The sequence below is a fragment of the Clytia hemisphaerica genome, unplaced genomic scaffold (assembly GCF_902728285.1).
Source record: "Clytia hemisphaerica strain Z4C2 unplaced genomic scaffold, Clytia hemisphaerica genome assembly, whole genome shotgun sequence".
Classification (NCBI taxonomy): Eukaryota; Metazoa; Cnidaria; class Hydrozoa; order Leptothecata; family Clytiidae; genus Clytia; species Clytia hemisphaerica.
The window spans coordinates 1,727,966-1,856,052 of NW_027103528.1; the positions used below are offsets into that span (position 1 = coordinate 1,727,966).

The window sequence follows — 128,087 nt, forward strand, 5'->3', positions numbered from 1 at the left end:
AACTTCCTTAATTAACATATACCTATCAAACCATTACAATTCACGCTAATGGTCTTTAATTAGCGTCCAAAATAATGCTAATTATCGAAAGTGGAAGTTTCGAATCACAGTATTTGAATAACCAACCCGGAACTTGTTGCTTCTCGTTTTTTCTCAACGGTGGAGTTTTAAGCCTACCTATATAAAGCATTAATTTGACAACATTGACACTCCACCAGGGCGTCGAGAATTTTACATACCACCCTAGTTTAAATAAGAGGGTTGATACTGCTGATTATCGTGTAATCTTGTCTCCGAAAAACTAATAAACATGCATGATACTTTAATCGTATCAATTTCACTATACTTATCATTATTCTTGTGAAATTAAATTAAATCTTAAAGATGCCTGTTTTTTAATGAAAGAAAATTATTGATTTGCAATTAACGTACACGTTTTTTTATAAGAACAAACTATATAAGAACATAAGGCTTTCATGACCAAAATGCTTACAATCAGGAATCCTTTTAATTTCCAAATTCTGATCGTCAACTGCAAATTCAGTGAAAAGATGAACACAGAAATAGTGACTACATATTAACCTAATATGTACTCGTGATTTTTTTAGCAATTTTCAGCCTAAAATGCTCTTAAACGCGTTCTTAATTTTTCAGACTACTCTAAATCGACAATATCATGCAAAATAAAGACCACTTAAAATTTGGACAATATTTGACACTCGATTTTATAAAAATCCATCCCTAAGTCAGTTAAAACTGCTTGAAAAGAGGAAAAAATTATAGTTTCTTGTCATTTTTTCCCAAACTGAGGCTGGGCATATTCTTACGATGTTCTTAATTTTTAGACGAATTTCAGCCTGAATGTTCTTATAAACTGGGTTCTATTAAGAAAAAACTGTGTAAAATGTTCTCTATAATGCGAATGTTTCTTTAATTCGAAGAAATCTCCTGGTCCTTTAACGATCGAATTAGAGAGAGTTTTATCATCATTATCAATCTTTAATTTACAAAGTTTTTTCCTTTTGACGAGCGAAAGGCGCTAAAATCACCATTTTTTTAGCAAAAAATGAAAACGTAGTGTTAAAAGTTAATATGAATCAGAAAGTTGACTTTTTTAATTGCAAATATCAAGATGGAAAATTTTGGAAACTAATGAAACTTATAGTAACTAACACTGTAAACTTTGATATGGCGCCTATTTTGTTTTTGCTTCGTATATTTATTGCGTTTTATGAATTTTGCTTTAATCAACTGTAACTGTACCTTACTAAGTACAGTAGCGCAGCCAAAGGGGCGCAGAATTTGTGTAGGAGAGCAGAGTTTTATGCCATTATAATTATCTTTTAATACCATGAATAGATAATTACAGTGTCATGAAAATCTGCTCTCCTACACAAATCTTTCGCCCCTCTTGGCTACGCTATTAAAGTATTTCGGGTAAGCATTTTTTTAGTTAACCAGAGAAATACTAAGATATGGTTTCCAATACTGGCTTGCTTGTATTTCATGTATTATTTGGTCATGCTCTGGCCAGCGATGTTCCAGCCGATCTAAATGTGGACCGAAAAACCGATACTGTTTGTAGTCAAGTCCCAGAATTGACATTTGATGATGTCATCAATGACGTCATGGTACTTGAAGATCCAATCAGATTGTTTCATTTGGATAACACGTGGTCTTGTTTGAAAGAATGCATGAAAATGTTTCCACTGTGTAACGCTATCAATTTGAACCCTGAGAGATCTATTTGTAATGTTTTCATGGTTCAAGGAGAACCAGTTTTTAGATACGAAAAGGGTTCAATTTATTATGGTGTAAAGAGACAGAGTGAGGTAAAAATCAAAGAAAATGATACCAGCATCCTCTCACCAACTTTTGCTCGTTCTCCTACACGTCTCCTATTATTATTATACTAAATGCTCGCCTTCCCACAGATTTTTGTGAAACCTGAAGGGCCCAGGGGGGTACTAGGTTTGTGAGGTGACAGGTTATCCGGGCCGAAAATCGAAAATCGACCCTTTGAGAGACAAAATTTTGGTGATTTTGGGACCCTTTGAAAGACTTTTCCTAAATTTTGGTCCATTTTTTCCAAATTTTGGTTTGATTTTCTCCAAATTTTGGTCAAAATCTTTGGAAATCGTGACCCTTTGAGAGAGAAATTTTTGATTTTCGTGATTTTGGGACCCTTTCAGAGACTAACTTTTGAATTTGTACCCCTTTGAGAGACTTTTGAGGAATGAGAAAAGGTACCCTTATGGTTCGCACATACCCGGCACCCATTTTGCCTAAGTACCCCCCCCCCCGACTTTTCCAAGTCAAGCCCTAAAATTATATTGTAATGTCATAAAATACGGCACACTTTTCAACCAAAGCACGACATCTAGCCTTCGGGCTTTATAAATTTGCACGCTTTCCGCTCTTATAAAAGCTCTAAAATTTCAAGTAGGTTCATATATGTTTCAACTTTCTTTCTATTCAGGTCTGTACCACACTAGAGCAATCTCCTTCAACGACAGACCGCACCCATCGTGCATCACGACACACCCACCTGGTAACGCAAGTGCCACCAATCATCAATACTACACAGCCAACACTGAATCACACTACAGAATCGCCAAAAGAACTCAATAAAAACATAACTAACATCGGTGGTATGGATTACATTTTCATATTTGCTTATTATTTGGTTAGTCCAATTTGGGATGTGAGTGAAGGTAGAGATGTCATTCTCTCTCAATCCGGCTGATAATCGAAGTATCGATTGACCTCGCAAATGAGCTTAGTAAAGCTCAAATTGCAGATGTAGAACGATAAACTCGGTATACATCCAAATTGGGAGTTAAAGCCCAATTCAAAATCCCCCCTTTGGATCCGTATCTCATAACACCTCTGCGTCAGAAGACCGGTATGTGGAACCTAGTCTTAATCGCAGACCTCTACAAAACTCCAGATAGTTTTAGTATAGAAGCGCGAATCCTTTAGTGGATGCCAGCACCCTAGGACCCCATGGAAAAGACTAAAAGTTCTTCACAGAAGATACAAATAACCCTGAAATTTCAATATCCCAGTAGCGTTGACAGGGGTGAAGGAACATTTGCTTAGGAGAGCAGATTTAAACGACACAGTAATTATCTTTTTTTACCATGAATAGATACTTAAGTGATGTGTCGTAAAAATATGCGCTCTCCTAGATATCGCAGATTGGTCTTCACCCCTGTATACACTACTGCTTCCTCATGAAAAAATTTTATTGAATTTTTGAGCTGTATTAAAGAACAAAATTTAAACTCCTTACCCATTCAAAGACAGGCTTTACTAGCAAGTAAATCTGCCACCGCAGAGATATAGCTATCTACCCGAAGGTAGAGGGAAGCGCTACACTGTCTCAGTAGGTTACTCCACTTACCCTTGATCCTTATCTTTTAATTGCTGAGCATCAAGCAAAGAGGCATCAAGTACTAACTTTTACTAAGTACGAAGTATGTGGAATGACCTGGCCGGTGATTGAACCTTCAACCATTCGCACCGTAGCCGGACGCTCTACCTTCGCTGCACTACGGTCACTTTACATAAGGCCACAGAGACAGGGGTGTTTCACAGTATTTTTCTCGTTAGTCCTCTAATATACAGAACACCTCACACATAGGGAAAAATACCTGAAAAAGTTACCTGATGAAGTTCTGAAAATAGAACGAAATATCGTAAAAAACAAACTGTGTTGATTTTACTTTTTTGTTCACTCATAGGGAAAAAGAGATAGGGGTGTTTCATAGTACTTTCTCCCTTTAGGGCACCGATGTATTTGGTTCAACGAACCAAAGCGTGTTAAAGATTTGGTCAATCCTTTCAGAGTTTATAGCAGGAAAGAATGCGCGGAGAAGTGTTTCCAAAAAATGACCCAAAAAGTGATAATTTACGGCGCAACACTGACAAATACCATGTATTGTTATTGTAATTACAAGCCTAATTGGCAAAAACCGTATAATATAAACAATTACAGAAGCTGTTACCGTGAAGGATCTGGGAACGACGTTGCTGGTACGGGATAGTTGTGCAAATAAAATTCTTCACAATGCACTTTTTTTTAAGAAACACACTTTTAAGAAACACGAGGCTCAGAATGCCTAAAAACTAAGAAACATAACATCTAAGAAACATGCCGAGGCTGAGAATGAGAAAATAACATTTTCTAATTCGTTTTTTTTTAAACCTTCCAATTAAAGGCTGATTATGTCAAAAAGTTTAGAAACATGGTGTAAGAAACATTTAAGGCTCAAAAGGCCGATTTCTTAAGAAACAGTGAGGCTGCTTGGTAAACTAGTTTCTTAAAAAAAAGGGATGGACTGGAGTTTTTACAAGATACTTCACTAATTGGTCATTTGAAGTGATAGAGATGACGCATTCTTTAGAAAAAGTAACAAAATTGTTTTATTACTGGTTAACGACAAACCAAATCAAATAAGAGCTTGTAAAAACTACAGCTTGTCCCAAAAAAAAAAACGTGTAACGCAAAGTATGTAACCTTGCACATAATGGTAGCTAGACCAAATGAAATAGATTTAAAACACAAAAATTTGGCAACTGGTCATGGTTTTGACAAACTTGTGTAAATTTTATATGTGCAAGTTTCTATTGCTGACGTCAGCAAAATATCGAAAAGTCCAACGGATTCATTTTTGTAAGTTTCAACCAGAGAGTAGCAATTCTAGTTTTGGACAATATTGTGGTGTATATTTGAGGCACCACGCATCTCGATTGCTCATTTCACCTATGACTTGAAAAAAATTCGCTGTTGACTTAAATTTACAAGCAAACTAAAACTAAGAATTGTCGTCATAACTTTTTTTAATTTCGCCTAGCGAAAGTATTACGATAGCCTTTTGCGGCGGTGTCCTTGGAAAAAATTAGAAAACGAAAGTATAATTTTGGCCTACCGTGCACACTCGCGCGATCGATGGAAACAGGCCTTAACACGTAGAAACTTCTAGAATATTCTCGAATAGATTCAAAAAATGAACTCACTTGCTAAGATAAAACCTAGTGTTTTGAAACCGCAAAATGCACAGTTAACGTAACCAAGCATTTGTAAACATTCCTCGTGATTTTTTAGAGTATTTAAAGAGATTTATATTCGTTTCAAGTTGTACTTAGTATTTTATGTTTGTGTAGTTATGCACCAATTAACTATTATAGCTCTAGGGATCTTGAAATAGATTTAAAGAGTGATATATACTTTTCGAACATCTCCACCACATTACACTTCACTACAACAACACAGGTATATGATCTTCTATTTTTTGTGGGAAAGAATATGTAGTCTATCGCAGTAATAGAAAAAACACCTTTTGGCGAACGCGACGGTCTATTGCATGAAACCTGGCTGAAGCTATATTACTGTGGGGTATGTTGTGTTCTTGAGTTTTTCATAATATTAAGACCTTTTGCTAGTTAGGATGTCATGTTGAATAATTAAAAACTCCAGCATTATAAACAATTGACACATTAATGCATAATTATTTTATTAAGTGTACATTTGTGTTTCTTATCAATGTTTTGATGCTGGAATTTTAATTATTCAAGTCAACATGACATCCTAACTAGGTAGTAAAAGGTCTATTCAATATGACAGTGTGGTACTAGGGGAGGGGGGGTTCTCTACATTACTCCAAAAGAAAAAGGACAATGAATGTCGCAAATATGAAAAGACAAACATTTTTTCAACAAAAAGTTCATAATTTAATCACTTAATAGAAGGGGTCTGCAGGTATTATTTGCCACTCTCGTCAACAGTATAACAGAAAGAGTCAGAGCCAGATTCTTTGACTAAAGTAGATCAAGTCTATCGAGTCTACCTGTTCTGAAATAGAACAGAATATTGTTAGAGGTGATTTTATTTACTTTTTGTTAATTAAAAGTAATATTTTGTTGGAAAGATAATTTTGTGTGTATGAATTTTGAGGAAACGGAAATCTTAAGGTTCTAGTATCTCTATTCTAGTATAACTAGTAAGTATAAAAAGATTTGTGTTGATTGTTTTGCTCTCTTTGAACTTTACCAGATATGTCTCTCTAAGGGTAATTTTTTCGTCTATTCGATTCTGACTTGTACCTCGGGCTTTTAATTCTTTATTTTATCTATTTAATAATCGTACAAAAGGCGAAATTTTCGACTATCAGTCGTCTTGTAATTATCTTTATTTTGAAATAATTTTTTTTTTTAATTAAAATATATAGAATAAATATATAGAAAATAGTCGAAAAATGAAAAGTTTATTTTTGATTTTAATTAATCATTTATGAAGGTCTCGTTTTACATCGGTTCCAATATCATAAGGTTATATATTTTATTGGTAAATGACTGTTTTGAAATAGTATTTATTTCCCAATATGCTCAATGCTCAATTTAGACGATTAGATATCTCTTGCTTGCTGTGAAATTCAACCATTTTGTAAATAGAAAAACTCCAAAACAGTAATGATTAGTTATTACATCTCTACATCTACATAAATTTTCTTGAACTGAGAAATAAAGAAAAAGTTAAAGTTTCTCTAACCACTGTTTTCGAATCAAGAAAAACTTTAAAGTAGCGCCATCTGCCTGATGAAACATTTTTTCTCAACAACATGTTTTAGAAGACTGGTACCTAACAAGTTAAGGAGTACTGCATAATTGTCTTCGACTGTCTTAGTTCAAACAGTTAATCGACTGTTTTAGTTAAACGGTTAATTCAAGAGCGCAAAAATTTTATGCAAAACTTTGACGCAATATTTGAATGTTTTTTTACGAAAAATATGTCACCATTACCTCGATTACTACTTTGGATTGCTCTTGTCTTGTTTAACCAGCTATCAAATGATTTCGTTTTGGCTACCGATTCAACTGTCCAAATACCCGAACTGACATTTGATGATGTCATCAATGACGTCATGGTACTTGAAGATCCAATCAGATCGTTTCATTTGGATAACACGTGGTCTTGTTTGAAAGAATGCATGAAAATGTTTCCATTGTGTAACGCTATCAATTTGAACCCTAAGAGATCAATTTGCAAATTGTTTGAATGTGAAGAAAAAAGATCTTTGGCAATGCAGGAGTCACAAGGATGGATTTATTATGGCACCAATAATAACGAGGTTTACACTAATAAATTACACGTTATCAATTGAGTCAGTAAAATTACTCTTAGGTTCCAAATAAACAAGGGGGGGTTCGAAAATTTTCGAGATTTTAATAAACGTGGGGGAACCTAATTGCCAGGGGGGTTGGAAACGCCAAAATAAGGTAAATATAGGCTAAAATCAGGCCATTTAGAGCAAAATGAGGGGCCTTCTCTTTGAAAGCTGAAAATATTCTTAAAAGTTAATAGACGGGGCGGGGGAGGGGGGTCCTAAGGTCCGGGGGTTGGAAAATTTTCGAAAAATTAACAAGCGGGTGGTGGGTGTTTATTTTGAACCTGAGAGCGGTACAAATACAAATAACTTATGAGGGGTTTTGAGATTACTATGAGAAATCTTTATTCAAAATTGAAGATGAAAAAGACAAGAAATCAACTGTTTTTTATTATGTGCTAATTTTGTATGGTTATACAATAATTCTCCGTTTTACACTTTTTAAAAATCCTATCTAAAATTACAAATGCGAATAACTTTTGATAGTTTTCACATCAATTCCTTCTTATAGGCTTGTCAACCGTCTTCTTCAGAATCTACAGAGAAAACAGATACCAAAACATCACCAGTAACAACGAAAAGTCCAACACTCAAACCTCTTAACAACTCTGCTCAGACATTGATGACGACTTCAATAGATACGACGACAACGACAGATGTGACAGAGCCGGGAATTAAAACGACAACGTCAAGAGAAACTCCTACTTATACGACGACAACGAAAGATGTGACAGAGCCGGGAATTGAAACGACAACGTCAAGAGAAACTTCTAGTTATACGACGATAACGACAGACACGTCTGGATCGGGATCGGGATCAGGAACACCGAGCGAAGCACCTACTACGACTGGGACTGTGACAACAACCAAAGATGATATAGTTACTCCTAAGGAAGGTTAGTTTATGGATGTCTCTTTAACGACATTTTTATATTTTTTCAAAAAATATGATATTCTTATAGAAGATATTCTTATTAAAAAAATGTGTGTCAATCGTGTAATCCCTTTAAAGAGAGAAAGGTTGTCTGTACACAGACCCAGTATCTAGGGCTAATTTCAAAATTCATTGCCGTAGAGAGTCTGTTGTCATTGTCTTTTCTTATTTGAGATTTTTCAAACTGATCGCTGCAATGAAGTGTTGGTGAAAGAGGGGAGACGATAAGAGAAGTGTTGCTATTTATAAATCAAACTTAATCGCAGAGGTCTCCGTACGGGAATTTTTTTTATCAAACAGACAATGCGCACAGAGTGTACTACGAAGCGATAAATGTGAGATGAATCTGGTATAGAGTAAGAGAAAGGTGACTCAACCAAAAAACGCACAATTTGACCACGGGCACCGTAAACTGCACATGATCCAAAGCATGCTCCTGAACTAGGCTAGGTAGTAGAGATTCTTCATTCTCATCGGCTTAAAATAAAATCTATCTTCAGTACGTATTCTTTCTTTTTATAGTTGAATGCGATTGGTTCGAAAAGGGGATTAAAACAAATTATTTCCGAGAAGGAACACAAGTTGCATCAACAGAGGAATGTAAAAACCACTGCTATGCTTTGAAAGAAAGAAGTAACAGCAATATTGGTGGAATTACTGTTCTTATTGACCAAAATCAATTGACTATGGAATGCTTTTGCCATACTACATTCTGGGTGTCAACTTCGGATCCAAAATACTTGTCTTGTAAATTTATTTAAAGTTTTTAGCGATTACTAACCCAGCTGACACACAAAGTTGTTTCAACGTTAATCTTACGTTATTTGGACGTTGTGAATATTATATAAACGCTGAAAAAACGTTGTGTGTCAGCCGGGATTAGTTTGAGAGTTATGTGAGCTCTCATCCTATCCGATTATTTGATGGTGTATTGGCAGTCGCACACACTAAAGCTTTATAAGTATTGCGATAATTTTACCATTGTAGAGAGGTCATTGCTTTGAGACACTCACGGATAGAGAAATTTGACGGCGTTCGAATCTGGTGAAGTTTCTCTGGTAGCATCAGGACACACAGATATCTTAAATAAAATACGAGATAGAGCTTTCCTTTCCCTATTTGAAGCAAAATAATGTGGTATCTTAAAGGTTTTATTTTTACATAAGTGTTCCCGTTTCATATCAGACACATATTTCATTTCAAGACAGTGTCAACCTATTGTTCTATTATGCTGATATAAGGTCGAAAATCGTTCATGTGAGAGACTTCGAAAATTTTGTCCCCTTTGTGACACCTTCTTTTCCTAAGTACACCTTCCCCGTCTCCCCGGGGTACTGTACGATCTCGTTGTGGTACCGGCCTTTGGAGAGGTCTTTTATAGTCTTTCCAAACACTGTCATTAGCCGAACAATTTTTAGTTCCTGCTGGCTGATGGATCTTGACCTTTTAAAGCACGTATCATTATTTTTAAGTTTAAAGGTTTTGTTTTTAAATAACAGTGATATCGTTTGCTTACTCATCAAGTTTAATTCACAAGCTTTTTCACATTGGATTGACACGGATGTGGAGCAAGATTGCTCAGAAAGAGGAAAAGAAAAACATTTTTCTGCTTACATCAGCATGATATAACAATAGGCAGACACTGTCCTGATATGACAGAAATATGTGTCTGATATGAAACGGAAACACTTATGTGAAAAAATAAAACCTTTAAGAGAAAGTCATCGCGAGATTTTCACGACTTAAGTCAGTTGACATCACGTTCAGGTCACATGTGTCAAAATGTGATAGTTTGTTTTCTAAGCAAACTTATGGGAAACAATTTTGGCATTATACAGATATACGTCCTGTAAAATAAACTAACGATATCCTATAAGCTTTATGTTACACTCCGAAAGTTTTCTTTTCATCAGTTTTTACAAGAGATGTCGGTGCATATGGTTGCACCTTATGTTTTGGATTTGATGTTGGTCAATTTGGTTTTGTCTTGATACCGATGTCGGTACTAATTAATAATTAGCTCTCTAATTTGTTCTCCAGCGTAGCGTCTCAACTCATTAGTGTTTCGCGTAGTCCCTTGAGACTTTTGATACTGTTTTTCTATTGTAGAATTTATTCTAACCTTTTATATTATAATTAGGCAATTATGACGTAGCATTTTGAAGGCGTTTGACAGTGTTGCCTTTCGTGTCTTTTTTGTGTTCAAACTCTCGTACTGTAGAGAGAGGAGAGAAGAGAATTTTGACGTATTTTAAGAAGACATTTTCGTGCTCGAAACTAAAAGCAATTTCTTGTTTGGAAAGAATTTTGTTACATTGAGGTGAAGTTTTTACCACTGTCACGCGTGTTTTTAGTAAGTATATTTTTTCACCTAGACTTAGCTTTGTTATTGGACTTTAGCCTAGATTTCTTGATGTCTTGTAAGCAAATTTTTAGGCCTTGTCAAACATTTTTCTAAGCAAAACTTTTGTACTTATTTTTTAGCCTGCATATCGAATGAATATATGCTGAGTCAAAACTTCAAACGTGAATCGTTTACAAGAGAGAATGATTGATATATTTTGTCTATTTGTTATGTCACTATGTTATTTTTTTGTTTCAAATTTTTATTGGTTGTATATAGGTTGGATATGAAAATCTTATTTTATGGCACTATGATATTTCTTTTAAGAGACAAAAAATGGCTACTTTAAAGGGATATTCAGATGGTTTGAGATATTTCGATTACAGAAACCTTCTGTGGTCCATAGTAAAACTTCAAAAGTATTCTTGTGTAACAATTTTCTAAAATCGAGATATCAAAATTTGAAATTTTTGAAAATGGGCTCTTAAATATCCCGAATTTGTAAAATAGTTAGGCAAAAATATTTTGAGGTTTTGCTCAGGACTATAGAAGGATCCCACATGCCAAATATTACAAACCATCTGATTATTCCTTTAAGGACACCAAAAGTTTGAAGAATATTTATTAGAGTCAATCTGATTTCTTTTATTTTCTAATATCCTTATGTTCGCTTTTGAAATTTCCAAGGTCCTTGAAGAACTAGATTAGATTACGTTATCAAATTGACAATGGTTTATTTTAGAAAAGAACTTTTAACTTATGTCCCAATGTGTTAAGATTTGAACCGCGGTCGAATTTGAAATCTTTGTATATTAAAATCCGTCAAAAGTGGCGTGAGCCTTTATGAAGTACTGCGAAGAATGCTTTGAATTTGAGAGGTAGGGTTAGCAGCTTGACAAGGGCGATTACGGTCTACGTTAAAGCGACCGTAGTACAGTGGTAGAGCATCCAGCTACGGTGCGCAAGGTTGTGGGTTCAACCCCCAGCCGGGTCATACCATAAGATTCCCAAAATGGTAATTGATGCTTCTCTGCTTGATGTTCGGCAACTAAAGAGACGGATCAAGGGTAAGTGGAGAAATTCAGGGAAAGGAGTGGCGCCCTCCCCTACCTTCGGGTAGACAGCTATACGAAAAGGGAGCCTTCGGGTCGCCCTCGACTGCGGTTGAAAACTTACTTACTTACGGTCTAGCTGTGTAGTAAACATATTATTGCGTTGACGAATTTTTTAGAATAGCATAATGAAAAAACAAAGTAAGTCTTTCATCCTCCTGATCTGCACCTTCATCGAATTGACCAATGCTGGTAATTTTCTGATCTTGGGAGACTGGGGAGGAATCCCAATTCGGCCATACACAACAGATATCGAGGAATCAACAGCCAATCAGATGTCAGTAACTGCAACTCAAAAGAATTCTAAATTTGTTATCGCTTTAGGTACGTTGTTTTTTGTGTACACGCTTTTTTTATAAGAATGTAGACTAGCAAGCGTCTGTCTTTCCTTGGACACAGGAACGCAGGAATAGTGCTTATAATAAAGAGTTCTTATAAAAAATAGAAATTGCCGCGGGAGAGTGGGTTGGAAAGACAGACGCATGTATTCAGTGAACATATAAAAAAAAATAGATCCCATTGAAAGTTTAATCTGCAGCGAAATACAACGACGTGGTTTACTAGTCTAATAAGAATGATGTTTTTTCATTTCATCATGGATATTCTTTTTGGGAAAAATCATCCGAAAATATTCTTACTGTATTCTTAGGTTAGGATCGAAATTCAAACTTAGTTTAACAAGAAATACCTATCTGAAGCATAAAATGACTTTTTGTGAAGGTATTTAAACCTGACTTTGGGATAATTGGTAATTTATAGTTAAAAATTTTTTCTTTAAATACCATTCTTAGGGTTTGTTGCCAAACTCCATGATGATGATATTCTTAGCATATTCTTAATTATTCGGAAATTTTCATCATGAACATTCTTATAAAGTATATTCTTATAAAAAAAGCGCGTAATTTTCTTTTTCAACTCTCGTGTTAGATTTTTGAATGTTGTAACTTTCTGAGGTTATATGAATGCTTCTTTAATTTTTCTTATCCTTATTCTGGGTACCTAAAATCCGTATTGTTTTCTACATTTTGGAGTCTAGAAGTTTTTCCTACCTGAAACTAAAGAGGGGTTCGTTATTTTTCTACTTCCAGGTGATAATTTTTATTTCACGGGTGTGAAGAACGAATATGACCATCGCTTCAATGAAACGTATAACGATGTATTCAACCAACCTTCTCTTCAAGTTCCATGGTATGTAAAGAAATTTGTTAACTACACTCATTTTGTTTTATAAGCATACGGTAAATTTCGGCTGAAGCTCACTATGCTTAAGTAAAGCTCAATTTTGAGCCTCGACTATGCTTAACCCTATGCTTGGTAAAAAAATTATGAAGGGGGGGGGGGTAAGTTTTTCGCGCATTTTCCCCTCTCTTTAATTTTGAGAGAAATTAATACATTCTATTGTTTTCGAATGTTTACCATATTATATATGATATATGACTCTTTCTTCTGTTATTTTCTGAAGTTTTGGAAATTATGATTCTAAAAGTTTCTTTGGCTGAGCCTCAAGGTATGCTTAGCATATGCTTAATTTTTCTGGAAATTTGAGCTTCAGTATGCTTATAAAGAACCAAACCCCCTTTCATTTTGCTTAGAGTTGTGTCTACAATCAGTACTGTAATATTTTGGCAGTAAGCCTCAAAAACAACCCCTAAGCTACGTTTTTTAGTTCTCTAAGCCCCTTTCCCCCCAACTTCAATAATTGATAAGCACCAGAGAGCCCAATCCAACCATTGAAGTTGGGGGGAGGGGTTTGACTTTAAAAAACATGAAAATCACTATTCACTGCCATGTCAAATATTACGGGACTAATTGTAGATAGCCTTATATTTTTTAATTAGCTATAGATTCAATCCCCGATCGCTGTTATAAAAGTTAACGAGAAGCTTGGTAAACTAATCAAATCAAAAACTACACCCGGTAAAATTTTTTCATCCAAAGGGAGTGAAAATAACGAACTGAAACTCGATGAGGATTGATAATCTGATATTTTTTATGGCTGCGGGGATTAAAATTCCATTGTTTTCAAGTCAGAAAATACAGTAGGGATGCGAAAAATAACACAATATAGATTGGTATTATTTATTATTTTCAGTGGGATAAAAATTGGAGTATAATTTTCCACTGAGGACGATATATCGGCCAAATTTTTCCACTGGGAAGCGGTCCCAGTGGGTCTTTGTCACCTTAAAGAGCAGAAAGTGGCAATGAACCCTCCAGCATTTGACCTTCATGACTTGTGCAAATAGTACATAAGATTGGATCCCTCGCTTCCGGCTCTACACTGGACAGATCACTGCAATTAACGGTCGAATATATGGCGAAAAAGAAATTTTCCTCCAAATTTCGAAAACCGAAAGTAGTTTTCAAGTGCCTTAAATTTAGAATTAGAAAATATAATTTTAATTCTGAGCTTTAACATAAGACTTAACACTTGGGATCTGATGATACAAAAGCTTAGAAATGGTCCCACTAGGCTAACAATATTTAGTCAAATTGCATCTGGCATAGATTTGAGAAAATGTTGTTATTATTGATCTAGCCAGGGTTGTATGAAATGAACCCTCTCGGTACCATTCTCTTTAGAAATAGGTTTCAAATACCAATTTAACAATCTTTTGCAGGTACGTGGTTGCTGGCAACCATGATCACTACGGTAATATTACTGGACAACTGGAGTACACAAAACATTCAAACATTTGGACATTCCCAAGTTTATGGTATTCAAAAACATTCCAATTTTCAGGTATATCATTTTTCAATTCAAGACCAGGATGTGTACTGGATGAGGCAGCATTTGAAAACACTTTCAAAATATAGAATTCTAAACTTTACCTAGACTAAATTAGGCAAATCACTATCTAAGAAATAAGCCAAAAGCCGAAGAAAATTTGCAAACGGGTTTTTTTCCGAAAAGAGTTTACAGTCGGTAGAGTTAGTCAGTCTCTCTTCAAAAGTCTCCCGCCGATTTTTTTATACCGCCATATTTTGCCGCCTTTACTATCACCGTAACGGACGATAACATCGTCTAAACTTTACAGTAAAATGAATTCTCAAGAACTTGAAATTTATGACTAGTCACCGCGTTCCAGTTTCTAAGGAACCTCCAAAAATTAAAGGTTGAATCTTTTAAAACTCGACTTGGCCCTATATGGTAGTGTCATTACTCCCTCGTGTTGGCTACTCCAAACCTTAGTATTCTACTTTATCTTTTTAGACACCAGCCGCACAATGAAGCTGATAATGATTGATACAGTGGTGTTATGTGGGAACACTGATTCTGACTTTGATGCTATGCCACCCAACGGTAGACAATTGGTTTCTTTTATTTCATTTTGATAAAGTTTCTTAAATAAGAAACGATTTCGTGTTCATTGTAACAAACTTGCCTCTTTGAAGAGATCTACAAACAAAATGACGATTACCGAAAGAAGAGATCATTTTTAGAAGGTAGGAAGATTTGCAAAATAAAGCATCAAAAGATTTGACTTCAAAATAAAATTTCCCGTATGTTTTTCTTCCAAAACAGGTCCAGAGGGCTGGGTACTAGCCGAAGAACAATGGGCGTGGTTGGAGACTGAACTTAAAGCATCTTCTGACTTCGATTACCTGCTTGTTGGTGGTCATTTTCCTGTCTGGTCGATCGCTGAGCACGGTCCAACATCACAATTGGTTGAACGGTTGAAACCCTTATTAGAGAAATATGCTGTGTCAGCATATATTAATGGACATGACCACAACTTGCAGGTTAGTTTTTTTATAAGCAATTCTAATTTTGAGGATGCTAAGGTATAAATAAGGGATTTAGAGTATGCTATTTTGCCTGCTAAATTGAAATCGGGTATAGAAGCTCCTCTAAAATGACTTTTGATGCCGAAGATGTCAATAGTAGTTAATTGGTTGCTTTCCTGTATAGAGATCAAGAGTTGCTAAGCCAAATTAACTAAGTTATTTAATTTTTAGGGTCATAATGAGATCTGAGCCTTTAGCAACCAGCTTACTTAAAAAATGTCCAATACTAGCTTACATATTGTTTCAACTTTCATTTACAATCAAAGTCGCTATAACATTTGATTAAAAGGGGATTTTAGATTTAAATAATTAAGAAAAATCTTTTATAAGTGTTCCAATTTACTTCAGGAATGTAGAGTTTAACTCTAAGTTTTAGTATTAGATTTAAAACTTAGGGAGACCTAAGGATCTCGTGATCCAAAAGCTCAAACGTGTTCTAATAAGGCTTGGAAGCTACAAAACCCTTCAAGACCTTCAATGAAATAAAGTAGGACAAGCACTTGAACTGCAATTCTCACCCAAATACCCAAAATATATTCAATATATTTTGAACAAATTCTTCGGATTCTACTTCAATTGCAGTGGAAGTAAGAGTTTGTTTTACATGTCATTTTATTTCCTCATAGCATATTAAAGAAGACTCATCAGATGTCCATTATTTTACCATCGGATGCGCCAACTTCATTGAAGATTCCAAAAAACATAAGGATTCCATTCCCAAAGGTTCACTTCAATTTTACTGGGCAGAATCGAGTCGAAAAGGTGGATTTGCATTTGTTGATGTGACCGATACTGAGATGTCACTGACCATGATTGATTCCATGGGCGCACCTATTCATCAACAAAGTATCAAACCAAGAAATCATAGTTTAAAACCAATTTTTCCTTGATTTTTACTATAAGATTTTTTGTGATAACGGTTTTATTTTTAACATGCTTTTCTCAGAATTTTGAAATAAATTTTCGTTTGTGATCCGTTTTTTTCTCCCTTAGAGTACTTTATGATGTGAATATAAAACAGCCTTATCTAAATAATCTTATGGTTTCTCCTCAGTCTTTGATGAGTTTGTATATGCTCGGCAATCTCGTACCCAGAGACACCTGTACAACTTTTTTTTACTTTACTGATGTGATACAATCGTGTGTGCTATCAGAATAATCAAAATAGGATGCGAATTTAAGTGCTCGGGCATTCGCTTTTGAGTAGTAAATACATGACAAGAACCATCGAAATTTGACCCTTTATCACAAAGAAGCTGGTGAACAAGTAGAATTTTTATCGATAGTTTTATGTAAATTTGAATTATTTCAGCCCAAATTTTTAACGACGTTTTAAACATTTTTTTCACAAAATACAATTTTGCATAAGTTTATAGCCTTTGGTCCCCATGCCTACCCTCTCTCATGATTGCTTGGTCGTTGAAAGCTCTAAATATTTATCACCTTGCATCAGGCAATCTTCTGAAATGAAATGAAGTTATCCAACTCCAATCCTCGCTCCAATCACTGGGAGTATTGTCAGCTATTTGATGCTTACTGATAGCGTCAGCTGACCCTGGTATTGTTCTCTTTTCGAATGCAATAGATTACGTATTATGTAGTAAAAAACGTCAGATTTCTATTATGGTTGGTACTGGATTTGAAAGCATTCTTGCCGTTTAATATTTTCAATATCTTAAAAATGACATCGTGACGTGTTGTTTTCAGAAATCTCCACAAAAGGGGAATTCGCATATCAGTCAAAGTTAGCACCAGGATAATCTCTAACGTCCATCAGTGACGTAAAAGCCTGGGATACACGGGGACGATGTTGGTGACAAGGTTGCTAAGTATCTTAGTAATCGTGAGTAAAAAATCAGAGAGAACAGGAAATTGATTAAGACACGAGCTTCGTCGTCCAAAAAAAAAACAAAAAAACATTTGAAGCAGCTTACTACTACATTATTATCAACCCTTTCCTTTTTTGGTTGTACTAGTTTAAGTTTTTTTATATATCAATACTTTACTTTCTAACAATGACAGAAATTACATATCTTTACTATATATAGAGGCTATAGAGGTATAGGATTCAAACCAGCTACACTGTGGTACAGAGTAGTAAACTAAAGAGTAGTAGGATTAGGGCCCATGACCCGTCCATGAGAGAAAATGCTCGCGAAATAAACCACACTGACATTTATTTACAACTTTGCGGCTCTTGTTAAATTCCTACCTAACTTATATTTACTTTTCTTGTTTTAATCACAGCACGCGACTTCAATCAAGTCAAGCTTTACTTTAAAGGAAGCTCGCTGAATGGGCACTGGAAAATCTAATCTTATTTAGGTTTGACCATGCTTTCTCCACATTGAATGGATGGATGGAAAAGAAAAATAGAATTCCAAAATCTTGGAAAATTTATCCAAAAATTGGATTACTTGTGATGTAGAGTTCTCCATTTTTTCTCAACATGAAGAGGGCAAGGTTATGAAAGTTATGAAACCTTTTTATAATTTTCATAACTTTTACCATAGTTACACTTTGTGATATCATAGGGAAAAAATTATATAGTCAGATAGTTTCAATCAGCAATTCCGCCCCTTCTTTTCACTACTGACATGTCTCTTTGCGCTTTGGCTCAAGTGATAAGGCATCGGGTTCAAAAAACATGGTTGCTTGTATTTGGTTGTTCAATATAAACGTCACTTTTACATTTTTCATATACCGCAATTGCAGTATATTCCAGACCCGATCAATCAAACTTGTCGAACCAATCATACAATCGAACTAATCGAACTCCATCGAAGGATTAAAGTTCGATTAAAGAAATTAATCAAACTCTATGTATGATTTTAAAAAAAATTGTGAGTGTTCGATTAAGTTCCATCAATGAATGGGTTGGAGTTCGATCAGTTTGATAACCCAATTTTGTTCAACAAGAGCGTGTCCCTTTGTCACCGTATATTAGCTTCTTTTTAAAGCCAAATTCAGAATGTAAATTGGGAAATTAATTCTATTAAAGGATTTACACATTTTCCTGCATCTTTTTATAAACGCCAGAGGCAGTTTGTTGGGGCGTAATATTCCACTATGGGCCATGGGCGAAATAGCAATAGATGGGATACAGACTTTATTCCGGATAGACCCCAGGGGGGACTCGATTTTGAAAACAACCGTACGTTCGGCCAAAAATCATGTCTCTAAAATCGGACCCTTACAGTCTGGGAAATCCTCTCAATTGCACGCTTATGTTCCGAGGGCGTAAGCGCGCAATTGCATGGTTATAATTTACGCCCGCTCCCGCCCCGGTTGAAATTGCTTAGGGATTTCAAGGGGTTCAGAATTCTCTAATTCGGGCGAAGGCATGGTTTTAAGGAATCCATTTTTACGGAATCTTCTTCTACGATAAATTTTGAGTAAAACTGCCCTAGGCTTTTGAAATTCAACAGAGCTTTCGGAAGGAATTGCGTGTCAAAAATATAGTAAATTTTAAAGCGTGCAATTGCACGCTTACCGCAAAAGCCGTCACCCGTCAATCTTGCTTAACGCTTACCGCTCGTTTCAGAACAATTTCGATAAAAATTCTGCCATTTTGATAACTGTGCAATTGCGCGCTTACGGCCTCGGAACATAAGCGTGCAATTGAGAGGATTTCCCAGAATGCCTTAGGCGTCAATCACATATAAGTTGTGTTCGCGTCATTTCCAGCCCCAAAAAGTGAGTCGGTCGGTCGGTCGGTCGGCACTAAAATCGATGGATAAGTGCGCTCTGGACCTAGGCAGTCGGTCAGCACTAGAATCATCGGAAAAATGCGCCCTGAGCATAGGTTTGTTTGCGCGGCAAGAATTTTCAAGCGCTCTAGCTGTATTATGATCTTTGTTACACATCACAGTTGCAAAAAACAGTCGCATAGCGCTTTTTAACGCAAACAATCTTGGAAAAATTACGGATGGAAAACTTCTTTGAACTAACACTGGATGATCCAATTGGCAACTAACCCTTTAACTGCCGTTCGTATTTTTTAAGGTTCGACCTATTTTGCCACAGGAAAAAAAAAGGTTTGACCTATTTGCCACGGGAAAAAAAGAAGGTTTGACCTATTTGCCAGATGTCGGCATTTGCCGACATGGTCAAAAGGTAGCGATTTTGACTTCATTTTCTGAATAATATATGAAGTATCAGCCAAGGACTATAATTTTGAGTTGAACATAATTGTTGAGTATAGTTATTTTTCAACATAGAAAAGCTTTTAACTAACATATTTTTTCATTTCAAACCATCTAATACAAAATCTTTGTAGAAGTGTTAAATTTTGTGGCAAAGGAATGGAAAGTGCGCATGTCGGCAAATCCCGACATCAGCAAAGAAATGGAAAGTGCCCATGTCGGCAAATTCCGACATCGGCAAACAAATCAAAAATGATCATGTCGGCATATGCCGACATGGGCAGTTAAAGGGCTAACGATGAATGTACAAAATGCTTTGAAAAATATTGGTAAAAAATCCGATAGATTTCTGACTTTCCGACTGAAAAGTGTCGGATTTTTAAGATGAAAGTGAGTCGGTCGGACGACGCGAACACAACTTATTTGTGATCTACGCCTTACAGTGCAGGAAAAATTTGGCTGAAAATCGACCCTTATAGTGCAATACACCTTTCCCGTAATTCAAACTTCTCAGAAATAGCCCGGGAAAATGTGCGCTCCACCGTTGTGTATAAAATTGTTTGGGAGGTAAACGAATGCGTTTTTGCCTGCGAGGGGTTAGGGAAAGGGGGTTTTCAGCTTCTAACTTTTGATAGTGATCTTCTTTTGGCAAAAGATTTTCAGGGTGGTATAATATCATGAATAGATTGAACATACTAAAATTTGAGGGGATTTTGTTTGACAGAACAAAAACTAACTTTCCCTAAGGAATGCAGGCAAAAACGGGTTTGTTTACCTCTAGCTAGCCCAAACGGTGGAGAGCATCAAAATAATGCGCGTGCATTAGTTTTACGAATTACGGGAAAGGTGTATTTTTCGATTTTTTTTTAAATTTCTCAAATTTTACCTCAAAATTTGGTATTTTCTCAAATTTTCCACCCTTACAGGTAGTGCACTTTTTCCCACTTGTACAAATCAACCCTTACTGTGCACTTTTCAAAGTCCAAAAAACCTACCCTTAAGGGCCGCACGTCCGATAGGTCACTTACCTGGAGTGCCCCCCTCTCTCCCGGGATAGACAAATATCCTGGTACGATAAACCTTAATAAGTCTGGAACTGTCGAAATGGCGATCATGTGCCATGATAAAGTTTTTGCAAGTGAGCTAAGATATGAGAATTTAAAATCATAAATTAATTTCTTTAATCAAACTTTAATCGTTCGATGGAGTTCGATTAGTTACTAGCTTGTACGATTGGTTCAATACATAATTGATGATATCTTTTTAACGGGCAGACAAAATAATTTTTCCGTAGATCAGATTCTTTTAATAAAGAAAAGCTTTTTTCTTATACAATTTTTTACAGTCGATGTTTGTTTATCTTTGTCGACCAGCACTATATGTAGCCGTTATAAGCCATTATAAGGGCGTTCTGCAAGCATTCTGCAAGCGCTCTCGGCTCAATCCTCGGACCGTGTCAAAAATGGTAGAATCAGCTGTGACGGATCGTTTCGATGGAAGTTGTTGAATTGTTTACAAGACTCTTGATAGAAAATCCTTTGTTTTATTGTCAATGATGACAGTGCCGTTATTAATTTTGTTAGATCTGACATATTGATGTTTGTAAGCTGTTTGTAAGTGCACTTTATAGTTTTGATTCCCATCAAGAATCACTTTCTGTTTTTTATGTTATTAGATGCTGTTTTAGAGCTTTAGAGCTAGCCTGACAAACGATTCTGGTTTCAATCACCAATTCTTCCCTTCTCCTCTTTTGGACCTACCCTGGTGGGGTGGAGGTCCTATAAATTCACCTCTGTCCGTCCGTCCGTCCGTTCGTTACCAGCTTTTCTCGAGATTGAATCATAGGAATCATTTGATTTTTGGTACAAAGGTGCAAAACAGTGTTGGCCAAAATGTGACGGAGCCCAATTTTCGAAAAAAAAAATTTTTGGGCAAATTTGGGCCAAAAAACGGCTAAAAAACGGGTTTTTTGGACTTTGTGAAAAATTGGATCATTAATTTTTTCTGATTTTTTGCATGAAAGTAGGGTACCGTCATAGGTAAAAGATGGCCCAAGCAGATTTTTGCAGAAAAATTTATTTGGCTTAAAAAACGCATGTTTATCTATAAGAATCACTATTAATAAGCATACATCAATGTTCTTAGTCAAATTACTCAATTTTTTTATGAGATAGATGTTTTTTTTTGCTCACGAGGGCTTACTTTTGAAGCATATGTGTGTTTAGACATGAAATTTTGGTTGCTTGGCGTGTTTTTATAGAAAAACTGGCCAAATTCGATATTTTTTTATAAGCACATTATCAATTACTTAGGTATTAGCTTTTCTCGAGATTGGCTCTTTCATTCTTTATGATTTTTTGCACAAAGATGCATAACTATAAACCCTCGAATGTGACTGTGCCCGATTTTCGAAAAAAAATGTTTTTGGGCAAATTTGGGCCAAAAAACAGCTAAAAAAAGGGTTTTTTGGACATTGTTGTGAAATATTGGATTGTTTTTTTTTTCTGATTTTTTGCATGAAAGTAGATAAAAGATGGGTCAAGCAGATTTTTGTAAAAAAACTTTTCAGCTCAAAAAAGGCATCTTTATCTATAAGAATCACTATTAATAAGCATTCATCAATGTTCTTAGCCAAATTACTAAATTTTTTGATGAGATAGATGTCTTTTTATGCTCACGAAGTCTTGAATATGAAAGAATATTTGAAGAGCATGAAATTTTGGTTTCTAAACATTTTTTTTATAAGATTGTTCTGAATGATTGTTTAACGTTCATGCTCACGTAGATATCAATTATATACGTGTTAAATGCCTAACCAGGTAGGTCCATAAAAGTATCACTTGTTTCTCTATTTTCTATCTCTGACCCTGTCTTTACTGATTTCTGGACTTAGTTTTCTCTGTTTTTGACTAAATATTTGAAGCTATTTTGCTGATTCTGAAATATACTCCCACAGTCAGGGAAATCCCTCAATTGCAGCATACTGCAATTGCAGTAGTTTTCATTCGTGGTTAGGCTACCTGCCTTATGATAGTACAATTTATTATTATTTGTATCCAAAAAACTTTTTAAATTTCTACAGTATATAACTCTTTTTTTTCAAAATAAGATCAAAATGAGACCCTTAACAGAAGAAGAAACAAAGGTTGTCTTTGAAAAATTGACTAAATACATTGGAGAGAATGTGAAATGTCTAATCGACAGACCAGATGGGCTATACTGCTTTCGGTTGCACAAAGATAGAATATATTATGTCAAAGAAGATATTATGAAGAAAGCTACTAATATAGGACGACCAAATTTGATATCTCTTGGTACCTGTTTTGGTAAATACACTAAAGCTGGTAATTTCAAGCTTTTAATCACAGCATTAGACTTTCTTGCTCCCTACGCTAAATATAAGGTATGGGTGAAGCCAAGCTCTGAGCAATCCTATTTATATGGACATAATGTTTTGAAAAGTGGACTTGGTCGTATCACTGATAATACACCACAGTATCAAGGAGTTGTTATATATTCAATGGGTGATATTCCACTTGGGTTTGGGGCAACCGCAAGAAGTACGCAACAATGCCGACATGCAGATGCTTCAGATGTTGTTTGCTTTCACCAAACAGATATTGGAGAATATTTACGTAGTGAAAATACTCTTTTGTAACAATTTCTTCTGTGTACAATGGAATTTCATCTTTACGCAAAAAATAAAAACAAGAAAAAGCCATGATGTGTTTTTTTATTGTCTTTTTCTCATTTTTGATTTGACACATTTAAATTTTCTTCTGAAGATCCAAAATAGAAAAATGATAAAAATTGTATACTTATCAATCTCTCAGCTATTATTACATGGATAATGTGCTTTTTTACCTTGTTCTTGCCCCAAAATTTTCAAATTTGAGGACAGTGCCTTCTTCTGATAAGTGCTTCCCTCTTATGCCCTCTCACTGATGTCCTCTTAATCAGTCTAAATTCATACTTGTTTTAGATCTTTGATTTTTCATTTTTCAGACGTATTTTCATTCTTTATGTGAATGAAAATAGAAATTTTCAATAAAATATCATTTATCAATGGTTAACTGGGAAGAATCAAATTTATATCATTATGGGTGTCAAAGGGCTTTGGAGGCTTGTGGCTTCTGCTGGAAAACCTGTTTCTCTGGAATCACTAAATGGAAAGATTCTAGCAGTTGGTAAGAATTGAAGTTGTAAAAATTGTGTAACAATGAATTAAAAGACATTCTAGGCACTCGAAAGTTTTCTTATGAATAAAGTCAGTTGCATTGGAGGAGTTGAGGGACATAAAAGTAGCTGCAAATTTGAAAAACAAAATGCACGTACGGCAGCAAATAATCGCAACATTCAGATTGTTGCAATTATTTTAAAACAAGTTTGTTTTGACATGTAATTTTAATTGTTTCAATCAATAGTTTACATTTTCCTTTAAATTAGATAAAATTTTAAGTTAATCTCTTATCAGACCGTCAAAATATTGCACTTTTGTGCTTAAAATGTCCAGACTAATGATTTTTCACGTTAATAAGTTTCTTTTGAGTAATTTCTTTTCATAATCATCACAAAATTTGATTATTATTTTCTCTTCGATTACAGATGTTAGTATCTGGTTGAACAAAGCTGCCAAAGGTATGCGTGATAAACGTGGTAATGCTATTTACAACGCGCATCTGGTGTTGATGTTTCACAGGATTTGCAAGTTACTGTTCTATGGTATTAAGCCTGTCTTCGTTTTTGATGGCGGTGTACCAGAGCTCAAGAAGAAAACATTGGTAAGTTTGAATAAATACGTTATATTTTTCAAATTTTTTGATAACCTTGTTTTCAAATAGTCAAGCAATGGCAAGCGCTATTCACATATTTATTAACGCGAATTCCCATAAGACTGTTTTCAAATTTGATTAGAATGATTTACAGTGATTTGTTAATATATCTGGGATCTCTATATGCTCGTCCAATAAAGAGGTTCACTGCAGCTCGTTGTGCTTTATCTTAAGCCAGTTTTCTAATTCCCGCGCGGAAAGTTAGCTCAATGGAAAACCGGCTTTACTGTCTCAGCGTTTCATGTCATAAAATACTCTCCGTCTTGACTTTGAAAACAGGTAGTTAGTGTTTATTTCTCAAGTTCAAATGAAAAAGAAGTGTCTGTCGTTTCAATAACATTTATTCTTCGATGGTGTTCAGGCGAAAGTCTTAATCTACGTCTCCTGGTAATCAGCCTCTGTAAGATCAACTGATATGAAGAGCTTCTGAATACATACAATAACGGGTTTGTGAGGCTATTCATAAGCAAAATGGTTACTCCAATATCGATTTGTCTGGCATTTGATTTTGTCGGGTTCACCCAATATCTGATCAACATTCCAAATACTGAACCAATACAGATGATGTAAATACTGAGTAGAATGACCACATTTAAGCTGACTCTTCGATTTCTGATGCTGGATCTGTTTTGGTTTGACGTCGTAGGGAAGACCCTATCTTGAGAACTGTTCAGCCTCTTCACTATCAAGGTATAAACAACGAGAAGGACGATGAGAGAGATTGCTGAAAAGATGAAAGAGATACGCCCAATGGTCACCATATCGATGAATGTGATACTCGGTATGATGACAGCTATAAGAATGGATGCTGTCAGTAAAATGTTGACTCTTTGTTTGGTCATTATTACGTGATGTCGGAAGGGTCTTACGATGTTGATATACCGATTGATGGCGATCAAGACGATTAAGAATGTTGAAAGCCATGTATTGACGAACATGAAATATCGCACAAGCGATAATTCTTTCGCGTTCGTCTCACATAATAAGTACACTATTACTTTGGTCGGCATTATAACGAGACATGTGAAAGTGTCCCACAAGTTAAGTGCTAACAAGAGACGATCCCCGTTCGCCAATTCAGTACCACGATTGCTTTTCCATAGACAGTACAATGCTAAACAGTTGGCAAATAAGCCGCTGATAGAAATTGGTATCGTAGCTAATCCATATTCAAAATAATCCATATTTGAATGAATTTGATTTCTTCTTTTTCTTGGCTAGTGTGTTATCGCTTGTGATATCGCAGGCTTTTCTCTCGGATTCAAGCAAGTAATCTAGTTCAATTTTGTATAGTCTCAGGTAAAAATATATAACTCGCATATAATGATATCTATCAAAATGATTATCTTCGAAAGAAAAATTATTATTTAATAAGATTCGTATCCCCAAATATTATACTCTTTCTGACGTATTGTTTGGTATTGGAACATCTGAAGAAAGGTTTGATTTAATACGCCAAAAATGGTTTGAACTATTCAAACAATGAAGCTTGTATGTAAGAAAAACTATGGTTTTACATTGTGAATGCAAGGTCTTTTTGTATTTTATGATATCATTTAATTTGACCAAGCAGGTGAATTTCAACTCTTATTTCCTTTTCTTGCGCACCATTTGAGTGGTAAACCACTCATATGCTCTTGATACGCAAAATACTTTGATGTTTTTCTGTTTTGTTTTGATTTACTTGATGGTATAGATAAAGTGATTCTGTTGACCACGAAATTTCCCTTAATAGAAATTTTTTTTTGGTGTTTCTTGCCCTTGAATGTCGTGTTCAGAGGGTTCCTCTATACTCTTGCTTACCGCCACTAACTATTTTTTATATCAATTTTTTGCACAAAAGCCTTAATACTTCTGATGCGAAGGAGCGTTTGTTCGAAATTTGAAACAATGATTCTCTCTCAGCTTTGAAAGATTTAAAAAGACTTAAAGGACTATCGACAACTCGAATCTTTCTTTTAATTCGCAGAATTTTTGGTCCCGCAATAATAGAAAAGAGTTAAATGAAAGTAGGCTTAAAGCCGTGTTAAATTCGAACATTTCATACAGCTAAAGTCTTGCAATACTTTCTTGAACTCACCAAACTGTTTTACACGTATTAAGCTAGAACCACTGTCTCTACATGCTCTAATAACGTTTGATGATGTTTTCAGTGTGTTGTATTTGTATGGAGTGATTACAGTCGACTCTCTCTAATTCGAACTCGAAAGGGGTTGCATTAGATATCATAGAGTTATTCGAATTATAGAAAGTATTTTAAGAGGATTTCTCATTGAAGGGGAGGGGGGACAAGTTAGAACCATAGAAAGATTTGAATGATAGAGGTTTGAATAAGTGAGAATTTACTTATCGCAGTTAGCTGACAAGAGCGCTAGGTGTAATTTTTTGGAGCAACTTTTGTTAACAGCAAAGCTTGCGACTAGTTCTCGTGAAATCAATCTAAAAGAAAACTTTTAGTTTGAAATGACTATAGGTTACAGCTAGAAATGTTTCTGTTTTACATTCTTACTTTCACTTATAGAGACTGAGAAGAGAAAGACGAAGCCAAGCTGATAGCAATCGTAAACGAACAAAAGATCAAATTTTGAAGAATTATTTGCAAACCAAAGCTCTTGAAGCTGTAACGGGCGTCAAAAGGTTTGTCTAGTTTCTGACAAATGTCTTCTTCTCGTTGAATAGTTTCTTGAGCAATTCTTTCGACTTCTTATTTGAGTCTTGCTTCTAAAATAGCAACACTTCTCTATTTTCAAATACACGCTTTTTTGCTCTTTTTGGCTTAGAGCAGCCTAGAGAACAAATTAAGAACAAAAGGATCAAATTAAAAAAAATCGCTAAAGGGCATGCTGACTTTTAGAGGTCTGTTATGATTTGTTATTATGTAATCATTCATAACAAAAAAGATATTCATCGGAAACCTTCTCAATAAATGTTCACACAGATTGTAAAGCGACCGTATCACGAAGGTAGACCAGCCAACTACGGTGCGCAAGGTTGTGGGTTCGACCTCAAGCCGGACACACCAAAGATTCCTAAAATGGTACCTGATGCCTCTCTGCTTTATGCTCAGCAATTAAAGAAACGGACCAAGGGCTAGTTGAATAATCTAAGGAAAGGAATTGCGCCATTCTACCTTCAGGTAGACAGCTAGATAGAAGGGAGCCTTCGGGTCGCCCTCGAATGCGAGAACTTACTTGGAGCGTTCTTCATCTAATTTATGTTTTCAGCACAACCAAACTTCAACTTCGTGATAAAAAGGAGAAAGAAGATATATTCAAACTTCCCGAACAACCTGTCCAGAATGACTCATCAGATAGGTAAGACCTATTTACTTTCAAGCAGATGGCTAGAGAGGAACTTTTAGCCAAATAAGAAAAAGAAAAAGCTAAAAACTTTGGTTGCATTTCAGATAATGGATTAGATTCTTACTAGCACTTTCTTTTTTTTCGCGATAGACATAGTCCTTTTTTTCAATTTCTGACGATAAATGTTACTTACAACCAAGCATTTGTATGAAAACCTTGCGGGCCGTATAACTTATGTGAGAATTAAGTGACTTCAAATCCTTTATAGGACGATATACTCATCTCGTGAAGACTTTAACATTTTAGATGCTTTTTAATCAGGAAAGTGGTGCAATCAAACAAGCTATCAATATCTACCCCATAGTGGTCCAATAAGGTCAAATTCTTCAGTCCTATATTTCGAGTCGTCCAATCCCCTTTATGCATTTGAGAATTTATAATAATTAGTCAATCTTATGCTTCTAGTTCCTCAGACGACGATGTTTTGAATGAAGACGAATGGTTGAGAACACTAAACGAAAGTAGAGTCCAGGTTTCGTATCAGTATTATTCGTGCTTATACTTTTTACCATTACAGGCTGTTACAGGGTGATTAGTAGGTTGATGTATTTGCACTTTTTTTTTTAATCGTCGTTTTTATGGCTGTACTGTTTGGAGGGTGACACAAGTGAATTCATGTATTTGCACTTTTGACGACGGAGGAGTGACTGAATTGATTTGGAAAAGCCCGCAGTTTTGAACCGCAAAATCGAGGACGGTAAAGGTGCTTGTTTACCGTCATCCTCAGTTGATCAGGATCTAGGCAAGTCAGAATCTAAACGTGTCTGTCGCAGAAATACACACATACATAAACTCGCTATTTATTAATTCACGATACGATATCCACCTTTCCAAAGTCTTCTGACATTACATCATAAACCTAATTTAAGTTCGGTGAAACGTCACGTGAAACCAATCAGCTGATAGGTTCGTGATGTAATATCAGAAGCTATCACAATGGTGTAATATCAATAGATAACCGCGGAGCTTTCAAACTTTCAATTTGCTGGATTTTTACAAGTTTCTATCTGTATACCAAGCCAAAAGCCTTGCAACAAACTCGGCGAGGTTATATTTATAGAAAAACTGGAAATGATACATATTTTCGACCGTAGCCGCCAATTCCGCGTGGGTATTTTTTGTCCGTTTTACCATCCTAAAACCGTCCCAGTCTTTTTTTTCTGCCTAAAGACAATAGAAAAAAGATGTAAAAAAGAGATTGGATCGAGTTTAGGGTGGTAAATTAAATAATAAAGTGGCACGCGCCTGACCGCGCGACTACAGTCGAAAAGGTGTATTTTTTTACGGATTCCCACCTTGAAAAACCAAAAGAAACACATTTGCTTTCCCTTTCAGTTAATGTTTGATAAAGCGGAAAAGTTGGATACATCTTCCGCCGAATTTAACGCATTGCCGGCCGAAGTGAAACACGAACTGTTGACAGAAATCAAAGACTATCAGCGACGTCGCTATCGGAGGAAAAACGAAGCCGAAGTTAAGTTGCCACAGGTAAGATAAAAGCAAGAGACTGGCACGGTTTTGAAGGCCATTTCACAGTCGAAATGAATCATGGGTAACCAGAACCATTGGACTCTGGTATCTGATAACAACAACTTTCTTTTTGCTTAAAATTTTGGAAGTTTCTAAATCTATCCAACGGGAAGTTGTTAGCAGAGCGAAACCAATTCTGATTACCCATGAATCCTTTCACCAATGAACGCACTTTAAAAGCACATGATCGAAAATACTGGTTTTGAGAGGGCGTAAAAATTTTTATCACTCCCATTAATATTTATCTGTCTTAGTGCTTCAAAGTAGATACTATGATAATATACATAGAATATTACATCAGGGATCAATTGTGTTTTGTTCAACAAACTCTGTGAGCTCTGAACTTTCGTTGTACTCGTTGAAATCTAAATTGAAACGAAATGGTCGAAGTTCAAAAATTTTAAATTCCTTAGCTTTTTTTCAATAAATTTACTTGCTCTTCTTACTTCTTTTTTCTTTTAGGAAGCAGGTACCTTTTCAGATTTCCAACTTGGCAATTTAATGAAACGCGGCCAAATAACACACCAGATTGATGAGCTTCGTAAAGAAATGAATAGCTCCATGGCTGCTCAATTTATCGAACTTTATCACGATGTTGATCAAAAGAAATATAAAGATAAACACATCGAAGGGAAACGATATGTATCGAACGAGAAACAAGGATACGTCTTGATAAAAAAGAACGTAAAGGATAAAAGCCAGAACGTTTTATTCCAGTCTTCTTTGGATGACGATTACGCGCGCTTCAAAAAACGGGAAGACGACGCGGCCGAAAATCCTGCCGACGTTTTCCGGAAACTGGAACGAGAGCCGGCTCGCTTTCAGACAATTGTTGAGAAAAATGCGTCAAGAAAACGTCTGAAGTCTGATTCGTCGGATGAGGGTTCTGTTGTTGAAGTGAAAATCAAAGTTCCCAGATTGACGGGACCAGAAGCTGTGACGTTGTCTAAGGACGTTACGCAGGACACTGCCAAGGATGAAGTAGAGTTGATGTCTGCTTCCAGCTCGGAAGAGAGTGAAACGGACGACACCGTTAATGTAACAGAAAGAAAAATGGAAGGAATTTGTACAGCCGAAAAAGTACCAAGTAAAAGTGCATTGTCGAAAGAAGTTGTGGAACCAACTCCTAATAATCAGAAAGAAATTGTCCTTCTTAGTAATAATGACTCGAGTAGAGAAAGTAAAACTGAAGCTAGTGAAACATTTGTGGGTGGGAAAATTGACGTTTCTCTTGCGGCAAAACAAGAAGTGAAAGAACTGACTGAAATTTCTAACGACGCAGTTGTAACAGAACCTTCCTCGATGGTGTCGGCACCATCAAAGATGAATTCTACGGTATCAAGACCACCACCGAATAGCATTAAAATAAAATCTACATCTAATACAGTTGACGATTCTAGTGCTAAAATATCATCCGCAAATGATGGAAAAATCGAAAATGTTCGTAATGATAAAAATATTGCCGTGGTTACTGAGACAAATGACTTCACAAAAATGTCTAGCAGTGTTACTGATAATGATAATCCTTCTGATGCACCGCCGATGATAAAACCAACTTTGGACCTTATTACTGACCTTATTACTGATAAAGACACTTCGACATCATTGATTTCACCAGCAATATCAAGTTCTCGTACACCATCATCAAATCTTTCGAATCCACCTGAAACACCTATGGATTCAAATGAAAAAGATTTCCCAGGGGAGGAGAACATTAAGCAAGCTGAACAACAACCAGCTCCTTCTCAACCAGTTTCTTCTCAACCAGCTCCTTCTCAACCAGCTCCTTCTCAACCAGCTCCACAGATCCCTATGGAGGTAATATATTTTTCTTAATAAGAATCATTTCGAGGCTTTAAAAGATCTTAAAGCATGCTCTAAAGAATCTATACACATATCAATAATTTTGTATTCTTCTTTTTTTTTAAAGTCTCTTGTTCTTATTATGTTTTTTTAAAAGTCTTCTCCTAGTAAGGGCTTCTACAATGAAGTTCTGAATAAACTGCTATCCGATCTCTAAAAACAGCCTTCGTTTAGGTCCACAAGATCGCAAATACGATATAATTTTTTTTGTCTGTTAACTAAAAGACATTAATTCGAAGTATGAAATCTCTTTTTTTGAAAGGATTTGATTGGTTTACAAAAAGACTTGGAAAAAGAGCATGATCGTCTTGAAGACACCACCAAGAAATTGAAGAGACAAGCTGCTACTTTATCTGACGAAACTTACCAAGATGTACAGGTATGCATTCTTTTGCAATAAGAATCATTAAAAAATGTTGACCCAGTCTCGATTGTCCTTATTTTTAGTAGAATGAGTTATGACTAGATGGTCTCAAAGGAGCTTAATATCTTTCACTCAGGCTGTTGATGATCTTGGTCAACCCACACGGTTGTAATCACTTTATAACAAGTCAAAATTGACTTCAACGCATTTTCGAAGGTTCATCAACAGTTCATTAGTTTAAGATAAAGACATTTTGATGAGATTTGAGAAAACTTCATCAGAAAGTATTCAATCGGTTCAAATTTTATGATTAACGCCTTTTATCAACGCCTACTTACCGTTTCAATACTTTCTTGATTACATGTGCACAATTACCTTTATAGACCTTTACGTCTTAAATGCTGTACTGCGCTATACCATTCACTATATAGTAAAAAGTTGCATCTCAATTAACATTGAAAACTAGAGTAAACTAAAGTGAAACTGAACGATCAGAAGATTTAGCTGACACGGCGAAAAGCATCACTTATATCATGCCAACAATTGATTGCGAAATTTGTTCGTCCTTTCCGTTTCGTGTTTTTCTAACCACCTGTTATGGTGTAATGACCATCTTTGGAGTTTCTGGCAATGTCATCTCCATCATCAGTATTCGTAAAAAGAGTCAAACATCAATTACACGGAACATAATAGATAAGATATTGCTATCGTTGGCTGTATGCGATGCTCTAGTATCGTTTACCATATTCTCTGTCTTCGCCTGGCTCAACTACTGGGAATGGAACTCTATTGGATACAAGTCAATATTCGTGTCTTGGACGCTTTCCATGTCCTCTACATCTTCATTGACCATCATATTGCTTGCTGTCATCAAATACATTAAGATATCCAGATTCTCGACATTTGACGCCATCATTACACGGCCACGGCTCCAGTTCTTCATTATCTTAACGTGGATTGTGCCTGTAACGATCATTGTACCGTATTCAATAGTTGAGTCATATTCTGTGGTGTATTTTGCATCTTTCACGTTAACATTGATAACTCTCATTTTATTACCACTCTTTTACTTCTTGATTCTCTCTGTTTACAAGAAGACACGAAAACAAGTGGGCTGCATGATGGCCACGACGGTTACTCAGAGAAAATTCAAGGCGGCTGGTGCGCCGCTCACTTTGGCTGATCGGTGTCCATTTCATTTGTACAGTATTGATAATTTTGTCAGTGCCATTTTACTCGTTGAATATTACAAAGTCTACTGTCTTGATTCGTATTTCAATCTTAATCTTCCTTGGCAACAGCTGTTGTAATCCGTGTATTTATATGTTTATGGATCCGAAAATCTGGAGAATATCGAAAACACTTTTGGGAAAATGAAAAATAATTTTCGACGTCCTTTAATTGAGAGACCTTGAACATATATTTTGATAGGTCTCTTTGAGGCTGTCGAAACATCGTATATCCTTTTAATCTGTTTTCACAATAAAATACTAATACATGTTAATAAATTGAATATACTGTAGAATAAAAGGCCCCTTCTTTTAAACGCTTCCCTCGAGTTCCCTCCCCTTCTAAAATAAAAAAAAAATTGATAAACGCCCGGGGCCGTTTATTTGAAGTAATACGGTAATCAAAATTTGAATTTAGTTTTTAAAATATTTCTTTTTGGACCTACCTTGGAGGTCCTATAAATTAACCGATGTCCGTCAGTTCGTTCGTTCGTTCGTCCGTCCGTCCGTCCGTCTGTTACCAGCATTTCTCGAGATTGGCTCATTAGTTTTTTCTGATTTTTGGCACAATGATGCAAAATGGTAATGCCCAAAATGTGACGGAGCCCGATTTTCGAAAAAAAATCATTTCCGGCCGAAAATGCCGGAAATATGCCGGAAAAACCGTTTTTTGGCATTTTCTCGAGATTTCATCATTAGTTTTTTCAGATTTTTTGAACAAAGATGCTTATTAGCAATGCCCAAAACATGGCAGAATCCGATATTTGAGAAAAATTCTTTTCCGGCTGAAAATGCCGGAAATCGCCGTTTTTGCAGATTTTCATCGGGCTTTTTCCTTATAATTGGTTGTTTTTTCACACAAAAACATTGTCAATAGCAATGTCCACGATCAAGCATGGTTCAATTGTCAATAAAACTGATTCTTGAAGCCGGAACTTTCTAAAAATCGCCGGAACAGCCGATTTTCGCCGGAAAACGGTATTTCTTGAATTTCTCGAGCTGTACTTTATGTTTTTTTATGAAATTTTGTACACTGATGTAAAATGACAATACCTAAAAAGTGACGGAGCCCGATTTTCGAAAAACATTCTATTCCGGCCGAAAATGCCGGAAATATGCCGGAAAAAACTGTTTTTTGGCATTTTCTCGAGATTTTCTCATTAGTTTTTTCTAATTTTTTGCCCAAAGATGCGTATTAATATTGTTCAAAACATGGCCGAGTTTGATTTTTGAGGAAATTTATTTTTCGGCCGAAAATGCCGTAAATATGCCGGAAATCGCCGTTTTTCTGGATTTTCATTGGACTTTTTCCTTACAATTGGTTGTTTTTTCATTCATAAACATTATTAATAGCAATGCCCATCATCAAGCATGTTTCAATTTTCAATAAAATTGATTTTTGAAGCCGGAGCTATTTAAAAATCGCCGGAACAACCTATTTTTGCCGGAAAGACAGTATTTCTTGAATTTCTCGAGCTGTACTTTATATTTTTTTTATGAAAATATGCACACTGATGCAATATGACAATACCTAAAATGTGACGGAGCCCGATTTTAGAAAAACATTATTTTCCGGCCGAAAATACCGGAAATATGCCGATTTTTGAGAATTTTTTTTTTTCGGTTGAAAATGCCGGAAATCACCGTTTTTGCAGATTTTCATTAGATTTTTGTCCTTGTATTTCTATGTTTTTCACACAAAAACATTATTGATAACAATGCTCACCATCAAGCATGGTTCAATTGTCAATAAAAATTGATTTTTGCGACTAGAACTTTCTATTTATTTTTCCCCTACAACCCTTCCCTCTCCCCCCATCAACAATCAATGATGAATTTATTGCGTTATGCATTTTCGCTAAACGCTATATTTTTTGACTGATTTTTTTCTCCTCGCATTGCTATCCAACTTTCATCATCAGGTAGGTCCATTCATCATCTAGCTTGTTGTATTTAAATTGAAAATATGGTCATTTGAAATATCCGAAACTGATTTCTGGCACGGTTCCGTCATCGAAATTCTAATTCACTGCCTTAAAGTAAAATTGAAAATGTGTGGGTACCCCCTGGAAAATGAAAAAAATTGCAGGAAAACTCTCGGAAAATTTTTCTTCATAACCTTAAAGTGAGCGTGAATGAACTAAAACCAGACTTTTTAACCCCTGGAAAAATTAAAATACTTTCCTTAGACCCCCTGGAAATTTTTCTTCAGATTACCCACTGGAAAGTGTCGTCCATACAGGGATATAATATGGAATGGCTCAATGATTTCATGTATTGAGGTTCTTTTTCATTCAGGAGTTGTTGCGTTTATTCGGTATCCCTTACTTGGTGAGTCCTGCCGAAGCGGAAGCGCAGTGCGCACAATTGGATTTCTCGAAGTTGACTGATGGCTCTATCACTGATGATTCCGATATTAGTCGTTTTGTTTCTTATAAAAAAAACACGTTTAGAAACCAAAATTTCATGCTCTTGAAATATTCTTTCATATTCAAGACTTCGAGAGCAAAAAACATCTCATCAAAAATTTCAGTAAATTTTAAGAACATTGATGTATGCTTTTAATAGTGATTCTTATAGATAAATATGCGTTTTTTGAGCTGAAAAATCTTTTTTTACAAAGTCCAAAAAACCCTTTTTTTCAGCCGTTTTTTAGCTGAAATTTACCCCAAAATTTTTTTTCCAAAAATCGAGCTCCGTCACATTCGAGGGTTTATAGTTATGCATCTTTGTGCAAAAAATCATAAAGAATAAAAGAGCCCAATCTTGAGAAAAGCTAATACCTAAGTAATTGATAGCGTGCTTATAAAAAAATATTGAATTTGGCCAGTTTTTCCTATAAAAACAAGCCAAGCAACCAAAATTTCATGTCTAAACACATATATTCTTTAAAAGTAAGCCCTCATGAGCAAAAAAAACATCTATCTCATAAAAAAAATTGAGTAATTTGACTAAGAACATTGATGTATGCTTATTAATAGTGATTCTTATAGATAAACATGCGTTTTTTGAGCCAACTACAATTTTTTTGCAAAAATCTGCTTGAACCGTATTTTACCTATGATGGTACCTTACTTTCCTGCAAAAAATCAGAAAAAATTAATGATCCAATTTTTCACAAAGTCCAAAAAACCCATTTTTTAGCCGTTTTTTGGCCCAAATTTGCCCAAAAACTTTTTTTGAAAATCGGGCTCCGTCACATTCGAGGGTTTATAGTTATGCATCTTTGTGCAAAAAATCAGAAAAAACTAACGAGCCAATCATGAGGAAAGCTAATAACGAACGAACGAACGAACGAACAGACGAACGGACGAACGGACAAAGGTTAATTTATAGGACCTCCACCGGGGTAGGTCCAAAAATGAAAGCATATCTATTGAGAGAAACTATCAACACTATTAAAAAAGATTTCTGAAAAAGAAATAAAAAAGCTATTAAGCGCTTTTCTTTATAAAAACCACTATCCGAAAAATGCACAGCTTAATAAATAAGGTTTCCAGAAAACTCAAACCGTCGCACTCTACCGTGACATTTTCTTCTGTTAGAAAAAATAATAATAAAAAAACAATTTGGCTAATAACATTGATCTATGCTCATAAATAGTGATTCTTATAGATAAAGATTCGTTTTTCAGCCAAAAAAATAATAAGTGTTTACAGAAAACTCAAATCATTACCCTCCACCGTGACATTTTCATCGTAAAAAAAACTAATAAAAATAATAATAATAATATGGCTAAGAACATTGATGTATTCTTATTGAAAGTGGTTCTTATAGATAAAAATGCGATTTTTGAGCCAAAAAATTTTTTTTGCAAAAATCTGCTTGAGCCATCCTTTAACTATGATTGTACCGTTTTACCGTTTTTAAGCCGTTTTTTGGCCCAAATTTGCCCCAAAATTTTTTTTTTCGAAAATCGGGCTCCGTCACATTCGAGGGTTTATGGTCATGCATCTTTGTGCCAAAAATCAGAAAAAACTAATGAGCCAATCTCGAGAAAAGCTGGTAACACACTAACTAACTAACGAACATGGGTTAATTTATAGGACCTCCACCCCACCGGGGTAGGTCCAAAAAAAATTTATAATAATATAATACATTATTTTGTACTTTCCAAAACCGTTACTAACTTGTTTGAAAAGTGTGAAAGTTACTGAAATATGCCTATAAAAAATACCTTAATTTGACTTTTTTGGGTGGGGTGCAAGTTATTTATTAAGTTTAAGTTACTTTCCGGGGGGTACTTTCTGGTACTCCATGATAAACCATAAAAATCTTATTAAGGGGGGGGGGGGTACCCGGGAAGCACAACGTTTATGATGGGTACCGTGAAATTTATGGGTCAAGTTTTGAGAATTTTTAAGACCTGTTTTACGACTTTTTTTAGGCAGGAAAAAATAATAAAGGCGTCATGAAGTGCAGCTTGGTTAAATGAAAAAGATTAGCTAATTTTACCTTTCATCTTTCTCTTTACTCTTTGATGCATTTCTGTTAAATTGCAATTCTTAGATTCAGATGTTCCACCAACATTTCTCCTCTTTCGTCAAGTATTTTTTGGGATTTATGCATTATATCATTAATGCCATTTCTTTATAAACTTGCTGCCTTGTATTTAAATTTAATTTGTGTTTTTTTTTCTAATCTAAAAAAAAAAACAGATTGATGATCAATTATCAGATAATCTGTACTTTATAACCATAAATTTAGTGAAACATAAAAAGCTTTGGCGATGTGTAACCAAATCAAAATAAAACATGACACATTTTTCCTTTAACGATATTTCGACCGCTTACATGTCTTTTTCAGATGCCCATAAATACCCATAAATTTTATGTATTTCCCAATAAGTTATCAGATAAACTAAAGAATTTTTCATTTTTCCTACACACTGAGTTAAATGCCTTTTCAGACAGAATTCTGTTTAAAAAAAGATTTTTTTCAAATCTAACAAGACAAGCTACACGCTGAATGGACCTACCTGAAGATTGATGTAATAGGAAAAAGGGAATAATAATAAGAAATTACAGACGGTAATAAAAACAAACTCATAGCAATTTCAAATCATCATATGTCACTTAAAATAGGTTGGGAGGTTGATTTATGGCATTAAAAGTTTTGTTTTTAAATAAGAGTGATATCGTTTGCTTACTCATCAATTTTAATTCACAAGCTTTTTCACATTGGATTGACACGGATGTGGAGCAAGATTGGTCAGAAAGAGCATAATATGAGCATAATATGACAATAGGAAGACACTGTCCAGATATGAAATATGTGTCTGATATGAAACGGGGACCCTTATGTAAAAAATAAAACCTTTAAACTAGGGGCGACTAGATTAAAAAAAAAATTGATTTGCATTATCTATCACCGAGTTCACTATAAAATTGAAGTATTTTGATTATATCCATGCCAACCTGCTTGGCATGGTAAATGTTGAGCGAAGATTTTGTATATATCAATGTATATTTCATGTATAAATCTGCGTATACACTCATTTCGTTTTATAAGCATGCGGTAAATTTCGGCGGAAGCTCACTATGCTTAAGTAAAGCTCAATTTTGAGCCTCGGCTATGCTTAACCCTATGCTTGGTAAAAAAATTATGAAGGGGGTAAAAAATTTCGCGCATTTTCCCCTATCTTTAATCTTGAGAGAAATGAAGACATTCTATTGTTTTCGAATGTTGTTGTTATTATAAGTTGTGTTATTTATAAGAGATTAAACAAAAATAAAATCACCAATTTTGTTTGTAATTATGATTCTAAAAATTTCTTTGGCTGAGCCTCAAGGTATGCTTAGCATATGCTTATTTTTCTGGAAATTTGAGCTTTAGTATGCTTATAAACGTTATGCTTATAAAACAAAATGAGTGATTGTTTAGTTCAATAATTACACCTATAAAAGAATAAGATTTGAAAAAATATTTAGGAAAAAAAAGATGACTATTAATTATGACCATTTTTTTAATATACTGTAATATATACTATAATTTCAATAACCTGAAGTAATTTAAATTTTACCCTTAAATCTTGCCTAAAAACAAACAAAATGTAAAATTTAGATATAAAAAATGGGAGAGAATTGGTTTTGTCTTTAAAATGCTAACCTTCTGTTGCGTGTCTTTCTTTGTCCCAAATACAGTAATTACTATTAGGTACATTTCTCTCGTTTCTCCCGCTATTATTTCCAAAATTAAAGCCCCCCTGAGATAAAAACACTGCAGTTCCTATATAAAAATATAAACTACTTTTTCACAATGGATATGAACTGTAACCGTTAACCGCTAAATTATGTTTAGTAGATCCAATATCGTTTTAAGTCGATACCCCTCTTACTCTATCTCAAATTCCCACAATGCTTAGCAGGAGCTCTCCGGTGCCTAATAACGTCCCACGTTTCTTAACTTTTCGATTGTTTTCAACCCCTTACCAAAGGAATCATATTAGAACCTCTGCGGTTATTAATCTATGAAAATAATTTTAGAACTTAAAGAGAAGTCCCATTTTGCTCCAAATCGCCTCATTTTCACTATATTTGTCTCATTTTGAGAGTACCCCCGGCAATTAAGACCCCCATATTTATCAAAATTTGAGAATATGTCCAACTTGTTTATTAGGCACTTGAGAGTATTGTTTTTAATAGTTAAAAAAGGTTTCTTAATAGGTCAGTTCGTAGTCACAATGAATCATGGATAATCAGGACCACCACGCTGTGATAACGACTTTCTGTTAGCCTAAATTTTTTTATTTTTGGATGCTTTTGCGTCCCACTCATCTGGGGCCTAAAGCCTTCATCATTTGGGCTTCTCCCCCATCTACCCTTTTTCCGGGGTTCCCCCTATTGGAAGAATATTTTTGTGATCAACCAATTCGCTATATTTTGCATAATAACTTAACAAAAATAACAATTTTCTGCACTGAACGCAGAAATGCTGGAAATACAGACAAATTCAGTCATCTACTTGAAATATTATACCTAATCTATGCACTTTCTACTCCCATTTCCCATAAAATTTCCTGAAATCCCTCATTTGCATTAGTCCCCCCATCAAGGTTACAATATGAGGGGTCTTCGAAATTGAGCAAACGAATAAGTTTGAACAGGAATGTTAGGTTGATCTGGAATGTTAGGTTGATCTAGATCGTTGAATATGGAAACAACCTCTACATCGACTGCTTTGCAATTCTTTATTCCTGCTTCCAGCTTAGATTTGAAGTGCTTGTTATTTTTATAGACATTAACCCAAAGCCCTTTCAACTTTCAATTAATTAATTTTCTTCTTGCGATTAAAACCTGCATTCGATGACTTAGTAATAGAAATTCCAAACACATGCTGATATTTTGGAATAGTCCCGTCAGCTTGTGGACTAGAAATTCTTCTATCTCGTGACCGAAATTCATCTCCTCAGCAAGCACCAAATAATTGAGAATCGACGTCGTGTCATTTGAAAAGGAAACCTTGTATAAAGGATTTGATTTTGTCGGATAGCCAATCAACTTGATATTCTTGACAAAAATGAGCGAGTGCCCAAATATTGGTATCATCTAAAAAGGAATTGAAGTCTGTTTCAAAAAAATGTCATTGCCCAAGTTTCCATAAATTGCTTTCTAAGGCAAAAAGATATAATGAACATATATAAACTCATTGGAAAGTTAATTCTGAGCAGATTATTTCAAGGCTTCAAACCTTTTTCGAAAAAGTTGTCCTTCAAAGTGGGTCCATTTTGTGAACATTAAATGAGATAAAAAGCCAAAACCTTTGGCTGAAATCCGAAAAATCCTTAGCCCTGGGCCGAAAATTGAGGTTGCTTATAAAAAGATGTGTACCGTTGATATCTTGGAGCGAATGCAGGTGTTGAAGGAAGTAGACAACTTCATTGAATTTCTTGCCAGGAAGTTCAATCCTTCTGTTTTGACCTTCTTTGAAATTTGTCGACTGAAGCATTGCTTTGAATACAGGAGAGTTGTTTATGAGTAAATACGAACTGACATGAATTTCTTTGTTCTCAACGTCCAAGACAACACAATCTGGAGAACCTCTTTTGTAGGAAATAGATTCCGGGTCAATTAAATGCTCAGGAATTTCCTGAGTTAAAAAATCTGTTTTAGAGGATAAGTCTACTCTTTGAAATTTGTGGATTATCAATTTGAAAAGGTGAAATATTGAACTTAACTCTGTTTTCGTACTTTCGGATAGGCTACTATTTTGATTCAGTGGGTACTTCATTACAGAGGTCTGTAAAATTTCACATCGATATCTCTTCTCCAAAGCGGTGAAATGAAGGTCGTCGAAAAGCTTGAAATTGTAATCGGTAATATATAGATGTCTTGATCTAATAGCTTTGATTATTGAAGTCAATCCATACTTTTGAGCAACATGGAAAATTTGAAGAAAACTTGCGTTAAAATGATTTGCATCATTAAATTGACTGGTTGCTTTGCATTTTGTTTTCATACGTTCGATTAAATGTAATTTGAATAATTTAAGCTTAAGCGTATTGGCAACTAAGTGTAAATCATCCAACTCTGAACCTAAAAAAAGACAAAAGGAATTAAATTGATGTTTGATTCACCGACAAATTTTTTATCCATAAGGCATCTCTTCCTGGTCGGAGAGATGGTGGTTTCAATGCCCCCTAGCGGTTTGTGTGAATGGGCTTTTTCACTTGCGCGAATGCGTGAAAATTAAAAAAAAATTGCGTGAATGCATGAATTGGAAAGCTTTGCGTGAACAAAAATTGCGTGAGCTGTGAAAAAACATTGCGTGAAAGCGTGAATTTGGGGAAAAAATTTGCGTGATTGCGTGATTGAAAGTCCACTGGGGGCCTCTTCAATCCCACCACTTTAATTCACAAAAGCAAAACACGCATGTTGGGATAGGGATGATAGGCTTATGTGTTGACACGCTTTTAAAAGCCCTCTTGGAGGAAATTTTATGAACCCCCTCCCCTCTCACCAAAGCAATATGGTATTGACCTTTGATTGATACTTTCAAAATGTGAAAAGAGTTGAAAGTTACATTTAATTTCGTTGGTCCAATCCTTAGGGTGATAAAATGACAACGCTTTGGTTACACTTTCTGCACAAACATCGACGTCGAAAACATTTTTTTCGTTGTTATTGAAATCCATTGGACTAGATACCATTTCTAAGAAACTGGATGGCAAATGAACTTCTTTGTCTTTTGTCTTAATAATGACGTCACATTCATTTTCATGGAAATCGAACGGAACCAATTTTTCATTTTGTTCTTCGTTTGGAACGATGTTGTCACCATTGATGCTGGCCATTGTAGCTGTTTTTTCAAATAATTTCTTGTTTTTCTGTTCTTTTTTTATCGCTGAAATGAAACAATACCAAATGATTTTGAGTCAGGTATTTCTACTTGGATTGAACAAAATCTTTAGAAATTTTCCCTAACCATTCGTGAAAGTTGTTTCCATTAATAAAAAACTTTCTGCCCTTAAAGTACCCAGTTTGAGAGAAAATTGAGTGATATATCAGTCAAGGAGATTCTAGATTTCTAATGCCTTTCTAAAGCACAGGTAGATGTTCCAGGGTGTTCAAAAAAGGAATCACAAAACGAAAAAATCATAATCAAGTGCTCAAAATCAAATTTTAATTTCAGACAGATCGGTCTTATACTAATTACAGACATTCTGCGAATATTATCTAAAAGCATTGCTAAAAATGGGAGAAACGGACCGTTTATGATTTTCTTTTTTGACAACTGACAAAAATCAAACTTAGCATAAAGAAAACCGGTACGTGAATAAAAGAAAGCCGAGAAATAAATGGAGTGCGGATAGATGAAGAACAAAGTCTGGTATCAGGTGTGGCCATGAGTAAGCATGCCCCGCTATACGAGGAATTTAAACAAAACATATTCTATATCAATACGAACAGAATTCTTTCAAAATTTACTAGTATGAGTTGCTAATTCACACATCCTGCAATCAAGTGGAGCGCTAACAACCACTGAACTTTCTTGTAAGTTCACACGAGACATTTACAATCTTCAAACTAAAATTATTTTCAAAAATAAAACGGCAAATCCGGAAAATGTTTTAGATAGTGATGATGTTAAAATAAAATTAGAAAATACTATTCAAGAACAGTGTTACATTGCTAGAAAGGGAATGGAAAACTTGCTAGCGTCCATAACATTTATAGGGTTAATTGAATAATTTTAGGTGTTATACTCAATTTTTACTACTTTTACCCCTAAATTGCTTGAAATTTAGTAATTTCAGGCTTAGCGTTGTTCCTAAATTGTTCTTATTTTTTGGCGATTTTGAGCACCATGGCTCTTACAAAATTGTTCTTATAAAAAAGCGTAAAAATAAATCTTTGAATCTAATATAATCGTTTTAATCACAACCAATCTCCTCTTTAAAAAAATAAATGCTAAATGTTGCCAGGTCATAAATTATGTTCTAAATATTATATCTTATAATTTTATTTCTGCAATTCAAACTAAAATATAGGTCAAATCAACAGGACATTTGGCTTAAAAACTCTCCTTTTTTATCAGTTTTTTTTCTATATTTCAAAGAAATTTCTTGGTCCCTTGAAGATAGAATAAGATAGAGCCAAATACAACAAATCTTGACAAGAGTTAAAATCAGTGCAATAGTATGTTGGCAGTAAACCTTGAAAAAAATACACCTTCAGAACTGATTGTAGCATAACAAGTTGATCAAAATAAGCACAAGAGAATTTACTGGCTTTCAATAATAGGGCTTTCAGTTTCCATTGATTAGTGATTAGAATTTCTTAACAAGATTTATACTTAATTAATACATATGTTGTACATTTAAACTCTTATCATTTTCAAATAAACCACTTCTTATACATGAATAAATAACATAAGAGATACCGGGTGTGCCACAAAGAAGTTACATTTTTTTTGAATTGTTTAAAGCATGAACATATAAACGACTGGACATCCATCTCCTTTGTATTTTTGAAGATAATACTGCTAGCTTCGTTGCCGCCTCGTTAAAATCATCAAATGAAACAATAAATTCTGATGGTATACCTCTTGGTAATACCTTGCTAACAACGTCAAAATTTCGACAAAAGTCTTTGTTGTTCTACTTTTCTCAAGTCTTTTATCTATATCATAACAAAGATAACAGAGGCAAAATCATCGTCAGCTTGTCAAAACTCCGACTAATATTTCCAAATTTTGACTTAAAAGTATCTAATAATTTTAGAGAGTGTCACATTCTAATTTCGATATTCTTATGACACAGGCTCTCAACTTTGGCAAGCTATTTTTTTCAAGTCATAAAAAAATTATTGGAGTGACAAAAGGGATTCAAAAGTATACACGCAGTTGAAATTCTGCATTTCAGAGTTGAAAATGTTGATAAAATATATTGCAAACTCGTGAAAAAATTTGAAAATAATTTTTTTGTGCATTAGGAGTAATGTTCAAGCTCTATCAATCATTTTACCTAAACAATTCAAAGAAATAAAATTACGACGGAATATTGTCGGATTTTTTATAGCAATTTTGAAATACAGGCGGCAACGAAGCTCGCTTCAAAGAGACAATAAAAGATAGATGTCCAGTCGTTTATATGTTCATGTTTAAAGGAAAGCCTAACTTAAACTTTGGTGTATTATTTTTGAAATTTGCTTTATTAGTTCAGAAGTTATGGACAAAAAACAAAAACATCAATTTTAAAAAATGTCCAAAAAAGGCAAGAAATGAGGCAATAAGTTTTTTATTTAAAAAATGATTACAATGATTTAATAAAAAGTATTTTCAAAAAAAGGGACAGAATCATTTTAAGAATGGGTTTTTCCAGAAAAAAAACCCCTGTTGAGGAGGTCCACTTTCGTTCCAAGGGGGTAAGGTTTGATATATGTGGTGGAATTCCATAGGGAGATACAAAAATCTGTCAAAAATAACTGGAATTCCATGTGGTAGCTTTTTAAATCCTACTAAATTTAAGAATTTCAGAGGGGTTTAAATCTAAAATTTCCTGGAATTCCAGGGGGTTTACAGCATTTCCAGCCATAAAGGGATAGACCTCCTCAACAGGGGGTGTGCGGTTTTTTTCTGGAAAAGCCCAATGCATGGTAAATAAAACAGAACTTTTAGTTAATATAATAGAATCTGGCACAAACAAAAAATTGTGATTATGTATGCCATTATGCATTTATAAGCTCCATTTTGGGTTGATCTAGATCATGAAATATGGAAACAACGTCAGCATCAACTGCTTTATATTTCTTTATCCCAGCCTCTTTTTTCTCTCGGGTTGTTTGCTTGCCATACCTGGGAAGAGTATCAAAGTACGGATCAATCAGAAACTTCTTCAAAGAATCAGCTAATTTTCTTCTTGCAATCCAAACTTGCATTCGACGGCTGAGTAGGAGAAATTCCAAGCACATACTGATATTTTGGAACCCTCTTAAGAGTTTAGAAACCAAACTCCTTTCTACTTCAATACCAAAATGCATATCTTCAGCTAACACTAAATAGTTGAGAATTGTCTTTGTTCTGTTTGTAGCACAATTTCGTATGAAGGACTCTATTTTGTTGGAGAGCCAATCCACTTGATATTCTTGACACAAAGGTGCCAGAGCCCAAATATTAGTGTCATCTACAAATGGGTAGGAAAATTCGGACAGTAAAAAACAAGAAGGAAATTTTGAAAATCTAAATTCATTGATGATTAGAAAAGACACTATAGAAGTAATTTGTTTGTGAAGGTCGAAAAAAGGTCGGGAAATGTTCAAAAAACGATAAGTTACTTCAAGAGTATTGTACACAAAAATACCTTTAATATCTTGAAGTGTGTGTAGAAATTGAAGGAAGTAGACAACTTCATTGAATTTCTTGCCAGGAAGTTCAATCCTTCTGTTTTGACCTTCTTTGAAATTTGTCGAACTCAACATTGCTTTGAATACAGGAGAGTTGTTTATGAGTAAATACGAACTGACATGAATTTCTTTGTTCTCAACGTCCAAGACGACACAATTTGGAAAACCCTTTTTGTAGGAAATTGACTCATAATCAATAAAGTGCTCATGAATCTGGTGGGTTAAGAAATCTGTTTTAGAAGCCAAGTCGGGGTTTTGAAATTTGTGAATAATTAATTTGAAGAGGTGAAATATTGCAAGCAACTCCGGATCATTGTTGATATTGACATGTTCATATACAGAGGTCTCTAAAATTTCACATCGATATATTTTCTCCAGCGAGGTATAATGTACGTTGGCTTCTAGCCAAATCTAAGATGCGCAGAGACCTTAATCTAATTGTTTCAATTAATGTAGTCAATTCATACTTTTGAGCAGCATGAAAAACTTGCAGTAAATTCTCATCAAATTGCTTTGACTTTGATACGTATTCTGTCTTCATATGTTCGATTAAATGTAATTTGAATGATTTTAGCTTAAGCGTATTTGTAACTAAGAGTAAATCATCCAACTCCGAACCTAAAAATACAAAAAATCCAAAGTATTAAAACATATTTGTATGAGAAATAAAAATATGAGAATCTCTTGGCACCTTCTATAGCTTTAAACTAAAATAGCCTTCTTGGTACTACCTTAAAGTCGCTGATCTTTAATTTTCACGTGGACTTTTTTTCGCGAATCGAAGATCAAAATTTTTCGAGTGGATAGAATTTCGCGAATCGGCCTATCTTGTAGCTACTAATTTAAGGAAAGATTTTCGATGAACGCCACCTTTAAACACACCCGGGGCGTTTATTCAAAGCAATACGGTATGGCTTTTGATTGATACTTACAAAATGCGAAAAGAGTCGAAACTTACAGTCAATTTTGTTGGTCCAATCCTTAGGGTGATAAAATGACAACGCTTTGGTTACACTTTCAGCACAAACATCAACGTCGAAAAGATTATTTTCGTTGTTATTGAAATCCATTGGACTAGATACCATTTCTAAGAAACTGGATGGCAACTGAACTTCTTTGTCTTTTGTCTTAATAATGACGTCACATTCATTTTCATGGAAATCGAACGGAACTAATTTTCCATTTCGCTCTTCGTTCGGAACGATGTTGTCACAATTGATGCTGGCCATTGTAGCTGTTTTTTTAAATAATTTCTTGTTTTTCTGTTCTTTTTTTATCGCTGAAATGAAACAATACCAAATGATTTTGAGTCAGGTATTTCTACTTGGATTGAACAAAATCTTTAGAAATTTTCCCTAACCATTCGTGAAAGTTGTTTCCATTAATAAAAAATCGCGAAACTTTCTGCCATTAAAGTACACAGTTTGAGAGAAAGTGGAGTGATATATCAGTCAAGGAGAGTCTAGATTTCTGATGTCTTTCTAAAGCACAGGTAGATGTTCCAGAGCGTTCAAAAAAGGAACCACAAAACGAAAAAATCTAAACCAAGTGTTCAAAGTTAAATTTTAATTTCAGACAGGATTTTTTGGAAGGGACTCTTTTGTTCCATTCTTAACCTCAATTCTAAGCATCTTGCGGATTGATGCAACCTGTGAGGATTTTCTCAAAATTTGAAAAAAAAGAAGAAATAATTTTTCTACATAATCCAAAAATCGATCATTTTATATTTTCCTTAAACTTTGAAACCTTGCTGACTTTAAATTTGTAAATATCGGTTGTAATACCATTGCTATTAATGGGCGAAACGGGTCTATTATGATTTTCAATTTTTTCTTCTTCATTTTCCATCAGGTGATTAGAATAAGAAAGTTTAAAAAATGGGTTTTTCAGATTATTGCGCGTTACCTACCATGTTTTATTTCAAACATTTTTACTAATGTAAACAAAAGCTATAACCTAGCTGGCACACAACGTTATTTCAACGTTTATCTAACGTTCACAACATCCATATAACGCAACGTTAGATGAACGTTGAAACAACGTTGTGTGCCAGCTGGAAACCAGTTGCTAATCGAATGAAACCTGGATGTTTTGTTGATCCAAATCCTTAAAAATGGATTCAATCTCACTGGCAATTATCATGCGAACCATCCACGTGAAGCTGAGATTTTTAAGCAAACAAGATAAATTCACTCTTGCAATCCAAATTTGAATTCTGCGACTAAGAAGTAAGAATTCCAGATGCATACTAATATGTTGGAAATGTCCAGTAAGTTTACCAATTAGAATCTTCTGTAAATGCATACCAAATTGCATATCTTCTGTAAGGGCGAGGTATCTCAGTAAAGTTTTGGTGTTGGCTACTGTATAGTTTTTGTTGATGAAAGATTTGATTTTTTCAACCAACCAGTCCACTTGATATTCATGACATAGTGCTCCTAATGCCCAAATATTTGTTTTGTCTAAACACAAAAGAAGAATATATTAATCCACAATCTTTTTCATAATATTCGAGATAAAAGGGGAATCCCCCCATGGAGTTTGATAACAACAAACGAATTTGTACCTTAGGTTACAAATTGAAATACCTCTACCTTAGGGTAGAGTTTTAAGAATGCTAGACTATAGGACTTCGGGATTTCAGGGTCCAAAAGTTCAAAGATGGTCCAATAAGGCTTTAGAGTATAGCCTGGAAGTGTTTAAAGCCCCTCCTGAATTAAAATATTCGATTTTAAAAATTATATAGATAGCCCAAAATCGCCAAAAGAGCTAAAAAGAAATGCTTTATAAATTCTTAACAAATCTCCTACACCATTCCGATCGTCCAAATGAGTATTTTTTCTAAAATTATTTAAACCAGAATATTCAAAATAGAGTTGTGTCAATTACCTTTAATTTGGATGAACATCAAAAAAGTTAAAAGTACACGAGGAAAAAACTTTACCAAGTTTTGAGTCACTCGGTACAGCTCGGTGCAAAGTAAAATTCTAAAACTATGATTCATACCATTTATATCTTGAATAGTAGTCAAGAACTGTAGAAAATAGGCGACTTCGTCAATTTTCTTGCCGGGGAGTTCAATTCGTCTGCTTTGACCTTCTTTGAAACGCGTTGAGTTCAACATTGTTTTGAACACTGGTGAATTACTGGTCAAAAGGCAGGAGTTGACAAAAATCTCTTTATTCTCGACCACCAACGTAACACAATCTTTTGAGTCTTTGTCACAGGTAAACGTGTTCTCGAGGCAATGTTCCCATAATGAATAGCTTAAAAAATCTTTCTTCACAGCCAAGTCTGTATAATGAAGCCTGTGTGCGGTTAAAGTGAATAAATGAAAAATTGCACGAAGCTCTGTCAGTTGTTTATCGGTTGGAGTTTCGGCATTTTTGACGTATCTGATGATAGTGTTACTCAAAATTTCACAACGATACTTCCTTTCAAGCACTGTAAAACAGGCAGATTCTAACTGACCAAATTCCAATAAGCCAAGATTTTCTGTACGAATCGCTTCAACCAGGGTACCAATCTCATATGTTTGAGCGATATGCAAGACTTTGAGTAGTTGCTCATCAAAAAATGCTGCTTTATCGATACATAATTTAGCGTGGCTTATTAAATGTTGTCGAAATTCTTTCTTCAATTTGAGAGCATCTGTGACGAAAAACAAGTCTTCCAAATCCGACACTATAAAAAATATTGATGCAATATAAAAATCAGTGCTTCGTTTTATCCTGATTCTATTTTTGACAATTCAATAGATCATGGCGATTAAAAAGGTCCACTGTAAAAAAAAAGGTCACAATCTTTTAACAAAATACTACTGAAGAAATGATAACCAGCAAACATTTTCAAAGCTAAATTTTCCAAATTCTTTTATGCCTAATACAGAGAAACTTTATAACTAATCTCTTATTAAAGAAAGATAAATCTTAAAAAATATGATAATATAACTTACATTCGATTGAATTTGACCAATTTCTTGGATGATAAAATGACAGAGCTAGTAATACTTTTCCTGATTCCGTACTCTTCATTTCGATGACATTATCATTGATGTCTTCGGTTGAAGCCATTTTCAAAAAACTTGACGGCAAATGAACTTCTTTGTCCTTGGTCAAGATGATGACGTCACAGTCATCTTCATCAAAATCGAATGGAATCAACTTTTCTTTACGCTCTTCGTTGGATACAGGGAGTCCACCCATTATAACTGCTTTTAGAATCGATCAACAATCAACCAACCAGAGCTAACAGGAAAAAGATATCGAAAATTCCTTCAAAAGTAGTTTTTTCAGCAAACATTAAACGTAATTTTTTAAAGGTTAACATGAAGGATTTAAAAAAACATGAGAATAATTTAGTTGAAGTTTGTATACGCCAAGAAAACATGAAAAAATACAAATTTTTCAGACATTGGTAACGATCTTTCATACACGATGTAGCTGTCATTTTTATAATTGCCTGGCAAGTGGTATATGGCCTTACTAAATCACTATCTAGAATCAGCTTTTAGAAAAATGAATTTCGAAGTGTTGTTTCAAGAATTGACAAGAATTAAAATATATTTTATCAATCTAAAAAAAAAGATTTTTCTAAAAATAAAAAATATAATCACTTGAGTATAATAAGAATCATAAAGAAATAAATGATTAAGTTTATAATGAATAAAATCAAAATATGTTTCATGAAAGGTAGAAGAATAAAAAATGTCAAAAAATATCAGAGCAGAGCAAAGAGACACAAGGGCCTTTCCCAAAGGGATGTTAAAATATTTCCAATTAAAGGTTATAAACAGACCAAAGAATAGAAAAAACAATGAAACACTCCATACAAGAATAAAAACAAAAGGCCTATGTCACTTTTTTTAGATTAAAACTTTGAATAAACTTGAATGAGAATGCACTAATTGAAGAAGCAAACGTCAATTTCAACCATTGTGTCCATAAAGAATCTGTAATTTATTTCCCTGCCATTTCAAAAGTGTACGACGAAATTCTTCATTTTGAAGAACAATCCTTTTTATATCCTGGTCTCAATATGATATTCCAACTGCACCAATCCCAAAGTTTTCCAAAATATCTCTCGTATCAAGGGTACAGTAATTTTTCAATCCATTTCTGCATTCTATTCCTGGTTTATGTAGAAACGACCTTGAAACCCATTAGCATAACATAACTGTTCATATTAATGAAATTATTCCATCTTGCTTGAATAGATATTGAATGATGAATAATGTCCAGTGTATAGATTGTGTCCAATAAAATCTATAAACAAAATATCTCTTTTGCTTTCTCGTTTTTGTTGTTCCCAAAACCACTTTTCATAACCTTAAACAACCCTAAAATGAAAAAAAAGTTACAAAATACCATTAAAAAAAGTATCCGATGTATACAAGTTCTTTGGTTTCAATAAGAGCACGATAAATAGAATGAAATCTATCTACAAGCAGACTCACCTCAAGATCAGTATGGGCGATATCTACCATCATCATAGTGCCCACCTTGTGGAGGTACAAGGGGTGGTCTCCTTCCTCGATCATCAGGATGTGACCGAGGGTCACCATTCTTAGGTGGAGGTCCTCCAGGTCCTTTACCATCAGGTAAACCTTGTGGGGGTGGCTTGTTCATATCACCTCTTGGTGGAGGCCTATGGCTATCTTCCCTCCTTCCATCTCCTGGGTACGGGCGCCTTCCTTCATCACGTGGAGGGGGACCTCTGCCATCATCTCTTGGTCTCCTGACATCCTCAGGTGGTCTTCTGCCGTCAGGTGGTCTTCTGCCGTCAAGTGGTGGGAGATGTCTACCATCTATAGGAGGGGGTCTCCTAGGGTCATTATGAAGAGGTCGTCTATCATCGACAGGTGGCCTACGATCATCAGATGGAGGCCTTCTCATTTGCTCTGGAGGGCGTCTCGGATCATCTAAAGGACGTCTATCATCGTAAGGGGGTCTTCTGTCATCTGGTCGACGAGTTTCTTCAGGGTAGCCAGGTCTTTTTCGGTCGTCTATCGGCCGTGGTGGGGGAGGAGCTTGACCAAAGCCTCCTCTTCGCTCTGGAGGTGGTGGGTAGTCTCTTGGATCACGTTCTACTGAATTTAGAGAAAATTAACATCTTAAACAAAAGCAAAGTGAATTGGTGTAACTTGTCTAAGATCCAAGTTTTCGTTCAAATTTAATTTTATTGGTATAACTTTTTTCTGTAAATTCATTGATAAAAAAAATCGACAAGAGTCTGACCAAAATAAATAGTGTTGTCACCTGGTGGAGGTGGATCTCTATATCTTGGATCTGCACCATTATGTGGTGGGGGTGGTAACCTTTCTCTTGGCGACTCATCATATGGCCCTCTTCTGTGGTAACGGTCATCATACCTATTCCAAAAGTTGAAAAGTTCATATGAATAATTATTATTCCAAGAATGCAGAGTGGGGTACCTATCCAAAATAATGTCATGGTGGATAATGCTTAATGCATTGAATTTCAATAAAAGAAAAAACACAATAATGGGAAAGATTATTTTTGTCAGCAGGAATTAATGAAATGTAACTTTACCTGTCATCAACTCTTCTTTCTGGATATGCAGGAGGACGACCACCACCAGGATAATCCGGATGTGGCGGTGGTGGTAAACGCCTATCGTCTTCATATCTAAAGAAGTTACGAGAATTCATTCAGTTTGTGCTCCCATGGAAATTTCAGGAGATGAAAAACAATATCTTGAGAAATGGTAAAACTTTTTTTGCTTAAGTCATAAGGATTTGACAATGTGAAGAGACAATAATAATAACAAGAACAACAAAAAATAATAACACGTATAGATAAAAAGTACAATGTTATAAACATACTGATACTGATAGTGATATATAAAATACTGATAATTAACATTAAAATAAAAAAGTACTATGCTAATCATAAAAACATCTTATTGATTCTTTAAAAAGAAAGGAAAATGATAAGAAATGTTTCTTCAAGCAATATTTAGAACATTAATTGGTCAGAATTGTTGCAGGATTACTTCAAAAGGCAATGAATAAACGTGATATAGAATTGTTAATGAAAAAAGGAAGCTCACCTTCTTGGTGGATGATCTCTACGCAATTCAGCTTCACGTCTTCGCTTCTCCTCGTAGTACTTTTCAAATCGAATGTAATATCGATCCTCTGATTCTCCAGGCTGTTTGACAGGTGCCACTAGAGGTTCATTGACTCGAGGTGCTGGTGGTGGTGGTAGGTCCCTTGCAGCTGGTGGTGCATATGGATCCCTTGGAGGACGCTGTTGATCTTGCTCAGTACTTCTGTAGTTTTCCACATCTCTTTCATAAGAGGAAGATGTAGGTGGAGGTTTGTCATGGTATCGTGGATCGTATGCAGGCCTCTCTGGTGGAGGTGGGTAGGCTCCACTTACAGGGTTGACTGGTGCTGGTGCTGGAGCGTATCTGTCTCGTTCAGGTGTTGCAATAGCAGGAGGTGGGTAACGGTCGCCAGGAGGAGCATATGGATCTGGAGGTGGACGGGTCTCTGGGTAACGATCATATCGATCTGCCAGGCGAGGGGGTGACTTGTCTCTACTTGTTGTTGCTGGTGGGTAGAGCTGAGGTACTGATGTGACAGGAGGTTCGACAATACGTGATGGTAGGCTTTCTGTAGCTGGAGATGGCTTCTCTGGTGATTTCGCCTTAATTGGATCAAGACCTGGGATGACTGTTTCCGATTGTGATGAAGCCAGAGCTGAGATGGTCGACGAATGAAATGGTGTTTTTGGTTGTGGGTCTTTCATTTTCTTTAGGATGCTTCTAATGCGACCGCCACTCGATTGTTCTGGTGGTGTTGTTATAGGAGCAGTTACTGTGGCTGTTGATTTGAAATACTCTGGTTTGCCATAGGAAGGGAACTCTTTTGGAGGTGGTTCTTTATGTTGAGGGATGGGTACCGGGAACTGTTGTTGAGGAGTTGCCACAGGTGGGTTTCTTTGTGGTACAGAAAGAGGTTGATACTGTTGAGGTGGCTGGTTGGAGGCCACTTTTTGGATGGCTGGTGCTACAGTACGCAGAATGTTCAATATTTGGTCCGGCAGTGTTTTTGGAGAATCTGAATTTGTGTTGAACAGTCTGCTAAGTGGGTCATCTAGCTCATTTTCTTCCTCCGGTTTGGAGCCACCGGAGAAAGCAATGTCCCAGACATCTTCTTTGGGTGTTTCTTTGGCTGGTGCAGGAGCTGGTGGTGGATTTGGAGCGTTCTTCCATAATGAGAACTGCTCACGTTTATTGACATTTTTTGGTGGTTGGTGTGTAATCTGTTGAGCAGCTGCTTGAGAGGCACCACCAGAGAAAACAGGGATTGCAACTGATGGTTCTTGTTGTTTCTGTGGCGTTTTTTCGATTTCTGATTCACTTGAATCGAGGACATTGATGCTTTGTGGTTTGCTTTGTTCTTTACCCTTGATTACGAGTTTGACTAATTTCTTCTCTGGTTTTTTGTTGCTCTTGCTACTTCGTTCGGTTGAGCGACGGCTTGAAGTTTTCTTGCGACGACCGTCACGATCACGACTTCTGCTACGACTTCTTGTACGACGACTTCGTTTGCTGCGACGACTTCTCTCGTTAGACGAACGTCGTGAGCGACGTGACGATCTTGAGGGTGACGAACGACGACGTTTCTTACGAGTTTTAGGATCATCGTCGTCATCGCTGCTATCTGAAGACGAATCTGAGCTATCTGACGACTCCTCGTCACGCTTCTTTCGTTTGTTGTCGTCGACATCGTCGTAATCGGGCACAAGGCTTTTCGTCTTCTTTTCTGTCCCTCCCGACGAAGTGTTGGATTTTAGAGCAGCCAATTCTTTCTGTAATTCTTTCTCACGTTCTGACAGCTTTGCCATTTGCCTTTTCTTCTCGTCTGACATCGATTTGTTTGAGGCAGCAGCGCTTTTTTCCTTCTTTTCGTCCATGATGGCAGACATCAGTTTATCTCTCAATACTGGATCCAAACTGCTCAACTCAGGGCCTAACCTCTTCAACAGTCTCTCACGTTCGAGTTGAATACGTAGATCAGCTTCTTCCTGAGATTCTCCTTGTTTAGGTTTGTTAGCATCGATGTTTGATTTGTCTTGTGTCTTTCCTTTGTTGTTTTCATCATCAGATTTTGGTTGTGGCGTAAGAACAACAGTGCTGTCAATGTCTTGAAATTTGGTTCGGAAAAGTTCTTCGCGTTTGATTATCATCATTTCACGGATTTCCAACTCTTGGCGAACCTCACGCATGTCACTTTGGATTCTCATCATGTCCCGCATATACTCCTCCTTTCTCGGATCTCCGTCTTTCAAGACACGTAGATTCTCACGCACATAATCTTCCTCACCACACAATTTGGAGTATGTAGTTTCAAATTGTTGGTACGTTTTGATGTCTTGTTCCCGATCCTTGGTCAGCCTCTCTTTCAAGCCCTTCATGTTGTTGCCATACTCTCTTACTATCTTTCTGAATTTGCCTTGAAACTCCATCTCCTTGGCACGTTTATCAATTGTTTGTGAATCCTTCTTATCTGTTGGTAGTTTTGGACCATATTGATTTGGGCCTTCATCAGCTTTGGTGTTGTTTGGCTTAGTGATCACAATGTTGGTCTTCCCTTGTAGTTTCTCCCGCAGATCACCAGTATCAACAGCTGGACTCTTCACAATCTCGACTTTGCGTTCACCATCATCGTTATGTTTTTCACGGTTTGAATCAATGCGTTTTCGTGCATCGATATGTTTTTTTGAAGATTCTTTACTTTTGACCGATGACGACTGTTTGCTGTTTTGTGATGCAGATCTTCTGAAAGCTTTCTCAATATGCGCTTTACTTTCTAAATGAGTATTAAAGTCTCTTTCAACCGTATAATTCAAACGACAAACATAGCACTTGTACGGGCGTTTCAATTGACTGATTGCTCTCAAATGTTTACGGCCACGAACATGTGCAATATAAGCAAGTTCATCATTTGCACCTACGCTACAAATCTCACACCAATATCGACTGCCACTGGTCAAATTTGAAGGTACTTGAATGGAAGAAGCTGAGCCGTTGGCATCATTGCTGGGGGTTTGTTCGTCATCTAGTTCTCGGAATTTTCTTTCGTTCTCCTCTTCCAATTTCTTCTTCATCTCGTGATCCTTCTTTTTATCAACTTCGGCACGATGCCTCCAGCTATCCAAATGGGATCGATAATTTCCTTCAGTTAAGCAGTCTTGATTACACAACTGACAAAAGTGTCTCTTTCTTTTATCAACGGCAGGTTCCTTCAGTTCATTCAATTTTAACATAATCTTTTGCCGTTCCTTTTCATCTTCGGCTCGCCTCTTGTCTCTTTCTCTTTCAACAGGTTGTTCTTTTTCTTTCTCGGGTTCTTTCTTTTCTTGTTGAGGTGCAAGTCCGTCGACTCTATACAATGGTTGATGCCTGGACATCAAACAATGTGCATCAAGTTCCACTTTACTTGGGAAGATCTTTTCACATGTATAACAATAGTGTAGACCGTCTGTTTGTGCTTTAGTGATTACAATTTCTTTTTGTTTGTGGACAGGTGATTCTTTGTGCTCATGATAAGCTCGTCTCGATGTCAATTGTGTTTTACAAAACATACAGTAGTGATTTTCTCGCTCTGGCGAACGCCTCCTTCGTGGCGGGCTTCTTCCACGTGGCGGGCTTCTTCTTGAACCATGACTTCCCCCTCTACCGTGATAACTCATCATCAATCTACAGCAAGAAAAAAAAAGAGCAAAATAAGACTATTGAATAGTTAGAGTTTGAGCCATCTTTATTTTAAAACACAGACAAGAAAATGTTACCTTTTATTATAATTTGATTATTATTTCACACGTTCTATTCTTCTTTAACTTTAATGTCTTCGATCGTAATCAAAACTGCTCATAACCAAAGTCTCTTTCTGATTTATTGCTATAAAATGAAAGATAAAATCCAGTTATAAAAAGCTGTACTACACTTTAATATTCTTCAAGCAAAGTTACATTGTTTCGTAACGAATTCAAATAACATATTGAGCGGCTGAAATGCAATTTGCTGAAAAAAAACTCAAAGAAAACAATGAATTTTTTACCAGACAACAACTAAACACCAAACTTCAGAGACTGCATTTTTAGAAACTACATTTTAACAATCTCTTACCATCCAATTATAGAGAATCAATATGTCTTCTTGAAAAAAATAAATTAAAACATTTTTAAGAGTGAGAATTTTCTAAAACTTCAAAATGAGTATCTTAGATGATTACTACACGTTTTTTTTTTAAGAATGGTTGAATGTTTTTCCAATTCATATCATGAATATTCGAAGCTTTTTGAGAATAGTCATCCTGGAATATTCTTAAGGTATTCTTAGCTAGTATATCCAAGCTCAAGTCTAGCATGTAATACTTACCGCAAAGCACAAATTTGGTATTTTTGTGGAATCTTTTTAAGCATTCTGGGGAATAATTGGCAATTTAATGGTAAAATGCTCAAAGAATGGGCATTATTCGTAGGTTCAGTTATTGAATTCCATGGTGATATTCTTACCATATTCTTAATTTTTTGGCCAATTTTATCATAAATATTCTTATCAAAAGCATGTGGTTGAAATACCCACACCTAGAATTTCAAAATGTTTGAGCATAGTTCGAACCCCCCCCCCTTTCTTAAGGGGGGATGATACCTTCCAGAAAAGAGTAGAAGGGGGGGGGTCAGAAATTTTCATTAAAAAGGGGGGATAGCAAGGTGGGGTGGGGGGATCGTTTAAGAAGGGGGGCTTACAAATATTGTAGATTAATTTCCAGCACTGTTATGAAATTTGGTCTGCATGAAAGGAAGTTCTTTATTTTCACTAAAAAGTGGTATTATATTTGCCAGATTTAATTTTTCTTTACTGTTTCCCTTCCCTTTTTACCATAAAAAAGTTAGCCCAAAAACCTTGGGGGATAGGCATTTTTAAAGGTTGGGGGGATCATTTAAGAAGGGGGGATCAGACCCCTTTCTGCTCTATGGTGAGAGTGGTTCTGAGACTAAAACAAAACCTTCTGTTCTGTAACACATCTGAAAAAGAAGAAAATATTGATTATCTAGAATAAAAAAAAACCATTACATACTTACCAGGATATTGTCAAGTCAACATCAATATATTGCGCTGACCTGACAAACTATACTCACCTAGCCGAGGTTGAATGAACCTCTGAGACATATTGGTAAAAGCAAAATGAATTTCAGTAATACTTTGAAACAATGTCAATTTTTCAATTTTTTAACGCTTGAAATTATTTTTACACTTTTGGCAAGAAATAGACAAGCAATTCAATTGAAATGGCTATCTATGCAAGTGTCAGCTCATCATAATATACTTGTTCCACAGAACGCCTTTTTTACATTAAGTAGTATTAGTCCTGCATTCATGCAAAATTGAGTAGAAGAGACGTATAAAATTATTTTAAATCTTTGAGAACTTTTATCTTTAAATTTTTTTTCACTTCCACACTCATTCGGAGGCTTGGAATGACCAAAAATCTTGCGCCGACTTCCACTTGTGTGCACACCATAATATATTTCAATATTCAAAAGTTGTTTCAAAATATGTCATTTGATTGAATTGGAAAATTAGTCCTTTGTGTCCAAGAGTGGGGAAGGAATAATAATTATGATATATTGTTTTCAAGTTTTTGTATATGAACCATTTCTTAAGACCTGTCTGTTAAAATTTCACAACCTTGAACATGATGACATTTCTGACAGTAAGGTGTCATAAAATTTGACACTTTCCCAATTATATTTTTTTTTTCAAATTTATATTGTTCAAACTGTAATTTATTGAATATTTAGGATAAAATCCTTTGTTTGTTTATTTATCTACTGCAGAGTCATTTTGGACGACACTGGTACAGTATAATTTTAATAACAAAGCTCTTTTTGAGAATTTTTGGCTTAAACAAAAAATTACGTCACAGGGACAATTCAATCCAACGTTGTTAAAAGATAAGGCATCCAGGGGAGGGCTAGAGTCAAATTTTGAACAGACTTTTTTTTTTTATTTGATCGTGCTTTTAAGCCAGCTTAACTGGTGTGCAACGCGGGTACAAGCTAGTATTTTTAAAATACATTCAAAGTATAGATCAAAGTACAGCAACCTTATTTCCGAATGTTCTGTTGCTATTAAGGACTTAAAAAAAAAGGAACGCAAAGATTTTTGTCACAATTATAGTTCAAGGACAAAAAGAACGATATAAAGTGATAAAAAAAGCGTTCAGAATGTTAATGATATAGGATTTATTTTTTAAAAATCAAATCTTTATTCATGACACACATGTAATATGCCTCTAGAAGGAAATTGTAGTTTTCAAAGTTTCTTCCCAACGACAAATTTTGTTTAAAAATATGACCTGAATTATTTTCTAATTTTAATAATAGCGCTCCGCATCGCATACGTCATAATTATTACTTTTCACTTTTTTTGACATTTGTACGAGTTGCAATCCCACAATTCAACGCGGCTCAATTAAAGATACGTGCAAGCTGTAAAATATTTTTTGTCAAACGATGCAATTAATGTGCAAAAGAGGTTAGTGCAAAGGTTGATGGGATTGGAACTCGTACAAACACATCGAGAGTAATGATTATGTCAAAAATAAAATCTATTTTTAGATTCAGCACGGTGCACTATTAGCTTACACACTTTTAATTTAAAAAAACTTAGTAAGAGGCAAATCCTTATGATCCGTATCATCTTTTGTGGGGACTCAACAACAGGTGACTGGTTCGAAAGATTTTGAAAGGAGGCCTGCAGATTAGGACTGTAAAAAATTTTTATGGCCAAAAAACTGACGTTGTGGGGCAAAACTCCTAACCCCCAAAATGAATTATTACAATTTTTAAAAGTCGAAATTCAACAAAATTGATTGTTATCATCAGACGAAGCATGAAATTCTGTGCAAAAAAGTAAACTACAAGTCTTAAAATCAAACACATAAAAAGATATGGCGATAGTTCGAAATCCTATGGAATCTGTTAGGTTCCAAACAAAATTTGCAGTCAATCTAACTGACAGAATTTGAAATTCAAAAGCTGGTATTTCTGTATATGTTTGAGTACAAGTCATTTGATGGATATGCAAGTTTTCCCTTCACTGATGCAAGTTACCCGACTTCACGGTATTTATAGAGTCAACCAGCAAAAATTTTTTTTTTGTTTAATATCTTTGATTGAATGAAAACAATTTTTTGAAATTTTTTTTCACAGTGATGACCATGATGATGATCTAAGATTGATTAATCGCACAATGAGTTATTGTTTCTTATTTGGCGCCAGTTCAAAGAAAGAAATTAATCATTATTAATTGCATCCTATAGAGAGCAATTTTAAAATCGTTAATCACACTCTTAGATGTCACGCCATTGTTTACAAAATTGATTTTAATGTTTTTTCTTACATACATTTTTTTAATCGAATGTTTTTAATTGCATTCGAAACTCATTTTGTGAGAAAGAAAATCTATAAACAAAAATAAAAGAAAAATATAGAGAGAAGAAATACCACATTTCTACAAGAAGTTGATTTTTTTCTTATTCATTTTTCATTTTCATTTTTCTTTTTTTTTCCAATTTTTTTTTGCTTGATATATTCCACTCACAAATATCTTTTCAATGAGCACAAAATCGTAACTTGATTCAAATTCTATCAAAAGTTACAGCCATTTTTGTCTCGGCTGCAAAAAATTTTGAGACAGACATTAGTTATCAGGAGAGTTTCCATATATCATAGGAAAGATCATGAAATCTGTTAATTTAATTTTGAGTTTTGGGAATCCCCAAGATTGGCAAACATTCTTTTTTCACACTTGCAGCTCTTTTCTTTCAGTTACTGTAAGTTGGTCAAATATCGACATCCCTCGTCTAATTCCGACACCCTCCTTTCAGAAACAGAAATAATATTAAAGCTTGAATCATTGATTGAAAAAGGAATATTCCTCACTAACTGCTAAGCAAAGAAAAACAGTTTCAAACCATTCTATCAATTTCTGCTGATAAAAAGGATGTTGGAATTAGAGGAGGGATGTCGTCATTAGACCAAGTCACGGTACAGTAGTGGAAGTACCTCGACTTTAAGCATGTTCAAAGTTCACAATAATGACTTTCTTTTTAATACAGTACGGAAACCAAACGAGTGAGAACAAGTCATAAAAGTCAGCGCTCTGTGGTTGTAACGTAGTTTACAAAATTATTAAAAGATAAAATTACATACTTTTTAACAAACTTTTTTCTGCATCATTTTTTACTGAAGCCTCTTTCAGTCAGGGAAATCCCTCAATTGCTGTAGTAATTTTTTACTGCAATTGCGGTATAAACTTTTACATTTTTCGTATACCGCAATTGCAGTATATTCAAGAAACATAATTCAAGATTCAAGGAGAAAACAGGCAATATTTGCACATAATTGATCATATCTTTTTAACGCAGAGACAAAATATTTTTTCCATAGATTCTTTTAATAAAGAAAAGCTTTCTTCTCGTACGATTTTTTACAGTCGATGGTTGTTTATTTTTGTGTTTTTTTATAAGGAATTTTATACCGTCAACTGCTCTAACTTGGGACTATCTGACAAATCATGGGACGGCAATTCAGCCACCATTTCACCGAACCTCAAAAGTCATTTGATTTGAGTTAATGAACAGCGTATTAATAAATACAAAATTTCTCTTTCGCATTGAGTAGGCTTTTAAATCAAAATATGAAAAAAATCCGTAGTGGAATACATGCAAGTGTCTGTGCACTCTAACAGGAACGAAGAAGTATGATTGATAAACTAGGAGGAGTTATCAAAACAAATTTGTTGTCAAAGAGATTTAGCAGTAAGTGAAAATACAGACCAAATATCAACCAGTCCCCTGTTTTAACCAACTGTTCCAAGTTAGAGCAGTTGACGGTAGGTGGGTGATAAAAATTGACCTTCAATCGAACATCCCCCTTCTGCTTTTCTACTTCCTATTTCTCAATCTCCTTTTCTATTTATGACTTTCTGAGACTTGTTTTCTGATTTCTACTAACTTTTTCTATGAATTTGATATTTTAAACTTTCTCCAAATATCGACCTGGCCGGGATTCGAACCCACTAAATAAGAAAAACTCTGATTAGAAACCCAGCGGCTATCCGTTGAGCCACACACGCACAGCAGATCTCAAAATTTGTAAATACTTATAGAATGACGGGGCCCAATCAATTCCAAACAACAAAACCCCCAGAAAACAAAATCGTAGATGGGAAAAAACCATGTTTGACTGACGGTCAATTTTTATCAACTTCCTTGACGGTAACACTACATGGCAGTTTAAAAATATGATCAGAAAACGAAAGCTTCTTCGTTTTTCATTTTCGCATTTATCCAGGGAATGTCAATCAAAAAATTTGATTGCCGAATCAATCGAACTTAATCGAATTTCACATCTTTTTTTTGATTGGATTTGATTACTGTTCGATTGGTGTTCGATTGACGTTCGATTAGTTTCGATTAGCTTCGATTGCATATACTTTTCAATTAATTCGGTTAGTTCGATTAATGTTCGATTAATTCGATTTATGTTTGATTGACATTCGATTGATTCCATTTATGTTCAATTGGCATTCTATTGATTCCATTTATGTTCGATTGGCATTTGATCAAATTTTGTTCCGGTTTTTTTGTAATTTCGATTTTCGTGGTTCTGTATTTCCTCTATACCGCCGCCCTATTTTAAGCGCCTCCCTTAATATAAGAGCTGAACCGTAATCTCAACTTTTGAAATATTAAGCGCCTTCCCCAATAAGCCCTGCCATCCAATAACTACCGGATTGATCGAGTGCGGCTCGCGTATTACGTGGGAAACAACCCCACAGAACTATCTCAGTAGTAATAATTAAAGACACTCCAAAAATATAAATAAAATCTTAAGTTCGAAATTAGCGCTAAAATAGGATACAAACGGTATTTCGGAATTGCGAAATTCGACCTTGTTTCCTTCGGAATTTGACAAATTCCATACCATTCCATACCCTTAGAGAGACTTTTTTCAATTTTTTCTCTCTGAATCAAAAAAATTTCCTAGAAATCTTGAATTTTCCGACCCTTAGAGAGACTGATATGAATTTTTGTGATTTTAGCTACCCTCTTAGAGAGGAGACTTTGAAAGGTGAAAAAACCGACCCTGGGAATCCATGCTATGATTTCTTCTTTGATAAACTGATGGCAAAATGTATAGCATGGTATGGGCTGAGAGTTTGAATTTCTCAGATCCTAATAACGGTTGAAAACATAGCCAATCAAATTTTGTTATTCTTTTACTGGTCACACTTTCTTAGAGAAAGCGCAACTTTCAAAATTTGGTTTTTATTTTAGTAAGTGAGGACAGCGCTAAATTCGAATTTCCTACTGTAAAAAATGTGACATCAAATTATAAAAAAACACACAACGGTTCTCCTGTCTATTACCGTCCGCACATACCCATCACCCATTTTTGCCTAAGTACCCCCCAGGAATTAAGAAAACATTCTTCCGCTAACTTCTTTTTGCAGGAAGGGAATTTCATGGTGGTGTTATAAAAAATCTTCCAAATTTAGCCCCGCAAAATTTAAACTTTTTAAAGTAAAGTCGAAGTTGATCGAAAGTTAATCGAAGTTGATTGAACGTTAATCGAAGTTGATCGAATGTTAATCGAAGTTGATCGAACGTTAATCGAAGCTCGTCGAACTCAATCGAAACCAATCGAATTTCACATGTTTTTTGGTTGCGATTAGAATTTCATTGGCGTTCAATCAATTCGGATAATTGAAAATCAATCATTCGATTGGATTCAAGTAAATTCGATTAATTCGATTGGTTCGATTGGCAATCGAACGTTCAATTGACATCCCCTCTGGATTTATGGGGAAGAATGAAATTTTCAGTCGGTGCCTCCCGGACAGCAAACAGGGGTCCCCGAACGATCCCCTGGAACTGGGCCGGAAAGGGTGGCACAAATGCTTTGCATATCGACCAGGGAGATGCTTTTTTTATATGAGGTTTCCCATTTTACTGTAAAATGGCGATTCCCCATCATGGCTGCGAAATGGTAGCTATGGATAATTCCTTTATTCTTTTGCTACTTTCTTTTGTTCAATGTGACGTAAAGATGCTTCAAAAATCGTGGTACTTCCACTAACTGTCTTTTTTAATCTTTTCTTTTTTTCTTTTTTTGTTGATTGCGCTTGCTCTAGCCTGGGAATCCAAGCGTTAAACTTTTTTCACAGTCTAGTTTATGATATTTTTGCTGCTGGTTTAACGCTTGGTGCAGGTAACTCGCCTGCAGGGAGATTTTTCCCTGCAATGCAGGTTCGGCCTGATTGGCCAGCTTTCGGCGTATTACTTAGCAGTACTTTCGCGCGCATTTTGAAAATTTCGATGCGCGCGCATAATTTATGGAAAAAGCCGACTTTGCAGAAAAAAGCAAAACAAATGAAAATGAAAACATAGATTCATTTAGAAACAAAATGGCTGTTGACTGGAAGTCTAAATACATGTGGCTGATGTTTTGATGTGGTTTTTAGTAGTTTTGAAAGTCTTTAGAGCTTGTGAAAGAGTTTTTATGGTAAGTTGATTATGTGTGTTTGCCTGGGTTTCCAAAGTTCAGAAAGTCTGTCAACAAGGGTTCACACACAGACTGTTTATAACATTCTGTGCCAGACTAATCTACCTGCACCAAGCTCTATAATTTTAGAACTTTGTGAGGTGAGGTATTTTTTGTTTTTTCTAAAATTATGAGCTTGGATTCCCAGGCTACGCTTGCTCTTGCGCGCATCAATAATATAAATCACAAATAAAAACATCTCTAGTAAGAATTTATTCAGACATTTATATAATTTTGTACATATACAATTGAAGAGGCTTGAATAATGATAATTTTTTTTTTTTTTGTCATCTCTTTTATCACCAATTTGGTATAACCATGAATATAACTATCTAATAAATACAATGAGAGTGTCTAAATGCTTTTGAAGGTTGAAGTTATTGTGTCGGCTCGTGCACACGCCATCTGCTAACTTTGTGCAGTGCGGCTGTATCAGAAAACAGCAGCCGTCGCTTGGGAAACGATTTTTCGTTTGACTGTGCTATATTCATAGGAATCATGGCTAAAAACTACTCGTCTCACGTCTACAATCGAGCTCCGCATATTTACAGCGTCTCGAACTGATTTTGTCACGATGGGGTTATTTCCCTGGTAAAAATCGTGAACATGATTTGGTGGGGACAAATCTGGAAAAATAAAGTTAAGGGGTAATGTGGTAAACTTTATACTAAGGATTTTAAAAACTTTTATATGTAAGAAAATCCGATATTTTCTTAAGCGGGAAATTTTAAAATAATTCGGATTACGAAAAAAAAAGGAAGGAGGCAGGGCAGGGAGGCAGGGGGCAGGCAGGGCGCACAAAAAATGCGATTTGCGGTGGCCGCCCGGCCCCTAGACTAGAGTCTACTTTTGGCTAAACTTTGTTTTTTGATAATTTTTTATGACGCTGAGTCCTGATACCCTGAGTATCAGAGGTCAAGTTTTCAAAGAGAAAATTTATTCGCGCTGTGATACTCACGGTAGAGTCCTGAAGTAGACTAGAAGCATTTGGCAAGAAAACAACAATAAAAACTACTTGGAGGAGTTGAAAGATATAATCAAAAATGAGAAACTAACATTAGCACGATTAATAAAATTCTGCTGTTCCCAGGCACATGTGGTTATTTCAAAGAAAGATGTTGCAAATAGTAACGCAGACTTACTACTTGTCCTACCTTACCCGAAGGCTCCTGCCCTTCTTTCGATAGCTTCTCTTGTCTCCCGAATAGGCAGGGGGGGCAAGTTTAAGGTCTATCTTTACTGTAATAAAATATTGAATTATTCGAATTTAATTAGCGGGGGGGGGGGGCAGGATTTTTTTCTCTTAAGAATAAGCGGGGGACGTCTATTCGGGAGACAAGAGTATAACTATAGAGCTGAAGTTAGGGAGGGGCGCCACTCTTTCTTTTCTACCTGATGGCTTCGCTTACTACCCAAGCTCTCTTAATTGATGCGAGCATCAAGCATAGAGGCATCAAATACCACTTTGGTACAAAGTCTTTGGTAGATTGGTATGACCCCCGTCCGGGGATTGAAACCACCCACGCAAACCGTAGCCGAGTGCTTTCCCGTCGCTTTGCGGTGGCATTTTACTTAACCCTATTCGGCCTATAAAGCCTTTGTTAGAATACAATAGCTATTTATAAGAACAATGGAAATTTTCGGTTTTTGCTCACTTTGGGCATGATGAGTGACGTCATCAAAAATGTTTTTTGTCAAAAGTTACCTTACGTGACAAGGATCTTGTGTGCAAAATTTCATCAAAAAAGACCCACTAGATCAAAAGTTAAGGGGTGGTACCGGGTGGTACAGGAAAAGCCCCCCCTAGTTCTGAACCGCCCTAAAAGCCTAGGTTGAATAGGGTTAAGGAAGGTATCAAATTCTTTGTAAAAAGACGAACACTTTGAATTAACGAGAATACATAACACTCCGAATACAGAGTAGGTAACAGGTCCACTCTTCACGCACGTTTACTGCAAGGAAAGTGGTTAATCCGAGACGGAAAACAGATTTTACATTTATTGCCACCGGAGCGGAGCGCAGCGGAGCATAGGTGGCGTAATAGTTTCGCGATGAGTGAGAGGTTAGTGAAAATTTTTGTTTGTTTTTTTTTGTCACCTTTTTTTTCCGTATGTTTGGCATTCCGTAGTTTATCCGGGCAATACTTTTGGGGCGCAAATAATGGCGTGGGTGTTTGGCTGTGGGCGTACTACGGCCAATAAAATTCTTTTGAAAGGTTTTGGACTTTCACTTTTTTCACAAAGATTTTTTGAAAAAGACAGCGCTTTTCTTAATAATTAAAATACGCTAGTGTAAGAAGTGTAACCAAGCGTTTGTAAACATTCATCGTGAGAACTTTTTAATGGCTGCACATGCTTTTGAAACTTATGCTGCTGCTGTATAAATTTTTATCATGTTTTCTGGTCTTTTGTAGAGTATTTAAAGAGGTATATTATTCGTTTACTACTAAGTATTTTATGTTTGTGTAGTTAGTGAATGCACCAATAAATTGATAATGCTCAGTAAGTAGTACAAAAAGAGTTAATTTTCCACAACAACAACACAACAACACTAACAGCAATACACAGCCCTCTTCTTCACTAAAACTACAAACAGCACAGGTATGATTTTTTTTCTTCCTTTTTTCACCAGATAGTTATGTGTTAAATGTTAACCAGTTGTGACAAACAGTCAGTTTTAGCAAGAGTATTTCCACGTTTCCTAGAAATCATTTAGTAATCATTTTTTCTAATCGAACTGTCGAACTATCCAATCAAACGATAGCTGTTCGATTACCGTGCCTGGTTTGGTAAGAAAATTTTTGATTATTTTGATTATAAACTGTCATCCTCTATCTGATGAAGTTTGATTGGTCATTGGTGTTCAATGAGTTTGGTTTAAGAAAAAGTTCCAGTATTTCTTCCTTGATGCCTGCACAGGCGATGTCAACCGAACACTATCAAACCGATTTTCGTTATCGAACCATCAAATTTCATCGAACGGTTAGGTGTTTGATTACCGAACCTGATCGAACAGTAATCGAAATTTACCGGAAAATCTTCAGTTTGATTACTTTTATCGCAGTGCGATCAAGTTCAATCAATGTTTTTGTAGCTCAAATAGTTCCCTTACAATCATTGGATTAGCAGAAAAGAGTTGTTCATGTGCTCCGAGATTGATTTGTAAACGAAAACCGTAAATCAAACACATCAAACATCAATCGAACTAATCGAACCAATCAAACCTTACCTGAATTTCTTGGTTTGAAGACTGTTCGATTTGGTTCAGTAATCTAACAGTTCAATTGACATCGCCCGCCCGATGGGATGATAGATATTTGCCTGCTCTTTAAGCTTTTTCGAGCTTTTTAGCGTGGGTGTCTGCTAATAAGCTGTCGGAGATGGGCAACAAGGTAATAAATCAAGCTTCAATATCTTAATACACCATTTGCTATTCAGGATTTTTATTTTGAATCATTAAACAACTTCCCATTTCCGTACTAAGATTCTTGATACTTTTCTGGAATCTTTTCCTATATATAATTTTACGGGATAACCAGCAAGAAAATGGGGAGGGTTTGTTTAATGGGATGCAGTTTAAAACGGTTATAAAGGAGTCATTGTTGTGATTTATACTTATTTAGATTTATTGCATATAGAAAAACCGCTTAGCCCATCATTTTTATTTGGATGGATTGTTTATATATATTGTCATTTTTAAAACTAACCCATCATTTTTATTTATTTAGATAGATTCTTTACATTGTTATTTTTAGAAAAAAAGAAAATCTTCACATTTATATTTTATTCCCCATGCATGCCGAATTATTGTCTTATAATTGCCACTCTTAAAGAAAGTTAATCTCCTATTACAGAACTTTTTTTCATCATAAAATCAACTTCCCTAAAATAAAAATAGGGTTCTTCCGTCTAGAAATAAAAGGATAAAAATAAGTAAATGAATAAATAATAGTAATAATATTTCAACATATTATTTTGAAAGGTGGCAGTTAGTGTAAGCTATATCTAGTTTAATTTTAGGACATAATCTTGAAATTTTGGAGAATAGCATACCGTAGCGAATCTAAAAATAGACATTGATTTTTCTGTTTGACCGAATTTCAATCCCGTCAACCTTTGCGTTAATTACGCTTGCACACAAATTACTATCAATTACAAAGAAAAAGTAACAACTTTCACGACTTTTGAATTAAAACAAAAAGGATTGTGGGATTGATTTTCGGTCGAATGAGAGAAGTAATAATAGTGATGTTGCACGACGAAGAGCTATTATAACGAATTTTGAGTTGGAAATCCTTCTTTATTTACTTCACAAAGACGGAAGTCCGTCTGAGAAGGAAGAAGTTTGAATAATGAAAGGGGAATTTCAAACACGGTATGTTCTAATAGATTTCAAGAAAATATATTTTACTCGATAAAATAATCTTCAGGTTAAATGAAATATATTGTAGTAATGGCCCGTAAAAAATATTTACATTATAGTAAAAAGAAAAACTAGAGGTTACATCAGTTGTTGATAATCTTTTTCGCTTTTCAGGAAGAAAAAATTACACTTTTTTTTTTTTAATTCTTAGTTCAAAGGACAACGTCTTTTTCGGTCAAGAAAAAGGTTCCAATAGACCTTATCGGAGTTTTTGATTTTTCTAAAACAGCGATGCATTGTGGGATTGTTTCGGGGATATTACAATAGAATTCCCTCGAGGAATTCCTAAGAGATTTCTATTTCCCGAAACAATCCCACAATGCATCGCTGTTTTCGAAAAATCAAAAACTCCGATAAGATCTATTTATACAACGAATTTTATAATATAATAATAAATCTGTTTTTTCAACTATAAGGTGCATGTATGCAGAGGATAAGATATTCCATTATGTCACCTTCAGGAGACTAATTTGCCAATTGCCAGAAATCTTTGGAAAATGCCTAAATCACAACATTGTATGCATTCAGCATTCAGCAACACTTAACCGGCGTTTACGACGACGGGAACCTTTTTATTAATAGCAAGATGAAAGAGTTTTTGTTAAAGCGCCTAGTCGTCTATGCTTCTGTACTGACAGTTCATTTAAAAAAGCTTTAAATTTCAAAACATATCAAAAATAACTAAAATAAAATGAAAGAGAGGGCCTAAAAATTCTAAAACTTATAAAATTCTTTTTAAAATATAAGTAAAAATTGATAAAACTAATATTATGCGTAAAAATTAAATCGTTTTTAGTGATTTCCAGGAATTGTTAAAGTTCTGTATGATCCTAAAAAACAAATGGAAAGTAAATTAAACAACTTCGTCTTCAAAATTATTTCTATGACTTTTTCTGCTTATCGTTTCCTTGGGAACGAACCGATTCCGAAACATAATTCCGGAAAACTTAAAAAATACCCACATTCTTTTTCACCATTCAACATATGACACTAACTTTCGCGATTTTTCGGCCTTTTTCGCGAAAGTTTGTGCTCGCGAAAAATTCTTTAAAAAAATAAAAATCTAGACAACTTCAAAATCGTAATAAATATAAATTTGTTAGCATATTTCTAACTTTTCATGCCTTTTTAAAGCCAAACAACAAGGACATTTTTTTTTTCACTTTTTAGCCTTCATTTTATCCAACGATTTGTGAAAGTTTAAGCTCGCGAAAAGTAAATGTCGTAAATTTCGCGATTTCTCGACCTCGGGAAAGTTTCTGCTCGCGAAAGTTTGTATGCCTAAAATATAACGCTGTATCAAGCTGACGAGCTGGATGAAAAGGTACTATGGGCTCTGACATCAAGCCTCTTAGGTCACCATTTGTTTACCTCCGCATTTTGGTTAATCAATTTTCGCGCGGTTGCTTTGACAGAGATTTCGATATGCTATTTTCGATGATATTAGAAACCCGATCAACAGTCGAATCAAATCGAATAGCGTTTAAACAAAAACATTTAATTTTAATCGCAACAATTGAATGTTAATCGATATTGAACACATAGTCGATTCTGTTAGATTAAAATAGTTTAGACATAATATTGCTAATCACCAAATCTATTCGGGAAGTGTAAAAACTGGAAGTCATACCATTTCGCTTTTCCATTTCTTCTTTGATTTCTTCTTCTTTTTCTTTCGATCACATTGACATTTTCCTTCTTGTTCGCCTGGCATCTCAATGTGTTCTTGTTCAACGTGAACTTTCGGTCTTTGGACGTACCGCGATGATAGTTCCTTTAATAGAAGAACACAAATGAATATGACGAAATAAAAAGATGATGAAAATTAAACTTTTCAAGAATTATCTGATCTTTGGGAATTGTTATTTTTTACGTGGGACCTGAGTACGGAACGAGGCTTCCGTTGAGTATCAATTTCTCGACCAAAGACAAATGTTGAGGAACTTTTTAGTGTATGTGTTACCAAACTACGGGTGGAATAAACGGAGGAGCGTTTATCATAATCAATCCTCCTGGACGCTTAGGTTCTGAAGTCAATTCAGAGATTCTATACACCTTTTCTACCGTAGCCGCCAATTGCCACGCCACCAATTGCCACGCGGGCATTCTTTTTCCGCTTTATCCCACTAAAACCGTCTTAGTCCTTTTTTCGCACCTATAGACAATAGAAAATGTGTCAATAAAGGATCAGATCGAGTTTAGGGGGATAATTAAATAATTAAGTGGCACGCACCTGACCGCGCGACTACGGTCGAAAAGGTTGTATTGCACGTTTCTCAACGGAGAGATTAATTTGGGAGGTAGACGGTTGTTGAAAAGCAGAGCACATCACGACACGAAAAATAAATGTTGTTTCCTACACGCTTTTTTTATAAGAATGGTGTAAATCCATTTCATCATTTCATCATTTCATCGTAGCTTTTTTGGGAAAATCATCCTAAAATATTCTTACAGCACATTCTTGGGTTAGGATCCTAATTCATACTAGATTTAACATTTAGTACATACGTCTCAAGCATAAAATGGCACTTTTGAAAAAGGAGTGAGCCTAACTTGGGGATAATTTATAATTCATAATTGAAAATGCTCTTAAAATGGCATTCTTAGCTTTAGTAGCAAAATTCCATGATGGTGATATTCTTAGCATATTCGTTTTTTGGCTATTTTCATCATGGACATTCTTATGAAGTGTATTCTTATAATAAAAAAAGCGTGTATTTCCCAAAGAATCTTTACTCTGCATTCTAGAAATGAAGTTTGAAATAGATTTATTTTACTTTTCCACGGTAGAGAAATTGTGAAGAAAACTATAAAACAATTTATCTAATGTAAAGTATTATGGAACCTATTGAGGTCGTGTTATTGTATTGAGCCCGAAAACTCATTCCATCCATCTATATTTACTTATTCAGCATTTTTCGAAATTTCTTTTATGATGAAATACAATGAAGTCTCTAGAACTCGAACACGCACGGGTAACACAATTATTTTCCGGTTAATTTAGTAAGGTTTATGAGGGATTGTGAAGGGACCATCAAAATCTTTCGAGTTATGGAGACATTCGAGTGATAGAGGTTCGAGTTAAAGAGACCTCATTAGCAAAACTTGTATCTCCCATCCGCAATTCAGATTTAGTTTCTTGCATTCCCCAAATTTTTGGCTACAGTAATGCAGGTCAGAATTATTCAGTAACCACAAAATTATTCAATACCCGCCACGCTAAACTCCCTCTTAAACGATCATTAACCATAACCCTCTAAGTCAAATTCCCTACAGTACCTTATCGGGGAAAAATGTCGGAGTCTTATTTAGTCGTTATTTTTTTCGTCGGGGAAAAACTTCGTCACCTAGAGGCATTTTCGTCAATTTCCCCCGACCAAAATTTCAAATTCGTCACTTTTCCCCAACCAAATTTTTTAAAAATTCCCGACAAAATATAGAGCATAAGAAGGAATTATCAAGATTTTTAGTAATGCTCATTTGTTTCAATAGTTTTATCACAACATTGAATTACTGCTACAAACTACTACCTTTTCTTGCTGCCAAAAATGCCCAGAAATGAGGGACATCTTTATAAAAACTTTGTTAATATTTGGATTTTTTAAAGACTTGACCGACCACCGACATTGTGTTACTATTATTATTCTTTATCAAACCATCATTGTAGTTTTAATAACTGGAGGATCCCTATGGCACGCCAAAAGGGTTTTTAATACCAACTTTTTTTTTTGATACCAACTTTTTTTTGAGGTCCAGAATTGTCGAGATAGAAAACTCAGAGTTAACAATTTTCGAGTTGGGAATTTTCGAAATGCAAATTATGACGTCGCAAAACTGTAGTCCAACTTGATTTTTCATTTTCATGAAAGGATTTTACGAGTTAAAATCAACTATCTCGATTTTTTTTTCACAAAAAGTCGAGTTTATCGCTTTTTTTACTTATCCAACATTGAATAGCAATGTGATACCGTGAATATCAAAGCTCGAGTAAATATTTTCTCTGAAAACTTGAGCTCTGGTATCCTAGCTCTGATGGCAATGTGATTGAGCGATACATGCGCGATAAAATATTCATTGTCCTTCTCAGGTTTAATTTCAGAGAGAAAGCTTAACTGTAACCTCCAAGCAGCTCTTCGTGCTCCACGCATGCGCTCTAAAAGGAATGGTTCTGCAAGAAGACCTGCGAAGGTTCTCGGGTTTTCTTTGATGGCCGACACTCTGAAATTTCAGAGTACTTTTCACGATTCAATCGCGGGCATTTGCATAAAATTTATCGATTTGCTCGGGCCGTCTTTGGATGCGTGGGCTAAAGAAAACCGATTCTACTGCAACCGAGGCTTTCTTGCTCCGAACCAAATCAAGATGGCGCCTTAAATTCAGGTTTTGGCTCTTGGTCAATGTTTTGATTTTTTTATGGATTTTGAGACTTATAAAGGAAAGTTCAATGTTTCAAATGTTGTTTATTTATTTCAGTGTAGCTCTGAAATACACCCACAGAAGTGGCTGCTCATACTTATTGACCTAAAAGCTTTGAAAGACTGTTTTGAAAGTTTGTCGATTTTGCTTGGATGTTTTCTCATTTTTGTTCAAGATGAAGGCTCAAACACCAACCAAACTATTACAGGTATGTTCTCTTATGTAATGATTACTTCTCTTGTTATCTGCTTGGTTATTAGGATGAATGAAGCATTTTATCAGGATTATTATAACTTAACGTGTGCGAAATGTCTGTCAGGCATTCAACCGACAAGAAAATTGATTTAAATACCAAGAGGTTGACTAGTTTAGGCTCTATTTGTATTGTTGGATATTTGGATACTCTTTTTGGATAAAATATTGGTGAAATTTTATGTTTGTTGAGCTTTTATAAGCGATCAGTTGTTTGGGTTGCATACTCTTTGCAATCAGACTTCAAAAACCTTTCATGAGAACTTTTTAAAACCATGATCATGTAGCCATGATATTTTCACGTGCTCAAAGGGTATTCCAGCAGCAAAAAAAATAGTCTTTTTAGCAGGTGAAGATTCAGATTGTCCCATGTACAATAGCGCTCCACAATGCATACGTCATAATTATTACTTTTCACTTTTTTGACATTTGTACGAGTTGCAATCCCACAATTCAACGCGGCTCAATTAAAGATACGTGCAAGTTGTTATATATCTTTTGTCAAACGATGCAATTAACGTGCAAAAGAGATTAGCGCAAAGGTTGATAGGATTGGAACTCGTACAAACACATCGAGAGTAATGATTATGTCAAAAATAAAATCTATTTTTAGATTCAGCGCGGTGCGCTATTGCCTGTCATCATCTGAAAAAATTCTTGGAAAATTTTCAATACTTCAAAAGATATAGAGTTTTTTGCTACTTTAGTTCTTACAAAAAGTTGTTTCCTATAAAATGATAAATAAATTTTGAAAACTGCGGGCCAATCCGATACCGGTATCGGGTCACATGTCATAGTTTTTTCCCAGACCCAGAACGCGGTTTTGTAAAATTCCACTGAATAAACTTTTCAGATCATCATATGCCTTAGCAATGGTGATCGGTTATGAGATTGGTGTTCACGGTACTACAATGGTTTTCAGATTTTGATAGAGTGAAATCAATTTGGCAAATCCTTAGTTAAATCCTCCGGTTCTTTTTTTGCACTTTTATGACGTCATAATTTACCTTACTCGAAAAAATGCTAACTGGAAGTTTTCTAACTCGAAAATCCTAGGCCTCGTTTTAAAAAAGTTGGCATCAAAAAAAGTTGATATCGAGAAAAACAAGTGATACTTTTATGGACCTACCTGGTTATCAAAACTAATCAATGAACATTGAAACACATAAGACATAGAAAAAATAATAATAAAAATAATATTGATCTATGCTTATATAGTGATTCTTATAGATAAAGATTCGTTTTTCAGCCAAAAAAATAATAAGTGTTTCTAGAAAACTCATTGCCCTCCACCCTGACATTTTCATCTTAAAAAAAAACTAATAAAAATAACAATATGACTACAAGAACATTGATGTATGCTTATAAATAGCGATTCTTATAGATAAAGATTCGTTTTTTGAGCCGAAAATTTTTTTTGTGAAAATCTGCTTCAGCCATCTTTTACCAATGATGTTAGCCTACTTTCATGCAAAAAATCAGACAAAACTAATGATCCGATTTTTCACAATGTCTTAAAAACCCTTTTTTTAGCCTTTTTTTGGCTGAAATTTTTTTTTCAAAAATCGGGCTCCGTCACATTTTGGCCACCACCATTTTGCACCTTTGTACCAAAAATCAAAAGAGACCTATGATTCAATCCTGAGAAAAGTTGGTAACAGACGAACGAACGGACGGACGAACAAACACATGTTAATTTATAGGACCTCCATCCCAACTTAAAATAATTTGATTTTAACTACGTCTACGTTTTGGGGGCCCCAAAGCTGCGTTTTAACAACAGTAAAAATTTTATCAAACTAACTTATGCCCAAAACCCTCTAAACCTGCTAAAATTGCAAACCTAAGTTTTGGGGGCCATTAGAAAAAAATTACCTATCTTTAAGCGATTGAAAAATATTGTTGAAATTGAAAATTTTGAAAAAGAACTTTCGGGAAATAAAGTAGAGATGTTAAAGTTTTGTATGCAGCAAAAGTTTAGTAAAACCTCTTTTCTTCTAGATTTGTTCGACGTTTTGGGGCCACATACTGTACGATATTTCTTCATTCAAGGTACTCTGGTATAGGACCACCAAAAGATTGGTCTAAAAATATACTGCCAAACCGTCTGAAATCGATTTCGTAATTCTAGCTAGAAAAGCTAAAACACTTATTTTAAAAGCACCAGCCCAAAAAACAGTCCTGCTATTTTTTTTGGCAATAGATTAATCAAATGAATTTCGCATTAGGAATATAACATCCTAAAAATTCTTTAAAACAGCGTGACAAAAACAACAACAGTTTTAACAAGCAACATGCTGAATGGACCTACCTGATGATGAGAATCAGATAAAAATAGGACAAATAGCAAGAGAGTAAAAAAGTGTAGTGAGCAGCTTGAATAGATTACCGTGAGTATCACAGCTCAAATTAATAATGGACCTGTGAAGTATAGTTGAAGTCGTATGACTTATAGTCGTAGATACTCGAGCAAATCCCGAGAAAAGCTGGTAACAGACGAACGGTCGAACGGACGAACATCAGTTAATTTAAAGGACCTCCGTGGTAGGTCCAAAAATAAGAGTTGAGGTGATATATGGGAAAGAGGAAAGGTGGAAAATACATTAATGCATTGAAAACTCTTTCATATAATAGAAGGAAGGTTATAAGAAAACAAACCAAAAAGAACAACAGCTTTGAAAAATAAGAATAAAATGCAAGAAAAGCAAAGAGAGATTCTAAGTATTATAAAACGATTGAGAAGCACTCCTTACACCACTTTGACGAGAGGAAGCAAACATGTCAGAAACATTTTGCCAACAAGCTTATGAAACAGTCCTAGAAACTTACGTTCCGATATACATAACAATAGGTTTTATCGGGGTTGTGGTAAATTCACTTGTCATTTTACTCATTGTCAAAACAAACCAACTGAGGTACCAATCTATAAGACTTCTCATGTACTTGTCTTGTGTTGATATTTTAACAAGCTCTGTTGCATTCTTGAGATTTATCACCGAAATTAACGGTATTTATGAGAATTGCACGCTGTTGGCTGCTTTCTATTTCATACAAATATTCTCGTTCTACTTAACAATGTATCTTTTCGCGTTGACGGGACTCGACCGATACTTACGTATCAAATACTTGGAAGAATACTCGAATGTTTTCACAAAGGGACGTTTCCGTTTTGTTATGGTTTTATACGTATTGATCTGTTTGGCACAGTCAACTGTGACCAGCATATTGAATACCACCAATTACATCGGATATGCCTTCACATATACATTCCCCGTCAATGTGATCATCTTCATTTCAATTTTCATACCTCACACCTTATCCATCCTCAAATTGCGCCTATATCAGAAAACCAACCAAAACATATCAGATGCTACTAAGGGCGTCATGAAGATAACCAAAGTTTATTTCTATCTTTTCATTGGTACAATTGGGATGATAGTCATCTTTCAAATTCAATGGAAGTATAACCCCCGCGGGTTTCAAACACTAGCGATCAGAAATTTCATCGGTGTGTGGCCTCCCTTGACGGGAATAATAAACGGTGTAGCGTTCATGATCATAAACCCTCCTACGAGATATCTGATCTCAAGAATTCATTGCCATTGGAGATGTTGTCGTCCAGGCCCCGAAGTCAATCCAGACATCGAATTGAATGTTTTTCCAGCAGTTCAATTGAATGATATTCGATAGACGCTTTATGTTTTCCGACACGCTATCAACCCTTTCGCTTAAAACTTTTTGAGATGTGATTGGTTCAGGATTTATCAGTATCGACTGACGTCAAATGCCTACATGGGTTATGCAACTTTTTTTGATCAATTGGTCGACCGACCCTTGTATTGGCTAAATATAAATCTTCTAAACAGTTTGAGTATCGTTTACACTAACAGAGAATCTTTGTCGTATATTGATGCTTTGATGAAAAAAGCGAGGCTGCCCTGTGATCAAGGATGGACGTTACATTGGTATGTACATGTTATTTGATAGACGCGTTATAGTTTCCACAAACACTCCTTACAATTGGAATGGTCAAAGTATTTATAATATCGTGTAATAAAATTCATTCTCTCTGACGTTGTACGTAGATTGTTGTATAAATCCTGTTTTAAAAGTTACATACCTTGAAGAGAGTGAATGAATAACAAAACAATTGGTCTGTCATCAAATGATCTCTTGCGTATGTCTGGCCAGCCATTGCTATCTTTCTTGCCTAAGAAAAAAAGTGCTTAGTCGTCAATTTTTATTTTATATGAATCGACACAGATGTGGAACAGGTCAGGAAAAGGAAAAGAAAAACATTTTTTTTTAGTTTCTTCTTAAAAATATTTGCAAGTGCTCCCAGATTATTATTCATTTGTTCTTAGTTTCCAATTTTAAGCCTGTTCTTATAAAAAAGGCGTGTAGCTGACAGGCAGTAAAATGATATAGTTGGTAGAAAAAGAAGACAAATTTAATAATTACCTTGGTATATATCAAGAAAAGCTAACCTCTTTATCATGTGATTTCGCCCATTTGATTTTCTCTTCAAGATCACTTAGATCGCGTTTAAAAGGTATGTAATGAACCATGGACTGAAGATCATGGTAGAAATGTTCATAGTAGTGTGAGTCTTGTTTAAACACTACTGAATCACCTGCCAATAAATACGGGAATCGGTACGCAGCCACTGTACCGTCAATATTCAACTGGTATTTGTACTGAGAAAATAAAAGACAATGAATTTGACCATTTGTAAGGAAATTAAGTAGAGGACGATTGGGATCATTGACTTACTAGCCCGAAGGGCTAGACTCGAGACTTCTGAATGGGAAATGAAGCCACTTATTTCCCCTCCAGAACGCCCACGCGTGGTTTTTACACAAACGCCGGATTGAAAAAATTCAGTCCTCAAAAACAAAGGAACCACTGGATACAATCCGTCGTCATGACTACGGCGCGTTGTAGGCGCATTCTGGTTGAGAAATAACGGCTTCACTTTTTCTTGCCTGGGGAAAGGTTAGAGATTCTACTCTAGCCCTTCGGGCTTTAAACTCGATGATTGGGATACTCTTAGTAGACATTAGAGAGTTTACGTAACTGCGATTTTCTGCGACGGAGATGGTTAGCTTATCATTTGTTTAGATCCTGACTGAATGAGAACGACGGTGAACTGGCACTTTACCGTCCTCCATTTTCCGGGTCAGAACTGAGTGTTATTCCTAATTGGTTCGATCAATCCGCCGTCCTCAAAAGTGCAGATACATTAACTCGCTATTGCGAAAAAAAGGTTCAGTTAACTTTCGGTAATTCGAACTCGAACAAGAGAAGATTTAATTATTCGAATTACAGAGTGGTTCAAAGTATACAAATTATTTTACAAGTGGCTGCTTCCCTTGCCGGGAAGTAAGAATTAGTTCGAACCAGCGAAAGTCCTTTACATCTAGACATCGGGAAAACTTAACTTTGAGACATCAATAGGTTTCAAGTCAACACCAAGAAACAAGAAACGTCTCAAAATAGGACCACTAAAAGCTGTTATTAAGGGAAATGAAAACAGACATAACGTACATATTTACCTTAAAGAAATCGAAGAAAGATACGTGCTGGTTCTTGGGTCCGTACTTTTTCTCATCGTATTCAAAGAAGAAGAAGTTGGTCATACCAACATCAAACAAACCAGTTTTTTCGCGTCCCATCACAGTTAAATCCAACCTCTCTTGCCGACTATCACGACCACGGAAAAAACCTTTCTCGATTTTACCTTTCCATTTCGGTCCGGTATTCCCTTGCACTGATAACATGTCTAAAGATACTCTAAAAGAAGAGAATGGAAATATAAGGATGGTTAAGTTGATTTTTTTTTCATCGATCTGGCATACATTTGCACTGGCATCAATGCAGCCACTTAATAGTGACTTTATGTGTGTTTTCTGCGGCGGACGGAGACGGTATAGTTCTAATTTGTCTACATCCTGACTGACTGAGGACGACGGTAAATTAACACTTTTACCGTCCTCGATTTTCCGGTGCAGAACTGCGGGTTTTTCCAAATCACTTCAGTCACTTTACTGTTCTCAAAAGAATCGCATACGCATGCTAGGCCCGATCTAGAACTCTAGGATTTGAACCTATTCCCCGTTATAAGTAGGTTGTTTGATCAACAAAACCAAATTTGCTATTGAATCTTAATAACAAAAGAAAGTTACCTGCCAAGAGCTTCGAGTGCAGATTCGGTCAAATCGTAAGTTGGCATGACAATATCAAAAGTCTCATCGGACCCACACCATGATAAAATCGGAATTGGTGGCTTTTTACGTTCGCTCAGCGGCCAGTCACCAAGGTTGGAGAAGAATTCAAGATCAGGCAGTTTTACCTGGAATGCAAGTTTATTATAAAAACGTGATAAATCAAGATAGGAGCAGTTTTACTTACATCATTTTCGTTGAATACTTTCGCTCGCAAGAATTATATTTCTTTCACCATAGTTTCATACCCCCTTCTGCAAGGAGGATGGGTTCTAAAAGTTTTCCAAAGAGGGTAGGAGCAAAAGGAAAAATGGAAATCCAGGGAGAATAATTTCAACATTTTTGGGGAGAAAAAAACACAGAAGCGGTGGGAAAAGTATTTTTTCATTTTCAGGGGCGGTGGATTGGACAGCCGGGCAATTTAAAATTCATGGGGGAGGAGACTCACCCAGGAGGAAACTTTGCTTCATGCACGACGACTTTTTCTGATTTTTCATCCAAAAGTAGTACCAAACAAAGGCTACTTTCATCACAAAAGTCACTAGCGTAGACAAGAGGGGTGCAAAACTTGTATGGGAGAGCAGAATCTTTTGACACTGTGATTATTTATTCATACAGATTCATATTATAAAAGATACAAATCTTGCTCAATTCCCTCTTGTCTACGCTACTGTTAGTAACTTGTACCACTGGAAAACTTGTTAATAATTAACCCATCAGAAGACTTAAGACCTAATGTAAAATAATTTGCTTTCTCGTGTCAGCGTTTTCCATCTTCAAAACCTCGTTTCATGCAAAAACATGCAAAGGCCGATTCATATCCCTTATAGCAAACCAAATCAGATAGAATTAAAGGATGGATATTTTGGCAGCCTGAGTGAAAGTTACCTTACGAATCAATGAGAACAGCCAAGCATCCATGAAAATTGAGAACCCAACATGTTGACCATAACATTTACGATAGACCTGAAATGGAAACAATAATTCTAAGCTTGTCTTTTAATAATTGCTCGATTTTTTAAGATGACTGCTTGAATTTTAAAGATAAATGTGGGAAAAGGACTTAGGCATATTTCTTAGGCCCAACTGTTACCTTGAACAGACCCTAGAAATTTTAATAAACTTCCCCAGATAGTACAGAAAGTCTCCCAGAATTGACTGCTAAGTATGACAAGGCATTTTTCCAGTGTTGAATTAACCATATATTTCTTAATAATGGGCTTCTAATTACCCCTGTACAGGCGGTCAAGCGAAGAGTTGATGTCAGATTCAAGTTTAACTGAAGTTGAGAGAAGTTCATTTTTCTAACCATAAACAAGAAGAAACCTTATTATGTACGACACTGTAATGACAAAGAGCATGGTGGGTACCAAACTCTCGTATCGCGTCTTCTTTCATCTTCGTGAGGTCGATTTGAGGGAATGGTGACAAATCACGTGATATCTGTGCATACGATTGTGGACACTTCATTTCAGACAGCCATCTCTGCTCGTCATTTTCTGGACAATCGCATCGTTCGTGATATAATAAGCCTAGAACAGAAGGATAAAAGCATTACCGTTCTCTTTAGCTTCAACTGATTTTTTAAGACGAACACTTTTCATTAGGTGGGCAATCATCTACACGTTTTTTATAAGAACAAAAAGCTTCGAAGGCCAAAATCTTAAGAACAAGTTAAGAGCATTTTAAAGCTTTGCTGACTCAAAATACCCAAATTCTTAGGAAAATAGACAAAAATGCTCAAAAATGGCGAAAATAAGAACATGTTAAAAACATTTTAGACTTAAAACTCAAAAAGTTAAGAACATCAGAAGGCTTCAAAAGCTTCGGGTGTTCTTATAAAAAAACGTGTTTAGACGAACTGAGCTCAAAGTAACTTACTTCGGAAATTAAGAGCTCTTTTAGAATTGACACTATTATTGACTTAACAAACCGACCTAAAACAAACTCATACTATCCCTGGAAACATTAACCCATACCCTGATTGGATATCAAATTGAATGGGCCATTCACATTGACCAAGTTGTGATGACTTCAACATCGAATAAAACGAGATTTTCTTACATGACATTGTACCATAGGGTTCTTTTTTTTAAAGGGGGTAAAAATAATCAACAAGCTCTCCCCACGCGCCGATAGCTGTCTCATAAAAGTATTAATAAAAAATACGAAATATTAAAAAAAAACTTGAGCGAAATAGAGAATCAGTTAGTTGTCCGATTCCGTCAACTAAGAAAAAGTGACGAAATACTTCCTCATCTATCTCACAGGACGGGATTAAATACATCCCGCTAAGAAGCGGAACTCGACTATAAAAAGACCATGAAAAATTGCTTTTAATCCTAAAAAAAAAAGAATTAGATATAGTTCTTATAAAAAGTAAGATTTTCTAATAATATTTTCAAGATAGTCATAACAGTTACTTAAGATAATTAAGGAGGATTAATATGTTATGCTGTGATCAATTTTATTTGAAGGGAAAAGAAAAGGAAGATGAAATTTATTAAAAAAGTAAGACGAAAAACAGTTCAAACTTTTCATTACAAAGTGAAGAAACAAGATTCGAAAATAATAGTTGACAAAACAAGCAACAAACCAATTTTTGTGAGAATTGATTTTCAGTTTTAATAACGAAAGAAGTGTTAAAGCCAGATTGACATTATGTTTTCCGAGGTCTGAATCGCTGCTTCAAAATCGCTGAGCTTGCATAAAGATTGCAGTTATTCAACCAATCATCAAAACAACAAGCAACATGCTGAATGGACCTACCTGATGATGAAACTTAGATAGCAATAAGGAGAAAAACAATCATTAAGAAAATATAGCGCTTAGCGAAAATGCATTAAATGTCATCATTGATTGTTAATGGGGGGGGGGGGGGGTTTAGGGAAAAAAGAAATAGAAAGTTCCGGTTGCAAAATTGCAAAAGTTTTATTGACAATTGAATCATGCTTGATGGTGGCATTGTTATCAATAATTTTTTAAGTGAAAAAACAAAGAAATGTATGGAAAAAGCCCAATTCAAATCTGCAAAAACGGCGATTTCCGGCATATTTCCGGCATTTTCGGCCGGAAAAATCTTTTTCTCAAAAATCGGACTCGGCAATGATTTGGGCATTGTTAATGCGCATCTTTGAGCAAAAAATTAGAAAAAACTAATGATAAAATCTCGAGAAAATGCCAAAAAACCTGTTTTTCCGGCATATTTCCGGCATTTTCGGCCGGAAAATTTTTTTTTCTAAAATCAGGCTCCGTCACATTTTAGGTATTATCATTTTGCATCAGTGTGCAAAATTTCATAAAAAAATATAAAGTACAGCTCGAGAAAATCAAGAAATACTGTTTTTCCGGCGAAAATGGGCTGCACCGGGGATTTTTAGAAAGTTCCGGCTTCAAAACTCAGTTCTATTGACGATTGAACCATGCTTCATGGTGGGCATTGCTGTTAATAATGTTTTTGAGTGAAAAAACAACGAAATATAAGGAAAAAGTCCGATGAAAATCTGCAAAAATGGGGATTTCCGGCATATTTCCGGCATTTTCGACCGGAAAAAAATTTTTCTCAAAAATCGGACTCGGCCAAGTTTTGGGCATTGCTAATACGCATCTTTGTGCAAAAAATCAGAAAAAACTAATGATGAAATCTTGAGAAAATGCCAAAAAACCGGTTTTTCCGGCATATTTCCGGCATTTTCGGCCGGAAATAAATTTTTTTCGAAAATCGGGCTCCGTCACATTTTGGGCATTACCATTTTGCATCATTGTGCCAAAAATAAAAAAAAACTAATGAGCCAATCCTGAGAAAAGCTGGTAACAGACGGACGGACGAACGGACGAACGGACGGACATCGGTTAATTTATAGGACCTCTACCCCACCGGGGTAGGTCCAAAAAATAGCGCGTGATGTAACTTAATTGTTCTATTCAACACTACAATGTCTTCACTTTAATATGACATTTTAATTACCAGATAGAGTTCACAATGTTTTGACTGCAAAGTGTCGAATAAGAATTGGAATGAATTGTCTGCGTTTTGAATGGAGCTGTGACATGTTTTTTGCAGAATAAGCAAACAGACTCGTGAATAGTGGCTTTAATATAAATAAAACTGGTGCTATAACAGTAATACGATTCGGCGATGGGTACAATATATTTCTTAATCTTATTGGCACTGGCGACTGCCTCTTTGAGTTGTTGCAGCAATACCACATCAAAAACTAGCGATTGTTTAGCAGTAGTTCAAAGCATATCAGGTTGGGAAGACAAGTATTCGTTCAAGAGAGTATGGTTTTCGCAAAACTTAACTGTAAATGTTGAAAATGAGGGGGAAAGAATAAGTCTGGGTGAAAAATACACCAACATTTGGAAGTTAAGAGAACAATTGAGAACGTGTGATCGAATTGATTTAAGAATGAAGATAGATATCAAAACAAAATTATTGATTAAGGTGCTATCAGAAACACACGAGTCCACTGAAATTGATACAATGAAAGAACACAGACTGGAAAAAACTAGTTTGAATGCATTTTCAGAACTACAAACAGTGCTGAAGACTAAATGTATTATGGTGTTAACACATATCCATTCTTCACAGGATAATAAGAAATTTAGTTGGAATCTCTATAAAATCCTTTTGCGAAAAAACCTAACAGAAAACTGTACCAGACATGAAGTATTTGACGGCTCAACTGAATCACTATATAAACTAGTAAACAACATTAAACTCATGTCCAGTACTATGTTATCAGTTTACCTGATAACAGCACCTCTTTCTCCGTTCGACCTCAAAAAGCTGCTCATATCCGATTATAAAGAGGAGGCAAGCGATGAAGATCCGAATACAATATTTTGGATAATAATGGACGACGTTGTCCGGTATTTGACTCCTCAAGAGAGATCACAACAATATCGTACAGTCGTCATTGAACGAAAAAACTACCTGTATATGGTTCGAAAAGGTCTTCAAATTTGCAACACTGGTACAACATTCAACAAAGAGCGCGAACAAGATGATGATATAGTTTTTGCAATTGTTAAAGTTGGAGGCATACCCAACTACAGAATAAGTTTTCAAGACAATAAATTTAAGGTGAATATAGCTCTTATCTGGCTTTTGATGTAGAAGTTCTTCCGACACGCTAAAACTCTGAAAGTCGGGAAGATTTTTAACATCTGGTAGTCTAAATAATGGAGTTTTGCAAGACCACGCCATGCATTTTGCAGCGGGAATAGCCCACGTTTTCGGGTGTCGGGTCTAACCAAAGTATTTTTCAGCCTTACGCAAAAGGGTAGTTGAACCCGACTTGGCATGCGGCACATCAAAGGCCGACAATTATTCCTTTCCATTGGAAAATTGGCCCGCTATTTAAGAGCTTTAGCCCACGCTTAAGCAAATAAGCCATCAGAATATCAGCTAAATATATCCCTCGCTATGAGTGCTCGTTATTTCTTGTCCTGTATAAAATGTATGAATGTCACTCCAGTACCTTACAGGTATTTTTATCCTGCATCCGCGTCAATCGTAAAAAAGGACAAAATTTAAGGGTGGCTCAAGAATTGTCGTGCCTATTTTACTTAGTTTAGTTTTAAAACTTTTATTTTTGCAGCTGGAAAGACTAGTCTCTAAGAACGATCTCCGCAACATTAATATAAATGGTGGCGCAATGAAGTCGTTAATGAAACAATTGAACATAGTGTCTATACTTGAGGAGCCTTTCCTAATGCACCATTCATTTGATGGTGAGAATCTGTGCAGCAGTCAAAAGATGGTGTGTGAGATTCCCATCCATAATGGTACCTCCATGTGGACGAAATCTTGTTGCTATGGTTACGCGGTGGATTTGATACAACAATTAGTTCATCATTTAAACATCAAAGTGAGACTGTACACGGTTCGAGATAACAAATATGGCGCATTTAACGAAATTACACAACAGTTCAATGGGATGATTGGTAAGTTATAATTTGATCATTGAATATATGGCCACGAGGCGAATCTAAAACCTTTAATATTTCCAACATAATACACCTTTTCGACCGTAGCCGCCAATTGCCGCGCGGGCATTTTGTGTCCGCTTTATCCCACTAAAACCGTACCAGTCCTTTTTTCGCATCTATAGACAATAGAAAAAAGCGTAAAAAAAGGATTGGATCGAGTTTAGAGGGGTAATCAAATAATTAAGTGGCACGCGCCTGACCGCGCGATTACGGTGGAGAGGTGTATCGGGCGGTACTTTACTTTTTGTCAACACTCTCAAGGGATCTGGCACCTAATCACGTCATCCTGTCGATCGAAAGGGCTTAAGCATCCTTAAGGTCAGACTACTATCAGAACTTTGTTCATAACTTGAAACTGGTTTTTAGGCGATGTGATATCTGGCACGGCGTCAATGGCTGTGGCTGGACTGTCCATAACAGAAGTTAGAGGAAAATACGTCAAGTTCACAGCACCATTCATGCAAGCTAGACTCAGTATTTACACGTTGAAAAAAATACCCAGATACGAACACAGTCTAAACTTTTTACCACAGATCGAGTTTACAGCAAAAGGTAAAGACTATAAGATAAGGAAAATTGTGTTTTTGGAAGACAAGACCCCTATTTACCCAATGCTATCGGCTTGATGGCCCAGAGACACATGACTTTACTATCAAAGCTTTACGGATTACGCATCAATCCTTTAGTTTTTACTTGAATCTTATACTAAAACCTTCATCAAATCTTTTATCTTAGACCAGTCTTTAAAGCTTTTGCTTTTAAATAAGAGTGATATTGTTTGCTTAATTATCAATTTTTTGCTCATATCAGCATAATATAACAATAGGGAGACAATGTCCTGATGTGAAACATGTGTCTGATATGAAACGGGAACACTTATGTAAAAATAAAGCCTTTAACGGTTGTCAAGGACAACATTTAAAAGCAGAATGCTATAATCAACCAATCTTCTTTCAGTCATCGTTGCTGGGGCGTTCCTGTTTGGAGGTGTATACCTGTACCTTATCGATAATTTCATGCTATGGTGGAAACACCGCAAGGTGCAGAAGCAACGAAAATATTATGCATACCTGGAGAGTATATCGTACGTGGCTGGACTGTTATGTCAACGTGATTTAGTTGGTAGTAAGCTACCAATCAGCCAATCAGGAAAATTGATATCTCAACTGTTCGCAGTGGCTTTTCTGGTGGTCAATACATTCATAATTGCTACCATTACAGCCAATAGGATCGTAGATGGCAAGTTAGTACAAGAATTTAAAGGACTTAAAGATGAAAAGGTAATTTAAAGTTTTTAACTAAAATGCTGCAGAAATTGGAGAAGGAAAAAAACTGTTGTAAAAGTTTAGGATTGGACGACTTTTTTTCGTAACTCCATGACACATGAACTAATGCTTAGTTTTTGGTCTCGTTTTTAACAGATTTATAAAGCCCGAACTGCTTGATGTCGTGCTTTAAGGGCTCTGACCATAGTGAATTTTTCATAATTGCCGTGTTTAAAATGTGTTTTCTGACTGATGTAACCAACAAAACTATGGCATGTTATACATTTTCTGTTAGACAAACTATTCCTAAATTTGAAAATTCAAAAATTGCATTGAAAAAAATTGATGAAGAAGAAAATGAAGACTTTTGCGAGGAAGCGTATTTCAACTTTGAAGAGCTTAGTTTCGGCGAAGAAAAAACATTTTGAAAAAATTTTCGCAGTAGATTGTGTATCTTTTACCGAACAATAAAAATTGTTGCGGAAAATTTTTGTAAATGCTTCTTTGTCTCGAAATCTTCAAAATAGTGGTTTTTCATCAATTTTTCATCTGGATTTTGCTTAAATAAACAGTCATAACTTTTGACACATCTTTTTAGAAAAATTTTCCGCAAAATTTAAAATAGTTCAATTCTTTGCGGACAGTGTAAAGAAATTTTGAAACAAAAAGGTTAATTACCCATTCAAACTTAGCTATTTAAAAATAAATGACATGATTCTTCAATTGTGCAAAAGGTTTTAAGAATTTTAGATTTAAACTATAATTATTCTTAATGACATCATTGCATAAATTGATTAATTTTATGATCATGAAAGTAATAAATGATTCATTGCTATTATGGGAATTTACTTTTATTAATGGTGAACAATGTTTAACTTCGAAATCCAATGTGTAAGCGATGAACATTTTGCTCTAGGCTTGGCTTGGCTTGTAATTATTCTGCCGTAATTAGCTTGATGCATACTTTATAGAGAGTTTTGATTTAAAAGATGAGGTTTTAGATACACAAAGTTTGATACTAAATATCTGACGAAGGAACTAATATTTCACAATTCTGTAAACGCAGTTTTTTGCTAGTTCCTAAAAGGAACCTTCAGCCAAAATATCGACACTAAACTGAAATACTGATTTTTGACTATGGTCAGAGCCCTTAAGCCATCACATGCAAAAAAAAGTGAATATCGGAAAAAATATTGTTGCCATTGTTTTCGAAAACCCGCAAAGCTTCTGATTGGTCAAGCGCTGAAATTATATTTTAATGTCACGTGACTTAGGTAGGATTTCCTACCTAACCACGTCTAGCCATTCCGGCTTTATAAATCTATGGTTTTTAAGGAATTAATTCAGTGCAATGACGATTCGATAATAAATAGACATTTTGCTTTGATTTTTTTTTGAGAAAGTAAGTCCCGACAATACTCAAACTTAGCAAGGTATTTTATACAAAACGTTCTTAACGGATCTTTTATATTTCAGATGCAAAACCCGACATCGAAATTCAAGTTTGCTGCCACTAAAGATTCGTCATCGGAAAATTATTTCAAACGATACGAAAAGTTGAAGCCAATTTATTATTTCATGAGGAAATACAGTGTTAATTCGACTGAAGTCGGTATCAAAAAGCTTCTAAATGAGTAAGTTTGTATCAAATCAGTTTTAGTGCGCGTTGTTATATTTACAGACCACAGCAAACTCTCATTCGAACTTCTACTATTCGAATCTTTCTATAATTCGAACTTATTTCCAGTCCCCATCAAGAAGATACCAACTTATACTTTCTGTAATTCGAATCTCCCTGTAATTCGAACAAAAAAGGATACCTCGTTCGATTTCGAATTAGCGAGAGTCAACTGTATATAGGACATGAGGCTTGGAATATTAAGAACAAGTTAAGAACATTTCGTAAGGCTCTGAGGATATTAAAACTCTTGAAAATTACTTCAAAAATGGTGAAAATGAGAAAGTTTCAAGAACACTTCAAGAACATTTTAAAGCTTAAAATTCAAAAAGTCCTTAGGCTTTGAGAAATTTGGACGTTCTTATAAAAAGACTTACACTCAGCCTGACTCAGCAACGAGGTTGAAATATTTTCAAAAAGGGGATGACTGAATGTATATTCAACATCTTTTTACTTTAATCTTAGTTTTTTTTCAAATTCCTTGTTTCAGAGAATTACAAGCTTTTATGACAGAAGCACCAATGGTGGACGTCACTATCGCTAAACAAACTGAGGGACAGTGCCGTATCGAGGCCTACCCGGATCATTTGACATACCTAAACTACGGTATAGCTGTCCGAAATGACTCTGGTATCGAGGGTATGGTTTCGGATGTGATTCGTAAGCTCAACGAAGACGGAACATTGAGAACAATGTATGAGAAATGGATACAAACAACTTGTTTAGAGCATACAGAGTCGAGTGAATACAAACCGAGTCATTTGTTCACGGATTTTTTCATCCTGATAACTACCGTAGGCTTCTCTACAATTGTGCTATCGATTGAACGGGTTGTTTATTCAGTATTGACAAGGAGGAAGGAAATGAAGCTGAATCGAAAAGAAAGATGAGGAAAATGGATTGACTATAGGCTACCTTCTGTTCTATCTTCTTTTTGAGCATTTTGTACGACGATGGAGGAAAGCGTAGAAAAATAAGGGGGACATTATGACATTGAGGTGTGAAAACACATCAGTGTTTTCCAGACGGAAAATGAAATTTACACAGGAATCTAGCTCAATTTTACGGAATCCTGGACAAAATAGTTTAAGAAAGAAAGTTTGCTTACTGTATCAGATATCCCATTGTCTCACCTAAGAACTTTGAACATTCCGTAAAATGAAAAACAAAATCTTGCAAAATTTTCAGACTATTCAACTATGCGAGAGGATTTCTATTAAACCTTGCTTTTTCTTATCTGTTATCACCTAAAAAATAATAGAAGACTAAACCCTTCGAGCATCTTCCTATTTTTACTAGGGTTACTAGGTTCGAGGACCCCCTTTAAAATCTTAAGATTGATAAGTGCTTTGACCAGTGGGAGATGGACAATCGGAAATGCTTCTTAAAATTTTGGTTCAGCTAACTGTCTGGTTGGTATCTTAAAGACCTGAATGTTAAATTGACTTAAATCATGCATTGACTGGATTTGAGTGAAATTTATTCCTGAAAGATAATTTGTCAAATAAGAGACCAGTGAACAGGGAAAATTCGGTTCCATGAGTTTTTGGTACTTTGCAGGACGGTCTGCAAAATACAAATTAACCAGCCGCCGGAACTAAGGAGCTTCCGTACCTTTAAGTTTATATGGTGATTTTGCAACATGTTTTCCATTATACATTACTGAGATTTCCACATTTTTATATGTTTCATAGAAACGCATGCGCACAATATAGGAACCGTCATTTCGATCGAGAACGTCTTTCCAAACACGTGGCTGACGATCAGCTTGTATTTTGACTGTCAATGCTTTGTTGCCGATCGAACGAGTGTAGCTGAAGGAATAAAAGAAAATCGGTTAGCCTCGGGCGAAAATGTCCTTAGTGAGATGAACAAGGATGCATCAACAACTAATACAGAGAAACCTATGTCAAATTTTCAAATCATTTTTTTGTTACTTTCAATTCTCTTAAAATTTTGGCATAGTGTTGTTGAAGATAGCAAATCCTAACCGATAAATATCACGGAAGCAAAACTTATAAATAAGTTTGCTTTCCGAGACTGAACCACTCAGACTTAGAACAATGGGGCTTACTTCTTGCCTTTTGTGTCAACAGCTTGTACATAAAAATATCGTACTGGAAGCACCACTTCTAGATTCAGTCCAGGACCATAAACCATGGATAAACTTGGACTGAGCTCTCTTTTGCCATGACAAAGACTGATCAGCCCTAAAATGACCAGGAGAAACACTATCCAACGCCTTTGTTGAAAAACCATTTCCTCTATCAATTCGAATTCATTTTTGTGTAATTAGTTCGCCTTCAACCCTAAAAAAGAAAGGTAAAATGAACTGAGAAGTCAATACACAATAATCGAGAAAGTAGAAAATTAGAAAACTGATAACTGACAGCCCAAGTAGTCCACAATTAAAGTAATGATCCCTTTATATAGTTTCACTTATGTTTTAAAGGTGCAATAAACTTAGCAGAAACGGAAAGAATGGAACAGAAATCATGCTAAAAACCTTTAGATTATAAAGATAAAAGTTTTGACAGCTAATATAATATATATGTAGTAAAGAAGTTTTATGAAAGTGTATAAATAAAAAATGATAAAATCAAATAGTAATAGAGATTTTCTTTTTGTCCAAGATAGGAATGTTGTGGTTTAAAAAACTCAGAATAGAAAAAGTAGATTAATCTTTATAGGCGATCGTGGTTAGGAAAACTGAAAAAAAAGACCTGAACAGCTAGAATTAGACAAATCTTTTGAAATAGAAATTTATGAAACATCCTCAAAGAAAAAAAGATTTAACTGAGATTTTTCAATTCACGAAGCCTTATTGAACAACAGAGGAAACACTCAGCAAGACCACCATATAAATTGGGTTACAAGAAAGAAAACCAGTGAGAAAGCAGAATGTTATGCTCCCAAATAAACCTAAACAACCATGAAAACCAAAACTTAATTTTCTATGCTTTTATTCAAATGGATGGCTGAGAAGCTAAATCGTACATAAGCCTTTAGAGTGTTAGTGTCTTAAATAATTTACACTAAATGTCTTCATTTGAAGGAATTTGGCTGGCTTTAGTAGCACTTTTAGGAGCGATTGAGTAACCCCTACAAGAAATATTTTGAACAGTTGGCTAGCCAACCAGCCAACTATAGAGCCTACCAGCCACCAGTCAACTTAGCCAACTTGGCCGACCATAAAATTTAAAGAAAGGGCGAGAATCTAGCCACTTTTATTACCTCTGCAGTGCTTTTCTGGAATCATGAATATCCTGCATAGTGTCCTTCAGGGTCTCTTCTCCCCCCTCCCCATGCCTAGAATGAAAATTTTCCATTCCCCCCCCCTCGTTTTCCCCCATCCTGGCTTCAAAAAATATTCTTTAGTGTATAGGGGATACAACATTTTGACCTCAAAACCCATCCCCCCCCTGAATCCAGGGGGGGGAGGACACTATGTATCATGAATTAAGAACTTAAAAGTGAAATTCTCAGGAAAAACAGTCAGAATATCCTAAAAGCCTACTACTGTACTTTCCAAGGTACCCAAATTCGTGTAATTCAGTATTGTCAAGCTGTTTAAACCTTAATTTATACTTTTTATTTATTCTAGAGAAGGTGGCTCAAATAAAAATTTCTTGCATAATGAACATCTCAGTCCTCAAGTTAGCAGGTATGAACATGGAGGGTAATTGTGGGGATTCAGGAGACCCATCTTGTATTTTATAACCTGATGTCAGTCAGGCTCTTAGGCTTAATCGTTGAGAAATTAAATGTTGTAGGAACCTTGAATCGGTCAGAATTCTCCTTGCCCCTCTACAAAAAAGAGCAAAATATCGCATTTTAAGTTTTTAATAAATGTTTGGGGGCTACTCAAAAAATCTCATATATTTGGGGGGACCAAAATGATTGGGGGTACCTAATTTTATGTGGGGGTACCTGAACCCTGGAGGACCCTATATCTATTATCTTTTAACATGTAAATATCCATCCTTTTATCAATAAATGATTTTAAAAGGTAGGGCACCCCCATTGGGGCCCCAGTCGGGCTACTTAGTGGGGTACCATTTAATTTAGACCAGAATTAAAACTGGCAACAGGAACTGAAAGCAAACGATTAATAAGGCCAATGTTTTTGGTTTTTCTGAAGGACAAAAGGTATAGGAAGGTTTACTATAGGAGGCTTAAAGCTGGGACTATTTATTAAAAAGATATGGGTACATAAGGTACTATTTTGGGTGGTAATTAAGATTTTACTTGGAAACTTTAATTCTGTTACCCCCACTCCACGCCACCTTGACATGAGCGAGGAAATCATGTTGGCCACCTCTCCTGAAAATTTCAGATCAAAACAAAAAAGGAACAAATTGGAAAAAGCTGGTTTTTGACTGTTTCTGATCCTAAAGTGCTATTTTTTGGTAAAAGCTACAATGAAGTCGGGCAACTTGCATCAGTGGAGGGAAACTTGCATAGCCATCAAATGACTGACCAATCAAAGAAGCAAAATTTCAAAACAAAATAATGAACTATGCAGCTTCGCTAGCAACTCTACTCTACCATTTTTGTTTTGATTTAAATTTGTATTTCAATGATTTAAGCCAGGTCATTGGTAACTGATGCAAGTTACCCGATCTCACATTATGCAATTCATATTTGGATTTCTACCCATTCATTGTCAATATATTTTTTATTTGAAAGCTTCATGGAATAAAAAGATAAAGCTAGTCAATCTTTTAGAGTCATTTTTCAAAAAAATTTGCGTAAATTGGTTTTGAATTTGGCATCTTACCCTACGCAAACGAACATGCTCTATGTAAGGGCTGATTTTCGATTTTTGGCTAGGTGATGGCTTCTTCAAAAAAGCAAACGACACAAATATTTTATGGGTATGGCTGTGGCTGTGTATTAGATTGGCTAGGAATTGGGCTATTATCAGTTAGGGTCAGGGTTGGAGCTCGAAACAAGCACTTTTTTGTGATTTTCTGTTATTATAGTCTAGTCAGTAGTCTGTGCAATATAAATAGCAATAACAAACGCTCTCTGGTATGAATTTGTGGCGCAGTGGTTAGAGCGTTGGGTTTCTAATCATCGGAAATTTGCATTTAGTGGGTTCGAGTCCCACCGATGGCAATCTTTTGGAAAATTATTCAAACAGTTGAAAAACATAAAAAATAACTTGCAAAGTCCCAAAAAGTCAGAAAAACTACGAACTAGAGACTGAAAAGTAGGAAATAAGTCCAGATTATGTCTTTTGCAATTGTGAAGAAGCCACAACCTTTTGGCTCAGCTCGGCTTGGACATACCCGTCATCTTGCAAACCTAGTACTCCCCCCCCCAGGCCAGCCATCTCTGGCTAATTTTTCAGTAACAGCTAACTATCAAGGTTGGCCGGGCGACGGGAACAAGATTAACGTATATTATATGTTATATACCTAGCAGCCTGGTCACAACAAATCTTATTGAAAATTGGACCTTATAGTAGGGGGAGATTTGTAAAATCGCTCGATTTTTTTAGTCAAAACACTTGTTATACATTTTTGGAAAGCTAAGGGGTAGGGGAATCAAAATAACTTGGGTGCCACCAAAGTGTCCGAAAAAAAATTGGCACCCAAGTTATTTTGATTCCCCTACCCCTTAGCTTTCCAAAAATGTATAACAAGTGCTTTGACTAAAAAAATCAAGCGACCTCAAAAAAACGAACAAATTTCCCCCTACTATTAGGTGGCCATCAAAAATATGTTGCACTCAGGTCCAAAATGACCTAAAAATGAGTTGGCAGTACATTTTTTGAAGTACCAAGGAGAGAATATTTACCTATCCTATGTGTAGGGGAGTCAGCCAAATTTTCAAAATTAAATCAGAAGAAACAAAAGTAGGCTCATCTGATAGCCCTAAGCATTAGAAAATAAATGAGGGGTCACCTTTGAGAAATGGCGTAAAGTGCTTCAAAATATAATGCTTTACTCACAAGTCAGAATGATTCCTTTATAAAACCTTTATAATCCTTTATAAGTTACATCGTCTATCTTTTTCTTTAGATCTAAACTCCCTTGCTCACTTTTGAGAAAAAAAAGCCAACGATTTTGTTGACTTTCCCTTTGTCGGGATTTTTCCTAAATAAACAGTCGGGCGACCTAAACGTAACATATTTTTGATACTCGCCTTATCAGTCACAAAATATAATCCTTTACAGATAAATTTAGGTTTTGGTCCCTGGGGGACAAGATTTGGATTTTTTCTAATTTTTTCTTCACTGTAGCTAACTATTATTTTTATAACCCGCAATTTTCAAAATTTGTGAATTTGCTATTTTAAATTTCATGACCCTGCCGACGCACCTGACTTTACAAAGACCGGACACGCAAAGTCCGGTGTGTTGGAATAGGATACTTGTCATGGATCACCGGACAATCTTGAGATCTCAACACCAAAAGTTCAAAATATTGACACAGGACAAAAGGTTTCCGGTGTGGCTGAGGAATATTTGTGGCATTGGAAAAACATACAGTTAGACAGGAGAACCCGTCTTCGTATTTAAATCTGATGTATAAATACTTCCAGTGAGTCCATTTTCAAACTCAAAACAAAATAGCCTATTTTCTTGCTGGATTCACTTGCCGAAGGCAAAAGTTGTATATTTATAAAATTTTGTTTCGAAACCTAAAAGTGAGAATGACCACCGGCAAAAAGATGTGTTTTGATTGGCAGATTCTTATCAACGTTTTTTTAGTGGGAAATTTGAAACTTTCAAATTATCAGCCCTTACCAAGCTATTCATTTCGCCATCAGATTATAAATAAAGGAATCATAGCATGGATCTCCAGGCTTAACACACAGTAAGGTAGGGCAGTTAGTCACACTAGGAAATCAAACTTTCAGAAAAAAAAACATCAGTCATCTACAGGATGTATTTGCAACAACAAGGATGAGAGTTACCTGAATCAAGTTCAAGATACAAAGACAATCAATTAAAACTTGAAAACTTAAAATGAGACAAAATGACAGATTGCGGCAGCAACCAAATATCGACCAACCAAATTTTATCATTCAATTCCCGAGACAGCGCTTCGATTTTTAAGGCCTTGTTTATACGCTAAAGTAAAAATATTTCTGCACATGTTAATGGGTCATTGTTTGAGGCCCGGCAAAATTTCCGGGAAATAGCCTATCCGGCGGTGCGCGGATCTAGGTGGGTTCTGCCTCCCCCGTAGATCTTTTTCTTGGGAAGTTGATCTTCAAATTAATTTTCAAGGTTGGCTTGGCTCAAATTTTTTCATCTATGGCTCAAATTTTAGGCAATTTCTCAAAGTTTTTGAAAATATTAATTTCATTAAAAAGCACCGGCTTATTTTTTCATGAATCCCTCCCGGCGCATTTTTTTCCTTGAGAGTCAAGTAAACGATATAGGGCTTTCGCAGCATTAATCTTTGATACACATTTTGGCAGGACGATAGTGTGACTAACTGTAGGGTCATTACAGAAGCAGCCACCGACCTAAAATTTGCAAATATCTGTTCTGATTTGCCAGCTGGAAGGATTTCCCCGAAATTAAGAACAGTTCCGCGTTTTTACTTCAGAACAGTTATATTTTTCAAGCTAGGAGGTAAAAAAACTTTCAGAACAGGTACGAAATTACCATACCACACTACCAGGCGATTGATTTTACGCAAGTTAACTGTACTTATCTACCAGGAGGGCTGACAAAATCTTAAGAACAGATTGCAAATTCCAGCTCTAGATTGAAGGACTTTTAAGAACAGTGTTAATTTCCAGCTAACAGTTTAAATATCTATGCGAACAGATTGACAATTTCCAGATGTTTTGTAGAACAGATGGAGAATTTTCAGCTGCCACTCGAGGCAACCACATTCAGGACCCTACCGACGCACCGGACTTAACGAACACCGGACACGCGAAAGTCCGGTGTCAAATGAGAATTTTTTTTACCACCGGACAATTTCTACACCGGACTTAAGGAAGTCGGATGTCCGGTGTTGGAGAAGGATATTTTTACCACCGGACAATCAAAACACCGGACATGACCAGTCCGGTACGTCAGTCCGGTACGTCCAGTGTTTCTTAATTTTTTGTTTCATAAATGTCCGGCGTTCAAAATTCCCTGTATGCAACACCGGACTTATTGCGTCCGGTTTAGCGAAAGGATTTTTTGCCACCGGACAAATACACCGGACAGTCCGGTGCGTCGGCAGGGTCCTCCACATTCAGAAGGAAAAGAACAGATCTCAAAGATTTTTTGACTTTTTTGAAATCCCCTCAGAGCAGATAGGAAATTCTTAGGCACCTTATTTTTTGGATATCAAACTATTTTTTCATAAGAACAGATCATATTTTTCCAGTTGGTCTCAATCTTCAGTAGAACAGATTATATTTTTCCAGCTTGTCTCAATCACAATCTTCAGTAGAACAGACCACTTTTTTCCAGCAGAATTTTTTCTTTAGTTCGCTAAGAACAGACTGCCATATCCAGCTGGAACGTGCCTTCAGAACAGATATTTTGAAGTCCCTCTTCTTCGGTGGATGCTTTCGTCATTAAATTTCTGGATAAAAAAACCCTAGGTTAATTAGTTCCTATTTTTCGAAAAGGTTGTGAAGGTTCCAAATGATTAAAATCAATTCAGACATCAGATAAGAACTATTAGAAAATTGTAAAAGAACTAAAAGAACTCACCAGGGCTGATTTTGATGTGCAGACTTTGTTGCATATGTCGATATGTTGCATATGGGACTCCTTGCGTAGTGTGCCAGGTAGGTGATAACTACTATCCGTATATCTAACACTCCTTCTACTCCTTTTCCTTTCCTATCTTTCTTCTGTATCTTTGCTTCTACTGACTGTTTGAGACTTAGTTTCTCATTTCTGACTAAGTTTGATACCTGTCAATCATTCTTCGACCAATCAAATCATCGCACCGGGCCGGATTCGAACCACCACTAAAGAAAGACCTTCTGATTCGGAAGCCAACACGCTATCCGTTGAGCCACACTCGCACAGCCGAAGACAAAATTTGGAAATACTTATAGAATGACAAAAAGGACGGGGGTAATGTTATTATAATATGGGTAAAAGTACCCCTTTTTTAACCTGACTGAAATTCGAGCCGTTACTAGCAACCCTGCGGGGCCCAAGGCGCCGAGTATGCACCCGGCACAGTGACAAGCCGTTACTAGCAACGCTGACCCTACCTAACTGTTAATGACCCAATACCCCCTGAAAACGGAATTACGGATAGGAAAAAAAATCGTGTTAGATCTACGGATAGTATATATCACTTTCCAGTGTGCCAGCGGACCGAATGTACCAATGTGTACCGAACATGCAGAAAAGCTACCATTATGGCTCGCTGTTTTTTTTTTTTGTTTTTTTTTCGGAAAAAACAAAAAAAGTATTTAAACAAAAGTAGTGAAATAAACTAGACAAAATGATGGCTCGCTGTTGCCGGTACCGATGTTCGGCAGCTTCCGTACGTCGGCGCCCTGCCCGATCGGAGAGGGGTTTTGGGGGACGGCTTCCCCCTTTTTTTGTAAGCATAAACGGCATAAACAAATAATATCAGGTGTAAATCACCCACCATATATCTTGAATCATCGACGATGATTTATACAGGTCGCAGGACGTGCTGCTGGAGTCTGAAAAGTGGACCGTGCTCTTTGGGGCCCTGTCAAATACCCGGGGGGCAGTCAGGCAAATTGACCGACGGGTATGTGCGGTGGTTAACGGTATGTTTTTCAAAATATCAGAAATACACTGTAACTGTAAGGGTGGACTTTTGATAAATGCACTGAATGGGTAGAAATTTCAGCAAAGTTAGGGAAAAATGCAAATTTTTGCTCGAAAATCTTGATTTTTTTGCTCTAAAACTAAAGGTAAAAGAGTTTAAAATTTGAAAAAATGCACTGTAAGGGTGGGAGTGTGATTAATTACGTGCGTCCCGTGCCCTCGTGGGTCGTGCCTTCGTGCCTCGTGCGTCCCGTGCCCTCGTGCCTTCGTGCCCTCGTGGGTCCCGAAAAAAATTACGTGGGTCCAAAAAAAAAATCTCGTGGGTAGTTCGTGGGTCCGAAAGAAAATCTCGTGGGTACAGTTCGTGGGTCCGAAAAACATATACTTGCCACTCAGAATTATTGCCCCGCAGGGGCTTTTGTTGCTTCACGTAGCGGACTTGCTCGCCAGAAAAATATTCATGATTCATGTTGTTTCTTCAGATTTTTTTCGTGATATTTTTTTTAACTTTCGTGCATTTTACACAGAGCACTTGTGAAAGCGAGAAATCGAAAGTCCCGTTTGCACTGCCAGTCTACACAGTTTAAAGGGGAAAACATAAGAGACAAGGTGTCAAAAGTTGAATCGGATTTCGGGATTATGGCGGGCGGGAGATGGTGGCGTACGCCTGGGGCGGATTCGCACGGGCGGAGAAGAAGAATCTGGAAATCGAAAATTGAAAATGAAGCAATCCCAGTACAGCCTCGTGGTGTGTACGCTACACGAGGTACGCAAACTGCAGAAATCCTGGAATCACTGGAAGTGGGAAGTTCTCCGATCTTTTTGTTTTATGGTGGTTGATTCCCTAAATCGAATTGGAAGAAATCGGAATTTGCTGAAGGCAGGAACTTTCTTAAACTCGTAAACTTGGTAAGGATTTTTTCTCACTATCTGCAGGACTGCAGCATCCTCTGGCGTTTTTTGCCCGTCCGATAAGTCTGTTTTTTTTTAAAATAAGTTTTGGAATTACAATAGCAAGTAAATGGTTTATTACTAGACAGTTCCTATATACAGTCTGCCCCAGCTTGCAAAAATCGAGGAAATGTATAAACGAAAATAAAAAGTGTCCCGACTAGGGTTCGAACCTTCTTGTTTCCGATTCCCCATGTTGATTGACTTATTACTAAGTTGAGAGCCGATTTATACCATTGCGCCACACGTGCGTTATTTATTTAGTTCCAGAAGAATTTCTTAAACATAAACTACTGTTTATAAGAACATATTGGAATGGGATAGACGAAGGACACATGGTACAATTTCTTGTTTTATAGGAATGGTGATTTTCGTTTCATCATAAATATTCTTAACTACTCTTTGGAGGAGATAACAAAATACTTTTAAAGGTATTCTAAGATTATTATGATCAAGTCATACTTCAATTCAAACAGTGTAAATTCTTATAGATGGAGACGTGTATTTACAAATAAAAAGAGTATGTGTAAGGGTGAATTCCAAAAATAAGAAAAATTGAAGAACCATCATGGTATCATGAACCGACCTAGGAAATGGGGGGTAATGTGCCGTCCTTAGGGGTGTCTTTTTTGGATCTTTAAATCACCACGATTCTTAAAATCACAAAATTTAAATCTCAGTCTCAGTCTCAGTCCTTGTAAAGTCGCTAAAATTCTATTCCTTGTCCTTCAAAAGTTCCAATAAGCAAAATAGCTTCAATAAGGGTAATTCATGTTTTTGTTTTTTTTCAGCCGCTTAAGGGTCCCATACTTCATCTTGTTAACTTGTTCTAAGAAATGGACGGCTCAAACCTCACACCTTCTACTAATGCAGAATACGTCAAGTATGCTCCACTCGGTATGTACCTCGTTTTCCTTTTTTTCAAAAGAATTTAAAATTGCAATACACGCTTTTTTTAAAGAATACGAGGCTGAAATTTGGCAAAAACCTTGAAACAAATAAAGAACAATCTGATTTTAACAGATTTATAACCCATTTTGAGCTCTCAGAAACTAAGCGTATTTAAGCCTGAAAAATTCAAAAGGCTTGAACAGCAAATTGGATTCAATTATTTTACTCTACTTTTTTTCTCAAAATACAATTATGATAGATGACACGACTGATGAAGAGGACGAATTTGAAAAAGAACAAGATGCTTTGAACAAAGAATTTAATGACATATACGACGATTTGTTTGCAAAAAAATCTCAAGGTAAAAAAGATCGCATATTTCGGTTAAAGATCTTTTTAGACTAGTTAATATAGTAAACTAATAAATACAAATTTGAAAAACGATGTAAATAATCTAGCTATGTCTTACTCGAACCTTTTCGAACTACTCACAATTTTTTGAACAATTACAAAATTTTCAATTAAAAATGGTTCAAATTCTACTTTTTCGAATGTTTCCATTCTCCAATTGTATCCGCAAAACATTTCGCAATACAAGAAAAGGTAGTGACGTAGGTGGTGGCCCTTTAGTTTTAGCTGTCTAAACGCAAGTAATAAATTTTTCGTACTACTCCTATAAATTTAGTGGAGATCGAAGAAGATGAAGAACTTGTTAACTTGGATGTGTACGCTGAAATCGAAGACACAAATGCAGAGAAAGAATGTTCAATATTTTCAGAAACAGATTCGGAATCGGATGAATCAGACATTGAAGATGGTGTTAAAAATATAGCCTTTAGAAAAAAATCTTTTGAACCAGAGCACACGGACAATAACTTCCATGACAGGTATGATCGTAAAACAGTGGTTAGTCTAAATCAATCGAGCTGTAATAAGTCGAGGGAGGAAGTGATCTTCACATACTAAAAGTTGGATCATCCCAAGGTGATTATCTAATAATTCGGTAATGTATAGTAATTCTATATCACTTTATTTTCAGGAGTGAGAGCAATGAACAAGGTTCATCAACAAGATTTACTAGTGACGCCAACGAAAATCAAAGTAAGTATGGGTCGATTTTTCAATTATAACAAGAAACTTGATAAATGTCTGAGAGGATTGAAATATCGTTCAAGAAAATGTTTTGTGTTTTAAATTTTTAGTACGCATCATCTTTATAATTTGATTGATTATAACAAGGATGTAGCTAAATTACTAAAACTTCAACATGTTTAGAAGGTCCATCCACGGTCTTAGCAAAAATATTCTTTCACAAAGTTTCCTTGTTTAGCTGGAGACGATATCGTACTGCGATCATCAACTTTGGAAGATACCTACAAAGAGATAAAATCATATGAAATAAATTCTGGCTTTAAATATTCAAAATATGAAAAAACAAAAGGCTTTGGAGGAGGTATCTACTTTACTATTTATCACGCATATAGAATAAAAAGTTTGATATATTATGAGATCTTTTGCGCCAGATAGGGAGCTAAGCAAACCTGTAGGAAAAAAAGACCAGAGGGGCTGTTTACTGGATAGAAGCTTTTCTTGTGAAAATAAAAACGTTTGTATTCTTGATAGTTAACTAAAGGTTATCTTTTTTTGAAGATGAAATCGATTTAAAGAAGAAACATAAAGTGTACTGGTCCATGAAAGGATCCTCTAAAAACGAAATCGTACCTTTCTCCGGAACTCCTTTTGTCATCAATGCTTCGTACAATTTGTTCTGTGCGCATGGGAAGGACTTCAACAAATCACATAAAGAGAAAAGAAAGCAAAAAAAAATAGAAGAGGTAAGAACATGACAAAAATAGATAATTTAAAGGGGTGATTATCCCTTTTACTAATTGTTACGTAGAAGCATTTGTTGTAGCAAACTACAACACTACAATATCATTCACTGAAAAAATGACAAGTCAATCCTAATTTCAGGCCAACCAAGAACATCCTACCATGAAGAAATCTAGAAATTACATCCAAGATACAATGAAGACTGGTTGTCCGGCTCGGCTGACAATAAAAGATATTATATACTTTCCAGAATACAAGGTATATCACAATGAATCTCGTCTAGTTCATTATTGTCTGAGTGAAAAATGATGATATCGATTATTAATTCCGTACCCAAAACTTTTAATTATTAAATTCATATAATACTATTTTAGGTCGATCTTGAAGCATCAGATCACAAGAAAAAGCAAGTATCAAAGACGTTGAGAGGTTTGCTTGAAGAAGGAGAATGTCCAGAGCTAGAAAGGTTGTTTGTAACCGAAATATCACACGAAAATAAACACGTTGGTCATTATGTTGGAGAGGTATAATATGTTCCATTCAACGTACATTGCGACGACAAAGAATATATAATGCGCCTCATTTTAAAAGGAAATCGGATTGAATATTGACAATAAAAAACATGCCTTCTTTCTTTTGTTTTATTTTAGCTTGGAGGCCTTTCGCAGCGTCTCGATCCGGATATCATCAAACAGATCGAATCATTAGCAAAGGATGGTATTCGAAGACCTGCTCAAGTAAAAACGCTCCTCGAGCTCTATGTAAAGAATGATCTGTTCAAGGGCAAGGAACTACCGAATGAGAATAACAGACGCTTCTACCCCAAAAAAAGTGACATAAGGGCCCACATAAATAAAGTGAAAATGAAAAACAGGTTCTCAAAAAATGACCAAGCCAATGTCATCGAACTCATAAAGAAATGGCGAGCTGAAAACCCAAACGAAAAGATTTTTTTTAGAAGCTACGGGGAAGGAGAGGGTGCTAAAATTTATAACGAAAATGCCGAGCTAATTGATGTGCTTACAAATCAGAAAGAACAAAGATTGCTATTTGTCCACCAAAATCCAAACGAAAAACGGTTAATGAAGCGGTACGGGAACGAGATCGGCCTATTAGACGCCACCCACAAAACCACAAAATATAGGCTACCGTTGTTCTTTGTTGCCACAAAAACAAATGTGGACTATCAAGTGATAGGCTCATTTGCTATCCAAGATGAGACGACAGAATCAATCCTCGAAGGACTTGCCAAATTAAAAGAATGGAATCCAGAATGGAACCCCAAAGTTATGATGGTGGATTATTGTCAAGAGGAAATAGATGCTTTGCAAGCCCTTTTTCCAGGTAATATTCACAATTCTAAGTTTTACATTCACGCGTTAGAAGTAAAATCACAAGTATAGAAAATAGCTGTAAATAGAAGAAGAAATAATCGACCCTGTATACAAGTTTTTATTTGTTTTTCATTCTATTCACTTTACCTGTTACCTGTATACATGTGTATGAAAAATTGAGCATAACATAATGGTATTATGAAACTTAATGATTTAATAATTTTAAAACTGGCAAAGAGTTTTGTTTCAATTTCTTTAGATACGATCATCTTACTATGCGATTTTCATCGAGAACAGGCTTGGGAACGATGGCTGAGCAAAACGAAGCATGGAATGACTGGGAAAATGTATGGCAAGGAAGATGATGATGAGAATGATGGGAAGGGGTTGACAAAGAGGGATGTCGTTTTACAAATGCTTCGGCCGATAGCGAGTTCAGAAACAGAGGAGGAGATGAAGATTCGGATTGAAATTTTAAAATCAAGCGACATTTGGAATGATGAAGGTTCATCAAAGCTTCGAAGCTGGTTAGAGACTACCTGGTTCCCTTGTTGCAAGGTATTGAGTAAATTTCATTTAGAAGATTTGAACTGGCTTAGGTTGAAATTTAAGATCATGTGGTCATTTAGCATGGAAAATTCTAAAGATCAATACACTTTTTAGTTTTTGTGTCTTGCACAATGTTAATGTGGTATTTGTTATGGTATAGAATTTTATCTGCAGGAACTAACTTAGCTAATCCATTCATTTTTTAATTTTTTCTCAGAGATGGGTTTATTGTTACAGAAAGGACTTGTTGTCAATCGAAATTAATACCAACAACGGGGTTGAGCGAAAAAATAGAGACTTAAAATATGAATACCTTAAACAAGCCAATGACAAATCAGTTTCTGGTATGTTGACTACATTGACACGCAAATTCCTTCCTGAAAAATATAAAGAGTAAGTAACAGTTGTTGATAAACTATTTAAATAGGCATTGTCAATACAGCTATCATAGAAAATGAATAGTAATTTCTTGTTCAGTTCTTAGTTTTTCCATTCATGGAAAAAAATCTTCAGCTGCCTAAATGGAAAGATCTTTGTAGGAATACCAAAGAATTTAAAACCTACTTTGAGTTGAATTATGTTTGCATGATTGATTAATTTCAACTTTTGTTTAAGGTACAAGGACAAAAATTTGGTATGTTCTTCCCTTCACCGAGGATATAGTAAATACATTCCCCAATATCTACATAACAGACCACGCTATCTTGTCCAACACTGTCGAAACAAACTGCTCATAGCAAATGTGTTGGATATCAATAAGACGAGGATTGAGGAGCAACAAAACATCTACAGAATTCAAAGTTTTGAAAATGATGTATCCTATTCAGTTGACCTTCGCAAACCACATTGTGATTGCTTTTCTTGGAGAAAAACAAAATTGCCATGTAAGCACATGTTCGCAATTATTTTACACACAAAGGAGACATGGGATACTTTTCCAAAGACCTACCGGGATTCAGTTTACATGACATTGGATGAGGCAGTTGTTGGAGATATAAAACGCTTGATTTCAAAAACGTCAACTTCAACACCGGTTGGCAAAAATGAAACTCCAGAACAGGAAGAAACTTTATCTTTTGATTCAGAGTCAGAGTTTGTTCAAGAACATCCAACAGTTGATTTGCCTAAAAGAATGAAGATATCAAGATCTAAATTTGGAGAATGCAGAGAGCACTTAAACGAAATCAAGTCACTGACATACTTGGTTACTGATGAAAGTGTAAGTACCAAAAAAATTCTCAGTTGATTTTTAAAATGTGCAATTTTTTTTTTAAATTCACAACCTTTATTAGGCTGTGTGTCCCCTGGTAAAAAATAAGTTTCTTTGTCTCAAATAGTTTGAGACAACTGTGCTAGATTTGATTTACTACGGATGAAAAAAAATAAGCCATAGAAAATGAACATTTTTGAAAACTTTTACTTCCCATCACTCATTTGTTTTTCTCTGTCGCAAAAAAAATCATTCCAAACATATAGACATATGCCTAGATTTATTTTTGTGAACAGGTATTTGCGATGAACAATTTTTTTTTCAGTGGACACTTAGCCTTCAGATTTCAGGTTTTGAAATATCATCCTAAATAGATTAAATATGTTTATTTAAGATTGCTGAAGATTTGGAAATAAAACTGAGAGAAATCAGAAACATGCTGAGATCAGTCGCTCCCAAGAGTTCTGGACTAGTTCATGAAGAAAAAAACCTTGTCACGTCCAAATGTAAATTTGAAGATCTTCCAAAAGAAAAACCCAAAAAACATGTTGCAGCAGGTAGAGTTGGTAAAGGAGCTGAAAAGAAACGTAAAGCAGCTATTTTAAATGTTGCACCAAAGAAGTCGAAGATTAAAAAGGTAAAATTGTTAATAAGACATTATCATAATAATATTGTTACATTATCAAATTTGAAATCAACAGCAGCCCTTGTACATTTCATAAATATCTACATAAAACCTGAAAACTTTTACCCGATGTGGTGTAGGCTTAATTACAACTTGAACAAGGAAAAACAGAAACATTTCAAATTTTTGCTTTTCTTCTTAATCAAGGTTGAAACAGAACTAATCGATTTAACAATACCATGCACCTATGATGTTCCACTTACAAATCAAAATGAACAAACACTCTTTATATCTGATGCCAAGCCAAAAAAAGCAAATGGTAAGGAATTATTCCTAAATCAAATTTTAACAGTTGAGGGTACCCTGCCCTGAAATAGGAGTAATACCTCAATAAAGATATAAAACTGCATTTGTGGTATATACGTAAAACGAATTTCATCATCTGAAAATCATTTAAATATTTCCCCTTAAACAGCCTTTATTTTACAGTCACACTCATGAGATTTTCTGTATTTGCTTTTATAGAATGCCTTACTAGCAAAGAAAACAGTGAAGTTGGTATATCTCATTTTGAAGGTAAACAATAAAATAAAAGAGAACAGTGATTCAACGTTAAAGGGATTCAGGCATAAAAAAATAATCTTAATCCAGATATATATAGCTATCTAAAAAAGTATTTGATAATTTAACTCAAGTCATTGCCAGTGATTCTATTTCAAAAATATCAATCTCCTAATTCTTGTACTGTACTTTTTCAAGACAGTTAAGATTTTAATAATTTTTAGCGTATTTTTATTAAAATTGAAACTTTTAACTGCCTTACTATCCTGTTATTTAGTAAATCTGAGAGCCTACCTTTTTAACTACAAGATCTTTTGCTCATAACCAAGTTGATAAAGTGATTAAAAAACAGACCCTGTATCCCTGTAATTTTAGATTTAACTGGTAATGCATCAGATGATTGTGTAATCACTCTCAACAAACCGGCACATGGAGTACCAAAAAAAACTAGGAAAATCAAATTGACAACTCGTGAAATTAACCTCATTCGTAATGATCAAATGCTTACTGATGAGTCAATCAATTTGGCTCAGCAGTATCTCAAAAAGGAGTTTCCTCATCTTGGTGGTTTGTTTGATACAAGTTTGCTGAAATGGAACATGCAGGATGTGATTCCATCAAACAACCACTACCTCCAAATTGTCAATTTGGGTAATTTACATTGGGTATGTGTTTCATCACTATCATTGAAAGAAAAAACAGATAACCAATGTCATGCTATTTATGATAGTCTGGTTGGGGAAACACTTTCTGATGAGATCAAAAGTACAATTGCATCATTTTCTCACTGTGAAGAAGACAACATCAGGCTTGAAGTGCAACCGGTCCAGCAACAAACCAATGGTGTTGATTGTGGGGTCTTTGCTATTGCTTTTGCTACATTGTTGGCTCATAACAAAGATCCTACAACAACTACATTTGATTTGCAAAGAATGAGGGAACATCTCATTTCTGTCTCCAAAATGAGAAAATGACTTTGTTCCCAACAATCACAAAGAGGGTGCGAAAATGTAATAGAAAAAGACATATTGTACCCCTTTACTGTGAATGTCGAAAACCCTATTTCCCAGATAAAGACTCAATGGCCTTCTGTGATTCATGTCGACAATGGTATCATTTTAAATGTGAAGGATTAAAAAAATCAAAAAGCCTTTCCAAATCAGTGGAATGGAAATGCAAAAAGTGTCAGAGGAAATGATATGAACTGAAATTTTAAAAGATATATTTTTACATCATTATTTAAAAAAATGAAAAGTACTTTTAAAAGGATGAACGCTTTTTCATTTTGGTATTTTAGTCTTTGTGGCTCATTGTCATTACTTAATTCTAAAGCTCCCTCTCTCTGTACTCTGACGATATATGTGCTTTGTCATTCATATAATACACCGTTTAGGAGTCTCACCTCCTCCACCGTGTTCCACCGTGAAAATGGTAGGTAAAAATGCACACTTTAGTACTGTGGAAGGTTAGAGGAATGTAAACATTGTCAATTTTTTTCTTTCCTTTAAAAAGAATGATTTATATATTTGAACATGATATAAATGATAATTTTATGGATCTCTCCTGAAAATTTCACAAAAATTCATCTAGAGGAAAAGAAGTTATGATTAAAAGGAGTTCTTTACCTACTGTTTTTTTCTACTGAGTTTCCTTATTAAAACCAAATTTTTACCTACCGTTTTTTACGCTCTCCCCCGTAGTTTACCGCGATTGCTAAAATCAAAACAATGGAAAATTGTTTGGACGCGTGCGCAGTCGACACTACTAAACGGTGTATTGCTTCAAAAAATTAATATATATTATAAGGGGGGTATACAGTATTTAACATATATTTCTTTTCTTTAATTTAATTTTCATTTCCTTCCTTTTTTAAAACATATTTTAACCTCAGACCTTGTTCAACTGTTTTAACAGTTGAAAAAGCTAATTTTTATAACTTGTATATATGTTTTTTTATCATAGTGTTGTCTAGCTAGTTTGGTTTTTATATGGGAGTTTATATCTTTCATTATGTTTCTGCTGTATTTTCGCAACAACAAAGCCGTTAAAGCTCATATGATTATTCTTCTATGCTTTATTTGTATTGTAGCAGTATACAAAATATGGTAACAGTTTTGACTTACATGTTCTGTGTATATACTGTATTTATTTCCGTATTTATAGGAGTTTTAAAAGACTTACCTTACTGTTGATCAACCTTGCATTCAGTTTCTGTGATTCTTACATGTTCTGTACTGTATTTATAGGAGTTTTAAAAGACTTACCTTACTGTTGACCAACCTTCATTCAGCTTCTGTGATTTCCTTCTTAGACCAGCTTTAGACTTATAGACTTCGGCTCTCACTCTACCATGTACTTTCACTTTCGATCGGGAGAATCGGGGAAATCCGATAAAAGCGAAAAATCCGATTCAACTTTTGACACCTTGTCTCTTATGTTTTCCGTTTAAAGGTTTCACAAACAACAAACAGCTCACAAGATTTTTGCTTGGTTAATATCTTTTTAACGTAGTTGCTCAAAACTAAAACTGGATTTAGTTGAGGGACATTGTTTGCTACTGAATGAATAACTATCAAACTACTGATATTGGATCAAACCTTATACGATTGTCGTCAGAAATGGATGACATCTTCAATCAATGTACAATGAATGACAGTGTGTTTTACACACACAGTCTGACAGTGTCTGGACAGTTTTATACGCTGCTCTACCGAAACCCTACTGAACCCAGTACCCTATATATGGATATTGCATGCGCCGAAAGTAATTTTTCAAAGAGTAATCCTTGCGCCAAAACGTGCTAAAAACTGATGATACCAACATTGAGTTTCTTACAGAAGATTTAGTGAGTGAGACATGCCAATGAGAATATACTATGACTATAACATGGAACTGATTAATTCTCGTGGACATTTGAAGCACAGTGTTACAGCAAAAAAATGGTTGAGCATGGGGAGCAGCGAAGCAGCGAGCAGAAAAATGTAAACAGAAGCGGAACAAAAGCCGAAAAAACGATGGATTATGGAGTATATATTTGATGCTATTTTGTGAATAATTTTTTACGCCAATATTGAAGTTTTAGCAAACTTTGAAAATGATGTTTATGCCATGATGAATGATTAATGCCATGCAAAGTAATGTTCGATAAAAATCAAGAAAACAAAAATTTGTTCAATTTATTGTAAAAGCTTTTCGACTATCGTCATCGTCAGTACAGTACAAAATACATAAGCGTATGAAAAAGTATCTACAATTTATAAAGCACGATGTTTATGCCACTGTGCCAGAACGGTACTTTGATGTCTATGTACGCCAAAGATTTTCAGCTTAGTTACCTGAATTCCAGACTGGGACAAAACATTTCAAGCTTCTAAGAAAAGCTTATTATTACACACACTATTGGAGTAATTTCAATTTGAATTGTTTTGTCACATATTATGAACAGACTCGAACACTGAACACTCTCTCTACTAATACCACCACTGCACACTGTATATACCGTGTTGATGTTAAACGTAAGAGCGTACTTTGCTCAAATCAAAACTGAACAAACTTTTTGACTTTTTAGAACCAGACGTCCAATAAAATACAAACACAATGTTGTACCCACCTGTGAAGTGAAAAGTTTTTAACCATGTTGACGGTGGTTACAACAGGACACGGTGTCTGAAATAACAGTCATTTCGTTGAAGAATCTCCGCTTTCTTGCTTGCCAGGGAAGTGGAAGTGGATTACAGCGATAGAAAAAAATTGTGTACAGTGGCGGATTAGATGTTATTTTAATATTTTCATGGTGACCAATTTTTGCTGAAGGCCCCTTTTCAGATTTTCTTAGGATTTTATTTTATGGTCTTTTGTAAATAAGAACAAAGGCTGTGAAATCCGACAAATTTAATCCCTGAAAATTAATACCTTTATTAAAATTATCTGATTCAACTGCCAATTTTGAGAGCAACTACACGTTTTTTTTTTATAAGGAACCTTAACTTCGCTCTGAGCCTGGAGTTCCTTATTTTTACAGAGAATTTCAGTCTCAAAGTTCCTTACTACCGGGTGACCCACGAAAAAGTTCGGACAGTTTTCGGCGTCTCGAGGCCGAACAAATGTCTCAAAGTGCTTGAAATTTTAATATGTAAAAAGTAGATATTCTAACTTAAAGTTTGAGCTATTACTTTTTAAATTTGACCCACAAGTTCCCTACTTATGAGCTTTTAAAGTCAAAACTCACTTTTCGGAAAGAGCGAAATTACGTCAAAAAAGAGGTATCAAATTGTTTTATTATCAATCAATCAAGCAAGGTCGTTAAATCGTTTAGAAAAGAGCATGTTAGATATTTTTATTCAATTTTAAAACTTTTTTTAGATTCTTTACTTTCACAAAATTTATTAACAAGTTATTCGTTCAGAAAAGAACCACCACCATGCACTTTCTAGCATATTCCAGGCAAACCCACACTCTCTGTTCTTTCATAAGACGCGACATTTTCATAAAGAAGGCAAATTTTGCTTATTTGCAAAATATTTTTGATAAAAATATTTACAATAATTAAATTTATATAAATCTACTTCGTTGCTAATTTATTACTTTACAAACTTTAATTACCTACAACACTAATTAACGAGGTCGTAAAACATCAGCACACTCGAAAAACACAATGTTAAAGATATAGAAAACAATTATAATTTGATACCTCATTTTTGACGTGTTTTTTCATTTTCCAATAATTGAATTTTGACTTTAAAAGCTCATAAATGAAGAACCACTGAACCAAATTTAAAAAGTAATAGCTCAAAGTTTAAGTTAGAGCATCCTCTATCTTTTAAAAAAAAGATTGAGTTTATATTACTTTTATTTCAGACCCTAGCCAACGAAAACCGTCCGAACTTTTTCGTGGGTCACCCGGTACATAGGAAATTTTGAACTTTTTGCCCCTTGAAAGATCAAAATTTGGTCAAATTAGTCCCAATAAGGTACATTATTTTCAAATTCACTTATTCTCAGCCTGAGCAGTTCCTTAACAATTCCTTATTTTTTGAACCATTTTCAGCCTCGAGTTCCTTATAAACGTGTTCCTTATAAAAAAAAAACGTGTATCAAATTTATATATCTTTAGTAACCATGAAGTAATTTTATTCAAGCTAACTGAAAACTTTTTGCAGAAACACGTATAAACATTGTTAAAGTTTTTCAGATAATTTTCAGTAATCTTTGATACAAATAGATTATATCTACAGTATGCCACCAGTCCAAAGTTACTTACTTTTTAAATTTCAAATCAAATGAATGCATTCAATTTCATTTTGGAATTCACCTTTAATCTGCATTATGTTTTCTTTATGGGAGGGAAGCACTTTCAGTTTCACAGTACACATTCTTATGTTTGGGTTTTCCAAATATTTTTATCTGGTGATTGAAGAAAATCAACTTTGATATCATTCTAGTTCTTAACATGTTGCGAAACCTGTACAGTAATGGTTTTATTCAGGTCACTTTGCATCAGAAAGTGTAGATTAACACTTTCGTTATGTATGGATCTTATTGAGGAAATTTTAACCGCATCGGCTCGTGTTTCTTAACTTTAAACAGCTCTAGTAACATTGAGCACTTTCTATGAAGACTCATTTCACCAATTTACAGTCTGATTATGATTCCCTTGCTCTCTTCATGGTTAAATTCCTCTGGGCTAATATCTGCTATCAGCGGGGCATTCATAGCGACAGCTAATTGCTAGTTATAGAAAATTTGGTTAAGTTGAGGTGCAAAAAATCGATGGTTCGATGCCACGAAGGGGGGGGGGGCTTTGTATAAATTTTTCGAAAACTTTTACAAAATCTTGTAAACAGAGCCCTTAAATTTATCTGTGCAGAAAATTTATTTTCGGGTTATTTAACCGAACTATTCAGGTTTTTATTATAAGTGATGGATATAGTGTTAATTATAAGAACTTTCTGAAATAGGCAGGGATTTTTTAATATTTTAATTGAAGTTTGGCACAACCTCGTTCCCTGCGTATTACACTCATTTTGTTTTATAAGCATAACGTTTATAAGCATACTGAAGCTCAAATTTCCAGAAAAATTAAGCATATGCTAAGCATACCTTGAGGCTCAGCCAAAGAAATATTTACAATCATAATTTCCAAAACTTCAGAAAATAAAAGAAGAAATCGTATGGTAAACATTCGAAAACAATAGAATGTCTTCATTTCTCTCAAGATTAAAGATAGGGGAAAATAGGCGAAAATCTTTACCACCCCTTCATAATTTTTTTACCAAGCATAGGGTTAACCCTATTAGCCCCAAGCTTTTTTGACTTTTGTATCCCCAGGGGGGGGGGGTAGAATCTACCACCCTCGATTATTTTCGATCTAGAAGAGCTATGGCCATGAAATTTGGTACAGATGTTCTCCATCATGATACAATTTTCCAGGAAGGAAAAAAAATTTGATGACGTCATTCAAAAACTGATGACGTCATCACAAAATTTCCACCTGTCCGAAAAAATCCCAAATATATGGTTTACAAAAATGTCTATTACAGTCGAACCAATAAAGATATTTCAATTCTGTTTAAAGATTCTGAAAGGTAAAAGACTGTTCTTTAACATAATTGCCGGTTTTGCAATTTCCATGAAGAGTTTTGTTTAAAATCTATGCTGAAGATGAGTAAAATTTTCAAAATTTGATGACGTCATAAATGATGACGTCGTCATTTTCAAACATTTTCTTTTGATATTTTAAATTTGTATTATCAATGCCTATCACGTGTCAAAATTTGAAAATGATTGAATAAATAGTTTAGAAGTTATCAGCACTTTAAAATTTTGAGTTTAAAGTGATTTTAGCTGGGTTTTATGTCATGTTTCACAATAAAGTCATAAAACCTGATCTGGACAACCTATGACCCTAAAATTTTGCACAAGTACTCTTAATAAGATTTTATTAAAAGTCAGAAAGTTTCAAGTCGTTTAAAAAATTTTTCTTTGAGATATAAACAAAAGAACTCCATCGTGGTAGATTCTACCCCCCCCCCCTGGGGCTAATAGGGTTAAGCATAGTCGAGGCTCAAAATTGAGCTTTACTTAAGCATAGTGAGCTTCAGCCGAAATTTAGCGTATGCTTATAAAACAAAATGAGTGTATCAGCTTTTTGATTCTTACTGATAGCGCTAGAAAATATTTATTTATATTCTCTGGCGTCAATCAGTAACGTAAATAAAGCCTGGGATACACGGGGACGAGGTTGGTTTGGCATTAGAAATCCTCTCATATCTCAAGCATCACACTGAAATACAACTTGAAATTTTGCACAAAGACAGTCTGATAGTGCCATGTTTCCCTAGTATAAAAATTTTTAATATTCAATGTCAATTATTTTTGGAAATTTGTATTCGAAAATGGTGTTTTCATTTTGGCGAGATCGTATGTTGTCTCAAAGTATAGCTTTAAGGAGAACAATATCCAATTAAACTCTCAAATTTATCCCAACAAATTCTCCAAAAAAGATTCCGCACAATTACAAAGACACGCGTGACTACTGAACCCACGAAATCATTTTCTGGACCCACGAAATCATTTTCCGGACCCACAAAATCAAATCTTCAGGACCCACGTAATTTTTTTTTAGGACCCAAGTAATTTTTTTCAGGACCCACGTAATTTTTTTAGGACCCACGTAATTTTTTTCAGGACCCACGTAATTTTTTTCAGGACCCACGTAATTTTTTACAGGACCCACGTAATTTTTTTCAGGACCCACGTAATTTTTTTCAGGACCCACGTAACTTTTTTCAGGACCCACGTAACTTTTTTGAGGACCCACGAACTACCCACGAGGGCACGAGGGCACGGGACGCACGAGGCACGAAGGCACGAAGGCACGACCCACGAGGGCACGAGGGCACGGGACGCACGTAATTAATCACACTCTAAGGGTGGTATGGATTTCACCGACTTTTTCTGCACTGTAAGGGTGCGATTCTAAAAGCCAATTTTTTCGCCGCACATATACCGTCAGTTAATGGTAAACCCACTGCCCCCCTCCCGGGTCAGATATTTTCAGAGCCTAAAAAGAGACTCTAACAAGCGGGGGGACGTACCAAATTTTGCAATTTGCATACTTTTGATCACATTACCAAAATGTCCTCTTGGGATTAGTCAATTTTCTAATCAGAGGGGTAGACCTCTCTTGGCTTAATGACCAATTAAGCGAAAAAGACAGCATAAATAAATTAGTTGCCATAAAAGTAGCAGAATGTGCAGTGGGATTCTTTTGTAAAAAATTGGTTATGTGGGAAAAGTGTTTTCTTTCCCGATAAAAGTTAAAGAGCAAACTTTCATATGTATTGATTTGATACAAAAGATGAGGAATCTTGTCACAGAAAATGTTCATTAGAAGGCTGTAATTTTAAATCCCTTGATATGCGAGTTGATGATTTTTAATAAAATTTTCTTCAACTTCAAAGGGTTGTAAACGCTTTGACAACTGTTTTGGGAGTCAGTACTGCTCTCCTATCAATTTTCTTTGTTTCAGCTAATCGATTTTCGCCAGACAGTGGTCGTGTTCACACTACAGACCTTCCTTAATAAAAATGTAGTTAGGAGAATCTTTTGTTGACTACAATACAGAACGTGCATTTAACAAAGGGTCGAACGCGTAGTATTGTAATTTTTAATCGATCTTCCTTAATTAAGAGTCGTAAGCTCTATTGTCTTAAGGGTAGGGTATAGGCTTCCCTTAAAACAAAAGATTTTATTAAGGAAGCATAAACAAAGAATGCGTGCAGTGAACAAAAAGTTTTACGATTTCAAAAACGAATGAACTGAGGAAAAAATTAGAAATAGTGCAAACGGTGTTGTTGATGTGTAAGATGAATGCAGTTATTGAGTAAAACCATTAGAACAAATATGTTTGCGGATTTCAAGTGATGTATGGATACCAATATCAACCAATCACAGGTGAAATCGAAACTCTCAATAAAAAATCAACCAATGAGAAGCCTTAAGCAAAATCAATTACCGTGTTATAATAGATCTCGTGAACCTACAAAGAACTGTAATAAACCAGTGTATTCATCCATCATAAATCTCTTTGTTTAACTTTGATAGATTTAATTAAGTAAACTTTCCAGTGTGAACGCGCCCAGTCTCAGTGAAAAACCACCCAGAATGTGCAGTGGGATTCTTTTGTAAAAAATTGGTCATATGGGAAAAGTGTTTTCTTTCCCGATAGAGTTGAAAAGCAAACTTTCATCTGAATTGATTTGATACAAAAGACGAGGAATCTTGTCACTGAAAATGTTCATTAGAAGGCTGTAATTCTAAATCCCTTGATATGTGAATTAATGATTTTTAATAAAATTTTCTTCAAATTCAAAAACGCTATGACAACTGTTTTGGGAGTCAGTAATGCTCTCCTATCAATTTTCTTTGTTTCAGCTAATCGATTTTCGCCAGACAGTCTCAGTGAAAAACCACCCAGAATGTGCAGTGGGATTCTTTTGTAAAAAATTGGTCATATGGGAAAAGTGTTTTCTTTCCCGATAGAGTTGAAAAGCAAACTTTCATCTGTATTGATTTGATACAAAAGACGAGGAATCTTGTCACAGAAAATGTTCATTAGAAGGCTGTAATTCTAAATCCCTTGATATGTGAATTAATGATTTTTAATAAAATTTTCTTCAAATTCAAAAACGCTATGACAACTGTTTTGGGAGTCAGTAATGCTTTCCTATCAATTTTCTTTGTTTCAGCTAATCGTTTTTCGCCAGGGACAGTTTCAGTGAAAAACCACCCAAAAGAAATCGTGCTATTATCATTTTTATTCCTTTATCGATTCTCCGATTCTCCCCTAGAGAGCACTATATACTCACTGACCTTTATAAACCCTAGACAAAGCTACATCTGCCATCTAATCGTTCATGGTTGTTTTTTCAAAACTTGTAAAAACTTTACCAAACGTTCAACAGCACTTTATCGCAAGTGTTCGAAGTAAGGCTTCAAACACATGTGGTTATTATTATATAGATATATTCACGTCAAAATTTATCATAGCGAGAGTCAACCTCGTTCCCTGCGTATTATCAGCTTTTTTATGCTTACTGATAGTGCTAGATAATTGGTCCAGCGCGCAGCAAAATGGACCTTTAAAAAGCAACTGATCGGAAAGATTTTGTCTTTGTCGGGGCCTGTGCGCGCAATAAATTAACAAGTCCAGGCTAAACCAACCGCCGATCTAGACACCAGATCTTCATTTTTTTCTTCTTCATTTTCATCTTCATTATTTCAAATTGTTCCACTCACTAATATCTTTCCAATGATACCAAATTTATAAAGATTGAAGTTTTCCTTCAAAAGTTATAGGTAAAAGAAAAAAGAATGCACACTTTTCGTGAACAGACTTTAATTCTTGATTATTATAAATCGTTAGTAAATGTAGTTAATAGACCTTTTCATAAATTACGTAACGAACATCGCTTGCCTCGTTTTGAAATTATTGCCATGGTGATTACCTTCCAATGGATTTTATTAAAACTCTTTTCTATTCATAAAGAAATCAAGGGATATAATCACCATGGTAATTGTTTGAATTTACACTGCATGAAAAACTGGGATTTCCAATATGTGAAAAACCCTGGAAAAAAGCATGAAATGAAAAAAATAAAAATTTATTTTTGGGCAAAGATCTGAGTGTGAACTTTCCGCAACAAAAATTGACGAAAATATCAAATTTACTCAAATCTAAGCGTAAGTAAAGATCGTCTTTTCTAAAAACAGGAAAATATGATATTTATTCAAGAAAATGTCAGGAAATTTGATTTTTTCTCGACATTCACAATACAGAAATCCCAGTTTTTAATGCAGTGTTATGAAAAGGTCTATTGAAACATTTTATATGAATAAAGTTTACCACAAGTGTTGAAACCGATTTTTTACTTTTAGTTTTTGGGTCAAAAAGAATCTTCTGTGATTACTTGTTTAATTTGAAAAAAAACTTTCTCGAAATTTGGTTCAATCTTTATTAATTTGTCTAATTGAGGCAGGAAAGTTATCAAAAATATGTGTGTATTCCTAGCTGATGACACAGTGCAATCAACATACAAGTATTGTAGCTGGAATAAATGTTATAGTTATAGTTTTTTCTGTTAAAAGGCATGGACAGTTCAGAAAATTTAACTTACTACTCATCTAAATTAACATAATTGGAAATTCAACGGTATATTACACGTTTTTTTTAAGAAACTAGTTTTACCAAGCAGCCTCAATGTTTCTTAAGAAATCAGCCTTTTAAGCCTTAAATGTTTCTTACATGTTTTTAAACATTTTGACATAATCAGCCTATTTTTCATGTTTTGATCGGAAAGTTCTTAAAAAAACGAATTAAAAATGTCATTTTTTCATTTTCAGCCTCAGCATGTTTCTTATGTTTCTTAGTTTTTAGGTATTCTGAGCCTCATGTTTCTTAAAAGTGTTTCTTAAAAAAAAAAAGACATGTACATTAAGTTGAGGTAGATCAAATTTTTTTCGCGAATGGAGAATTTAGACATTTTATTTAGCGTGGATCAAATTATGCGTGAAAATTTTCGCGAATCGAGTATTTTTATTTAGCGTGGAACCAATTCACAAATCGGCCTCTTTTTTAACGAATTTTTTTCTGACTCCTAACGGTTTTGACAAAAAATTTAGATTTACCGAATGCGGAATGAATCAAATTTCGCGAAAATGATAAAATATACGATGAAAAAGGATCAAAACTCACAAGACTAACGAAAATTGATCAAAGAAACATTAAATCAACTCCAAGTGGTATTGAGATCGAGTCAAAATCAAGATGAATTTTCGAGATTTGTTTTCGACGCTATTGCTATTATTTGCATTTTGTTTCCGCCTTCAGGAAGCATCGAAATGCAAGCGCAGGGTAAGATTTCTTCTGGTATAAACTTCTCTCTGATATTACCTTGAGAGGATTAATTTTGTCAAGAACTAATTTTGGTAATGCGCCAAAATTACTGCCTCACTGAATAAATTATTCTCGCCAAAATTCACAGATTTATAACCAAAATAACACACCCAATATTTTTTCTGAAACAACCATTTGAGATTTAAGGCTTGGGGACACAAGTTTTTTTTGCGTTGGTGCATAGCAACATGCTCCATCCCACCAACACAAGAAGAAAAGTGTGGGTCCCATGGTTTCTTTTTTTGTGGGGTGGAGACATGAGAAAGCGTTTCAGGTTGGTGGGATGGAGCATGTTGCATTGCACCAGCGCGAAAAAAACTTCTCGTGCCCTTTAAAGTAAATTAGTTTGCACCAATGTAAGAAATTTCGCCGCTCACAAAAATAAGTTGTCGTAAAATTTAATTATTCATGATTTTTACTCATCTCCAAAAAATTGTTCTTGCTAAAAATTGAGAACAAGTTAAGAATATTTTAAGGCTGTGTGAACTCTAAAACCTTAAAACCTTTTCTAAGAAAAAATGGACAAAAAATACTCACAAAATGATGAAATCAAGAATGTTAAGAAAATTATTTAGGCTTAGTTCCGAAGGCTTCATAAATTTTGGATTTTCTTAAAAAGAATGTTTAAAATACGTCCATTATCATTCGTTTTTTTCTTTTTCAGGTTCCAGAGAATAATCATGGCATTCAACCAATCACATTCATCAACCAAGGTGACTCTTCTTTTATTTTACTTTGCGAATTAAAGGAAAGCGCGAATTCGGGTTGATAAAATACCCTAGAAATGTAGCGGTCTTGACAAAATTCAGAGAGGCCTTTTGAAGTCTTAGATATTTTAAAGTCTAGCTTAAAAAAATTCTCCGATGAATACATTGTGCCTTATATGAGAGAAATTTCTTTAAGAGTCTCCAGTTTCAAGATTTTTGAAAAATTACATCTTCGTTTTACCGAGTGATCGAACCCGTAAACATATTTTTTAAAAGCAGTTTTAAAAGCGATTTTAAGCTCAAGGCTGATACCCTGAGTATCAGAGGTTAAGTTTTCAAAGAATATATTAACCTCTGAAGACCAATAATAGAAATTTTATCGCACATGTGTCAATCTAATCACTGTAGAAAGAATCAAAGATGAAGAGCAAATACTACCATATTAATGTCTATAGCAGACTGTATCAGTATGCAGTTTACTATTTACGAATTCCCCAGAAACCTCCAAGTGTAATTGAGGTGAGTTTCTTTCGAAAAAAATCTTTTACATGATCCCCGTATGTATAACAGTAATTACTAAAATTTTAATTATGGAAATGTCACTTTAATTGAATCGAAATAATAGACAGACTTTATGTTTATGTTTATGTTTATGTTTATGATGACTTTTTTAAGTTGTGTTTTCAACGACGGGAATAAAAATATCAACTTTGAACTTCATCCAAGATCTTGGATGGTTGTCATGGTTACTTTTGTCTTCGTTGATTGCGCGCTGAATAGAATCTCGATTCGTCGGCACAGCGTCAATATATGATTTTGACCTGTGCTATTCACGGTACAGGGCTGGAGTTTTCAAAAGCATCTAGTGCAATTTCAAACATATTTGATATTGCCACAGTATTTTATTACTGATTAGGACAAGTGCTATCTTTTGTCATAAATTAGCCATGGAGCATTCAAAAAGGCTTTGTGGTATAGTGGTTATTATCATTGACTCCCGCCTAGAAGGCCCGCTTTTGATGCTCACTACGATTCACTTGGCAAGCAAATGTGCTTTCACCCGGGTCAAACCATGTCATGCAAAGGGAATTGGGTACTATTACTCTAACACAAAAGTGTGGGTAGATTAGGCTGACATTGTGACGTGTAATATGGCACTCGTGAGCATCGTTCTCCCAGTGTTGTTATCGAGTGTCAGGGTATACGCCATGGCTTGGCAGCTCGCGTCTGTCAAATCGCAAGGTTTTCAGTAGTAATATTTTTTGTTCCCAAGCAGGTCCTCTTTCAAATGAAACAAAAAATTTTCGATTTCGACATTTATATGTTGTGATATTTTTGTTTGGAACCTTTGGATAAATATCTTTCATTTATTGAGCCATATTTGAGCTTCTAACTTTCACTTTCATTTTCAAGCCCCAGCAAAAGTGATGACGTCACATGGGGACCAGCAAAATGGTCAAAATTTTTCTCACCACTCGTTTTTTGTGATCCTATGGACCTAATTGAATATTTCCCCGCTATAAGGGGAAATATTAGTTAAAAAGGCATTTCTCCGATCCTTGGCTATTTACGCCCTTTTTGCGCCCTTAATAACGCCCACGCCTCTCCTGATCGATTTGTGCAGCGAGGCGGAACTCTTGTCTATAGTGTAAAACCTTTAGTCAGGATTAATCAATGTGCGATTTTTATTGAGGAAATTTAACTCACCATGTGGTGCATGTTCTGGACTGATTTGGTTGTCAACTCGACTGAATTGGAAACTTTCTCTCTGGTTATTTTTCAGACAGTCAGACAGCTTTAAAAGTGACTTTCAGGGATCTTTTTCCTAAGGACTTTTGAAGTTTTTTGATGCAATATTTTTTATTTTTTTTATTTTTGTGATTAAGGAAGCATTGATCACCAACAGTGTGAGTAAACACGTAAACAACAGTGCTTGATCACTAAAGAGGTACACGGCAAAAATATAAACCTTGTCTGCTTGAGCAGATTGATTTACATTCTCGACGAAGAGGTCGATAAAACAAACCTTGTCTGCTTGTTGAGCAGATTGATTATTTAAAAACTATTGTCCGATATTTCGTACACGGCAAAAATATAAACCTTGTCTGCTTGAACAGATTGATTTATATTCTCGACAAAGAAGTCGATAGAAAAACTATTGTCCGATATTTCAGGTTGACATATATTCTTGACAAAGAGGTCGATAGAATAAAGCATCTCCTCTTTTGTGGATTAGATTGGTGTCAAGAGATTCATATATCAACAAACTTCCACATAAATACTAGCAAGTAGCTGCCGCTATGAATGCCCGCCGATAGCAGATATTAGCCCAGAGGAACTTAGCCATGAAGAGAGCAAGGGAATCATAATCAGACTATAAATTGGTGAAATGAGTCTTCATAAAAAGTGCTCAATGTTACTAGAGCTGTTTAAAGTTAAAAGAAACACGAGCCAATGCGGTTAAAATTTTCTCAGTAAGATCCCATACATAACGAAAGTATCAATCTAAAAAAAACCTGTTAAATCTACACTTTCTGATACAAAGTGACCTAAATTAAAACCATTACAGGTTTCGCAATATGTTAAGAACTTACTTTTGATACTTTTGATGGGTTCTTTGAGTCTCTCAATCATCCAATTTGGAAATCCGATGATTCACCATTTCTCTCACACTGTTTGAATCCGCTCTCCTGTAGGGATAATAATTCGGGAGCAGTGGTTCGTCCGGCAGTGTGGAAAGAAAAAGGTCAAGTTGTCTTTTGAATTTAATTTTTGTGCAGTTTGTGATTTACGAATGTAGAAGGGAGAGAATTGAAAAGCTTAGGTCCTTCTTCAGATAGTGAGCCTCTCCAAATGTTTTTGTGTTTAGAATTTACTTCTTTAAGGTGGGCATTTCGTCCGAGTCTCTGGTTTTCGTAGCAGGTGATACCCCCCTTTGTCTCAGAGTGGTTGAAATTTGGAGAATATTTCTCTAAGATATACCAAGTATAGATGATTTGATATCTTTCTCTACGTCTTTCCAGACTGTATAATTTAGAGTTTTAAGTTTTTCCCAATAGTTCAGTTTTGTAAAGAGAATATTCCATTTGGAATGATTTTTGAAGCTGTTCTAGTCGTTGCATTTGGTGTCTCTTGGATGGTGACCATAGCTGTGAACAGTAATCATGTGAGGGATTGCCAATGTCTTCCATAGGGTAGGCATTACAGTAGGGTCCCTGTTTGAAAGTTCGATATATCCATGAACTGATACCTTTGATCTTGTCGATTACATTTTCTATATGATTGTCATATGTCATACCCACATCTAAAGTGATCCCAAGGTCTTTGACTGTAGTCTTGGTATCTATCACCTTTTGGGTATCAGAGAAGTATTTGGAGAGTTCTTTAAGTTCTTCATTTCTACCATAATTGAGATGTTCAAATTCAAGTCCATTCAATTTCATGCTATTCAATCCAGTCCACTCATAGACTGCGTTCATGTCATCTTGGAGCTGAATGATATCAGCATGGTTTTTGATTTTTTTCATTAGACGTGTATCATCAGCAAATGATGATAAGAAAGAGTGTAATATCTTTTTGTCAATGTCTTGTACCGGGTGCGCCACAAAAAAGTTTCTCTCTTTAAAACTAATTTTCTTGAAATCTAAAAGTTTTAAAAGAACCATTCCTATTTCATTGGAAAGAAGAAAGATAAAATTAAATTTTGATGGGTCATTTATTGAATTCGATTCATTAGATCAAAAGTTATGCTCAATTGAATGGAAAAGTTACTTTCGGAAAATGCTCAAAAACGTTAAAAATTGACCTATCAAATTAAACATAAGCATAATTACATGATATATCAGTATTTTCGTTTCAGTCATTAAAAATGATAATTAGCTGTCTAAATGACCTTTTGTTATATTAAGGCAGGTTGAATTTCAATGAAAGGAAGAAAATTCGTCAAAAAAGGCCAAATATTTTGGTAAAATTCATAAAAATACATCAAATATGGGTTTCGAGGTAGATCCAGCCTTACATAGACTTTATCCAGTCTAGAACCAAAAAACGGAGGAAAATTTCGGTAAAACTAAATTAAATTGATTTTGATGAAGATTGTAAACTCTTTCGACCCTTCAGCTTCAAAATTTTTGTATTTTGTTACTGAAAAATGCTCTGAAATCATGTAAAGGCTATTGCAATTGCCAAATTTTAAGTAAAAATTTGATAGGTCGATTTTTAACGTTTTCGAGCACTTTCTGAAAGTAACTTTTTTATTCAATTGAGCATAACTTTTGATCTAATGAATCGAATTTAATAAATGACCCATCAAAATTTAAGTCTATCTACCTTCTTTCCAATGAAAAAGGAGTGGTTCTTTTAAGATTTTTAAATTTCAAGAAAATTAGTTTCAAAGAGAGAAACTTTTTTGTGGCGCACCCGGTATCATTATCAGAAACAGTAGCGGTCCAAGCACAGAACCTTGGGGAACACCAGAGATGACTTCTGACCTTTCTGATAGTGTGTAGTCAACAGAGACTTGTTGCGTTCTACCTGTTAGTTAAAGGATTTGATCCAAGCAAGCAGTTTGCCTTTGATGCCATTGGTTTTAATTTTGTTCAGAAGAATGGTATGGTCGACTCTGTCGAAAGCCTTGCTAAATTCAAGGTAGATCACGTCCACATTGTTGCCGTTTTCTATATGGTGGATAAGTCGTTCTGTGTGAGAGAGAAGTTGGCTCAGGCAGGATCTACCCAGATCTGGAAACCATGTTGGTTGCAATTAAAAAGATTGTTGTCTTCAAGATGTTTTTGTATCTTACTTCTGACATTTTTTCGAAAATTTTTGAGACATTCGAAGTTAAAGCGACTGGTCTATAGTTTTCTGTAAACCTTGATTGCCTTTTTGAAGATTGGTGTGATGTAGCTTGATTTCAGTAGATGGGGAGTTTTTGACTTTGTCTAGAATCTTTCGCCAGATAAGACAAAGAGGAGTTGCAGTTGTTGTCTGGCTTTTTGAGCAGGATGGCCGGGAAACCATCAGGTCCAGGGCAGAGTTTGAAGATAGGGTGTTGATTTCGTTTGCTAAATCAGCTTCTGTGAGGTCTATATCACATAGTTGAGAAGTGTTGTTGTCATTTTCATTCAGGTCGTATCTCTCCAATGGTGAGTAAAGACAGAACTGTATTGGTTCTGAAGTATGTTAGCCATACGTTTACTGTCATTTGTAAGTTAATTTGTTGACGGATCTATTACGGGTCCAACCTTGGGTTTATGCTTTGAAAAACTTTGCATAGGCATAGAAATATTTAGGATTAGATTTAATTTTTGAAGTAGCCATCAAGTTCTTGCTTTTGTCTTTCATTTATGTGTGACTTTGAAGCTTGAGTTCAATATCGATAAGTTTCTGTGCGGTTTTTGTTCGTTCGATGCTTTTTTTTTAATTTTGATCTATTACGCATTAAAACACGTCTGTCTCTTGGATTTTTTATAAGAAATGTTTTGGTTTTCGAGCTGGTACTTTGTTTGCTGAATAAACTGATAACACTTATCAAAGTTTTCGTATTGTTTCTCTGGGTCTGAGGTTGAGTGCAAAGTCTTACGCCAGTCAATACATTGTAAATCTTTGTTTATGGCTTCCCAATTTATGTTTTTGTTAAGAAAATTAAAATTATCGAATTTGCTGTTTCAAAGTTTTTTTGTTTTCAACCTTTCTTGTTTCAGTAAAAGTCAATGTGTTAAATGTCTATTAATGATGATCTGAATGGCTGTAGGAATAACATCATAATCAAATATCATTTCATGATGTTTTGTCAATAGAAAGTCTAAATATTTCCATCCGAATGAGTTTTTTGTGAATGGATTGATTCAGGTTTAGGTGTATCATGAAATCTTGTAAAGCATTTAAAAGTTGTTTATTGCAATTTTCAGTTGGGGTGTATCTGTCATTGATTAAGGTATGAGGGATGTTTGAAATCACCGCAGATTACAATGTCTGGGGTGTATCTTGAAGTGATTCATTTTGTATTGTGAAGAAATCAATTGGATAAATTCTGGGCGTCCGATTTAGGAGTTTGTTTGTGGTTGCCTGTAAACAAGGCCAAGAACAATATTGAATTGTTTAGAGTAGAGTAAAAGGGCTCGTGACTCCATTGAGATTCCAGTAGTGAGTGAAAGGGGCAACATCTTCACGAATGTATAATGCACACCGCCACGTATCTACCATGTTTGGCTTTTGGTCGATTTCATCCTTTCTAAATTTCTATCCTTGTATCTCAAGCTCGTTTATTGTGATGTTTCGACAACCAAGTTTCAGTTATACCTAAAAAGAGTGAAAAAGGGGCAACATCTTCACGAATGTAAATGCAACACGCCACTGTATCTACCATGTTGGCTTTTGGCGATTTCGCTAAAAATCTATATCCTTGATCTCAGCTCCTTTATTGTGATGTTTCGACAACCAAGTTTCAGTTATACCTAAAATATTTGTTGTCAGTGTGTAATGTCAGTAGGTATGAACTGATGACGGTTTTGTTTGTGGGCACAAGCCTTGGATATTAAGAATGAATATTTTGTTATTGGTGTAACGTTGGATATTGATGGTTCGGTATATGGTTTGTTCGGTTGAAATTATTTTTTGGATTGCATCAATGTTGTGGAAGGATTGGAGGAGGAATCTTAGTTGATTGGTTGATGATTTGGAAGTGAGGGGCTGTTCATTTTGTCTCGTATCAGTGACAGCATTTCGTTTCTGAAATTGTCCAATAGTTTCTGAAAATCCCCTGTTGAAGGTGTTCGGTGAGCTGATCTTTCTTTGTGTAGGGGGCTTGCGCTTGGTGCCTTTTACATGAACAAAATTACAGTTGTCATTGAAGCACTGACTTATTTTGATTGATGATGAACACATTCTTGGATGGAAATGAGGGCATTTTGTTCCTGCGTTGCATCCTTTAGGGCTTTTTGTTGCCATGTCTCATCAGCTTCGGACAAGCTTTGGATGTTTGTACTGGCACCGTTTCCTTTAATACATGGTGTTGCATTTTCCCATTTTATAAAAATGCAAATAAGTTCCTCGTTTCGTTATTTTGAAAAGGTTTTCTTTGGAGAAAACTCACTGCTTTGAAAAATTGTTATTTGTGAATTTGTTTCTGTGATATTTCTGAGTAAGCATGATACTGTTTTGGATTTCCTTGAAATTATTTCGCATAAACTCAGTTCTCCTAGGTAGAATTCGCTGTCCTGTCTGTTGGTGACCATATTTGGTGATAATGGTATATGCGGAAGAGTTCTTCTTGGTGAGGACTACTAACATTTTGGTTAATATCTTTAATTGTATAGGAGATCGTCGTAATAGGGTTTCTTTTTGGTAATGGAGCCGGTGCGTTCAAGAATAGATTTTGTTTTAATTGCAGTGATTCTTCTTGGAACTTGGTTGGTGGTGAAGTTTCGTGATAGCACTGGTTGAGGTTTGAGTTTGGAAAGTTGGCAATTTTCGTTGGCTTGATGTGCCATATGTAACAGACACCTGGAATGTTGAATATGGGAAATCTCAATTCTTTGTTTTCAGTCATTAAGTTCAACTTTTGATGGTCAATATAGCACTGTTTGTGAACCTCTTGGCCACACACAATACAGTTAATAAATGGTTGATGATCGAGTTTGATTCTGTATGGTTCAGTGCAGATTTGACAAATGTCTTCAAAATAATTTTTATTTTAGGCAAAGCTTCTTGACAGCTTCATCTTTAAGTCGGATGGTGTCGACAGGAGCTTTGGATAGAAAAGATAGAGTGTCCATAATAACGTCCTTGTTGAACGACGATTTCAGAGAATTTATGTTTTCTTTCGTTGGATTTTCGGGATTGTATGATCTGAGGCAATCTCTGATTTTAGGTGTTGAAGCCTGCTCTGCAAGTTCAGCGAGGGATGTTTTCCAGCCTTGAATCACGTCCGAAGAGACACCGTTAACTTCAGTAGATTTAGACATTTTAGGTAGTCTCCACAACGGAAACCAGAGACTGGAGCACTTAACTGGTATATAATGAATGTAGTAGGAGTCAGTCTAAACCATAGAATTGCGAAAAGATGAAAAGTTACCTGATCAGCTGCACATGGGAATATCAGATTCACTGTCATGTGCAGCTGTTCCTCAGGATTTGGCAAAATGCCTGGGTGACCAGCCACAGGACCCTTGTTGCTGACTTGGAAGTAAAAATATAAACGTATACCTCTATGATCCAGGGCTAACCTGGTGTGTTAAAGCAATGTGGTCTTTAGTAATCTTTTCTTGCAGAAAATTATGGTACCACAACTGGTCCAGTAGCGATTGATGTTAGCCAGAGATCCAATGAAATATATGGCCAATTTTTGTTATTATTTGATTATCTTTGATATTGATCCAATTGATACAATACAACCAATACCAAAAAATGAACTTCGCACTTCTCTAGACGAAGAGTGCCAGGTTGATCGCAACCCTGTTTAGTGCTGTATTTATCGGATTTCACAGCATCTACCGTTCTTTTTGTACTTTTTATCAATCTTATTCACTAATTCTTAATGGAGTGAATTTTTTTATCTGTATCTGTATCTGAACTAGAATGATATCAAAGTTAATTTTCTTCAATCAACAGATAAAAATCACTTTTGAAAACCCAATCATAAGAATGTGTACTGTGAAACTGACAGTGCTTCCCTCCCATAAAGAATACATAATGCAGATTGAAGGTGAATTCCAAAATGAAATTGAATACAGTTTCAGTCATTTGATTTGAAATTTAAAAAGTAAGTAACTTTGGACTGGTGGCATAATGTAGATATAATTTATTTATATCAAAGGTTACTGAAAATTATCTGAAAAACTTTAACAATCTTTATACGTGTTTCTGCAAAAAGTTTTCAGTTAGAATAAAATTTCTTCATGGTTACTAAAGATATGAATTTGATAGTTGCTCTCAAAATTGGCAGTTGAATCAGATACTTTTAATAAAGGTATTAATTTTCAGGGATTAAAAATTTCCCAGATTTCACAGCCTTTGTTTTTATTTACGAAAGACCATAAAATAAAATCCTAAGAAAATCTGAAAAGGGGCCTTCAGCAAAAATTAGTCACCATGAAAGTATTAAAACATAATCTAATCCGCCACTGTACACAATTTTTTCTATTGCTGTAATCCACTTTCACTTCCCTGGCAAGCAAGAAAGCGGAGATTCTTCAACAAAATGACTGTTAATACATAAAAATACCAAAACTTATTTTATCGCTTTTTGAAAATTACTTAACCTTTAGACGCCGAGAGACGTACCACGTACGTCATATATACAGGCCGAGAGACGTACCACGT

At 35.4% G+C, this 128,087-nt stretch overlaps 9 protein-coding genes and 1 long non-coding RNA gene across 11 annotated transcripts; 6 read left to right on the forward strand and 4 right to left on the reverse strand.

Moving 5' to 3' along the window:
• Window positions 1-1,242: 1,242 nt before the first annotated feature.
• On the forward strand, window positions 1,243-4,439 carry LOC136799499 (uncharacterized). The gene is made up of 3 exons (XM_067056213.1): window positions 1,243-1,832; window positions 2,480-2,651; window positions 3,790-4,439. Exons 1-3 carry the CDS (start codon window positions 1,476-1,478, stop codon window positions 4,047-4,049), a joined length of 789 nt encoding a protein of 262 aa, XP_066912314.1. The 5' UTR covers window positions 1,243-1,475; the 3' UTR covers window positions 4,050-4,439.
• Window positions 4,440-6,362: 1,923 nt separating this feature from the next.
• Window positions 6,363-11,081, forward strand: LOC136799500 (uncharacterized protein F26C11.3-like). The gene is made up of 4 exons (XM_067056214.1): window positions 6,363-7,133; window positions 7,681-8,065; window positions 8,626-10,456; window positions 10,588-11,081. The coding sequence occupies exons 1-3, from the start codon at window positions 6,747-6,749 to the stop codon at window positions 8,862-8,864; spliced, it is 1,011 nt and encodes a 336-aa protein (XP_066912315.1). The 5' UTR covers window positions 6,363-6,746; the 3' UTR covers window positions 8,865-10,456; window positions 10,588-11,081.
• A 597-nt stretch (window positions 11,082-11,678) lies between these two features.
• LOC136799502 (tartrate-resistant acid phosphatase type 5-like) lies at window positions 11,679-16,721 on the forward strand. The gene is made up of 6 exons (XM_067056215.1): window positions 11,679-11,883; window positions 12,648-12,747; window positions 14,181-14,302; window positions 14,774-14,863; window positions 15,086-15,303; window positions 15,975-16,721. Exons 1-6 carry the CDS (start codon window positions 11,688-11,690, stop codon window positions 16,236-16,238), a joined length of 990 nt encoding a protein of 329 aa, XP_066912316.1. The 5' UTR covers window positions 11,679-11,687; the 3' UTR covers window positions 16,239-16,721.
• A 5,844-nt stretch (window positions 16,722-22,565) lies between these two features.
• LOC136799420 (60S ribosome subunit biogenesis protein NIP7 homolog) lies at window positions 22,566-23,229 on the forward strand. Its single transcript, XM_067056130.1, has one exon. The coding sequence runs from the start codon at window positions 22,609-22,611 to the stop codon at window positions 23,149-23,151; it is 543 nt and encodes a 180-aa protein (XP_066912231.1). The 5' UTR covers window positions 22,566-22,608; the 3' UTR covers window positions 23,152-23,229.
• Window positions 23,230-23,496: 267 nt separating this feature from the next.
• LOC136799621 (DNA excision repair protein ERCC-5-like) lies at window positions 23,497-37,499 on the forward strand. Its single transcript, XM_067056344.1, has 10 exons — window positions 23,497-23,680; window positions 24,099-24,274; window positions 26,847-26,962; window positions 27,550-27,639; window positions 28,093-28,159; window positions 29,023-29,175; window positions 29,680-31,035; window positions 31,343-31,459; window positions 34,972-35,095; window positions 37,480-37,499. Exons 1-10 carry the CDS (start codon window positions 23,593-23,595, stop codon window positions 37,497-37,499), a joined length of 2,307 nt encoding a protein of 768 aa, XP_066912445.1. The 5' UTR covers window positions 23,497-23,592.
• Window positions 37,500-39,721: 2,222 nt separating this feature from the next.
• On the reverse strand, window positions 39,722-42,011 carry LOC136799503 (uncharacterized). Its single transcript, XM_067056216.1, has 3 exons — window positions 41,695-42,011; window positions 40,503-41,207; window positions 39,722-40,220 (listed from the first exon to the last, which is right to left on the reverse strand). Exons 1-3 carry the CDS (start codon window positions 41,963-41,965, stop codon window positions 40,117-40,119), a joined length of 1,080 nt encoding a protein of 359 aa, XP_066912317.1. The 5' UTR covers window positions 41,966-42,011; the 3' UTR covers window positions 39,722-40,116.
• An 8,438-nt stretch (window positions 42,012-50,449) lies between these two features.
• Window positions 50,450-64,622, reverse strand: LOC136799504 (SR-related and CTD-associated factor 8-like). Its single transcript, XM_067056217.1, has 7 exons — window positions 64,509-64,622; window positions 56,339-56,447; window positions 52,587-56,246; window positions 52,067-52,162; window positions 51,773-51,885; window positions 50,971-51,603; window positions 50,450-50,853 (listed from the first exon to the last, which is right to left on the reverse strand). Exons 3-6 carry the CDS (start codon window positions 56,240-56,242, stop codon window positions 50,978-50,980), a joined length of 4,491 nt encoding a protein of 1,496 aa, XP_066912318.1. The 5' UTR covers window positions 56,243-56,246; window positions 56,339-56,447; window positions 64,509-64,622; the 3' UTR covers window positions 50,450-50,853; window positions 50,971-50,977.
• A 3,928-nt stretch (window positions 64,623-68,550) lies between these two features.
• LOC136799505 (protein O-glucosyltransferase 2-like) lies at window positions 68,551-97,294 on the reverse strand. The gene is made up of 11 exons (XM_067056220.1): window positions 97,100-97,294; window positions 90,494-90,728; window positions 90,034-90,233; window positions 80,806-81,011; window positions 80,368-80,445; window positions 79,441-79,607; window positions 78,811-79,048; window positions 77,743-77,952; window positions 77,376-77,465; window positions 70,218-70,361; window positions 68,551-69,417 (listed from the first exon to the last, which is right to left on the reverse strand). Exons 2-11 carry the CDS (start codon window positions 90,676-90,678, stop codon window positions 69,400-69,402), a joined length of 1,536 nt encoding a protein of 511 aa, XP_066912321.1. The 5' UTR covers window positions 90,679-90,728; window positions 97,100-97,294; the 3' UTR covers window positions 68,551-69,399.
• On the forward strand, window positions 84,949-89,536 carry LOC136799506 (glutamate receptor ionotropic, NMDA 3A-like). The gene is made up of 5 exons (XM_067056221.1): window positions 84,949-85,431; window positions 85,843-86,028; window positions 86,434-86,756; window positions 88,218-88,375; window positions 88,910-89,536. The coding sequence occupies exons 1-5, from the start codon at window positions 85,143-85,145 to the stop codon at window positions 89,307-89,309; spliced, it is 1,356 nt and encodes a 451-aa protein (XP_066912322.1). The 5' UTR covers window positions 84,949-85,142; the 3' UTR covers window positions 89,310-89,536.
• Window positions 97,295-100,386: 3,092 nt separating the features above from the next.
• LOC136799507 (uncharacterized) lies at window positions 100,387-108,545 on the reverse strand. Of its 2 annotated transcripts, XR_010845532.1 has the most exons (6): window positions 108,368-108,545; window positions 105,408-105,492; window positions 104,657-104,831; window positions 104,021-104,084; window positions 101,714-101,777; window positions 100,387-101,364 (listed from the first exon to the last, which is right to left on the reverse strand). It is a non-coding gene; the product is annotated as an uncharacterized lncRNA (long non-coding RNA). The 2 variants fall into 2 exon arrangements; XR_010845531.1 differs by lacking the exon at window positions 105,408-105,492 and having other exon boundaries at window positions 108,368-108,538.
• Window positions 108,546-128,087: the final 19,542 nt, after the last annotated feature.

Bases quoted from the DNA above. Each gene is read 5' to 3' on its own strand.
- LOC136799499 (XM_067056213.1), top strand. From the start codon at position 1,476: ATGGTTTCCAATACTGGCTTGCTTGTATTTCATGTATTATTTGGTCAT. The intron at 1,833-2,479 runs GTAAAAATCAAA...CTTTCTATTCAG, and splicing joins GTGTAAAGAGACAGAGTGAG to GTCTGTACCACACTAGAGCA. The intron at 2,652-3,789 runs GTATGGATTACA...TTCTCCCTTTAG, and splicing joins AAACATAACTAACATCGGTG to GGCACCGATGTATTTGGTTC.
- LOC136799500 (XM_067056214.1), top strand. From the start codon at position 6,747: ATGCAAAACTTTGACGCAATATTTGAATGTTTTTTTACGAAAAATATG. The intron at 7,134-7,680 runs GTTTACACTAAT...TCCTTCTTATAG, and splicing joins ATGGCACCAATAATAACGAG to GCTTGTCAACCGTCTTCTTC. The intron at 8,066-8,625 runs GTTAGTTTATGG...TTCTTTTTATAG, and splicing joins TATAGTTACTCCTAAGGAAG to TTGAATGCGATTGGTTCGAA.
- LOC136799502 (XM_067056215.1), top strand. From the start codon at position 11,688: ATGAAAAAACAAAGTAAGTCTTTCATCCTCCTGATCTGCACCTTCATC. The intron at 11,884-12,647 runs GTACGTTGTTTT...TTCTACTTCCAG, and splicing joins TAAATTTGTTATCGCTTTAG to GTGATAATTTTTATTTCACG. The intron at 12,748-14,180 runs GTATGTAAAGAA...AATCTTTTGCAG, and splicing joins CCTTCTCTTCAAGTTCCATG to GTACGTGGTTGCTGGCAACC.
- LOC136799420 (XM_067056130.1), top strand. From the start codon at position 22,609: ATGAGACCCTTAACAGAAGAAGAAACAAAGGTTGTCTTTGAAAAATTG.
- LOC136799621 (XM_067056344.1), top strand. From the start codon at position 23,593: ATGGGTGTCAAAGGGCTTTGGAGGCTTGTGGCTTCTGCTGGAAAACCT. The intron at 23,681-24,098 runs GTAAGAATTGAA...CTTCGATTACAG, and splicing joins TGGAAAGATTCTAGCAGTTG to ATGTTAGTATCTGGTTGAAC. The intron at 27,640-28,092 runs GTAAGACCTATT...TTATGCTTCTAG, and splicing joins CAGAATGACTCATCAGATAG to TTCCTCAGACGACGATGTTT.
- LOC136799503 (XM_067056216.1), bottom strand. From the start codon at position 41,965: ATGGCCAGCATCAATGGTGACAACATCGTTCCAAACGAAGAACAAAAT. The intron at 41,208-41,694 runs GTAACTTTCAAC...GTCTTTTTTTAG, and splicing joins TTGGACCAACGAAATTAAAT to GTTCAGAGTTGGATGATTTA. The intron at 40,221-40,502 runs GTACACATCTTT...ATTCCTTTTTAG, and splicing joins TTCGCTCCAAGATATCAACG to ATGATACCAATATTTGGGCA.
- LOC136799504 (XM_067056217.1), bottom strand. From the start codon at position 56,242: ATGATGAGTTATCACGGTAGAGGGGGAAGTCATGGTTCAAGAAGAAGC. The intron at 52,163-52,586 runs GTGAGCTTCCTT...TAACTTCTTTAG, and splicing joins AGAGATCATCCACCAAGAAG to ATATGAAGACGATAGGCGTT. The intron at 51,604-51,772 runs GTGACAACACTA...CTCTAAATTCAG, and splicing joins TAGAGATCCACCTCCACCAG to TAGAACGTGATCCAAGAGAC.
- LOC136799506 (XM_067056221.1), top strand. From the start codon at position 85,143: ATGAAGTCGTTAATGAAACAATTGAACATAGTGTCTATACTTGAGGAG. The intron at 86,029-86,433 runs GTAAAGACTATA...ATCTTCTTTCAG, and splicing joins GATCGAGTTTACAGCAAAAG to TCATCGTTGCTGGGGCGTTC. The intron at 88,376-88,909 runs GTAAGTTTGTAT...TCCTTGTTTCAG, and splicing joins ATCAAAAAGCTTCTAAATGA to AGAATTACAAGCTTTTATGA.
- LOC136799505 (XM_067056220.1), bottom strand. From the start codon at position 90,678: ATGGTTTTTCAACAAAGGCGTTGGATAGTGTTTCTCCTGGTCATTTTA. The intron at 90,234-90,493 runs GTAAGCCCCATT...TTATTCCTTCAG, and splicing joins GTTGACACAAAAGGCAAGAA to CTACACTCGTTCGATCGGCA. The intron at 79,608-80,367 runs GTAACTTTCACT...CTTGCATTCCAG, and splicing joins TGTTCTCATTGATTCGTAAG to GTAAAACTGCCTGATCTTGA.